Source organism: Psittacula echo (genome assembly GCF_963264785.1).
Source record: "Psittacula echo genome assembly, chromosome: Z".
Lineage (NCBI taxonomy): Eukaryota > Metazoa > Chordata > Aves > Psittaciformes > Psittacidae > Psittacula > Psittacula echo.
The window spans coordinates 100,912,379-101,056,557 of NC_137742.1; positions in this window are offsets into that span (position 1 = coordinate 100,912,379).

Consider the following 144,179-nt stretch of genomic DNA (forward strand, 5'->3'; position numbering starts at 1 on the left):
CCATCAAGACGAGTTGGCTGGAACCACCCACAGAGCCCAGAAATGAAGCATTTTCTCCTGTCAGCTGTCTCCTAAGGAAAAACAAAACAACATCTTTGGCTGAACTGATCCAAGTTGAGGGTCTGTCGCTGAAAAGAGAGAAAATTAAAGCGAGTGGTTGGCTATGGGCTTGATTTCACCAATTATATTCGTCTAGAACAAGAAAGCCTGTCCCTCTCATGGGCTGTCGAGCGAGGCAGCACGCGGAGAGTGAGCATAGCTGACACCAGCTCAGTACTGTACATACCGAGCATATAGCTCAGTCTTTTTTACAAGAAGCTCATGTGGAATAATTACAGCTTTCATCTGATTGATTTTTGCTTTGTCCATTTTACATTTTTCCAGTAGTGCTTTTAATATTATAAAGCCCTATGGCTCTTTGACTTTCCCATTTCAGATGCACCCTGGGTTCCATTCAAGATTATGATATAATCCCCAAACCTTGAACGTAAGCCAGGCTCCCTCCTTCCCAAACTGGCAGGCTGCATGGGAAGCAATGAACACATTTTTCACAGTTATGCATCTTGCATCTGACTCAGGTTGTTGTTATTATGCAGTAAGTGTTTCCATCTCAACATTAAAGAAAAGAAGAAATGTTCAGGTCCTAAGGGGGGAATAAAATCCACTAATCCAACACAGGTTTTATTTGCTCGTTGACTAGTGACTGGTGTTGAGAATGGTGGGACTCCCAGAGCTTCAAACAAGATTAGAAAGTAGGAAATAGGACATTTATTTCAACTCAGATTCTTATTTAAGTCTTCATTCTAGCTACACAGCTGGTATTTGGATATCTGGCAGAAACTCTTGGCCGCACAAAAGCTTTGAAATTGTTGTTAATCTTTAAAATAAATATTGCATTTAGGAAATTGCTCACCTACCTGTCTGTTTGTGACTGCTAATTCGTCCATATGCCATTTCATTAGCATTAACTGCATAGGAAAAAGCATTACTTTCTCTTCATCACTCTTGGACAACTTCAACCACCCCAATATTCATTAATGTATAAAAGACATTGTTACTCTTTACTCATATCAATTGGAAGACATAAGAAAAGTAATTTCCAAAGCTGGGAAACAAGTGCTGGTTAAAAAGTACTTGAATACACCTAACTAATATGAGAGCATGTTGGGCATCAACAGGTTATGGTGTAGTCCCTCTGACCTCAAAAGACCAGTTGTTCCATCCTAACTGATGCTCTGAATCCCTTACTGTTGAAGTACTAAGCTGAATCTTGCTTTGCTTGAAATAAAGCAAATAAAGCTTGGAATAGAGATTGTGGAAGGCTTGAAATAGACACTGTGGAAGTCAGACAATGGGGCAGTTTCTGTAACTTACTAAAGCTGCTGTATTTGATCTCAGTGAAGCATCTTGGCAAACCTTTAATTTGAAATCTGTAGAGGCTGAGCATTGCACCCTGCTAGGCCTACCAACAGATGGAAGAATTACTAGAGGCAAAATGTATATCTTTTGCTACTTTTTTTTGCATCGTTATACTAATCATGCATTGAAATTATTAGCAACCTCAGAGACTGACAGATTCATTTGCAGAAGAGGGTGCCCTGGAAAAGCGTGGGACTAACAGACACAGGTGGTAGGGGTTTTCCCAGCATGGGCTGGCTTTTGCTGTAGGAAACTTAAGAGCTGATGGAAAACAAGAAAATCAGGTTTGTATCTCAGAGACCAGAGAGTTTGGAAAATGACATAGAACATTTCATGGAATCGTAGAACAGTTTGGGTTGGAAGGGACCTTAAAGATCATCTAGTTGCAATCCCCTGCTCTGGGCAAGGACATGCTCCACTAGACCATGGTTGTTCAAAGCCCTGTCCAACCTGGCCTTGAACACTGCCAGGTGTGGGGTAACCCAAATTGGATTGGGTGAAATTGGATTTCATCCGAATATGAAAGTGTTTGTATTGCACACAGTTGTGCACACAGCGTGAGATCTGACCCAAGCTCTTCCCTGTCTCCTGAGTTCAGACCAGAGTGGTCAGCCCCATGTGCTGGCTGGGGAGGACTAGGCATGGAATTTGCAGGGACATCATGTACAGTCCATGCTCTTTCTGGAGGAAATCAAATGTTGTTATCCTCATGATGATCTGACACTGAGCCCTCCAAACCTGCACCGCTGTGGCAGCCCTCCTCATTCACATTATTGCACTTAGTTCTTAAAGGAGATCCTGAATACACCAGGTTCAGTATCAGGCCTAGCAAAGCCAAAGGAATAAAACACCCTTAAATTGAGTCTGCTTGCCTCTAGTGTGCATGTACTGCTCAAATGAACTGCAAGGAAATTAAATAAATAGGTCTTAGCTTGCTAACATCTTCATTAATCTTGGAGCTAAGTGAGTTACTATGGGAGTGAGGTTGTATTATTCCTTTCCCCCTCCCAATAATGCTGTTCATTGCTGGAGTATCCAGTGATGGCATCAACTGAGGTTCGCTCCTGCGCTCTCAGATGAGATGTCAGGATTGCAGACCATTGACACCCCACAGCAAACTTGTCTGGCTTCCCTCTCACATAGCGCCTTTCATGCATCCTCCTCAAAAGGACAATTCTGTTTACAAGCAAAGATCTTTAACAGGAGGCACATCCTGGAGAACTGTGTGCTCCGCTTGCCCTCTGTGCTGATACTGTTTTATTTAAAAAAAACCAAACCAAACTGTCCAAAATAGTCTGACTAAAAAAAAAATAAAAAATAATAAAGTGGAAATGAACCTTAATATACAACATGGAAGTGAAATGAAATCCAACCATGCAGAAAGCACCAATGGCTTATTGCAGATGAATGGGATGGGAAGTACATTTTATCTAATCCCAAGGCATTTCAAAATATCTGTTCAGCATCTTCTTACTTGAAATGTATCATCATATTCATTTTGAGCTGACTTTTGCAGATTGACTCCGTCTGCCTACTTGGCTTTCATGCTTTCTAGTCCTCAACTGCCCAGAAAATGGTGCCACTGCCATTTTCAGAGATGTTTTCAGTGTAAGTGGTTTAAGGTGAACTAGAACAATAACCCAGAATGAGAACAACCAAATAATAATGCCAGCCAGCTGGGAATAATGAGCACAAAGCTACAGCTGAGCTCTTCTGCTATGGGATGGAAAACCTGGGTCTGTTTAAGGATTAACCACCTACACAACCAGGAGGAAATATTTTCAATTGAAACAGGATTTTGTCAATTTTCACAGTGCAACATGGTCCGACACAAAAGAATTGTTAGGTCACTTATTACAACGATTTATCTGCCAGCTAAATTGTTCCTCCTCAGGCCTTCTGGCAACATTCAAGACTTCCTAAGATATCTTTCAGATTGCCCCCAGATTTTCTTTTATCAAGTATATAATTCCTTGCAATGAAGAACAAGCCCCATCAGGACCAAATGCCAGGGCAGAAAATGGGGGGGGGGAAGATTAAAAATAATAAAACTCTGCAGATATGGGAGTAAAATGAAAGCATATCTCACTTTCAGGACTGGAATTGCATTTCAGGGTTGGTTCACTGAATCATGAGCTTGGGCTGAAAGGGTTTCTTGTCTGTGCATTCAGCAAGTCTATTTGACTGAGCATGGGGGACGGCAGGCTGGCTGTGATTTCCCTCTGCAATTTTATTTTTAATGTAATCTTCAGTCCTGCTTCATTTATGTAAGTGAGAACATTTCAGACACAGCAAAAGTGAATGCTACCCAAATACCTCACTGTCTGACAAACAGCATGGACAAAGCTCAAACATACATTGGAGAGACATAAATGTTTGAGCATCACAGACACTTGAGCTTGGACGGTGGGTACCTGGTGCATGCCTGCAGTGGTGCGGGAAGCTTCTGTGACTGCGTAGAGTGTTCAAGTGCCATGAAAATGTGGTTGAAGAGCAGGATGGAGAAGCCCATGCTCCTTCCAGCAACCCCCTTTGCTGAGGCACTTAACTGTGTGCCTGAGGGAAGGTGCTCCCAGCAAAAGGCCAGATTTCCCTTTCAGTCTGAAGGGTGCAAATTGACCCCAAATGTTTGATGATCTGGAAATATCCAGAAAAGGCTTTAACCCTCATAAAGCTAGGCTAGAGCAAGGTTTCTACAAAGTTTAGTGTGTCTGGGATTATAATTGGTATTCCAGTTTTATTGTCCAGTTGTATATTGGACAAGGGGTTTAGATTTGTGGCTCAAATAGGCTGCAAATGCTTGGGCATAAAGACACAAGAAGTGGCAGTTTATGTGCTGACAGCTTCTCTGTTTCATTTGTGAGATTTTTTTTCAGAATTAGGCAGAAAAACATTCAAAATGTCCAAATTTCTGAGTTTTCAGGAGGGCATTATAAACAACAGGTATTTGGGCTGGAAGGAAGACACTTCTTAGCATAGCTGATTTGTAAGGATTTCAAAGATGAATGAAGGACTCAACATCCAGCTACTTTGGGGTGTGATTAGTTATTTCCTTAATCATTATACCAGTGGAAATCTCCCCATCCATTGCTTGGATGCCTTCCTCATAATGGTGTGCTGTTGCACTCACCTCTTTCTGTGGCATGTGTTTGTGCCCACACACAGTGTGCAGATGGAGCCCCTCACTCTGAGCACAGAGCTGTGTCAGCCTTCAACCCCCATTCCTGCTCTGCAGATTGATGGTTAGAGGAAAACAACATAGGTTCAGCAGCCTGGTGGGAGAGGTTGGGGTGACTGTGTGGGTAAACTGATTTGGCTGACCTGGCCATCCCCTCTCATCTGTAAGCTCTTAGCAAATGCCTTCAAAATAGAGGATGAGGCAGAAATGATCCTGGCGCCTGGCAAGACGAAGCAGGTGACTCTGAAAGCTTCAGCAGCAAAATCTCAAACTCAGATTCCCCTATTTTAGCTAGCCTGAGACTTCCTTTCATCTCTGTTGGAGAGGATCCAGCTCTGCCCAACAGCTCCTGTAGCTCAGCAAAACGAGCAGAACAGCATGCCAGTAATTCTGACATAACAAGAATGACACATTAATCTCACAGCTGGGCATAACTAGCGATGGCCAAAACTCTGCACAGACAGAAATCAAAGGAACACTGCACCATTTATAGGTCATGCCGTTCAAGGGAACCAGCGAACCAGTCCCTCAAAGGGGACTGATGGTTTTGAACTCAGTGTGGTTCGTGTGATGCAGAGATGAAAAACGGAGCATTTCTTTGGTCTAAATTGTAGCTTTGGTTTTTGAAAATTAATCATAGCAGGTTGGAGGGCCCAGCATATTTTTAGAAAGATACAAAAGCATGATAATCTTTCTAAAAAGGAAAAAATAAATAGTGTGTTGTAACAGTAGCACTACCAGCATTACCTCTAATGTGGAACAACAGGGGCTCTGCTAAGCAGACATCACTTCACCTAAAGTATTAAGCTGATTTCCACCTACCATCAGAAGACAGCTTTCCTCTCATCACTTCTGTGTGCATGACAGCTTATGGCTTAACTGCTCCTATCTTGTATCATTTAACCAGATAATATCTGTTTTGACATTCATGACTGAGATACTTGGCTTGTAATTGGGAATGAGTACAACAGAGCAGAACAGAGTGATTTTCTTTCCCCAAGGGTGGTTGTTAGGGTGACGTGGCACTCTGGCTCTTTACTCACTGCACGATAGAAACCCTCTTAGTAAAGCTGCAGAGTAGGTCAAGTGAAGATGCATGCGTGATTGAAAACTCCTTGGAAGAAAGGGACATGCCCTGGAGGTACACAAGCAGGGTAACACTGACTGGGTGCCAGTGGCCTCATCCGTACTTGTGACTGGGCTCTGCATTGGCAGGATCTAGAAATTTGCATGGACCTTGCACAAAGGACACGGACCTAAGCATCAGCACACCATGAACAGAAGCAGCATTCTGTTCTTGAACAGTGTGCTATTTTGATTTTGATAATATTTAGTAGAATTTCTGGATTATGACATATGTCATCTCCTGCCTTGGTTGTTATTTGAAGTCCTCCATTTAGTTAAGCGTAATGTGCAGATATCAAGATGAAATCTGCTATGGTGGTTTCTGCTTTCATCTGAAGAGGAAAAGTGGCTGGTGTCTGAACAAGGCGAGCCAACACTGCCCTATTTCACACCCCCAAGACCCCAGATTTTCCCATAATTCAAATAAGACAACACAAAAAGTAATGCTGAATACTTGTAATTTAGATCAGAACCAAGATGGAGAAAGAAAGCATTTTACACTTGCATGTCAAAACAACACTATCATTCTTCCTCAATATGAATGATGTAAGAAAACCGATAAAGCTATTGACAACACAAACCAGAAATAATTATGAAACCAGAGGAAGAAATTGAGTTACTCGAGCTGTTTCATGTAGCCATTACTGTCAGGTGAAAGTCCTAATTAATGCAGGTATCTCGTTCTAATTGCATGGATGAGGCTGCTTTGTCTTTTCAATAATCTATAGAGCTGTACCTGGCATTAATCTTATTAATGGAACTATTACGCTGCTTACAAATTAATTTCCAGCATGAGATTATCTACTGGATGTACCTGTGTGCTGAAGGATTTCTTTCCGCTGAACTTTAAGAATGCGAGTCCCCTTTAAATTCTCCAGATTTGGAGGTTTACACTTTCAAAGTTGATCGCTGATATTGAAGCTTTGAACAAAGATTTTGAATGTCCAGATACAGGAATTGTAGTCTTGAATTTCTGCTTTTTAAAACAATGCTGCTGCTTGTGTCACACCGCATGTTGTACTGGGAGCAACTGCTTTGATTACAGTGCGATTATTTCAGATTAAATGAAATAGTACTGCTTGGTGGGAAGCTTTTATAGCCTGGTGTCTAGGGGGAGAAACAGCCTGTTGGGAGCACTCTTTAAAGCAAAAAAAAAAGGTTTTGAGTAACAAAACCCAAGAAAAGTCCAAATGGGAGTGAAAAGTTGGGATGCAGCCCTGATTTAGTCACTTCCGTAAACAGGCTGCTTTGTAGGTCTCCATGAAGTCCCCAGTCACCAAAATTGTTGCCTGTGATGAAGTTTCCCCCCTTCTCAAAAGGAGACTCTTGCAGCGTAAGAGGTGACTCTACCAAGGTGCCAGGAAGCAGAAGAAGAAATCTGGAGTTGAATGTTGCAGCCAGGAAGAAAAGGAAACAAGAAAGGGAAATTAAGACTGTGAAGGAAAACTCAGTGAATGACTGATGATGCCTCCTTAGCATGTTTGGATGCATGCACTCAGTTAATCTTTTAAAAAATGAACAAGAAAGAGTAAATGGAGTTTTACTATGTATTTATCATTGAGAAATTAAAACTATCCTGCAGCTGTAATGTACATCCCTGTGTTTTTGCAAGAATGTGTCTAGATAGGCCATATCTTTTGTCAGGATTTATTAAAAAATTTCCATATGAATGTCATACGGAAGAAATTATCTTTCTGGAGGTGATCATACTTCAGATGCTGGTTTTCTCCATATATACATGTGTGTTTTGCACACTTGGTGGCATCCTGTTCTCACCGGAGTGAAGCAACCCAGACAACAACAAAGTTCTCACCTCTGTCTCATCACTTCCTGGAAATGAAGACTGCAGTCGGCTTTCCTTATGTAACTTGGGGAGTTAAGTTTAAGAAGACCCTTTTCTTATGGATTCTATACTCACCAGCCTGCAAGATGAATAACAAGCAGGCATTAGATGTGGACTCCCCCAGAGGCATGCTTACTAGCTTAGCCTTGCTGACAGCAGCGGTCTTGGCTGGGATGCACAAGGGCACACAGCTACAGTGCTGCCACAGGCTGAGTATTCACCCCTGAACAAAGTAATAATCCATCCTTCCCTCTCTGGAAATAATCTGCTCTGTGCATGGGAGGCCCCTTTCACACAGAGAGGGACAAATAAAGTCATATAACCCAACAGCTGAGAGAAAATCCCTTCATGAAAAACACCATTTCCAGACCTTAATATAGGCAGTTGTATTTTTCTCTGTCTCACATTGGTGGAGCATGAAAATTAAACACCTAATCATTTAGATTTCTATTAGAAACACAAGCAAAAATTGAAGTGACAATAATATAATAGTACTATGTTTCAGCCACCGTTGCCACTGATGTCTGAAGCTTGGAGCTGTCAGGAAGTCTAATAAAATAAAATTGAAGTGACAAAAAGAAACAATTCCTTGTTTAAAGCTTTAATTTCTGCATACCTCCTTGGCTGTAGCTGCTGTATGTCAAAATGAGCAGAAATGGGAAATACGCCATCTCAGCTGCGCTGAGACCCTCATGCCTAGGACAACTCATGCCTCTACTTGACCAAAAGCTGTTGAGCCTGGCTGCAGTACAACTCCCAGAGCAAACACATACATCTCCATGCCACAAAGCAGAGGTGGACACAACCTATGCAAGTGAAGGCACTTAATTTCAGCCTGAAAGTCACTGTGCGTTGAAGATGTATTGATTTCCTTACTGCACTAGTACTTTATGAGTGATTTCTTATGTAAGTGTCAGGTAAGAGACATGAATGGAGACCTAATTAAAGTGTATACAAAGTACACGCAGTAAATCTCTTTGGCAATGTCAGCCTGCTTTATAGCAGCCCGGGAGAGCAAACAAGATGAAATAAATGAAAGATAAATACTAATGGTCTGCAACATTCCCAGAACAACAGCCTAGCTTGTGAGACACTAATGTGAAACAGCTCGGGATACCGGTGGAGAAAAAGTGCTCAGCCCTAAAACACAAAACAATGGGATTTTTTTCTCTTATCTTAAATAACAGCCCAGTGTTTTTTCCCCTGTGTCATAGCCATTATTCCATCACTGTTTTAAATTAATGCTGTCTCTCCATCTGTGATCCATCCCAGTAGATTTTTTACCCACAAGAACATCGCAGAGACAAAGAGAGTGCAGAAAATATTAGGGATGTGAAGAAAATAATTATTATTTTTGTATCAGAGATCCATCAGTGTTAGGACAATGAACTATTGTTTGTTTTATGACAGTCCCCAGCAAAGCCGGTGCTACCATCCTTTGAGGAGGAGCAGACCCTGCTCACAATGAACTGGGTAAAATACCAGGATCCTCACATTCAGCTTTTGGATGGGTTGAAAGGCTTATGACTATAATGAATTAGCAGCTTTATGGCAACATTTTCAATGGCAAAATGATTTTGGATGTGTCTATCAGGACGGAGGAAAACAGATGCAAGTTTTCTCTGCCTACAGTCCTGCCTAGTTGGAAATTCTGGTGTGGAAGTTATACACAGCTGCTTTCTGCTCTTGGGAAATACCACTGCCAAGATAATAAATACTAGAGGAAATAAATACCATGGTATATTGGCTTGGGCGTACCACTGCACTAACTTATCCCTACAGCTTTTTGGACTGGAGCTGGCTTGTGTTTCTACACAAAGAAGTTAAAGTCCAGGTCAAGGTATTAAACACCTGACTCTCCCAAAAGACTATCCAGAGATGAATTACAGCAGGTTTGAGATGACTGTTTTTTCCTTAGCTTCTCCTGAAGCTAAGACTTGGGACTCTTTCACAATGGCATTGCTTTTCTCTTATAGAAGACTTGTCCAGAATCTGCACCATATTCCCTCTAATATGGTCCTTGTGGTCCTTGGACAAGGAGAAAGCTATTCCCAACCTTTTATCTTGGCTATGTGGCCTGGGACCTATTTAAATTTTACTCATCCATTCTCTTCATTAAGTCTGCATTGGAGTGAAAGTCTTCTCTTTTAACCTCTGGGTTTCCTTGCAGTGTGGCAGTGCCCCTCCTGGATGATGTGATGGAGTGGTGCACACTAAAAAAATCTGCTCATTTGTAAAGCCAGTCATTAATAAGAAGCAAGATGGCTTTACCACAGGGATGCCAGCATTACTTGGCTGACAATGTCCCTTATGATCCTGGAGAGATTTTAATGGATTGAACAGGTTGATGTTGTCATTTTTAATTTGCCGAACCATCTGACAGTGTTCCCAACAATTAGCACGTACAAAATGCGGAAATATGTTACCTTTTATGTTAAAAAAATAATATGGGAAGCTGCCTGGTCTCTGGAGTTGTGTAACAACTTGCTATTCTGAAGGGCTTGCTTTGACTTTAAATAGATTTCACTATAGCAGAGTCACCCTAACCTTGGGATAAATTTAGCTGTCGCCTGAGTCAGTAGAGGGGTTTAGGATCATTAAAAGCTGATCAGGAATTAGCATGTGCCTCCTGCGGTTGGGGCTGTGGGATGTTGTGCTTGTGAAGCTCAGCATGGGCAGCACTGGCAGGAGGGACAGGGGGATATACGGCTATTGCTGCCGAGACCCCCATGTATAGTGCCCATCGCTTCATCTCCTCCACCTCTGCAGATCCCACCCTGCTGTCACAAAAAAGCATGGGATGGAGCAAAGTGACTTACGCAAGGTCATAGAGAGGGATGGATCCAAGCCCCGATCACCTTGTCCTCCGACTCCTGTGGTGTAGCTGAGAGAGAAGAGGAAAAACAGAACAAATTAACACTCATGAATCAGGAGGTGCTACAAGGGAGGTTGTTCACCATGGCTTGCTGGGATTAAAAGGCTGCTTTTATTTCTAGAGCAGACATGAGACCATGAAATTCAGCTGTCAGCTAAGGAGAAACTGAAAGCAACATCTAATGTCAAAAACCTGAAGGCAGCATTCATATTTTTTAATGCAATGGCAGCTGCAGTCGTTTTAGACTTTTCCACATCTTACATTACCAAGAAGTAAGTCTCCTGGCTCCTGACAGTGGGGCTTGTGCTTTCATTGCCTGTGACATGGGATGACCTTCTCTGAGAGGGCAGGTTGAAGGGGCATCCAAGATCTGCCACAAACCGAGGGTTTCAAGTTGAATTTCTAGTGCAAAGTGATAGGAGGCTCCACTTACGAGAAGCGGGGTTCAGCCCCAGGTTTTTCCTTCCTGACCCTCAGTGGTCATCTCACACAGCCATGTGTTGGGATGCAGCTGTGATTTCAGGCATATCCTCTCCTTTCACCCTGCTTCTTCCTTTGCCAAACCAGCTGAGAAGGAGAAGGGATTTGGGGAGCAAGAGGAGACTCATTCAGTTCCCACAAAAGCATTATGCAGACTGAAATTTTCCTTTATATAAAGCAGCCAGGGCAGGCTCTGTGATGTAACCCCACCTAGGACAAAGGCAGGAGTAAGACCTCTCGCAAACCGCTGTTGGCAGGGAAGTGACCCTTATTTTTCACTGTGTAACAACAGATGATGAATAATGACTTAGGTTTTGCTACCTGTGGTAAGGCAGGTCCTATAACCTGGAAGGTTGAAGCTGTGCTTGGCAGGCTGCATGTGTCTCAGCACTGAAAGCAGTATGCAGAAACTATCACTGCTCCTAGATACATGTAGCTCGCAACCAGGAGAGAGGGACTGAAAAGGCACAGGGGAGCCCCAAAACTGGTACCTGATCTCCATGGGTAGATTCAGTGATGCTCTGGTAGCTTCAGCTTTCCATGCTTCAGGTTGCTGTATTTTTTAACCTCTGGGGACTCATGCAGGACTTCGGTGCAACCACCTATCATTGCTGTAGGAAAAAAGAAGCACAGCCAGAAGGGCTGTGTTGCCACAGCCAAACACTCGAGCCTTCGAGCGTCAGCCTTATGTGCATATAGGAAATAAAAGTCTCCTCCTCGAGCACCTAAACCCTGAGCCAGAAGTGTAGGAAGCTTTTTGTTTCTTTGGAGGTTTTTACACTGATTTTCCTAGAGACAGTTTTGAGAAAGACTGTCAGAATATCTTCAACAAAATACTAAAGAAACACACTGGGAACTGTGAAAGCTCAGATTTGAATATAAATATGAACTGACAGGCTGCTTCATGTGGTATCATTAAACTTCACAGTTAGACCTTTTTCTTTAAAAAAAAACCAAACAAATTATAGTGTAAAAATATGCCTGTAATGTTAAAATTGAGATGAAAACTGCTTATTTTTGTGTTTGGTGTAATAACTAGTAGAAGGAAAAGTTCTGTGATCTAATGTTCAAAAGGGTTTTAATTTATTTTTATATTTATAGCAGCTTAATTATGAATAATACTCACAATGCTGACAACACTTAGGGGCTGTAAAACTGAGGAGAACCAGGAGGAGTTTAAGATTGTTCTGTACTCTGGGGTTTAAAAGGAAAGCTGAGGCCACAATCTAATGTAGCTGTTAAGAGGCAGGTGGGCTTGCGTTAGGGCATCCCGAGAGAGAGGGAACGGCTCGAACCCAATTAATATGGTGCCGATGGACAAATATCCCTACTTCTATAGAAGAAAAGGGGCTTTGCTCCCGGGCAGGGCGATGTCGGAGGGACCTCGCTGACCGCTGGATGTCACTGTTAAGTCGCACAAAGGCCCCAGGGCTCAGCATCGGCAAGGACTGCCCCTGGTTTAGGGGCGAGAACACCGCTCTTTTCTTGTTTCCCTTTTCTCATTATTTTTGAGTTATGCAAAGTTCTAAATGCTGCGGCAAAGCGATTCACAGGCGGGGTGAAATTTCGGACAGCAGGAAAGCAAAGCGAGATTTGGCTTTATCCTTTCTTTTCCAATCAAATCTCCATACCCAAATCACTGTTGTAGAGCAATGCCTAGGATGTGGGTTTGTTTGGATATACCAGGTGTGAGGATTTGTAGGCGACTTGATTTTGCTGCTATTAATGCTACAGGAGTGAAACAGAAAAGTGCCTTTATTCACTGGCAGAAACAAATTGGCTTAATACTAAATCAGAGCAATGAATCCTGCTGCTACCTGGTGTAGTCCTCAGGACTTTTCTTCCCAAGTGCGTGGATATGTGGGTAAGTTCCTTTCATATCTTAAACAGACACTTGATATTAAGCAGGTATGTTCTTCTAAAGGAGGATAGAAATGCCTTTCTCCAGGTGTCTCCTACTTCTCTTCATTCACAGCTTTGACCTGTCTGTACAAACTCTGGACAGAGTGCACTTCTTTGTATTTTTAATGCCAAGGCCATGGAAAATGGGCTTATTTTATCAAAGCCTCACTCAGGAGTAGGCCTGCTTGCTGGCCATTTTTACTAGAATGTGGCCTGTTTTTTCTTAATATACCATCACAGAAATTTCCTTTGAAAGAAGGCTTGTTCTTGAATTCACAATGGGCTGAGACAAACTCTGAATTTCAAGCAGTTCCACATTTTGTTGCCAAAAAATTTCTTGCCTTTTTTCACATGAGAAAGTCAGTGTAGATGTTTGCTCCAGCCCTGTTATAACTCCCCGTCGGTTCCTGTGCTGATCCCACAGATGCCAACTCAGGGAAGCTCCCCTGGTGGCAGGGGCTTCACCACCATATAAACAAGTTCAGCTTTCAATCCATCGCATCTTGTTTTAAAATGCCTAGTGATATCTAGGTGGCTGAGGACTGGTGTGTCACCACTGTTCTGGCTATCCATCAAGGTTAACCACTGTTGCCTTGCAGTGTTTTCCTCTTACTTAATGCCCAATGACGATATTCAGAGGTAACTTAGAACAGTAAGGGCTGGGATTGGAGCTGCTGGAAGGACAGGGGTTGCTCTTACCTTTGGGCAGCACCTTTGTGACAGCTCTCTGTCCTTGTGTACTGGTTAATAAAGGGGGGTAATGACTGTATGTGAACCATAGTTGCTACTTCGGAACAAACATACAATAATTTAATCCTTTTGGGACCAAATTCATAAGTGCTTAATCTTTTATGATGGACAAGGTTATGGTCTCTTTTTCTTTTTTTCTCCCTAACAGCAATTTCCCATGACCCTTGCTATGTCACAAAATCACAGCTACAGAGAGGGTACCAAGCACTCATCATGCTACAACAACTTTGCAGAGGCTGCAGAATCCCTTGTAAAACAACCCATTCCTCCCAAGCATTCAGAGGGACCTTGATACGCTTGTGAGGTGGCCAGTGCCAACCTGATGAAGTTTAACCATGCCAAGTGCAAGGTCCTACACCTGGGTCGGAGCAATCCCAGGCACAGCTACAGGTTGGGCAGAGAAGAGATTCAGAGCAGCCCAAGGAGAAGGACTTGGGGGTGTTGGTCGATGAGAAAATGAACATGAGCCGGCTGCAGTGTGCGCTCGCAGCCCAGAAAGCCAACTGTATCCTGGGCTGCATCAAAAGGAGCATGACCAGCAGGTCGAAGGAGGTGATCCTGCCCCTCTACTCTGCTCTCATGAGACCTCCCTTGGAGCATTGTGTGCAGTTCTGGTGTCCTCAATATAAAAAGGACATGGAACTGTTGGAACAAGTCCAGAGGAGGGCCACGAGGATGATCAGGGGAGTGGAGCACCTCCTGTATGGAGACAGGCTGAGAAAGTTGGGGCTGTTCAGCCTGGAGAAGAGAAGGCTGCGTGGAGACCTCATAGCAGCCTTCCAGTGTCTGAAGGGGGCCTACAAGGATGCTGGGGATGGACTCTTCATCAGGGACTGCAGTGACAGCACAAGGGGTAACGGGTTCAAACTGAAACAGGGGAAGTGTAGATTGGATCTAAGGAAGAAATTCTTTACTGTGAGGGTGGTGAGGCACTGGAATGGGTTGCCCAGGGAGGTTGTGAATGCTCCATCCTTGGTGGTGTTCAAGGCCAGGTTGGACAGAGCCTTGGGTGACATGGTTTAGTGTGAGGTGTCCCTGCCCGTGGGAGTGGGGTTGGAACTAGATGATCTTGAGGTCCTTTCCAACCCTAACTGTTCTCTGATTCTATGTTGATAAGATATGCCTTTTCCTGGGACTGCCTTATCCCTTCCTTTGAACTCTGAGTCCAAATTTGCTTTACTTCGTTTGTTTCATAGATCCCAAATCAGACTTCTTACTTTTGTTATTTGCCTTGATTGGTGTCAGCTGTAATAAAACATCCTTTTGCTTAAACTAAGGAGAACTTAGCAAGGTGTTTGGGGCTAACCAAGGTGTTTTATTCTCCCCAGTAGCTGTCAGCTGAAGTAATGACAAAATAGATCTCTGGAAAGGAGAAAATACTCTCAAGCCCTGAAATATATCATGACTGTATGTATACAAACACAAGGAATGAGGAGAGTTTAGATCGCAGCTCATCTTGCTGTCGTCTCACCAATTTCTTTTATTGTCAAGACTCCTTCCTACACTCCTGGCTCTGCTTCCCTGTTTGTTCCTTATTCTTCTCCCTCCCATTCCTGACATTGCCATGAATAGTTCAGCCCATTATGCTCAGGAAAAAAAGAAAGAAAAATCATCTTGTGCTGCTCGGGCTTTGAAAGCAGCAGAATTATGTACTTGAGAAATGGCTCATTTTTAAGTGTAGGGTATGAGTATTGGATACAATTTGTTTTCCAGATCCATGTTAGAAACTAGGGAGACATCAGCTGCAGGAATTGTTTCTGTCTTCATCTGAATTTCACTCAATTAAACTGCACTGTATGTGAGATGAACTTAGGGGGTAAGCTGAGATAATTGCACTTTCTGGGCTGCCTTGAAAGCTGGGATGAGGTGGGAAAGCAGGATGGTTTTCTTGGGAGACACCAGGCAGTGAGCAGGCAAAGCTCTGTGCCCCATGGGGTCAGAGGAACAGGTAGTCACACTAGGAGAGCCAAGTGGAAGAAGCAGTTTCCTGGTAAAGAGCAGGCATACGTGGTAAGCAAGGGTGTTAAAGCTTCCCAGCAGATGAAGAGGAGATGGAAAACAGATACAGAACTGTGTTTGTAAATGACTGGAAGCTGCATTGTGATGAGAAAGGGGAAGACATATGTAGTCATGGTTTAGCAGGAGATATTCAACAGAAAGGCCAGGTTCCCCCATAGAAAGGAAATAATAGAACAGAAAAACACCACCAATGGGAACCAGCACAGAACAGAAGATAATCAGAATAGCCCAGTGATGGTGAAACGTAAAAGAATCAAACTGAGAAAGGGCAGAAACACAAGAGCAGAAGATATGAAAGCAGCCACCCAGTGCAGCTTGTTAGAACAATAATTCAGTCCAGATTGCCACCACTGCAGATGATTGTGAGATCAATGTGCGATTCAGAGGAGTCCATGCAACATAAACCCTGTACCTTGAGCTGTGAATTCCCCTTTGTAAAGGATGCAGACTTGCAGTGAAAGATGAAATGACACAACTGTGAAGTACTGCAGACAGGGCAGGAAAGATCCGTTATCTAGATGCTAAGACCATGCACCATGACAAAGAGATTGCACTGGTTTTTTAAGAAGTAGGCAACAAAATCAAACCAAATCCTGCCACCCTGGTCTTTCCCTTGGTGGCAACTTTCCTCTTGACTCTAAATCTAGAACTCTAGGATTTTGTAGATTGGTATAATTCAAGGTAAAGAGGCTACAGAGCTCACTCTGGTGTGCCAAGATGCTGTGTTAGGAACATTCAGCATGGGGAAAACATAGTAGAAAGACAACCTAATAGTAATAATTTTTATGAAGATCACAGATCAACAGCGGAGAGGAAATCTGATGCAGGAGTCTGCACAGATGGAGACTATTCAGAGGTCATGCTGATACTGTAAAGGTTTGGGGAGGGACTTGGTGTAGGTTTTTGCTTATTGCTCCTGAGGAGAAAAGCTGTGGCTCTTCTAAGCACTCAAATGCTTTCAGCCATGTAATGTTTGGATTAGGATCCACTTGAAGGAGCAGGGTGCACACTTGCTGAGGTCAAATGTGGCAGAGATTTGCTAGTGCTTATTATAGGGCAAAAAGGAAAGAGGAAGAGTTCTTATTGCTCAGTTATTCACAGGTAGAAGAGGAGATTCTGAATGAGGAAATGAAAAGTATTGCTATCTGGGCAAAACCATTCCTCCCAAAATGATAGCGATGGGGATAAGATACATAGGGCTGCCATTAGGAGGTGGCAGGGGAGCAGCATATGGAAAGCATGACATCCCGAGGTCAGGTGTTCCTGACGTGATGCTCTAGGAGGCTCCTAGAGGTACTTGGTCCTGCTCATTAGCAGCACATGGACTGGAGGGAGCTCCCAGCAGAGCTGCTGCATAGCGCTGATTAGGGGGCAGGAAAGATTGATTTATGATGAATGAATAAAGAGGCAAGATTAAAGTGTGGCTAAATGGCAAGGAAGGGGGAAGAGCCTGTAAATATTTGAAGGGTGTTAACAGAGTGAAGGGATAAATTAAGGTGGAACAAGGGGTTTTAGCTATGAGCAACAGGATGAAATTAAAAAGGAATACTTAGGTTTTATATCTGTGGCTTTACATAAATAAGGGGCAGCCTAGAATAGCTGCTTCTCTCTTGCTCCCTAGAGGATACCTTGTGCTGCACAAAGGCTGCTTTGAGCAGTCTGAATGTAATGCTAGCCACGTGAAATATAAGGTATTTCTACAGAATTGACAGTGCCCTTCACACTCACTTCAGTTTGTTCCTCACTAGCCTCCCCGTGTAGACAACAAGTATTTATCAGTGTAGCATTCTTTTTTTAGCAGTGAGATTTAAGCCTGTGAAATAATCCCCTCATTGAACATGCAGAAGGAGCTGCAATACTTGGCAGATGCAAAAACAAGTTGGATGGCAGAGAAATGGATTTAAGTATAAGAACCTAAGGAAGGTTGGCTCCCAGATTTACCACCCTGGAGGAGGCCATACACCAAAAGCAGCCTCATGCCTGGGCATGTGGCTGGGCACATGCCTGGGCACTGCCCACACAACTGCCCACCAGGCTTGGCAGTGCCCCAGTAGAAGTTTGTGGCATTTACCCTAGCATTTTTCCACCCTGGTGAGGTCTTCCCTTGAGAGGAAAATAACGCTTTTGCAGAAGTCACAGAGAACATTCTTATTATGAATACACGGACTTAACTCCAAGTCATCCATCTTAATAGGACTTAGATCATTTTCCTTGATGGTTCTGATTTTCTATCCCATTAATAATAAAGAAGCTTCTCTGCTTATATATATTGCAATTCAACAATAAGTCTCAAAGGAGGATCAAGATCACTTTGGCTTTCCATCAATTTGATACTGATGCCTTTCTAGTTAAATAGCTTGTGTGTGAGATAGTGAAAGGGACTGGAGATTCACCCCCAGCACACAGAGCTTTGAATCTGAATTGCTCTGAAGATAACATGGATCTTCCAACTAATGTCAATGGACTTTGCATCACCTCCTAAAGCACCTATCAGGGAGATTAAGGCCTCTGTTTTCACCCGATGCAAATCAGGATTTGGAGGAGTGAGGCTGATCTTGACCACCTGAGAATTGGGCCCAGAAGATACCACTGGAAGGGTCTGTAATCATTTTTCTGGTGCACATGATTCAAATTGGTGTCTTGAAAAGGGCTTGTTAGTCAGTGTTTGCTGAATGGAATACTTCATGACAGCGTTAATTAAAATAAATGAAACTTGACTTTTCAAGATGATGGATTTTTATAGCAAAGTACAGTAGTTTGAAAACACATTTAATTTAATTGCAAAATACCTTCTCTGGTTATTTACTTAAAATTGTCTCCCATTGCAGAGCTGCACCAGTATTTCGGGATGTACACTCTTGATTTCGACATTTTACATTGCATTATCAAGTTAATCTACCCAAATCATTAACCCCCAGCAGGAAAGATTTTTAATTATGTAGATTCACCAAGTGTTTTTCAAGAACTGTTTTGTTTCTATGAGTTCAATCATAATGAACTCATCTTGTGGGGAGAGCAAGGGCACTGTCCTACACTTGATTTCATGAACGCATCTTGAAAGAGGCCTCTGAACATCAGCACATTTCAGCAAATATATCTTATCCAAAACAGAAAACAGTCTAACACCCTAGAGAACCCCTGGCCTCCTGGAAAGGAGTACTGATGGGCACTTCAGCAAGCAGGAATTTAATTTAGACCAAACTGAGACTGTTTTTTCTCTATAAAATAAGCCAGTTTTATTCCAGTGTATCTCAGTTCTGATTTACATCTCAGGATGCGTATCTGAATCAGGCTGAAGCTAACAAAAAAGTGGTCATGACCTTATTAGAGTCATGATTAGTCCTGCTCTTACATAGGTTAGAAAACACATCAAAATTAAAACCGACATCAAAACCCATTTCTTTTGGGAAGCCAAAGCTTTGGGAAGAAGATAGAGGGATGACACTGCATTAGATTTTTATAATCAGCACTATTAATAAGTGTTGATTTGAGCCTTTATCCGGTGCCTTACCTCTCTCATATGGCCTCCCACGGTGGGCAGGGCAGCGTGGGAAGCCTTGCTCAGAGTGTCAGCAGGGACTCAGCTGCTCGTTCTGGAGTTGGAGTGATTGATGCTGCTTGGAGCTTCTTCCTGGGGGACAAAAACATTGGTATCGTAATTGCTGGAAAAATCAGTGAGTCACCACTCGTAGAATCCTATCAAATTGTGCTGATTTACTCGTCTGAATCTCTATCAAAAGCTGAGCAGCATTTGAGAGGAAACAATTGCACAGAAGTGTGGTGTTCTGTCTGTTAATGCCATCGGTGGGATGAGGAGCAAGGATTCGTACCATTGCATGTACTGCATATACAGGATGATAAATGACACCAATAATCTAATAGGAATGGAGACATTTGAAGTGCCAGGATTTGCCCTCCAAAAAAGATGATACCAAATTCTTCTGCCTTGTGCAGCCAAGCTCCAAACACAAAACAGAAGTGAAGCACTTCAGAAAGCTGAGTGCATTTTAATTGAATCTGGGGGACATGTCCTGTTCCTGGAGGCTCAGAACAATGAAGACATTAAAGCACAACTGGGAGGAGCAGAGCATTTTGTGGGCAATCTACTTTGTAGCTTTGAGAGTGCCAGAGTACCAAAGTGATTCCCACTATGGGAGATCATTATGTGGAAGTCCCAGAAGTGGATTGGGAGGCATCTTAGCATTTTATACAGTGAAATGTATCATGGAAGCTTATACAAACACTTCTCTAGTTTTCTGGTACCTGCCTTACCATGTCTGTCCTCCTTCTGTCCTTGGAGAGAGGTGCTCCTTGGGAAGGGACATGAGGAGGGACAGAACAACTGATAGTTCGGAAACGAATTAACGAGTTTCACTCTTTTTGCAGGTATGTATGGCCGGTATGGTACAGTATAGATCACAAGTCATGTCTCTGAATGCAGTGAGTACAAACCAAATCAGGCATTTTCCCTCTGAAAAAGCTTTCATGCTCTATATTCTGTAGTGTTCCAGATCCATAAACCCCCAAGTTTATTAAAAATTTATGGAAGAACTACAGCTCAGTTACTACAGTTCATATTTCTACATTGAAGTGCTGGGTGCAGTCACTGGTAGGAACCACATAGTGTTTTTACAGGTGTTTGGAAGTTTCTTTCATGGCTATTTTTATTAAAGAAAGTTAACTTCAATTTTTATTTTCTTTATTCTTTCATGTGAAGGCAATGAAATCTGGAATCTTTAATCTGTTAACCTGCGTGATGTTTTACCCAATATTTCTCATTGCTGTATCAAATTTAGTAACAGCATCTGTATCTAGTGTTACGGACATGATTATTTATTTGCCCTACGCTGCACTTAGAAGTCCCATGTGCAGAATTATCACTGAGTCTGTACCTAATTTAAACGTCAGTTTAATATCAGACAACCTACAGTACTCCCCTTATAAATATGTGCTCTCTGATCATGGGAGTGGACTTGCAACCAGCAGGGCTTTCACACATTTCTGTCTTGGTTCACATCTTTCTTGCACTTCAAATTGGCCAGGATCTTACCAGAGACAAATTTGACACCACCAAGAAGAAACGTGTTTTCCTCTTCACTTTTCTTACCTGCCTGTTGCTATCCCCAGGGCTGTGGGTGCTGGTACTACCAGCAAATATATGAATATTGAACACAGGAATGAAAGAAGGGAGAGAGAAGAACGAAACGCTTCATTGCAGAACTACTTCATTGCAGAACCCACTAGTGCAATGGCCGAGGACATGTTGTCTCTGTTGGGTTGTGGCAGAGGTGTGCTGCAGCATTCATAAGCTTTCCTTCTGGGAGATCTCTGGAGACAGCATAGTCTAGCCTTGGCGATATATCATCATATGTCTGCATACGGGAAGACAACATCTAACTTAGAGAACACAGAAAAATGCAGTGTATATAGTGGTACAAGGGAACTTTGCATGATAGTTTGCCATGATCCTCCTGAGGCTCTTTAGGGAGATCAGTGGATGTCCTCAGATGCTGCTGGGTGTGTATATTTTTATAACAGGAACAGAAAGGGATGAAGACCTTAGGAAAAAAACAGTAAAACAGTCGCTCAGCTGTGTATTGTTTGACATAAATGAGTTAAAGAGTGTGGATTTAATAGGAAAAAAAAAAAAAAGAAAGAAGAAAGAAAAATGTTTGAACCCGTTATCCTTTTGCACTGGCATAAATCAGGAAAAGCTTGGAAAATAGCAGCCCAAAACTTCAGCTATTACCAGTCTTTCTGGGATTTAAATGAAGTTGAAAGAGCTCTGCCAGTTTACAGGAGCTGAGGATTCGGCCTGATGGAATTACACAAGCATGAATATCCTGTAAGCCAAAAGAGAATTAGACCCATTATTTTTAAAAAAAGCAAGGCTTGATTAAGGATGTTCAGTGTAGGTTTAGAAAAAAGAACACTGTCACGCCTCACTAAACTTTGCTGTTCTGTTGAAACATGACTACGAGGGAGATATTACACTGCACTGGGATTTTCTAAAGCACCAATCAAGGAAGTGTGGTTTCAGAGAGTGAGGGGAACAGCACTTTTGTCAGTGCTAATTGCAGGCGTTAATAGGAGCCCTAGCACAGCTCACTGTCTGGTACTCTGAGGAAGTTGGAAGCACAAGTGCACTTCACCTTAAAGGTGCAGACGTACAGAGATGGAGAGGCACGATGGAGAATGGAGGGCCAGGATCTGAGCAGGAGAGGATACGTGCTGATCACTCCCGACATGATCAGTCAGAGGTTGAAGAGCTGTGATGAATCGAAGGGGGAGTTCAGAAGGCATTTCTTAAGATTTAAACGCAACTGAAGTGGATGCCCCCAAGGCTTGGTTCTAATATTTGTGAAATTCAGAGCAAAAGATTCATAGTTTTTAAACGTGTTGGATAAAACACAAAGTTCTCAGCAGAGGTGCATCAACAGATATTTAACAGTAAAACACAATGTTGGCATTGCAAATTAGGCATGTTTTAGGTGCAGCCCTGTAAAAAACCACATTAAAACCTATGGAAGATGTCAGCCTGCTGAGTCTTGGGTCCAGACCTGACAGCAGCCACTGCTACTACATACAGACAGGGACTCTCACTGGGATGGGCTGCATCAGATAAATTCAGTTTACCGTTAAGTTTCAGTGTTAGCTCTTTGGCCACTATCAGAGAGGAGGTACCAAACATGTCCTACACCAGCTTTCTACTTTAAAAGTCTTTGAGTTATTTTCATAGTCATATCCTGCATCAGAGAGCCTCACAGAGCCACTTCACACCATCCAAAGTGGCGTTGTGTTATCAGAGATATTTAAGCAGTTGAAGTTGATTGCTCTTTTTGTTTCTTTGGGTTTTTTTGGGGGTTTTTTTTGGTTTTTTTTGGGGGGCGACTTTTTTTTTTCTTTTTGTTTGAGTGAAAGTTCCAACATAAACTACTGGGCAAATAAAGCCAATATAGAATTTCACTGCTAAGACTATCAAGACCTCTATTTCAATTCCCTGGTTTTAGCAGCAAAATGCAAACATGATCAAATAGTCTTTTAGATGTGGTATTTTACGTTACTTACCACATCTCCTCTTATTCTGGTTTCTATCAAATCATCTTTAATATTGAAAGATTCCCTTATAATGGAAAAGTTTATTAGAGGCCAATGCCTCCTTGCATCCTTGCATCCACCTTCCCCTCTGCTGATGCAGCTCCTGCGGGTACTACGTGCTCTGTCTCCCTTCATCATTTCTAGAGATAGGAAACACAGTCAGAATATCACAGGTCCCCATCTCTGGGAACTGAAGCAGCTGCCAGGGGTTTCAGCTAACACCACAGAGCTCCTGAAAAGTCGAGTGTCTTCAGAAGACGTCTTCTGCCATTCCTACTGCAACTCACCCATGTTTTTTCTCTCTCTTCAGATTAACTGCTTCTGTCCCTCTGCATGACTTGTTCATTGAGAGAAAGCCAGGACTTAAAGGCATTTATACTTTCCCACTCTTTCAAAGGGCAAAAAGAAAAAAAAAGGCTTAATGTAGCCTGAGAAGCAAAGACAACAGCATGGGTAAGTAAGAAAGCACAGGTGTAATTTCTGGGCACAGTAAGAAGTCTTTTAAAAGCTCTTAAAAGAGTAGTGTGTACATGTTTACCACTACTGCAGCTGACGTATAATCACAGGAGCACTGCACTATATGGATAAAATGAGAACTTGTGGAGGGCTATTGAGCACTGGAAATTTTCACAGTGAGGCACAACAAAATTATTTGGCACTAGGGGGGTTCTCTAATTTTGGTACACCACGAAAACAAAACAGTGCCTTTGTCCAGGTCTAATATTTGCTCACCAATGGACAAACCCATCTGGTGCCTTTCTCAAATGAGAGCTGGGATATGAAGGCTAGCATTTGCCATTTGGATTGGTCAAGAAAATATGCAGAGATACTCACCCATGTCTCACTAAAGGCCTGTTTGATTCTAATTTGTTTCCTTGCATGCATAACTCCTCTTAATTGTCCCAGGGATTACACTTTGGCATGTATTTAAAAATGTAAACAGATTCTCAAGGCTAGCTTTGAGCCTCAGGGAGTCTCCAGTATTATAAACAACTGAGTTGGCGAAACCCTTGGAACGTTTGCTGGGAAAGCAGATGAAAACGCTCCTGAGATGTGAACAGCTTCAACAGTGATTGCAAGGCCATCATGCCTTGCAGCCCTGTTCCATAGCACTTGCTTATTATAAAAGGTGATCGTGCACCAACTTTGTAACCAAGTACAGATTTTGTGGGAGGACAAAGCCCCAGTCACTCATCCAATTGGTCCATCAGGTTAAAAGCTATGGACCTACCACATGCATTTTGCAGTGTGTTACAGCTTGTGCTCGACACCTGGTAGGGCTTCACCCTACTACTGCTGAGGCTGTTGCCAGTGATACCACTGATTTGAAAGGCTAAAGCAAGATGCCTTGAAAGATGATCCCATTTTTTTAGCTGAAATTAGAGTATCTACAGTTATTAAACGACTTTTTCTTGTCATTAAATTTTGATAATTTTCTCTGATAAAATATGGCTTTGGAAGATTGCTGTTCCAGGTTCCAGCTTTTGCCTTGCTCCTGACACTAAGGTTTTAAAGGTGTGTTCCTGCAAATTACTCCCTGAGTAAGGATTTTTATGCAAATGGTCCTGTTAACTTTACACAAGAAAGAGTTTGCTGGATCATGCCATTATCCCTAGGCTTACAATGGAAACACAACTGACCTTTAGCTGTAATGAGCACCAGTAAAAAAATAAATGTGACAAAATTGCCTGGATCTTTGCAAGCTGATACAAGCTATGCCATGTTCTGGTGGGGGCAGATCTCCAAACAGGCTGAAGGAGTTAAGTCATTTCACGGTGTTAAATAACAGCTAATTGACAGCACATATAATGCATGTTGATAATCAAGTGTGATTCGCAGCTAAGAACGAAAAAGCCCAAATATCTAAACCGAGCTGTATGGGAGTTATTATAGGAATGTTCCCAAAGCTTTTGCAGCTGCACCCAAAAAACCAAAGATAAATAAACCATGATGCTGGAATGTAATACAAAAGAAAGAGGAATCAAAACAGATGGTGCAGTTGGTATGTAAGGCGCCAGTGCGATTGCACCTAAAGTGTGGCATGTTGAGTGCTGCAATCACTGTGCAATGTAAATATGCATCAGGCTGTGAGAAATGCAGCTGAGCACAAGCGCTATGACACTGTGTTTATGAGACTAAGGCAGGATGAACTATCTGGGTGAACATATGTGTGTGAAAACAGAGCAGAAAGTTCTCCAATATGATATCAAATTAAATTCAGCTATCTGGTGGTGAAGGACAGTGAGCTGAATGTCCTCCATCAGGTGAACAGGTTACCAGCACTGAAGGTAAACGTGCAATTTATAGGTGGGTTCTCAGACCAATGGTTCTTAGCCCAGATTTTGCCATCTCTTACCTCTTAGTGCTTTCCCTCACCTTTTAGTCCAAGTGATAAAGGCTCAGCATGGCTCAACCCGTAACACTGACCAAAGGCATCCCTGACACCAGCTAGCCATGGCTCCCTCTCCCCTCATAGCCAAGCATTAGCATTGCTAGTTCAAACACTTGCCATCACTCTGCAGCTACAAGAAAAACAGGTCAGCAGCATCACTGCCACTCCACAATTCCCTTTGCTTCATTTCCACTCCATTTCTCCTCCCTGTTTGTGCCTGCCCGTGACTCTGCTCCATCATTTACTGAGTGCTTCTTCTTCATTTTTTTTGCACTGCTCTCATTCTGCCTTCCCTTCATCTCTTCTTTATCCTTTGCTACCCCATTATACAAGTGGCTTTTTTTCTTCATTTACTCTGTTTTACCTTTCCTCCCTGTCTTCTTTCTTTCCTTCCATCTGTGACAGTATTTTTTGATGCCTTCCCTTTGCCTCTCTCTTTACCGCCTGGCTGCATTGTCTATTGTATTACCTGCCATTATCCCCAAATATATTTTGATATATTTTCCCCCTTTTTCCAGTCCACCTTTTTGTTCCCTATAAGGCACCAGAAAGCAGTAAAGGTTAGAGAGGGAAACTGAAAAGCATTCCAGTAGTTTTCCATCAGCCTGTGTATAAAGCACTTCTTTTCCACTTGATGAGAAAGCAGTAATCAGTTTCCCCCTGCATCAAGCTCTTTTACACAATGAGGTGGCTGCAAAAAGAAGCCAAATAGATTTCTAACTGGCCTGTCCCTTATCTCTGCCTCAGAGCCCAGTGAACCAGCAGCCTTTTCGTTTGCTGCGGCTGCTGCTGCCATGTGAAGCAGACACAAAGGTTGAGGGGGATGAGCAGCATCACAGCTCGTCAGTGCTGGTGCTGGCGCTGGCTGATCTTGGGAAGGATTGTGGCTTGGGCACTGTGATTTATTTCCCACCTGTAAAAGCTGGTGCAATAGCTGGGAAAGGAGAGCTCTAACTTTGCAACGTCTGAACTGGTGGGAAAAATGGAAGATAAAGGAGGAATTGCTTCTGTACTAAAATTCAGCTTTGATCTTCAGAGTAAATGTGTCCCTTAGATATCTTACCTGTAGCAATGGGAATCCAAAAATGACAATATGTGTGCAGAGAATGGGTCCACTATAATGCAGTATGGACTGAAAAGCAGTTTTCAACCTGTTAAATACAATGTGCTCCCCTATTCAACATTGCTGAAGAAATCAAAGCACCATCTGGAGACCAATTGCTGCTCCTAACATACATCCTGTCAGCTCCCTTACTCTTCTGCACCAGCAGCCATGGACCCAGCTGGGGCAAATTGCCCTCAGTAAAGCCATTCCCTGCACCCCAGAGCCACTGATTTGGAGGGGTTGAGGCTGCCAGAGGCCACCATGTTTGCTTCCGAGCAGTGTATCCTACAGGTAAGAGGCCAGGGGCAGGTACATGTCTTCCTTGAGCCTGTAATAACTAGGTCAGAGCCCCAGGGCTGGCCAACTACATGTTTCCCCTTCTCCTCAAGCCATTCTATGTAGTAAGGAGGTGTGTGCTTGCTGTGGCCTCCAGTGAACCAGGCACTGCATCAGTGCTGTAAGCATTTCTGCAAGTTTAGGTAGAGATGAAACAAAATGTAATCCTGAAATTATGCCTAATAAGGGGAAAGGAAAATGAGAACATACAGTCAGAAGGCGAAAGCCCCATTATGAAAAACTTGGTCTCCTGTTTTTCTTTAAAATATAATTTCAGTCAAATGGATCTTATTTGCACGGTTGCAATTGTCATTTTGTCTCTTTTCTGCAGCCACACAATACTTTTATCTCTGATGAGGAGATAGTGTAACTGTCTTTGTCTCATTCTCTACCTTTGCTATGGTTCTCTGCTTTCTTCCCCAGCACCAGGGAAAAAAAGAAAACACCAAAGAAATAAATATGAGTCTCTCATTTAAGGCACAGTACCAGAGGTTTAGTGTTGACAGTGTGCTTTGTCACTTTGGCTCTGGAAAAGGCTTACAAAAGCTTTATTAACAGGCTCATTAGCACGGCCTGATTTACTTCTGCAGACTTTACTCTTTTACTAGTTTCCAGGAGCATCAGCATCAGTTGCAGGGCTAATGAATTCACTCAGATTTGCATGCTAATGAAACTCCCATGACTCTCTGTGCTCTCTACTTCAAATTGATCTTTGCTGTTGCTTGAGGAATATTAATAGAAATAAAAGTAAAGGGGAGCACCAGGCATTTCAGTTGGTCTTGCTGTAATCTAAGGCTGCTGTGTAATTCATATTTCATACATTACACTGTTTCAGATCTTATTTCTTTCATGCCTTATTGACTCTACTGTACAGGAGGCATCACCTTTAGGAAATTCCTAGTATAGCAGTTGGCCAGAGACTCAAGGGACTACTTACCTAAATCGTACTTGAGCTCTCAATAAATAGGTCAGTCACCTAAAAGTGCTTCCTTGCACCAGTACAGGTCCAGGTATTTTTGTCCAAACACATGAATTTCCTTTGCCTTCAACAAAACCATACACCTTTTGACTTCATTTCCCTATGCTGCCGGGCTGTGCATCATGCAAAAATGGGGTGAGAAAGCTCCCCTAAATGAGACCTTAAACTCAGCTGGGGTGCGGGACCTGATCCAGGGGTACTCTGTCTTCAGACAGGCACTGCAGCCAGGCGGGGAGCAGAGGCATTTCTGGGGATGTGGCAACAGGCTTCCCAGCTTGAAGCAACAAGGGTGCCAGTGCCAAGTTTATTCCTCAGCTTCTGGAAACCATTGGAAATCATCTTCCCTAAGCTATCAATTCATTACACTGCAGCTGCCAATATATAAATCAATATATCATCCTGGAGCATAATGATTGCAATTTCATAAGCTGAAAAGTCAGCTTGTGCCTGAATGCTTTTTTAACAGGGGCTGCTTTGTTGTGAAAGAAAAGCAAAAAGAATTTGGAAGTGCAAGAAAGGATTCAGAGCCCCAGATCCTCTGTTCTGTTAGGTCTGTAGGATGCCTACCCCACAGGATCAAACTAACAGACCCAACCAAAACAAACAGATGTGATGCTCCTCTGTTAATTGGAGGTGTTTCTCTTTCACCCCTGCTTTAATTTTAGCAGTAATGACTGAAGCCCTAGAAAGAAATCCCATTGTGCAATTGTGTTTTTGCAAGAATATTTTTGGCTTCTGAAAGTGCACTTAACACATCCAAATTCATGGAAAAGAGGATTCTTCACTGAGCAGCCTCCCCTGCCTGCTTTTCTTAATTTGATACAATAGCAGAGCCTACATTGAGATTAAAATGCTCTTTTGGATGCTCAATTGTAAGAAATCATTCAGCAAAAAAAAAAACAGGGTACTATTTTCACGTTATCTCTTGTGAGTGAGAATAATCAGAAAGCTCCATTTTGCTTTCTGCAAAAATAACACAATTCCTACACACTTTTTGTTCCCCCCGCCTCCTTTCTTCTTTATATTTTTTTTTTTTTCAAACAGAAGTAAAGAAAATTAAATAAAATGGAAAGCAAGCCATGGACTAATTATCCTTTTCTAAATGACTTCATATTGTAAAATAGCCTATTGAATGCATAATGAGCATCATTACCACCAACTGCTTGCAAGTGGAAGAAAGCAGAGCGGTCATCCTGTCATTATCAGCACTTGTTTCGTGAGTGATGCAGAGTGCCAAGATGAAGAAAAGAGCAATCCAAGCTCAGAGCCCAAACTTTTATTTACATTCAGTAGCACCTCAACCCTGCCTCCAACTCCAGACCCTTGATGTCCTCTAATGAGCTCAGGGGGCCTCAGATGTTGTTTGCAGCATGGACACGTGTTTTGGGGGTTGGCAGTTATTCCAGCTGGGAGCAAAGGGCTGGGTTTTATCTTCTGCTATGGGAGGTTTGGAGGGGAAGTGTGCATTAGGGTGGAGGTGAGGATTCCTACCCATGACCCTGTGAGCATTTTTACTGTTTATAGTAGCACTCCCTGCAAAGCGGAATGATTTCCTGGGAGAGGCTGGAGGAGCAGAGCCTAAAGCCTATTTCTCCTCCCAAGCCCCAACCAGGCATCTCCCACAGGCTGATACACACCCTCCTCTGCCCCACCTCACTGCAGACCTGGAGGGTGCTGCGGACAAAATTCCCATTTCCCCTCCCTTCCCATCTTTCCAGGTAAATGGAAGCGAATGCCAAGCACGAAGTGCGCAGATTGCACTTTCACAGAGACTAAAATATTCAGAGAGATTAAAATACTCCTCCTAAGTTAGGAATGTTCCTAAATCATATGTGCTGGATAGTGTCCCTGCTTTCAAGCATTGTAAGTCCAGTTGCACTGCCTCACGGGTGCTGTGCAACAGAGGTGAAATGAGAGGCCACGGGAGACGGCTGCTCCCGTTGTCTTCCTTCCAGTCTCAATTTGACAAATCTGTTTCATGCTTGAAGGCTAAGAGGTCATTTGGAACAGTTTGGCCTGGATCACCCCAAATGAAAACATCCAATCAAGCCCTAATTGTGACAAATTATATTAGTCTGTATTTGTGCAACTTGCATTGCAGCAACTTAATTCAGGCTGTGCTTAGGTTGTGGAAACCAGATGAGGCTAAGGAGGTCCCTTCCACAAACAGGGAGATATGCATAGGAGATCTGAGCTTCCCAACTGGCTCCATCCTGCTCCACCTCCCTGGCTTGGTCATGAGCATGCTGTTGTCCCAAAGCACTTACGTACTGTTGCCTAGACACTGCCTAAGGGTTCCAAAATATTACCCAGGTTAGTCCCACTTCGTGTTCAACACTGACTGAAAGTCCTGAGAAGAAAGAATATCTGGCCTGTGAGACAGAAAACTATTAAAATGAGGTGCAAGAAAGAGGAGCGCGATGGGATTGCGTATCATTGACCCACTATTCCCTGTGCCTATGAGGAAGGTTCATTGAACCTTCAAATGCTTCTGCCTAGCCCAAAATGTGACAATGAACCTAAGAAAAAAAACCCAGAAGAGGAAAGAAATCTTAAAATTAATTTTCCTACATGACATATTTTAAAGGGCACTGTCAATTTGCTTTATAATTACATTTCTAAATCACTGGAAGATTACACTGAAGGGTGAACTTTACAAAACTTGAATATTATTTTTTTTTAAATTGAAAACCTTTTTTTGGGGATTTAAATACAATCCTTTGGTGCTGTAAGCGCATGTAACAGCAAGAGCAAGGAAATGGCTAGAATATGCTACCCTTGTTCCTGCTCATTTGTACTTCTGATTTCCCATTGAGGCCACTAAACCTCATGGGATTCAGTGGTTCCTTCTTTAGCAATGAGGAGCATGGTTAATCACAAGTGCTTCAGTCTCCCCAAAACTATGACACTGCCCTCATTCCTCAGGATCGTGAGAAAAGGCTTGAAGTGTTAATATTGGAGGCAAGAGGTTTAATTTGCTATCTGGCTTTTGAGCCTCCCAGATATCCCCACTTCATGCCTTCAGGCTTTTCTCTGCAAGGAGGAAAGCTCGAAGTATCTTAACTAAGAGCTGAGCTTCTCTCCTTATCAAACTGCTCCAGGTCTGAGAGAGAAACTGAGTGTCAAGAGACTCAGCAGGGATATCTCCAGGACTGCCTTTGGGGAAAAATTTGTTCTGGAAACACTGAAATGAGCCAAAGGGATGAGATCCTGCATGCATGGGCACCCTCCTTGTGCCCCAAGCCTTAATTCCACCTTGTTTCCACACCCTGTGAAAACACAGCAAATCTTGGCTGAATTTATGCCCTACCTATTCAGGGACCACTCAAGGACAGGTATCAGGGTTAAACAAAGATGTGATTTAAATGCACCCTGGCTAAAACATATCAAATTTTAACATCGCTGCTCAACATTGAAATCAGACTGCTTTCACTTGAGCTCCCCTTGCTGCAAGATGAAATCCAGTTTAACTAGTTAACTTTTCCATGTGAGCAAACTCACCAACTGGTCTTAACAAGGCAGAAGAATAAAAGCACAATGCAGCTTGACTTTGTAGTGGTAGGGTTTGCCAAATGCACGTAGGAAATGATGGAGCTCCCTGTGCTCATCCACTACAGGAGTCTATATTAGGTTCTTCAAAGTCTTACAAGCACAATAAGCTAATGCAGTCTCTCAGTGCAGGTAAGATTTATTTCTCTCTTTCTGTAATATATATGGACCCAGATTCTCTGCTTGTATAATCCATTGGCTTACGTGGATTTACAACAGATATTGGCATTTGATCTATGACTGATCTTGATCTTTTGGCTCTATTTTGAATGAAAGAATAAAGTTCAGAGAACAATTAATAGAGAAAAACTAGTTTTATGTGTATTGAAGACAAGAAAATTGCAGTCTGGTATCAAATAGTCATCTAAATAAATAACTCTGAGAAAACCAATTACTTACATAGGAGTAAGCTATTGGCAGAGATGTAAGTACACTCATGCGCCATCAGACTAAAAAGCCAATATTGGTGTATAAAGAGGGTATCCAGTTACTGAAACAGTATTTCAATTCACTGATTGTAATTAAAAAATGAACAATCAAAATTTAAGATAATCCTTCAGGTGATCAAAAGCTGCATCAATAGCACATGCTAGGAGCCAGTTATGCCTTTGCTGCCAAAGCTACCAGGTAACACAAAGCTCTGACCGCTAAAGATTGGAGGTAACAGTGTGATGACTGACAGGGTAGCTGTAGCCTACAGGAGCATGAGGTAATAACCTGGAGAATTTGAGGAGACAAGAAGCAGCCTTCCACATGCAACAGAGCACCTCACATAAACTATGCAAATATAGGTATATACAGCACATTTAAATTAATTTATAGGCTACATCGAAATTTAGGTTTCATGCTCTGAACAGACAAAGAGCTTCAAATGGTTTTGCTCCTAATATGAGCATGTTGGTGATTTTAACAGCATTTGGTCTACTGAAACAAGATGTGGCCTGTAATAATAAGCAGCAGTTCAAAGATTTATCTAAACATGTTTGACAGTTTCCCCGCCCTTTGCCTCTCAATATGTACACAACACAATTGAGACTATACCCTGCAAATTACCACCCTCCATGGGGTTCTCATGTTAAATTATTTCAAATAAGCAAGGCCAAATGCTCTCAACTTAGCCAGAGATAATCAACTAATGTAAAGCAATTTTCAACAGTTATATTTTACTGCTTCAGGCTCTTAAAAAAACCACCAATAAACCAACAATCAAACACACAGAAAATGGGTGTGGAAAGAAATAAGAAATGTCATCTATTGTTTGCCAGTGCTGGACCAGCTATCATGTGCATTGCTATATATTAAGTTTAGCAGTGCTAGATACCAAACCCAAGCCATCTTTTCTGATTCAAGAACAGCAAGATGGGGTTCAAAGCCCCCCTGTGCTTGACATTGCTATGGAGACTACATGATTGAGATCTTTCTCATTAGTTGGAAAATCTCTCTCCTAGTATAAAGCTGCAGAAATTAGTTTCACTTCCAGGGATTTGTAATTACGCTCAAATACAAGTGCACCGGTCAGACAAAGTTGTTGCATTACCTCCAAAATTTCAGTTCATGGCACTCTCTCCTTAAGGCATTATGTTTGCTGTTTGAATTGACTTTCCATTTTCAGTAGCCATTTCCTGCTGCAGCATAGCACAACAAATTTCAGTATGTTCAGATAGTGCAATAGAGACGAAATTTCATATTTTACATGGTCAAGTTCTGAGCTGAAAGTCCTGATTTTAGACATATCCCTGAAATAGAATGGGGGTTTCTTTTAACTTGTGTTTTGTAAGATACAAGCCATCATTTTTCAAATAATAGTGTAATTCTGCTTTGCTATTACCAGTATGCCCTATTATCAGTCAAACTAATAGGGCTGAAGAACGAAGCCCCCAAAAGAAATCCTCCAGATTAGAGAAATAAATACAGTTAATGGTTATAATTATGTCGCTGGGGATAATAGAGAGATTATCCAATTACTATCTATAATACTTTGGCTTTCAGATAAGATAAGAATATGTAGAGCTAATCCATTCAATAATAATAGTAATAATTGAAAAAAGTAAGGGAAAAGAAGCACAAAAAGCCCCCAACCCAGGAATTATTAGATTTCTTCACAATTGAAGGTATTTTGCCAGATTAATTGCTTAATTTGAGGTTTTTCAGGTCTAGAATAATTTTATAGGCAGCTGTTGCAACACTTGGCTCTGAGGAGCTGGAGATACTCTGGGTCAGGACTGACCCCCCTGCTTTAGGTCCTGAGGAAACCCTGCTGTCCGCTGGGCCCAAACTAAGAAAGGTGCATGGACTCATAGCACAGGACTTAGAGTAACAACAGGTGAACTTAAAACTAAGAAGAGATGGGTTCAATCTAGAGTTGTGTTCTGAATTCTGATAACAAATTTAGGACAGAAGCATTATGCTAGCAGACTGTGCTGTACAAATAGACCCTCAAATCCCCCATGAACTGCAGTGGTATTCTTTTGTGACGGATTGTGTAGACATTCACTGCCATGCAGTCAAGCTGTCACTGTGCTAACGAGAGATGGCTGACCTCCTGTGACCAGATCGGGTACTAAGGGGAGGTTTTGGTCTCAAATATTCTTCAGTCTGAGACAGCCTATGTCATAGTAGCTAGAGTCTCTAATTTAGCAAATGGACTAGGGACAAGACCCAAACCCCAGAAGGCATTGTGTAAGTTTATGTATCCAGGATAACGATAAGGCTCCTTCATTGCTGAGGGGGCCACTACAATTTTGGTCTTACTTTTATTATAAGTCAAACTTAGGGTCAAGTTTGACTTTTGTTATAAGTTAAACTTAACTTTTAGGGTCCCATTTGGCACAGGTGATTTAAGGAGATCTAAATATGGCACCCAGCAAGTCAATTAAGGATGTGTTTAATTTTAACATGTGCATAATTCCGTTGGATCTCATCCATGGAAATCAATGGCAAGGCTGCTGGTGGTTTGATTGGCTTCGGATCAGAGCCAGCAATTTTGATTGTAGAGATCGAATGCTTAAAATTAATTATATGACTAATGCTTCACTGGATTAAGGAATCAATTAATGGAAGTGGGGTGCTTGTTATAAGGTTTCCATTAACTTTCATGCAGATTTTCTTCCAAAACACAAACTGCATATTCATTGCTCTTGAATGCAACAAGGTAACTTGGAAAAAAGCTTGAGAGAGTTGATATAACCAGAATCTTTTAATGAAGCCTTTGTAAAGAGTATGTGATTCTGTACAGGAAATTGAATCTTTGCATAGAAAGATCTCATGCCAAGACCTCATACCAAAAAAGTAAGTACCAGAAAGCTGTTCCAATCCTGTTTATGCCGAAAGCTCTTCAGAGCAATCTGGGATAGGCAGAGCTGGAAGGCAATCATCTTCACAGGCAAATCAAAGGATCAGACACGATGTGGCAAAGTGCATCATCTTCTCCACACATCTTTTCTCATCTCTGAGTAGGTTCTGGAGAGAAAAGCGTCCTTCAATAGTTCAACTCCTCCTTAACACAGGTATCTTACAGGAGCATCCTTGCTCCCACCACCGTTTAGTCCTACCAGCCCAGTACAACTCCAATTCATGTTCAAGGCTCCCTATGCATTCAGAAAAAAAGCCCCAGATCAGGTGCTGGCCGTCTGCTGAGGCCCAGAAGCTGCTGTAGGAAGGGATGGCTCCTAGGGCAGGTCTCTCTAAACCCAGCTACCGCAGGCTTTGATGGGCTGCACTTTATAGCAATATGGTTTTATTCCTCGGCCACAAAAACAGCTCTGGAGGAATTCCACTCTTAATGGCCCCACAACACCAGCCTTTAGCTGTAGAAGGGGAGCTGCCTTTGACCAGCAGAGCTGGTGTGCGCTTCCACACGTGTGCAGACGACTGTAGCATCGGAGCAGCGTATTAAGCCACAAAATGTTTCTGTAAATATTGTTTCACACTTGGGTGAATAAAACATGCTTTTATCTGAGAGACAGAGCAGGGTGTAAATTACATTTTAATTGAGAAATTGCAAATGCCAGCTTTGGCTTCTTTTATTTTTCTTTCTTGGTTTTATTTTGTAACTAAAAAGGCCTGATTGTTAATGGGGATAACTCCCTGCAATGAGCCCACTCTCATTTTTGCAGACTTTCCCTCCTTCCCTCTGGCTTTGCTTGCCAGGATTCACCTCCTCCTTCCTAATAAAGATGTCTCCAGGCCTGCATCATTCCTGAGCCTTGCTCGCCTGCAGCTTGGCAGTCTTCCCCTGCAACAGTTGCTGACTGAGAGCGGGTGGTCTGGCTCTCCCTTTGCCCTGCTGCCACTTCCCTCCGTGCTGTTAGGCAAAAGACAATCTGCTGAGACCCAGCCTTGTCACCTGGGAGTGGAAATCAATAAAAGAGGCTCCATTGCGAGCCTTGGCATGAAATGGTTTTTGCTGTACAATCTCTGAGCATGATTCCCCCCTAGAGCAGCTGGCAACATTGCATCCATTAAGGAGCTCACTGGAGCATCTCTCAGATACAACACCCAACTGCTGCCATCCATTTGGGCCATGGTGTGGTGCAGATTCTCCCCCATCCTAAAATACCATTCTTCCCAGCATTCCTCCCAAAACTGGGAGCACAAGGAACATCTTAACATTGCATATCTTCACAGGTCTTTGCATTATCCTTGTTTCACACGTGTCACTGCTGCACCCAAAAGAACCACAATTCATCTAAGACTTGGCAGGATTGTGAGGTCCTGTAGGATCTCTCTTTTTTCCTGCCAATAATTTGTAGCCCAAGAAGACAGCATCCTGATTTCTGGAGTCTCAGTTGTTCTCAGTTGCTGGGAAGCTTCCCTTCAGGAAGGGAGCTGAGAATAACCTCATTCCTCAGTTCATTTGATGAGCTGTCAAGCACAGGAGTTGGATGTGGCCAGACAGGAGGTAAGGGCAGGAAAGGGAGAGGAAGACACAGACAGCTGTACTAAATCACTGATTACGGTGGGCAGCTTTTGCTGGCAGGGCTCTGAGAGAGCCCAAGCTGGAGGTGCAGAGCTGTGCATCCCTGCTGGGAGATGCAATGGGAGCATGAAGCACTTCCAGCTGGGAACTCAAAACTGCAACTGCAAATTGCACTCTCGGTGCTCAGGGGGGTGAGTCAAACCCATTAGCCAGCTAATCCTCACAACATGCTTTTGTAAGGCTACTATTCTGTTCTGGAGAGATGTATGATCTACTGATTACATGGTATCTTAACATGCCAAATATATGCTTGAAATCAGAAAACAATAAATATTTAATTAGCTGGTCATTTTGACAATAGCAACAGGCAACAATTATACTGGCTTTCGATTTCCCATTCATTTAGTTGTCAGTCTTATATAGTTACAGTTAAAAGGCAGGTCCTGCCTTAACCGCAACCTCTATCAAGATTGTGAAGAGGATTTTTAGGTTTGATATGAGCTTTTGACCTATGTCTCTGATTTCTCCTGCTGTTGAGCAGATTGTAAGCATGACTCAAATAGCCATTAATATAATGTGGGTTGAATTTGAAAATTAGAAGCTTATTCTTTTCAGTCTAATGGTGTCAACCAAGATTTCAGAGAGCAGTCACACTTGGGAATAGTTATGAATTCAACCTGAAATTATTGAGCTACTCCATTCCCATCAGGACATTTCTCACCTCACCTGTCCATGTATGCTCTGCTTTTCCACATTCAGCCTTCTTCCATCTTCACCTCTCTAAATCCTCCTCTTTACTCCTCTGTTCCTGTTTGAATGCAGTCCTTCTGCAGAATCCAAAAGATGCTTGCCAATGGTGTGTCAAATTTCCAAATGGAAAATAGAAGAATTAAGCCATTTATAGAATCATAGAATCACAGACTGGTTTGGGTTGGAAAGCACCTAAAGATCATCCAGTTCCTACCCCCCTGCCATGGGCAGAGACACCATACACTAAACCATGTCACCCAAGATTCCGTTCAACCTGGCCTTGAACACTGACAGGGATGGAGCATTCACAACTTCTTTGGGCAACCCATTCCAGTGCCTCACCACCCTCACAGTGAAGAACTTCTGCCTTACAACCTTCCTTATAACCTGAACTTCCCCTGCATAAGTTTGAACCCGTTACCCCTTGTCCTGTCACTACAGTCCCTGATGAAAAGTCCCTGTCCTGCATCCTTGTAGGCCCCCTTCATATACTGGCAGGCTGCCCTTCAGACACTGCAAGGCACCAAATTGAATTTCCATGACATCTATGTTTGCATCTACAGACTCTATATCCCAATTAATCTCCATTCTTTGTCTCTATGTGAATCACCAAATTTTTCAGGGGGAATGCCTTCTTGGCAGCTTTACTGGAGAAGCCTAGGGCTGGAAACCAAACTATTTTTACATATCAAACCTACCTCATCCCATATTATGCGCCTTAACAGAGCAGACATGGGAGCAGGATTAGGTGGGACCTTCTATAATTGTAGATGAAGCTCTTCCTGCCGCTGCCAATGATGCATCTACTCTTACAAATTAAGCAGTGCTTCTCTTACGCAGCTGTTTGCTATGGTGCACAGGTATGATAAGGAAAAGAATAGGCATTTTGGCTGGTTGAATTCGGAGCACCAGACTATAAATGAGGAGACTTGGTTGTAACCGCAGTTCTTCTGCTGAATGGCTGTCTGACTGCAGACAAGTTGTTTCACATCTGTTTCCTTTTCCATCATTTTCTGTGTTGCCTAAATGAATGTGAGATCTTCACAGCACATTAATGTCTCCCTAATGTACCCCAGTGGCATTTAGCACTGTGCAGCTATCACACTGTTTGAGACACGTAAGCACTATTATAAAGGATGTCATACGTACTAGACTTATAAATATTACCCCTTTTAACATATTTTCCTTTCACTACCACAACGCCACATCCTGCCTAAAGCTTTCATATAATGATAAAGTTTTAATTCCCTTTTTACCATGTCTTTTTAGATTTTAGCAAATGTCGAAGTTTGTTCCAATTTAATTTTGCCTTTGACAAGAAATGAAAAGGGAGCCCTGAGTCCGCCCATACAACGGAGGTAACATCCTGCGAAGTGAATTGGTTGAATTGTAAGAATCAGCTTTGTATCAAATCTGTCATTTAGACCTACTAATCAAAAAGCATTTACAGCCACAAGGAACTGATAAAACGTGTACACAGTTTTAAATATCCCATTGTAATGTATTGTAAACTTTAATTTTAAACAAGACAGCTTAAAAGCTTTATGGATTTGATTGATGATATACACTCTGTATTGATGACTGAAACCAACATACTGTTATTTCTGCTTTGTCTTGCTAACAACAAAGCTCAGAATGATAATATATCTTATAAAAAGCTTTACTATTGTGTTACTGTGAAAGTGACATTAAATAATGATAATAGGCCTGAGCCACAACTTCACTTTGAAATAGTTCTGGGGGTGACATATTTACATACCCCAGGCACAGAGGTTGCTGGCAGCACAGGGAGAATGCTCCAGCTCTCCAAAATATTAGCATGAGAACATCCCACAGAGGAAAGGATGGAATAATTTTGGAAGCTGAACTGTGCAAATCCTCCTTTGCCAGCAGTGCTGTGGGGCTGCCGTGGAACTTTGAGGTTCAGGGGTCTCCAGCTGGGCTGGTAGAGGTGAAACCCCAAGAGAGTGAACAGCCCATGAGGCACCTTTGAAAACCCTGCTAGAAATGCTGAGCCTTGTTCCCATGCAGATTTCCACTCCTACAGGGGAAGAGCAAATCCAGCAGTTTTCTTTAATAGAGCAGCATTAGTACTTCATTTTCCCTGCTGATCCCAGCTTTGTATCGCGGCTGTAACAGAGCCAACACCCGGTAGAACGGAGCAGCAGCTTATCCACATGAGCTGCAGGATGTGCTGCATTGCCTGTCCATGCAAAGAGAGCAGGGGCCTGATAAGGCACCTTTAGAACCTTTGCTCCTTCTCTCAGTCTCATACTAGTGGCATCAGACGAGTGTGAGTTGGCTGAAGTTGGAGCTGGCACTAAGTCTGAGCAGTCTGACAGCAGTGCCTGTGTGGGGATGGGAAACTGCAATTTGCCACTGTGGTGCATGAATTCCTGCACACTTGAGGCCACCTAAACTGCTTTGAGATCATCTGAAGAAAGGTTGTCAAAACCAGGAAATCATTAGTTTCTAGCAACAAACTCCGTCCGACTCCCACAAATACATGAAACATGCACAAAGAAAAAGAGGAGCAGGGAACTTGTAGCTTCAAAAGGCAATAACTTTCCACATTTAAGGGTCTGGATTTAGTGGTGAAGACCACATGATGCGCTTTAGTTAGTTAAGCAAAGAGGCGGTCATCTTCACACATCTGAGCAAGACAGCATTTGCATTGCCACAGTTTGGTGGCCTCATGCCTCTGTTGCACTGATAAATCAAAGGCAGCCTCCTCATACAGATCATCAGTGAAAAACTTAAAATTCATAGTTATGGGCAGTCACTCCTGTGCAAAACAAAGTGGCAGCTAATCACATTCAATTAGAAATAATTATAGCAGGAGAAAAATTCACCCTGAGAAATAACCAGGTCAAAAAAGAAATTGGAACACTGACAGTAAAAAACATTTTTACATTTAAAAAGCTGTATTATTTGTTCAGGCAGAGCTGAATGGTGAATTGCAGATTTGGAAATGACACAAGTTTGCAGTTGTATAAATTCATATTATGATTCCAGAGGGCAATATAGTTAAAAAGTAGACAATAATTCTTGAAACATTGTTCAAATACTTAAATTAAACAAAAAAATAAACGCATCTACATTCAAAAAGACTTGCTCTAAGCTTTATGTGAAATACTGTCCAACAATAAAATATTGTGTGCAGCCTCCTGAACAGCCAACAATTTTAAATTCCATTTTCAGTCTTATATGTACAGTGGATCAAGTCCCTGTCTATTATGTTATCACTGGAAAATATGTAGCAAAAAAATACATTAAGCTTAAATTGTTAGGCAGACTTAAAAGTGGCACTTTCTAAATCTACATCTTGAGTTTGTAAGTCAAGAAAGTAATTAGTTACCTTTAAAAAGCATGTAATTAACATTTACATGTCTTTACATTTAAAATTTAAGCAAGCATTTATATTCAGATTTACCTTACAAAAAACATACTTGTAATACTTCAGGGTGTGAAGGAAGTAGTTGGTAGTTTTTCTGTCTGGCACATTTTCAGAAGTCAGATTTTACGATCTTATGAACTTTCACATCGTAGCACAGATTCCCTGCTTGAAATAAAGTCAAAACACTTCAACACTGTAAAATTACAGTTTTATCTATGCTGTTAAGGGTATGTTTTGCTGAACTTCATAATAAGATTGAGGTTGAAAGGATCGGCATTTCCTATTTCATGTACACACAAAGAAAAGCAGATTTTCTTCAACATAGATAAACATACACATGCAAGTATAAACAGCTGGAAGACTACCAATACAAAAAGCGTATTTGTGTGCAAGGATGTAAAAGGCTTACATTGCATGGAAACAGGGTTGCAGGAGATCTCACTCTTCCCTGGAAGAGTGAAGATGTGGGATTCAGACAGAGGAGAGCTAAAATCTCACCTCTTTCGTACAGGTGGGGTGCTGTATTACAGAAAAGCAGGTAGAAATGCAGTGAAGGGAAGCAATAACAGAAGCTGGGGTATGTTTGGACCCAGAAGAAGAGGCTCTGAGGACATTTACTGGGGAAAGTCTTGGCAGAGAAATATTGGATTTGTGCCTCCTGATGTGGATTTGCTGTTGGATACCTATTGGGTATTTCCAGCATCATTAAGGTTAAAAACTACTACCAGGGCTTCTTGTAAGGTCTTCAAGAACTGTGGATTGAAGCAGCTAAGACCTACTTGAGGCGCAAATGTTTTTGTGTCTGGAGAACATATTTCAGAAGTGTGATTATTATCATTACTGTGCTAAAAACGTGCTAGGCAGTTCATGGAACAGAAACCATGCCTCCTGTCCTGACAAGCTTGCAATCAAAGGTGCCAATCTTGCAGTTTTGTGTACACAGGCAGATTGCAGAGGGAACACAGCAGTGCAGTCAGAAGGCAAGATGGGCTGTGAGACCCCAGACAAACATGCGATTCAAGTGTGGAAAGAAAACTGTAGGGGTGGGAAAGACATGGCAGGGCCCTTGTATGGAAATAAGCTCCCTTCAAAAACTGCTCCAAGTCAGAATAAATGATCACAATAGTCTATTCTTGCATTAAAATCTATGAACTTGAGAGAGAGGAAAGATGAGGGAGATAAGAATTTACGATTCAGGCTTTTGATTTTACATATGCATGCAGGCTCTAGGAAAGCTGTACTGCTGCTTTTTAATTCTTCCTCAAATGGACACTAAATATTTCAGTCCCAGTAGTTTGTCATTATTTTCCATCTTAAGAGAAATGCTATTACCACTTTTTGCATAAATGTTCCTTACTGAGCCATGCAATCTGGGGAAGATTTTACTTCTTCTGGTTCTTTTACTTATGAATCCTGACAGTTTCAGTTTCTGCTCCATTCCTCCAGTGTCCCTTCGGTTCCTGTGCATCTGTTGTCCCAGGACACACCACATTTAGAAAACTGATCACCAGCAAGTGGTTTTCCCCCCTCCTTTCCTTGTGGAGAATAGAAAGTAATTTTTCAGGTAGCAGCTGACAGATCTGTAGGCACCTCTGGATCGCTCCATTTTGCTAGATTCAATGAACCACTTGACAAAAGTTAATTAAAGTATTACTGTCTGGAATGGGAAGGCCCACTGAGAGATGGTGGAAGCGTCCCGTTTCTCACAGCAGTTCAGCCAGAACCTGCCCACCATGACTTTTATTATTAATAAACACACCATACAATTATTATACTCTTTACTAGCAGCATGGATTTGAATCCCATGTTGTTAAGCTTCCTTCCTCACTCTGAAAACAAGTTGCAGTGTGCCCCAAATGCTCAGCCAGTAGGCACTGTACGCGTAAAATTACTACTGGTGTCAATAATAATGCCAGCAATAGACAGAGATGTGAATCTACTGCAAAAACTCCCTCATGCTGGGACAACCTAGTGTGCTTCTACATGCACAGCTTCATAACGCATCAGTTGTTTAATTTGATAAGCAAAGAGGACTGAGAGCAAAAGCATGGCTGGTTCCCCCTCTCACACATTTGATGAATCTTCTTGTATTTCCTCCTACCTTACCCACTGTTCAAATTGACCTGTGAGCCAGCTGATCAGAAGAACAGGGAAATAGACTTCAGCCTATAAATCTTAACAAAACCAGTATATGAAAAACTGAGAAGGGCCCCAAAAAATAAACCCCTAACTCTGGCATATGCTGGGTGGTCATTTTCTCTGGGGTGTTGCTTTCAGGTAATGGGAGACAGCTTCATCTCCCAGGCTGGCCTGGCATGTCATTAAACAAAGCAGAAACAATCCTGACACCAAGTTCCCAACAAACAGTTTGTGTTTGTCACTAAATAGATGCACCTTATTCTGTATGCTTTAGTCTATCATTTAGGTGAGGAACTGCAGGCTGGATTACAGTATCTCCTAATGACAATTATAAGTATCAATGCTCTGACTTTACTAATGCTTCAGAACCCCATTTGCAGCTCCCATGTGCTACCAAAGGCTTGATCAGGATTTGCAATCTCAAGGCTTTTCCATGCATGGGGGAAGGACAAGGTAGAGCTGCAGAGTTACAATGTTCTTCGTGCAAATGATGTCCACACTTACTCTACCCTGGTTTCAGTTCTCTGCTTCTTTAACATGCAAGAGGTATCTATGTTTCCGTGTGAACTTTTAAACAACATGGAGAAAGCCTGTCTTATTGCCATCTTGCACAGGTAAAATCAGGGCTCTTCACTCATCCCTTTCTGTCAGAGGAACAGTATTTAGCTCTGCAAGCCAGCACTCTGCTTAGCTGTAGAGTTCAAAAGGAACAGAAATAGGGCCTCAGTCCAGAAGAGAATATTTTGCAGAGGCAGCTAAAATTAGGAGCTGGCCCTGGGAGTGCGCTTGCAGACATCTGGATATGGTGCACAGCAGCAATGCTTCTGTGGTTCAGCAGCATAATTGCAATAAATTATTCAAGAAACACCAAATGATGCTAAAAGTGAGCCCTCCAGCTATGTGACACAGCTGATTGCCTGCAGAGGGGATGCCTGCCAGAGCAGGCATCAGGCACTGGGTTGGGAGCACAGCAGGTCACCATGGGACTGACAGCGATCAAATGGAGCTGCAGATGGAGAGCCAGTCCCTCTGACAACCTGGCTATAGCTCATAAATATGTGACTGCAGCCTTTGGGTTCCAAATGATCTCTTCCACTCCCTTAAAACCCACATTTTTCACCAAACTGAGGAACACCTAGAAATGCAGTTGCTCCTGCACCACTTCTGCTTCCAGCGCCTTCTCATAAGTCCCCTGATATGTGGTCCCTAAAACATCACCAGTTATAACTCCTAGCAGTGCCTGATGCCAGTGAGGATGAGTTGTGACATCAGAAAATGTTAAACAACTTAGCAGGATGGAAGGACATTGGTCCCTTTTTTTTGTTTTTGTGTTTCCTTCCAGCCATTCTGCTTTACAGCAAACACAACCTTAAAAGTGCCCATAACCAGCTCCCATCTACCTTCTCACATCTTACACTAGTGGGCGTTTGATATTACGCGATATTATGTGAAAATGCAGAACATTATTATGTAAACCAGCAGTGAGTATGCTGCACTGGTTCACAGCAGGTTTAAAGTTTTGCCGCAATTGAGTTGTGCTACCTTGGTGAACCACCTCTCCTTTCCCTTCATGCTAGATCTGTCTCATTTACAGAAGTGTTCAGAGCATGAATGGTCAATGACTGGTGTCTGCGGTATGGAGTGCTTGATCTCAGGAGGGACTGTTAGGTCTGATGATAACACAAGTGACAGCAATGGCAATTACATTGGTGAGAGGGTTGGAAAGAGTAAGGTGGCTTCATGACTTTGCAGAATTGTACCATATTGGATTAAGAAGTGACTTTATGTAGCAAATTAAGCCCTATGTTTAGCTTTCTTGTGCATAGTCTGGGTGGATGATTTGAAATAGCCACCTTCCAGATTCCAGGGTGAAGCCAGATAAGAATTTTTCCTTATGCCCATTACTCTTTTCTCAGGCAATCAAGACCTTGGTCAGGATAATATGCAATAACTCACAGATGCAAGGTATAAATACAGAAGGAGTGGAGAGGAGAATTTCTCTCTGTACAGGTAACACTTCACCATACATCACAAACCCCTACACTTTAGCACCTCTAGTCTAGTAGAGGAACTCAGCTTCACTTCTACTTATGAAATAAATCTGAACACAGAGCTGTGAGTAAAAGACTTCTTTCTCTGGCAGTGCAAGACCTTCAGTCATGTAAGTGCAGCAGCACCCAACAATTCTTCCTTGCTTAGAATTCAAACAAGCAGAAGTTTCTTGATTTAGCGTATTTAATCGACTAAGAAAAAAAATAATATATATAAAAGCAGGTCAGATGGCCCTACCTCCAACCACAGCAGGAGGGGATGGTACTACTAGAATAACCACGACCAGCAAAGCTCATCCGACCTTCCCCCACCCAACACAGCCATCCACCATCTGGGAGGGCTTAATAAAAATGGTGTTTTAGAGACCGCCCCTTTTCCATCTGCTGACCTGTGGCAGAGCAGAGCACTCATTTGTAATGAATTGAGCTGAATATACCACCCCAAACTCTGGCCTTTCTAGATGATTAGGCAATTAACATGAAGTCATTTTGTCCCACTGATGCATTGCAATCTTAGTTTCATAAAGTCTGTAATTGTGGCTTGTTCCTTGGAGCACTCACAGTTCTGAGTCATATTTGAATTACAGTTTCACAAAGACTCCTGACACATATAATGGGCAAAACCAAATCTGTCTCCTTCCTTCCCTGCCTCACAACCTACATGATTAAAAAAATTTATATACAATATGTAGCAGGTGAAGTACATCTGCGGTGAAGTGTAAATGCATTGAGAACAATGAACATGTGCAAAAGATTCTTTTTTGATCTGGTACCTAACTTTTGTGAATCTGAGTCATGCTGGCCTCACTTTCTCCACAGCTTTTTCTTCCTTTTTTATTATTACTATTGCTATTAAGCAACACAACTGTGGAGAGAAGGATCTAGGTTTTACTTTGCATCCCCACTTATCACCAGCAACGTCATCAGCTAACCTGCTCTTGATAATGACCTACTTCAGGAAACAGAAAGAACGCTAGGTGTTCTCAGATCCTGAGTTGAATTTATTATGCTTCGTTATGAAATATCATATTTGCCTTACGAGAGGGTATAATTCCACCCACAAACCATTGAGAGACACCAGAAATGAGAGCTCATAAAGTTTATAGAATTCCTTCTTCGTGCCTCAAAGAGAAAGGCAGCAGAGACAGCTTAAACGACCGGAAATTAGGATGAAATGTATTTTTTTTCCTTATCTAGAAAAAATACTGCAGTACAAATACGTAAAACATCCAATAAACTTACCGTTAGTGGTCCTAACTTTTCTCCTCAAACTTTTTGCTCATTCTAACAGCTCTGATCTTCTCCTGACGCACTACTATGACACTTGCTCCATGAAAACATAGAGGAGATGTAGTGGCAATTTCAGCAAAGGAATCACAGAGAAGCAGCAGACAGGAATATTACCGATCAATGGCAAAAAAAGATTAAAGGTAATAACATCCTTGTGGCACTCTGCCGAGCAATGAGTGAAGAAGATCAAAGGGATTATCAAGTGCAAAGAGAGAGCTTGTGGCTATTAAGCTGACAAACACACAAAAAACTCCCAAACCCCACACCTATTGGAAATAGGAACAAAACTCTTAGCAAAAGATAATAATCAGGTTTTCTTGTTTCACAAAAGTGAAGATGTTGGAGGAAAAGATATCAGGAACTGAAGTCTTCTAACAGTGCCTTAAGGGCTGGTCCTTAAAGAGCAAAGAGAAGGAGATGTAAACCACAGATGAGACATCACAGGCAATGGACAGAAAAACTTCTGCAGACACTGGAATGCAAAGGCCTCCATAAAACACACAGATCAAGTTTGGCAAAGGAGGAGGAGAGCAGCTAAGATGCAGACAGCATTTAACGCTGAAATCATATTTTATTCATTTGGACCTGACCTGGCTAAGAATGGGCACAGTCGCATCTATCTAAGGTTAAGCTCTTTTTTGCTGTGGAGGATTTAGCAGGCTTAAAGTTCAACATATTTTTTTTTGTGGATAACTTGAAGCAGGAAGAAAGAGTGAGCTGGATTATGAATCTACTTACACCCGCATTCATAATTAACTCTAATTTTTTTTTGCTACCGGGAAGCAGTCTTGCTGTAATCTTCTAATTAATAAATGGCTTGATAAATCATGAGATCCTTTGTCCATGGAGAAACTTACACATACTGTCAGAAATATTATACTCTAAAACTGGTAGTAGACAACCCCCATTTTTTTTCCTCCTTTTTAACTTTTTTTTTTTTTTAATTTATTCTTCATTTGAAAATGTTAAATGACTAAATTAGTCAAAGAATTTATGCAGCAAGGGCTGCATATAGTGCTGGATATAGTGCTGGTTAAAATCTGTGTGAAAACTGTCATTGACACCAAAGAGCTTTGGTGATCCAAAGCCCTAAGTGTGATTCAGCATCCAGGATGATGCAGGAGCACAGCCATATCAATGGCAGACATCCCCCTGGTGGCTGGGGAATCAGAAGGCTGCTGGAGGTCATTCCCGCAGTACACACTATGCAGGTGCTGCTTGGGCTATATTCCTATCAGAAATCCAAGACAAAGAAATCCTTAGATAAAAATGTAAGCTTTGTGATAGGGTTTTGCAACACTGTGTTGCATGTAGCATCACTCTTTGTCATGGTTTAAGCTGAACCCAGAACAACTCTCAATGCAAAGGACGTCACATGTGTCTGGCTGTCACTTCATTCACATATGTTTCTGGGGAAAAGCCTGGTCCAACACACAGAGAAGAGGGGAAAAGTGCAGCTCCTCATCTTGTGCTACAGGCATCCTGCTCACCTGGGCTTGCCTCTGCCTCCTTCTTCTCCTTGGCTTTTTGATCTCTTGCTCAGTTAAACTGAAAGCTCTCTCAGATAAGGGCTCTCTCTTACTCTGCTTGCAATGCTCAGGTTACTGGGACATGAAATCAAAGAGCAAGAAGACTTGGTATGGAGCAGCGGTGACTGACAGGGACCTGGACTTTGTCATTCATTAGCCAGACTTTCCTCTAGTCACCACCTCAAGTCCACTCTCTTCCTCCACAGCAATGTTAAAATAGGCATTTGCTGCCTTGTGTTGCCTGCTACTTGACACACATAAACAAATACCTTTCACTGTTCTCTCAGGAGGGAATTGAGAATCCTTATCTTCATTCTCTGAGTGGGGATGTGAAAGCAAAGACAGACAGGGCAAGACTTTTCTGTTAAAACATGCATCCCTTATTTATTTAGGCAATGGCTGTGATGTGACAGACCAGGGGTGCACCAGTGCATGTAAAGTAGTCCAGCAGTTAGTAGCTGACATGGAGGCTGACCTGCTTGCAGCCCTTCCTCTTGCATTTCTGCTTTTGTGGCACAAGACACAAGAACCATACCATGATGCAAAGCTCTGTGGTTTAGATCAGCTCAGAAGGATCATAAATGCAGTAAGACCCTGAGAATGACAGGAAAGAGCAACTTCCTAGAGATGTGCTACAGGAGCTCACATCTGGAGGGCTCTTAATTTCATCTGGTGATGGCCTCTGTCAGAGCAGATTTGATGGACTCTGGGCTATATCCCCATGTAGGGTTTCCTTATGTTTTACCATCTACAAAAAGAGAAGACTTCATTAATGAACTGTGCAGACTGAGTATCATATCTGTGTCTGAAAGCTGCAGCCACTGCAGCTGGCTGTGACTCCTGAGGGAAAGTGGCTGCAGTGCCTGTGGACACTGCAGGGCACACAACACAAAGCAAAAAAACCAGCCCTACTTCTGCTATGTAAAATACCAAGTCTTTCTGAAAAGTTGTGATCTTGAGAAAATGATAGCACTGCATTCAAGACAGCCCCTGAATGTCAGGGGAGCATCAATCATTCTGTTTGTTTACACCAGTAAAAGACATAGCTTCGTATACAAGTGTTGATAGAAAAACAGGGGGGGGATGTGCAACTGTTTCTGTCTGAAATCTTAATTATTCCAGAAATCTTTCAAATACAGCTCATCAACTGGATAGAAACACTATCCGAGCTGCAAGCATGACTGTGAAGAGGGAAGAATTCCCCTTATCAAAGTAATCTGCAGCTCTGAAGGCTACCATTTCCTGTACCAGCAAATTTCTGAATGTTCCTCGTGACTGGTACTAACAATAGTTTAGGAAAGTGAATGAGCTCCTAATGCAGGATGCAAGGTATTCATTAAAGACCAGGTAGAACATTAATTTACCTTTTAAAACAAAAGGAGACAAATAAGGCTATGAATTCATTAGTATGCATACATTGCCTCTGCTGGATCAAGGCAGACTAGCTCAGTTGTGCCTCCTAATGCTTGCTCTGCAAAACAAACTGCAAAATGCTTGGTAGTCTTAACAAATAACAACTGCTATTATTTACTGTTGTTATTAAAATGTTAAGACTATCAAGCGTCAAGGCAGGACTTGATTTACTGTAAGCAGAAGTCTTGGCTTTTCTATCTAGCTGGCACACAGGTTCACATAACTCCTTTTGCATACTATGGCCGGCAGCAAAACAGGTAAACCAACAACAACCTGCTTGAAAGCAGCCCAGGGAGTTTTAACAAGTCGCTATTGCAAATATCTCCACTAACCAAGAAAGCAAAAAAAAGAGGTGAATAAAAAAAAAAAGGGACAAACTCTTTCTTTTGGTATATACAAGAGATAAATAAACTCTATTCTGCCCTAAACAAAAATGAGTATACTTGCTATCATTTTATATTTTACTGAAATCCTCTATTCTAAGCTTTGGTCCCTCCTTCTGAGATTCCTGTTGGAGACCCTTGCCTTGGCCCCACAGTCACCCATGGGCAGTGATAAATCACTGCTTCAAATGCTGAATTATGCTCTTTTCTGGGGTCTCCAAACACGAGATGAGATCCTCCTTCATGTATTGGCCCGATGCAGCACTAGTGCAAAAGATAAAACAACACTTGAGCACTCTTTGATGTGGGTATTGTCATGCAGAAAGCTGTGTCCTGTGTCAGGAAAACTGCTGTGGGAAGGGCTGGGTAGCAATTACCTGAAGATACTTTAAAGGGAAGCTTCCTGCTGAGATTAAGCAAGGAAATGCAACAATATCTGCATATATTTACTCTGAAAAGAATAATCAGGAGGTGCAAGGATTTTAAGAAGTGTGATCTTAGTGCACTGAGCCTGAGCACTCAGAACACAAGTTTTCAAAGAAGCCACTTCAAAGGTAAAATTCTGGGGAACAGAAGGTAGAGGCATGAGTGTGAACTAGAAACTGATGTAGAAGAAACCAGGCTTGTGGAGCTAATTAATTAAGTGCACTTCTTCACCATATTTCCAATACAGCAGCTCACAACAACACAGGACAGCCCACTGCAAGACAGGGGATGGAGTCATCTCCATGGCTGGCTGCTCTCAAGCCTCTCCCCAGTCCAGCAGCCACTCTTACACATCATTAGGAGCCAAGCTCCCCACAGGGAATGCCACCAGTCTCATCAACATGAATAGTAGCCCTCTTGCTTTGCATCACTGAAGTCTTGAATATTCCCACATAACCTCTATCTGAAACACCACAGCTTTTTAAGGCAGCTCTGGGATTTTCATGACTAAAATAATACATCCAGAGAGGGTCAAATGAAGGAGATCCCTGATGTTCAGGGCAGCATGGAGGCCAGGTGAAAATACAGTCTGGTCCATTCAGTGCTGGTTTATCAAGAGTCTGTCATAAGTGGTTGTGGGGTTCTCAGAGGGAGCCCTATAGATATGAGTTGCAATTGAAAAGGGATTGCAGGGGATATAAACCAACATAAATGTCAGGATACTGTTACTTTCCCTAAAGGTCAGAACAAGCATACTGAAACTGTGCCTGAAAATGATGCCTCTGACAGTTCTGTTCCAGCCATCAGTGATTACATAGCAATGCTCATCTATTCCAGGTTGGAAACTGGCAGAGAAGGATGGGAAAACAGTCTCATAGAGGTCCGGGGCCTGGAAAGATCTTTTCGGATACAGCTCCAATAAAAGAGTATTCCAATGCCTTTCAAAGGCACAGCCCAAGTTATTGCAACAGCATTTGTTTGCCATTAGAGCTTGCTGGAATCAGAGGAGAAGATTTTGATTTTTACAAACAAAGTCAAAGAAAGACATAAGTGAAAAAAAAATACAATCCATCCTTTTAAAGTCTGACCTAAAAAACCTTGCAGTGTAAAATACGCACTAAAATATTTATGTCAGGTTTCCATGGTTATATGTGTGTATGTATGTGATATAGAGCAAACTCACTCTTGCTCCTACTGGCCTTATGCACCATGAAACTCAAAGAGTTCTTCCCAGAGGAGGGGTAAAACCTGACTGTGGTCAAAAGAGACAGCTGCATTAGCTGTGTGGATGAGCCAAGTGGGATAGTACAGCTACCAGATCATTGCTCCCTCCCTCAGGAAGAGTTTGCTGGCATGGAGAAGAGATTTCAGGGCACCTCTTCTGCTTGCCAGTACACCCTGGGGTTGTTGGGAAGCTCTACCACAGGTTGCCTGAGCATCTGAGCTGCAGAAGCGTCGTACACCAGCATCTCTTGGGATAAAGTGGTTCAGTGCATTCTCTTTCCCTATAACGGCCTATGTTTTAGAGGCGTGTGCTAACCTTATGATCCTGGTGGTAAGGGCTTAACTTGAAAATTGATGTAGGGGTTACTGGATCAGTGTTAACTAGTCTTCCCAAGTCCTGATGAAAGTAGTCCCATGGACTTCCATGAACAGCCCGTTATTCCTGTGTGCAGAGGGCCCTGTGCACAGTACATCAGATCAGAACAGTGTCAGTGTGAAAAGGATGGATCTATTTGGTGAAACTTTAGCAGAGGCAAGAAATTTTTTTTGGTTTATACTGGGAAAAAATTATCAGTCCCCTCCGTCCCAGAGAAAGGATTCAAGTCTCCATAAAAACAACAAATGCTTAGTTTTGCATGGAAACAAATGGCCAGATTCAGCCCTCATCCATGGAAAAGGGGGGGGGGGAAGGGGAAAGAGAAAAAAAAAAAAAGGGGGGGAGTAAAAAAAAGAAAAAAAGCCAGAGTAAAGCCTCAATGTTAATGAGTTGATTCACATTTCAAGCAGCGTAACCGAGCTAAGCCTCTATATGAGTGTGCCTCTTGGTTTCTAAGGAGCCAGCTGTTATTTATGCAGTCTATTTACACGTTCTCTTGGCTTTTTATGCAGAGGAAACATTTTATAGTGTGAGCTCCCTCTCTTTTTTTACCCCTTATATATACACACAAGCACATACTACAAACAGAGAAGGTAGGACAAAGATGCTTAAAAGAACCACATGTAGGAATATTTTAAAGAAAGAAGATATTTCCGGTTGTCAGTATGAAATTGTCATAGAATGTAAATTATTATTGTCTGTGCATTTTCCCCTCCTAAGAGGATTGTGCTAATTAAATAAGAAGAGATTATCAAACTTTGTCTACAGCTGATAAAATCCAACTACAAATTAAAATGCATGTTAAAGCTAATCCATCACAAAAGGAAAATTAAGCTAGTGTATTTGTAATGTTTCTAAGCATCCTTTGTCCTTCAGACATTGCCCAAATACTAGATTTTGCTTGAGTTTAATGTTTTGCACTTTCGTAGAGATTTAAATTGTGCATTCCATACAGTTTCTAAAAGCTCATCTTTTTTCCGTGTTTAAGATTATGTCAATAATTTGCATTCTCTTTTACAAATGGAACTGTAAAAGAGGGTAAAATGTAACCAAGCTGGATTAAAATAAACATTTACCTCCTTCCAGTGCCAATAAGTTTTGAAAAGTTTCCTCCTGTTGTTGCATACCTCTTGATGATTCACAGCAGCAGAAGTGCCAAAATGCCACCAAAGAAAGGCTTTTCCTTCTTTATTATTGGAACAAGCAAGAACAAGAAGTTCTAGAATTTCAGAGGGAGACACATACTCCTTGGGTCCCAGCCCTGTTTGCATGTACGTGCTTGAGTCATTTTAGCTGTGATTAACTGGATCAGAATGATGAGGGAGTTGGTCCAAAGTGGCACACCCAAAGGCAAGCATTGCTGAAATAAAAATGTAAAGCTCGGGGGTGCTAAACCAAAGCACCCAATCTTCAGATATCCATCTGGCAACTGATAACCAAAGGGCACTTTCCTCCTGGCACAAGTCCACTGCAGTCCAACATGGCGCAGGGTCTGAGTGTGACAATAGCTAAAAGGTGCAGAAACAGACCTGAAGAGAGAAGATAACCAAGAGGCCATGTAATCTGGAAGAAAAATCACAGCTGTCAGCCATGGGGCCCAAGGTATGTTCCTTGGTCTGCTGCTTGCTTATGGCATAACCCTGGTGCAAGTCATGTCACCATTTTCCTTCTAATTCTTTTCGTGTTCTCATCACTTGACCCTTTTAAATCCTTTTTAAGCAGGAGCTGATTCACTGGAGTTTGGTCATACTGGATACTAATCTTAGTAGAAACCTTTAGGATCTGTAATGATTCAAATAGCAATAGTACTGTGACGAAAAAGTAAAAAATGTCGCATCTTTCAATATAACGATCTTGTGCCTGTTGAAGTAGCTATTAAAATGGTTTACTCATTCCTGAAGTTTTTATTCTGTTAGGTTTTTTTCTGGCTTTGAAGGATATCAGGACTCTGATGGAGTCAAAATTATGAAAAGCACCGGCTCCCCCTCAAAAATAGAGGACTCACAGTGCAAATTCTTTGCAAAATCCATGTTTAAGAAAACAAGGAGAACATGGGTAAAATATTTTTGCCCACATTATCACCCTCTTAATTTCCTTTTGGAAATTTCAGCAATGCTTTTATATTTGCCCACCTCTCATCTTGACTGATCTTCCCTGCTGGTGAGAAACCAGCCTGAGGTGCCTCCATTCTGCAGCTTACTTCCTGAAGACCCCTCACCTCTACTCCAAGACCTTGGACACTCCTGCAGCTTTCCAAACGCACCAGCAAATCCATGCCATTTAATAAACCTCCCTATACTCTGGGAGCTCAGGCTGGGTTTAAGCTACTCTTACATAGAAACCATTGTACACCATCACTGTTCATCTCCTGTCACAGGGAATCAAGCAGTTAGGCACACAAAGGGTGCCCACAAAGGTGTGACTCAGCACAAAGTACAGGTTTGCGCTAGCCATTAGAAGTTTTCTCTCAAAAAGTCACATCTTCAGGTCTGTTATTTGTTAAGACCTGCTCCAGCTTCTTGTGCCATGTCCCGCCAGGCAGAAATCAAGATCCTCTTAATATTCGTGGAAAAGAGTAATTGCAGGTTTCTGCGTTTTCTCCAGTTTAAAGTGGAGTTAATTTGTCATAGTTCTGGGAATCAGAATAACAAATTCTACGTACCTCCAAAATTGCTTTGACCTTGTACTATGATTTGTACTGGAGCAAGGTCCATTTAGACAACAAAACACAAGGTAGTATTTATTTAACTGATTATGCTGCATTTATTTCTTATGAATCACTCTCTACAGATGGTACTTATGCCATGTCCTACTTTCTCACTTGACAAACAACTGCTCTAAGACTCTCTTATATTTGCTCTTGCACGAATGTAACTGCAGTGAATGCAAAGGATTTAGTTTTTATTTATATTGGTGTCAACAAAGTTGGACACGGGGCCTGTAAAAGTAAAAAAATGCCCCAGATACCTGTAGAATTCAATATGGCATATTCATTATTTATAAGATGATTGTTTCTGTTGTAGAACATTATTGATATTGTTATTTTGTGAGCTTTCCACATGTACAACTGGTACATACAACTGTACATAGTCAATACCGCTTGAGATTAATAAGACTGGTAGAAGGTTTTTCAATCAATATATTCTTTCCAAAGAATATGCAACAGTGTGTATGAGGGAATTGATTCTGTTTTCACGGAGGTGTAAATAAGAAACAATTCTTAGAAGTGAAAGGAATTGTAAAAGCAGGAAACAAGAAGGCCATATGTGTAAAGATTAACATACATTTTAAATACAACTTTGCAGCACTTTAGAGACCATTTGGGGATTACAGTAATTTTATATTCAGGAAAAAGCAGTTTTCAATTATAGAGCTGCGAGATACTTCTAGTGAGGAAAAAAACCAGAAAAAAGTTTTGTTTTACTTTGTTTTTCTTGTGAAAGTGTTCATCAACTTACTCTTGCGAATGCTTACTGAAGAGAGTCTGGTTGCATGAATAGCACCACGAGAAGAAGAAAGCAGTGAAAATGAGCTGTCTAAAGACTACATGCATGAAAACCAGCCTTCGAAGTTCAAGTAGTAACTTATTATTGAGAAAGCCCTTCCATTCTGTAAGGGAGAAAAAGAGGTACAACCACCCCATGACCCAGGGAAGAGATTTGAAGGGCTTTGGATCTACTGTAGGTTACCCCTGCAGGTTCTTTATGATGAAAGGAATGTGCAATAGCTGTAAAAACCTGACATTTACTGCCTTCCTTTACTGGTTTTCTTCCCCCGTTGTTGATTTCCTTTACTCATCCTGCGCTGATTACAGTTCATGGCTTCAGGACTGGTTCTTTGACTAAAGCAAGATCTCCTAACTAACCCTTAAATACATGAGTTCCTCTGTCCCAGCATGGCCATGGGGGAAAGGAAAGCTTAGGCATCACTCACGTGGCACTTAGAAGTAATTAACACACACACACAACACTACCACTTGCCTCTTTTGCCTAATCCGCACAGAGAGCATGCCTCCTCTCCCTATGACGTGTGGATTTAAACCGCATAAGTGTTACTCAAATGTAAGGATGTCATATATCCCTCAGCCACACTTTTATGGGCACTTTTTGTAAGCTAATAAGTTTGGGTTTAGACAGCTTTGGCAAAGGAGCCTGTTAAGCAAAACAGAAAGTATTGCATAAAATGGGCTGAGCAATTGCGTTGGTTATACTTGTCCTTCTGTGTAGAATTGGCTGCACTGAGGGAGGTGCTGTCTCTGGAGGAGCTGTTAGATATGTGTCCTGGACACTGAAAGGAATTGACAACCTGGTGGCATTTTATACCGGATATTTTAGGTGTCCTGGCCAAACTACAATTTGAGTAATTACATCCTGCCCACCTCTGCTGCTGTTATACTTTCAATCAGATTTAATGTTATTCACATCCTGTCCAAAACAACTGTACGCTGTAAAAATAGCTATTTCAGTTTTTTCCACAGAGTTTTCTGCTGTGGCTTAGGGTTCTTTGCAGATGCAAAAAATAAATAAATAGGACTTCCGAATAGAAATATTCTGTGCAGGCTGTATTCTCTTTTCACATCAACTGTAATACCCGATCTTCATGCATTAACCCCCAGACCTTATTATTTTCTACCAAGTGCCCAGAAATGCAGAATTACTCAGGACCTTTTCTGCTTGGCATCATGTGAATCCATAGTGACAGTCCCAGCTGGGAAGAGTTTGCAACGTGAATACCTAAGACAGTCCAGATAAAACATAAGCCCAGGAAAACCAAAAAGTCTTGGACAAGGTCATCCATGTCTCTTTGTCTCTGTGACAGCATGGGGACCTCTCCTGCTGTTCAGGTTCCTGAAACTTTTGAGCAAGGTTTCTGTTCAGTTACCTTTCCCCCTTGCCTGGTTTGTATGTGTATAAATTGAATTTGGTTTTGCCTTATAATGATTTTTGTTTCCCTCTTGCCTTCCTCCAACAAAACATGAAGTCACAGAAGTCTGTTTTTTTACCTATTTGCTGCATTTTTAAAATGCACATTACTTGAGTCTGCTTTAACAGCATTGCTGTTTAAAGTTGGATGCTCCGAGTCTTCTCCTGGCACCTGTCTGGAATGAGTCCCTTTGCTAGGGGTTAAGGCTGCAGCTTGCTTAGCAACAAACCAAAAGAACTGGAAATCCCAACTGAAATTTGTATTGCACCTTACTGCAAGTGTGCCCACTAGGATGGACCAGGGAGGGAGACCAAGTCCCTGCCAAAAGCGCCTTCAGAATAAGGAAACAAACATCACAAACTAGAGGCAAAATGCCCCAGGGCTCCCAAATATGATGTGATACATAGCTCTGCCTTGTCTCCTTTCTTTTTCCTCTCCCTTTTCCCCCTCAGTCTGAAGGGGTGAATTAAAGCTGCGTGCAGCGCTGGCAGCGGCATGATCCAAGAAGGTATAGATGATAGATTAGATAGATAGATAGATAGATAGATAGATAGATAGATAGATGATAGATGGATAGATAGATAGATAGATGATAGATGGATAGATAGATAGATAGATAGACAGATAGATAGATAGATGATAGAGAGAGAGAGAGACAGAGAGATAGATAGAAGATAGAGTGGATGGTGAGCGCGCCAGGATGGTGTGTTACAGTGGCAGATGAGGGGGAAAAACAGAAAAATCCTTATGAGCAAGATCCGGAAGTTTTGACAAAGCTCCAGTGGATCTCAGGGAGAGCTTTGCCTGACTCAAGATCTGACTCATTAAGAGTGCTAAACAGTTTACATTAAGCTTATGGCTCCATTAAAGCCTTTTGCTATGTGCCTCAAACACCAGCAATCAGGTTGGGATCAGATATGACAATAAAGCATAAGCTTTATTTTTAGGCCTGAATGTAGGTTTTTAAATTTAATCATTAATATTATTATTTTATTTTAGTAGAAATAGTCACATGGTTGAATTCAAATATATGCTACTATTTTGCCGAATCTCCTGTAAAAACAGAGGAGAGAAACCTAAAGGACAGTCAGCATCAGCAATTTAACACTGAACTGTTAAAGGGAGAGCACAGTTTGTATAGACCACAGATCTAGAAGGGAGCACTACTGGGTTGGAGAGAGGGTATTATTACAGGCTTAAGGACCTGTCCCAGGACCATTTTTTCATAGAGGTGCATTTCAAAGCCCTACAGATGATCTCTAGGCCATCAGAGAGGCAATATTGCCTCTGTAAAACCTGCTGGCTGCAGCACAGCCATCAACCAGTCTTAGCTCTGCTATAACCATGCTGCAATAACCGGTGTTCAAAATAAATTGTCACCTCCTTTCCTCAGCCACTATTACCATTTCTGTGCATGAAAAGTAAAAGGATGTTTCATTTCATTTGCTTCTTGTGGGATTGAAGTGCTCTTGTATGTGCCATACTCTCTGTCAGAGGAGTAATGGTAAAATACAAGTTGAATTCTTAAGCTAGGTCTGTACTTCAATTTTGCTAGCCCAGCTCTGACACAAAAGTGTGAAAGAAAAGAAAAAATCACAGACTCTAAGTGATATAACAGCAATGCACAAAAATCGTTATATAACTTTTGCCAAATTACTCAGAAATCTGGTTTAATTTATCAGCAAAGAACTCTCTTTTTTCTTCTTTCGTGTTCAATCTCTTCTTTGCTAGAAAGATTCCCTAGCCATCTTTGCTAGGGAAGATTGCTAGGGCAGCGTGGGCTTGGTCAGTATGGCTGTGGAGATAAACTTAAATTCTGAAGCAGTCAGCAGCTCTTAGAGTTTCTGGACCCACTTTTGCTGAATGCCAGACTGGTTTTCACCTGCATTCAGCCTGCAAAGGGCAATGTCACACAACAGCGGCTGCCGCTGAAGCGGGATGAGGACACTACATTTCAGTGCAGCTAACAGCCACGTTTTCTTGCTAGAGAGACAAAGGTGGGAGCATAGGAGTCAGCTTCTATTAGACCAGCTGCTACAGTAGGAAGAAACGGATTCTGTACAGACACACACTCTTTGATGTTTCTTTTTTACTTCCCAAGCCATTTATCAGTTTGCTGACTGTTGTATTGATGGCATTAAAGAAACCCGTGAGCCATACTCCCAGCTTTGATACCTCCTTCTTGCTATTGCTTTCCCCAAAATCCCAACTTGCCTTCCCTATCTACATCCCAGCTGCAAAACCCAAAACAATGGTTTATACCATTTATATATGGATTTCTGACTATAACTTGAGCCAAACACCCATGAAGGTGCTGTGGCCTGGGTTCCCCTGCACTGCTGCTGGGGCTTGATGGGATGTCCATGCCTTTGGGATAAAATTCAAGTTGCTCCATCTGGGGCTGTGCTGAGGCAAGCATCATGTCACCCTCTGTGTCACAGTCCCTGGGACAGCCTTGTGCCAGTGCCTGGCACCACTGCTTGGGGAATGCTGGAGAGGACTGGGTCAAAAAACTATGAAAATGGAAAAACTAGCATGATCACTGGACAGGATAACATCCCCATATGCTTCCTTCAGAAAGTCCACATATTTTTTTAACACCAGCCAGAGTCTATAAACAGAACAGAACTGTTCACTGCTGCCTGAGTCTGGCTGCAGAGGCTTTGGCTGAGCACAGATGTTCAGCAAGGACATATTCATGTGCACTTACCACAAAAAGAGCTTTCCAAAGTACACATCAACTCACCAGTGCACCACCGTGCTGGTACAGCTTCACTTTACGTAAAACTTCTAAAATTAACCTCTTACTATTAAGCTCAGAACATGGATATTGCTTTTGCCAATTTGTTTGCTATGTTACAGCTAGAAGAATACTACCAAGAAAAAGTTTCCTGCAGTCTGCTCTTCTGATTCACATTATACATAACATAACAGTAACAGTATAACACTCTAAAACAAGTGACAGGGAAGCATCTGCAGCTCTTCCTTTTAACTGGTCCTGCAGTGCTTAGATGTTATGCTTACACAATCAGTCATATCCAGCAGAAGTCATCAGTGATGGATGTACCTCTGTACGTGAAGGTGGATGGGCTACAGTTACCCTTCCTTATGAGACGTGACAAAAGCACTTAGTCATTTATTGCTGCTATAATCAACTGAAACAGCATGGACCATGGATCTGGTCTGCCTTTATAGTTTAACCATCCCCAGTGTCCATCCACTTCCACCCAGTGAGGATACTGGCTTCATCCCAGAGGTGTACACTTCAGTGCATCAGTTGGATTGCATGAGGAAGGGTGACACATGCAGCAGCAATGCTGGAAGGAGAAAGAATTGATGCCCACCTGCAGCTCACACAGAAGAAGAAACAGAAAGAAGCCTGTTTCTTTCCGTAAGTTCATTTAAATTTAACTGAATGTCAATTGTCTAGAGGGGAAATCTCCTGCTTTTACTTTCACTGGACCTATTATCTTAATAAATAAATTCTCTCTCACAGATTCACAAAAATAAGTAAAACAGTTTGTTTGGTGAGTAGATAAAATCACAGTAAGGAAACACCAACAAGAGAGCCACACAAGAACAACACAAATATTATCAGGGAGAAAATGATCAGACAAGGTTTCCAAAGGGTTTTAAATGCTATGTACTGCTTTGAATGCACACGTTTCACCAATAAAATGCTAACACTCTCCTTCTTCACAGCATGAAGCCAAAGGTCTAGTTAAATCTCTACTCAAATAGGAAGTTTAAAGATAAAGACCTACCTCTATTAAACACCCACATAAATACATGCACATGCATGCCATGCACACACTGAATACTCTCCAGCCTTCCAGAGTTCTCCATTATGTTTAGGATAGCAAAACACTAATTGAACAGTTGACTTAAAACTGGACTCTGATAAATTTTGGTCCCCTCACCATCAAAAATGTGACTTCAAGTCAGAAAAATATGTCTCTGCAGACTGTTTCTAGCTTTTTATATGTAAAACCAGTTGAGCTTATTTGAACTGCTGCCTTTCACATTGCATTTTATTTAAAGATGCTTTTAAGATCTTGAGAAAGTTTCCTTGTGGGTAGAAGAATTCTTTTGCGGGCTTTTTGAGCTGATTTTTTTTTAACCTTTCTGTTCACAAAACAAATCACAAGTTTTGCTTGACCTATTTAAGAATGCACAACTGATAAAAAATTGTCAAGATATGTTTTTTTTATTTTATTAATGACATGTATCACCTTCTGAGCAAGACAGTAGGTGTTCCTCCCTGCCAAGTTTCCTTTCTACCCTTTCCCTCCAGCACATAAATAAAGGAACTAGCTTTTCCCACTGCTCTGATGAATTATTCCTCTGTTCTACGCAATTTGTGATCACATACAAGACAGTACCAGCAAGGACATTAATTAAAGGTGTCAGATTTGTTATTATTAGTGGTGTTTGCTGGTGGACTGTGATGCACAACATACAATTACTTTCAAGAGGAAAAACACAAAGGCAAAACTCAAACTCTGTAACACCCAGCTTTCAGTGTAGTCAACAATAAAATTTAATTTTCCACTTTGGCAAACCATCCTGGTCCTGCCTCATTTACTGGAAGTGCTCTGAGTGGTGATGTCACAAGCCTCAGAAGTATCACAGACATCAATGCCATCACCTCACCAAGGGAGGTGTTTCAGGATGTCACCCATGAAGCAGGAAGGATGAGGACTGGGAAAAGAGAATAGAAAGGCAGTGTAAACTCCAAATAGATAGAATTTATTTTCTGGGCTAAGTACTTTCAAACCCAAGGTAGCATACAGGGAATTTGCTCTGGACTGATTTTCTACACCTTGCTGATACAGAACAGGCCAAAGCCTTGACCATTTCTGGACCATCTTCTGCTACTCTGGTTCTGGCCAGCCACTAAACCCAGAAACACTGTTCCTTGTAACTTCCTTCTGCTGAGTGCAACGTAACACTCCATGCCTCATCAGCTACTCTGGTTCAGATGCCAGCACACATTGGTGTGTCTGCATTTTGCTTATATTAAGGATATAACCAACCCATCACACAGCCACTCCAGATTCCTTCCTATTTCCAATGCATTAAACACTTGTGTTGCCTTTAAGTATACTTTAAAAGGCACACATTGCATGGACATTGATGGCACAGTACTATGTGTGTTTTAAAGGTAGACTAAGCGCATGAAACAGTTTTGTCCCCACAATAGAACACTTGTCAGTTGATGGTCCATGTGTGTGCAGAGGTAAGAATTGTTCAAAACTAATAAAACCAAAACCCAACACTACCTAAAAACCAAAACAAAACACTTAAAGTCTTTTCAATGTTATTTTTTAAGGATGAAATAATGCTTCTAATTATATCTGCCTTTATACTATTTTTTGAAGGTCAGAAGTTACAAAACCAGCCAAAGCCTAAACAAATAGAACAAATTTTGGTTTCACATGAGTGAAAAAGCTCTATATTCTCCAAAATGACTTTTAAACAGTCTTTCTGTTGGAAAAATGCATATTCTTTGCCTGTATAGCATGACCCTTCTCCACATTTTTAGTCTTTCCCATTTTCCAGGTAAAACTGGAAATCAAAATAAGAAAAAAAGAATCAATTATCCAGTTTTTCCCAGTTCTGTAGCAAGGACCAGCCTCACCTGATAAAGTACCTACAAAGCATAACTGTAAATTTTATCATGTACTACACACACTTGGTTGATTGAGTAACAGCTACGAGCTCTTGAAAAAATCAATCTATATTTATCACATAACCTAACCATTCTGAACGAAAAGCAGGACACATTTTCTGAACGTGTTACGAGCTGCAATGTGTGTGTGTGTGTTTGTGTACGTCGGAGAAGGTTCTGACCACAAATGTAGCTGATTATCGATATAATTATGCTGCAATCACACTAGAGGACAGTATCCAGTAAATCAAATCCAACTGTCCTCCCACTTGCAGTGAAGAGACTAAAACCTGTCAAATCAAGGAAGGAGGAACAGGTGGCCTCATTTGCAAAAAAAGGCTGCTGCTCGCAGCACTGAGTGCCATACATCAATACTCACACACACACACACTTATTAAATAAAGAATATCACTTCTTTGAGTGCCGCACGTGTTCTGCTTCTGGTTCAAGCACAGATATAAAATCTGACAGACATGTCTCTTCATACACCGAGCAAATAACCTGGGACTAGCTAAGCACTGCCATAAGTTTTCACCTTTTTAATTCTGTTTTAATCATTGTTGACAGCAGCAGGCAACCTTCTGTGGCAGCGCTGCCTGGCCTGTGTCTCTTCAACTGCGACAGGTCCATCGGAGGGTTGGAGGAGTCTCTTGCTATGCTGATGTAGGACATTGTCTCTTCCCACCCTGGAGGATGCCTACCATGTCTGGAAACTGCTGCCAAGCTGGGGCTCTTGCATGCTGGATCTCTTTTCCACTTGAGTGATAATTGCTGTTTCGCTGGATTTTAGGAATTCTGGACATTGACAACAGAAGTTTCCTTCATCTTCTCTGATCTTCTGACATGGTGGGCATCAGGAGCCAGGGCGTGCGCAGGAAGAAATGTCACACTTCTTTGAGTAGCGTGTTACAGGGAAACATTAAAGGCTAAAAGTAAGGAAGAAGTTCTTTACTGTGAGGGTGATGAGACACTGGAACAGGTTGCTCAGAGAAGTGTTAGATGTTCCATCCCTGTCAGTGTTCAAGGCCAGGCTAGATATAGTCTTGGGTGACATGCTGTAGTGTAAGGCATCCCTGCCTATGGCAAGGGGGTTGGAATTAGGTGATTTTGGGAACTAGTAACAAAAAAAAAAAAAAAAACAACAAAACAAAAAACAAAAAAAGGAGGAAGAGGATAATTAAAAGCAAGGGTCTTCCTCCTAAATCTGATGTCCCCACCCAGAACAGCTTTGCAGTTCTACAGCGGGCTAACGATGAAACACACACATGAACAACCAGCTGATGTGCTGATAAAGAAGATCTCTACTGGTGCTGCCAGGAAAAAGCGGCGGGTCATAGTAATAGGGCACTCTGCTTTGAAAGGCACAGAGACACCCATCTGTCAGCCTGACCCAGTCTCAAAGGAGGTGTGTTGCCTACCAGCGTCTTGGATCAGGGATGTTGCAGAGAGGCTACCTGGTCTAGTAAGTCCCACTGACTATTACCTGCTTCTAGTGGTACATGTGTGTGCTAGTGATATAGATATCAGTAGCCTGTAGAACATTATGAAGGACTACAGAGCCCTGGGAGAGGTGATTAGAGGCTCTGGAGCTCAGATTGTGTTTTTGTCAATTCTCCAGGACAGACGGGAGGAACTTAAAAAGGCTAGGTGGATTGGGCAGGTTAACAAATGGTAAGAACAGTGGTGCCATAGTCAGGGGTTTGGGTATTTAGAACACGGGACTCGGTTTGGAAGGCCAGCTCTACTGGAGGCTGTTGGAGCAGGCCTGACAACAAAGGAGAAGAGCAGTTTTGGTAGGAGGTTTGCCAGGCTGGTTAAGAAAGCTTTAAACTAGATGTGCTGGGGGAGAGGGCATCATTCCATCCCAGCACACCCAGTCATCTGCCAGCACCTATAATAAATGCTCAGAGCAATGTAGAGATATTCCAGCCGCTCCAGCCAATGAGCCAGCTTCATTTGGAGCTCAGCTCAGATGCCTCTATACAAATGCCCATAGTATGGGAAGCAAACAAAAGGAATTAGAGATGTGGGCATGTCTACAGAGGTATGATTTAATGGGTATCACAGAAACATGGTGGGATGGCTCCTACGACTGGAGTGTTAGAATGGAAGGTTACAGGTTCTTTAGAAAAGACAGGCCTGGCAGGCAGGGAGGGAGAGTTGCTATTTATGTTAGGGATAGGCTGGAGAGTATGGAACTCTGTCTGGGGACAGATGAGCAGTCGACAGAGAGTTTGTGGATCAGGGTTAAAGGGAGAACAGCAATGGGAGACATTACTGTGGGGATCTGTTACAGACCACCTGATCAAAAGTGGATGAAGCTCTCTACAGACAGATAGGAACAGCCTCACGCTCGCAGGCCCTTGCTCTCATGGGGGACTTCAACCACCCTGATACCTGTTGGAGGGACGGTACAGCCTGGCACAAGCAATCCAGGACGTCCCTCGATTGTGTGGAAGACAACTTCCTTCTGCAAGTAATAGAGGAGCCGACAAGGAGAGGTGACGTGCTTGACCTCGTGCTCACCAACAGGGAAGGGCTCGTTGGAAATGTGACGCTCCAGGGCAGCCTTGGATGCACTGATCATGAGATGGTCAAATTCGAGATCCTCAGGACAGTGAGAAGAGCGTGCAGCAAGCTCACTGCCCTGGACTTCAAGAGAGCAGACTTTGACCTCTTCAGGAACCTGCTTAGTAAGGTTCCATGGGATACAGCCCTAGAGGGCAGGGGAACCCAAGACTGTTGGTTGATATTCAAGGATCACCTGCTACAAGCTCAGGAGTGTTGCATCCCAACTAGAAGGAAGTGCAGCAGGAGGGCCAGGAGACCTCCTTGGATGGATAAGGAGCTGCTGAGGAAACTTAGAGGGAAAAAAGAGGCTTATAAAAGGTGGAAGCAAGGACAGGCGGACTGGGAAGAATACGGGGATGCTGTCCGGGAAGCTAGGGACCAGGTTAGGAAAGCTAAGGCCCAGTTAGAATTAAACTTGGCTAGGGATGCTGAGGATAACAGGAAGGGATTCTATAAGTACGTAGTGAATAAAAGACAGACTAGGGACAACGTAGGCCCCCTCCGGAAGATATCGGGAGAACTGGCTACCCAGGATTTGGAGAAGGCTGAGGTTTTTAATGACTTCTTTGCCTCAGTCTTCACTGACAACAGCTCTGACCACACCACCCAAGTCTTGGAAGGCAGACGCAGGGACTGTGAGAATAAAGACCTTAGGCCCACTGTAGGAGAGGATCTGGTTCGAGACCATCTTAAGAACCTAAATGTACACAAGTCCATAGCACTTGACGAAATCCATCCGCAGGTCCTGAAGGAGCTGGTGAATGAAGTTGCTAAGCCCCTGGCCATCATATTTGAAAAATCATGGCAGTCAGGTGAAGTTCCCGACGACTGGAAAAAGGGAAATATAACCCCCATTTTCAAGAAGGGGAAAATGGATGACCCGGGGAATTACAGACCAGTCAGTCTCACCTCTGTGCCTGGCAAACTCTTGGAGCAGATTCTCCTGGAAGACATGCTAAGGCACATGAAAAACAAGGAGGTGGTTGGTGACAGCCAGCCTGGCTTCACTAAGGGGAAATCCTGCCTGACTAATTTGGTGGCCTTCTGTCATGGAGCTACGGAACTGATGGACAGGGGCAGAGCAGTTGATGTCATCTACCTGGATTTGTGCAAAGCGTTCGACACTGTCCCACACGACATCCTTGTCTCTAAGTTGGAGAGACATCAATTTGATGGGTGGCCCACTCGGTGGATAAAGAACTGGCTGGATGACTGCACACAAAGAGTTGTGGTCAATGGCTCGATGTCCGACTGGAGACCAGTAACGAGTGGTGTCCCTCAGGGATCGGTGTTGGGACCAGTCTGGTTCAACATCTTTGTCGGTGACATGGACAGTGGGATTGAGTGCACCCTCAGCAAGTTTGCTGATGACACCAAGCTGTTTGGTTCGGTTGATACGCTGGAGGGAAGGGATGCCATCCAGAGGGACCTCGACACGCTTGTGAGGTGGGCTGATGCCAGCCTGATGAAGTTTAACCATGCCAAGTGCAAAGTTCTACACCTGGGTCAGAGCAATCCGAGGCACAGCTACAGGTTGGGCAGAGAAGAGATTCAGAGCAGCCCTGCAGAGAAGGACTTGGGGGTGGTGGTCGATGAGAAAATGAACATGAGCCGGCTTCAGTGTGCGCTCGCAGCCCAGAAAGCAACCGTATCCTGGGCTGCATCAAGAGGAGCGTGACCAGCAGGTCGAAGGAGGTGATCCTGCCCCTCTACTCTGCTCTTGTGAGACCTCACTTGCAGTATTGTGTGCAGTTCTGGTGTCCTCAACATAAAAAGGACATGGAACTGTTGGAACAAGTCCAGAGGAGGCCACGAGGATGATCAGGGGACTGGAGCACCTCCCGTATGAAGAGAGGCTGAGAAAGTTGGGGCTGTTCAGCCTGGAGAAGAGAAGGCTGCGTGGAGACCTCAGAGCAGCCTTCCAGTATCTGAAGGGGGCCTTTAAGGATGGTGGGAAGGGACTCTTCATCAGGGACTGTAGTGACAGCACAAGGGGTAATGGGTTAAAACTGAAACAGGGGAAATTTAGATTGGATCTAAGGAAGAAATTCTTTACTGTGAGGGTGGTGAGGCACTGGAATGGGTTGCCCAGGAAAGCTGTGAATGCTCCATCCCTGGCAGTGTTCAAGGCCAGGTTGGCAAAGCCTTGGGTGACATGGTTTAGTGTGAGGTGTCCCTGCCCATGGCAGGGGGGTTGGAACTTGATGATCTTAAGGTCCTTTCCAACCCTAACTATTCTGTGAGTCTATGATGCATATTTGTACAGTGCTGTGGATCAATCTATGGAGAGATCTGGAAGAGTGTTTGTGGCCTAACCATGGTTCACATTTCCTCATGGTTATAGTGCAGCCAACATCCTATGAAAGAACAAAAAAACAGCCAGTGTCACAAAACAGAGGCAATAAGAAAACACAAATCTCATGAAAGTTACCCTCAATTCAGTCATTACATCGAAAGGAAAAAGCACACAAGGCACATGTCAACCAATCTATTTTGGCAGGCAGTAGCAACAGGAAAACGCTGCCATGAATTTGGATGCAAGCAGCTGCATGTGAATGCCTGTTCATACAAGACTAATCTCTAAGCTGTGGATATTGTAATGACCAGACTATGAATCTTCAAACTCAAGGTTAATTCCCGTTTTCAGTAATGGATGGGAAAAGATGAAAATCCATCAAAACTACAAATAAGAGCAAAATGCCTCTGAAAGGAAATGTCTTGAGAAAGTACTAGGTATTAAATTAACTGCAGGTATGACAAATGCTGTGGGCTCTAAAGATTCAAGTATGCTTTCTTTCCACAGTTACCCAAAGGAAAAGATGAAAATAGCTGAGATGTGTTAGAAGTGAGGTTATGGCAGCTGCCCTCTAATAGCAGCTTCTAAAAGGCTTCCAGTTTTAGGGACACTTCTATTGCATATTATCTAAAGGGAGAAAACTAAAAGGATTGAAAAGTATAGAATGTACAAGACTGGGATATACAGGATTTTCAGTTATGAGTATTAAATAAAACAGAATGGTGATTTGTGGAGTCATTAACTTCTTATTTTCCTAGTTGCAGATGATCTTGTCTTACAATTTCTTCGCAAGCATAAACCAGCAGTTTTTAAGGCCTGGTACTGAGGTTGTAACCCCAGAGATCTATAGAAACATTGCAAATCTGGTATATATGTATATCCCTTATGACCAGGGTTAAAAGAATACTTTCTTTCTGATGGTGGAAAACTCCAGGAGAAAAAGCTCTATAAAGAGTTTTAAATGCCCATCTGCAGGGAAAAGAAGGCGTTCGCCTCAACAATGATTCATTATTAATTGTTTTGTGCGATTTCAATGATTTAGGAGAGAGACAATTTGCCAAAGTACTCTTGGTTAGTAGCAGTGTATGCTTACAATTTAACCTGTAAACTGCTTCTCATAATATCCTGTCATGGCTTTCTGCTCTCAGTAGCATAGCAAGCAGTTGCCCACGTAAATCCCACATGAGAGAGGTGACCCTTTTCTGATCCAGCACATACAGTAGATGAGAGAGATCCTGCTTCGCTCATAAACCCAATCATTCTGCCCTAAGAGTCTGCAATTTGCAGCTATCATAAAAAACACCCTAATCATATTTATCAGGCAGGGGTGCAGTTCTGAGCTTGAAGGTTAAAAACCTGCACATGTCCATCCCCATGGCTGGCCTGCTAACAGAAGTCAGTATTTCACAGCAAACTACCAGCAAATGACACTGAAAAATAAGAAGCCCTAATACAACAGCAAAGGACCTCCTACAAGTTGTAAAGTTATGTGCCACTGGCCTATACAGCATTGGAGGATGTTGACAAACTTTGCAGCCAACACACTCACGAGTACCAGTGGGAACATTTTCTTTCCACAATAGCCACTGAAGTCTTTAACGCAGAATATAGCATTTTCAGCAAACTCAATATCTTGCCACCTTCCTCTCCAAGGCAAGTCATACTGATGACATCTTCCTTATCATCAGTAAAAATGATGTACAGCAGACTGTGGAGTTATTCAACAAGCAATTTCCAAAGATCACCTTTACTACAGCGTATAAAACAGATCTAGGACTCCCTTTCCAGGATGTCAGAATTTTATGAAGCATCAACTCTACACTTGCAGCTACCTGGTATGGAAAGAATGGTGCTTTAGATAGATATACAGTGTTTTGCTTTCCTCAGCACATTCCCATGACCGTGCAAAAAGGTTGCTTGTGATGAGGCTTGTTATTAAAAGCACCATGGATGTGATGCAAGAGATGGGAGACCATTTGCAAAACACACCTAAAAATTGCTGAGAGGATGCTGCTGTCTACCTTCTTATCTTGCCTGAGCCTAAAGACCACTCTCTATGCAAATTGCCCCACTAAGCACCATGAACAGAGATAAGCTCTGCTACTGATGAGCTTTTTCCTAATTAATGTTGTTAGAACTGCAAAAATGGCCCTAAGAATTGATTATGCAAATCCTTCAAATAGGTAAAAGGTTTTTTTTCCCAATAAAATTGAGCATCTCAGAGTGATTATTTCTGCCATCAGTGAAAACATTTAAGAAGGTGACTTGTCATGATCCCAGCAGCAGTGAGGACAAACTTGTAGCTAAGCACATGCTTAGAGCTAAGCACAGATTGCTAAAGGCTTTTCCGAACCAAAGACTGAAACTCTTCTTGAAGGTGCAGTGTTTATTCCTCATTGTAGAAATCAGTCATGAAGAGTCAAAACACAAACTAGAAATACATTTGTTACTCTGCTGGTCTAAAGCAGAAATATTTTTGCCACCTCTGTATTTCACACCCATCTTTGCTTTTTCCTATCAGCACCTCCCCTCTTGTAGCTATGTTTTCAGATCCAGGAACATCACCATTATTCAGGAATAGACCTTCTAGCAAAGATGAATTGAAAGCAATATTAACAGCAGAGCACTGCCCAAGCCTGTTAAATCCTACTTTACCTGAAACAAACAACCACCTTTCAGTGATTTCTGTATCCTTCAATTTGCATCTTATTTAGAAACAGTAAATATAAAAAGTTAGCAGAAAAAGTCAACACTTGATTAAAAATAGGGTACCGTAATAATTGTCTTCCACATTTCAGAACTCAGGTAGTAGAATATACTGCATGGAAGAAAAGGTAAATGGGTTTGCATTTAAGTTTCATCACTTTTAAGTTCCCCGGTATCCAAGCCTCCCTTTAAAAGAGCCCTAGTGGACAATAAACTCTTCTAGAAAATGTACAGCAAAGCAGCAGTGCCTGATAAACAGACATAAAATTAGACTGCTGTAATGTTTCAGCTGTTCAGCTCCTTTGATACAGGCAGCTGGCACCAAGATGTTTGAAAAGAGAGAAGAACAAGTAACTTCTAATGGATAAATATATTTTTTCCATACCATATATATTTTAAACATACATAAATGCACATATTCACAGACATGTACTAATAGGATAAATTTACAGGGCAAACAGAAGTGAACAGTTGCCAATATAGACACTGAGCTACCATTAAGCATTTAAAATAATTACAGCTTTTAAACCATGGAAACAATTTTAAGAGAATATTTTGGTATATTTTCTTCTAGAGTGAAAATTTCTCACCTATTTCCTCCTATGTGAAATCAGAATTCAACAGTGCCATTATTTTAGAAAAGCAAAAGTTTTCTGCTGAAGATTTGTGGCAAAGCTGTCCCCAAATTATGCCCCCAAAATGGCCCAAGAAAACAATTTCTGCTAACATCTCCAAACACAATTAGGCTTTTTATTTTTTATTAATAATGCTTTTCCACATATTGCTTTTATGTGAAGCATGGCAAAGCATTCTACCTTATATAACGATGATATTAACTCACAGATATACGCTTCCAGGTCTAAGTCCCCATAAAACTTCACTCACTTCAAAAGGAAACAATTGGATGTACAGCTCTTTACAATGATTTTCTCAGTAAGATACTTGTGCAGGAATCAAAAGATATTCATTTTCCAGGAAAGCCAATTTCCCATTGTAAGTATTCAGCAGACTAAACTGACCTGTCTTTATGCAACAGTGCTCAAACGGGGAACTGCTAAGGAATAATAATAATAATAAAAAAAAAAAACCACCAAAAAACCACAAAAAAGACCCTATAAAAAAAAAAAATTGAAAAAGAAATCATTGAGTGACTTGAGTTAAATAAAAAAAAGTATTCACCATAAGCAGCCAGGAACCCATTATACTTTGTGCAAGACATCTTTGGCCTTGCTTTCCTCTTCCCTACAGCCCTGCTGTATTACTTGGGAGCCCTGGGAGGTCCATACAGCCTGGACCGCTCCAGCTTTTGTCACCATCGTGACCAGGCACTGCAGGACACATAGTTTTTGTCTGGTCCCCAGAAGCCCATTTCCTCTCCATGGGAGCAAGGAAAGGGTTTTTTTTTGCAGTTTGTTACTAAGGTTTGATGTGCCCTGTTCTCCTTCTGTATTATGTATTTATTGCTATGAGAGTTTGCAGTACCTCCCTGCTATGGGGCAAACTGCATTGCTTGCCAGGTAGAAATATCAGTATGTTATCAGGTACCACGTGTGCCATTCTTTAACCTATATCTGGGTGCAAGCTCATCCTGAATCAACCAAAAGAGATTATCTTTTCTAGAACAAAAACCACATTATGTGTATTTGGCTTGAAGGCACAGTCAAATGATTTAGTGGGGGTTTTTTAGCATTTGAACATAAATAATACGAAAACCCTGCTTTCTCATGGATATGGTTTCTTACCCCCTCTGAAACATCGACTGTATTTTTTATGAGGCGCATGCCGTAAAGGTACAAACCTTTGGGTTTTTTCTCAATTACAGCCTCTTTTTTTTTTTTCATTATTTGTGCAGTGAAAATAAAAATAAACAGAAAAATATACTTTTGCACCTTTAATGTGATCAGGTACATATTCAGAAGGATGGGAAGGCACTAATCAACACGTTGCTGTCCCTCTGCAACAATGCAGGACAAGAGGAGTTTATTCTGGTGTTTGATAAGCGAGCCCTGCCCTGGCACCTCCCATTTCATAGAGGCTGGAAAGGACTTTGGAGGCTTTGAGCAATGGTGATTATTGAAGTAACTGATCCTTATTAACAGAGGTATAATATGATACTGAAATTCCATACTGAATTTCCTCATTCCAAGATATTACGTGCCTCTTTAATGTAAGGTAAACCTGTATCATGAGCCAAGTACACAAAAGCATACAAAATATCTACCCACGTGTGACCCACAGTACCATGAAGAGGAGACTTTAGGACATGTAAGGTAGCTCTGGGAGCTAGCCAAGACAGAAGGTGCTCTTCCACACGTTTTGATAAGGCACAGGGCAGAATTGATGCTTCCTACAAGGAATCTGCAATACTTTGTGCATTCCTCGGATGATGCTGTAATTATTACTGCTCTCTTAATCATGTTACGCAAATAGGCTGAAGGGGAAGGAGGGAGAGGAGGCAGATACAAGAACTGAGGAGTAAAGTGTAATGTTTTTGGATGGTTACAACTTCTCTCCCTGACTGAAATTCCTGGAATTCTCAATTGATTCTGATCAAAAGGCTTGAAAAGGAAGATTTTTTCCTTTTAATAAAAATAAATGAAGAAAAATGGATCTCTCATTTCCAAGGGATACAACGGAGATCACCTTGTAGTCTGGCAGGAGAATTGATATGATTTGCATTACCAAGGATGACTAAATGGAGTGTTAAATTATCTCTCTCTCAAAAAAAAAAAAAGTCAATAAATTGATATTCATGACATCAACAAGGTTAGAAGGGGGAAAAAAGATAGCGAGTCTTTACATGTATTCTTGTACTATACAAGCATTAATCTTATATTCCACGAGCACTACACTACTCCAGAAGGCATCTTCTGCTTTTGCATGACACCTCTAGGAAACGACTTGCAATTATATACACTAGTGCTGAAATACGATGCTGCAGCAATCAGTGTCAGCTATAAAAACATTAATTATTTCTGATAAATTCATTCTCTGGGTGCATTCTGAACACACAAAATAAGTTTAGCAAGCTGCAAATTCGATTTTGGAATAAACACATTGCATTTTAAAGGTTTCTGGCGAGAAAGGGGTAAAGGAGGAGATGGGGGAACTGCCTCTAGTACATCAGCACTGGAATCTTTTAAAAATGTTTTTAAACAATATTTAAACTGTTTTATCATTTTAAAAATGTTTCACTGACTGTTCAGATAGATTCCATCATCATTTATATATATGCTTACAAATTTACTTGGAATCACACTTTCAGAAAGTTAGCTCTAGTTTAATGGAAAAATAAAGATTATTACTTCCAACTAGTGTTACTGAACCTCTTCATTCAGCTTTTGGGACTTGAGTTTGAGGCCTGTGAACATTGTAGCTTTTTTATCAAGTCTTTGCTCAGATTGATGCGATTATAAATGATGTTGCCAATTTCTGATTTTATGACTTCACAGAAATGTGTGACTTTAATAGTTCAGACTATCTAGATGTATATTAATTTTAAACATCATAGTTTTAAAATCTGCTCTATATTAACTAGTTACAAATACTTACGACTTACCATAAAGCATAACTTTTGCACAAAGAAGTCAGTGCTACTTTTTACCAAAAGAAGTATGTATTGCTTTGCTGAAATGCTTGTAAAATTGTTGTGCGTTTGCCATTCACCTTCTAGACCAATGTGTGTTTGTGACTCAGAGTTGGCAACTCTAGCCCTTGGTGGTCAAGATGTGGCAGGGATTTCACCTGGAGCACAAATCCCAGCCCACCCAAACAGCACAAACCAGTCTAAGTGTCAAGTACCTCCATGGCCTGTGTCCTGCCCCTGCTCTGTCTTTTGTGGTTTGTGAGCAATTTTTTCCCTCATTGCAATCTTCTTTCCTATCAGTCTTCCATTTTGTCAACTTTCTGGCAACAGCAGACATCTGACAATATTTGAGCTTTTCTCATCTCCACTGTGTATTACTGAGAAAAATTAGAAAAGAACGTAAGAACTAGGAAAGGATATTAGCATTTGTTTGATACCACAGGAAGATGAAAGGATATTATCCTGAAGTGTCAAAAACAATTAGGCAAATAATTAGGTAAATAAACATATCTACTTCTTATTCTTTTTTTAAAAAGTGAGTTACATTTTTTATTATTTTTTTTTAAAGTGAACTAAAAATTTTTAAGTGCTTGAGGATGGCAATGCTGAATCAATCAGATGCTTCTTTCCTCATAACCAGACTTGCTGCATCTCCACTGAAATACATTAAGCCCATTAAATCTGTTGCTCACCTCTCTGGCAAGACATTTCTTTATAAGAGGTGATTGAAAAATGTTTTTTTTTTAATTCAGAGTATCAGTGAAAAGATTTATTTCACCTCTTTATCCTGTAATATTTCTGTATAGCTGGTTATAATTATATTTTATGTAGATGCTACCTTTAGATTTGTAGATACACATTTATGAATAAAATATTTTGCAGATGAGATCATAGATTAAGGATAACAAATGCAGTAGCAATTTTTTCATTTGTAGTAACACCGTGACCTTTTTTGCATTGCAAATTTCACTATATTTGGGTTAGGGTGAGGATATGAAATATGTAACATCAAATAAGGATATATAATAAGCCAAAAGAGGTTTCTGAGAAATAAGACATCTGAAATTCCCCTTGACTTGGACTTAACAGTTTTCAGTGTTTCAGTATCACACCATCCTAATTCAGTTCTTGATCAAACCCAGGAATTTACCTTCTGATGTCCTCAGATAACCTCTACATGATGGGTTTGATGGATGCAATCTCTGACATAGTTTTATACCATTCATCTCATGTCAAAAAGAGCATCATTTTCTGCAAAGCCCTTTCATACCTGTGGTCATTAATGACAATCAGCCCTGAAAAGTTTTCAGCAGCATGGTGCGGTTTGCAGTGAAATGTAAAATGCCATATTTAACAACGTGTCCATTAGCGGACCCCAGATGAAAGCTAAATTAAACACCTGCAATCAGATTCTCCTAAACAGTGTTTCTAGCTGTACTGACAAATCATACCTAGTTATTTTCCCTGAAGGATATTATCTCTTTAGAGGAAATCTGTCAGAGAGAGAGCAGTCTGATATTCTGCCATAATGGTAACTTTGAGCTACAGACCAAGTGCTCTTTGCAGATTTCTGAGTGTCTTTGCACATTTCTGTCTTCAAATGTCGTTGCTTCATGAAAGAAACTGAGCCTCTAATGTCTTCTTAAACCTCAGTCATGGCAGGATGCAGCAGGGATTTAAAGAAATGTAAACACTCCAAAAGATATGAGAAAAAACCAAAATTAATGCTTTGCATCTGGGATGAGAAACATATGCTGTCAGTCAACCAAAATACATTCTAACTCCTGTTCTAAAATATACATCTGAACCATTTCTATGGAATAATTGAGATTAAAAGAGTCCACTTAGACACTGCTATATAATAACCTTACGTGCTGTGTTCACTGTATTTTAAAACCTAGTACTTCTTTTTGAAGAATAGTCCTCAGCTGACCTTCATCCTGGGAAACGACTTGAATTTCAACCTTTATTTTGTCTGGTGCTCCAAATGTTCTCCCTTTAGACCTTCCTGGTCCATGTTTAGCACTTCAGTTTTTGGAGCTACCCACAGGTAACTGATGCTTAGGCAATTATCTAGCCAAACATATATACAGCCAACCTGTAGTCAATTATTTTAATATTGTCTTTTAAATGAATCACTCTAATCATTCTGGCTGCCTACCTCAGAGGCCAAATCAACTTGTCAGCGTCTTTTGTATTTTAAGGGTCAATTTTAGAAAGGTCTCACCAATGGCCCAATTCTACTCCCATTGAAATCAATGGCAAAGCTCCCAGGATCCTCACTGAAAGCAGGCTTTGGCAAGCATTATGAAAATTCCAGCCTTCAGGACAAAATGTCCTCAATATTTTAATGTCTGCCCTCCTCCGTGGCATTTAAGAGACATCTACCTGTGACACACAGAGCACTGAACCACGGTGCCTTTTCTGTGCTACTACTCTGCATGGCAACATTAATTCTCATTTTGCTTTCCACAATTGCCTGAAGTCATTACTGGTTCACAAATCCTTTTTCCTCCTCCAAATGATTATCTACCTCTTACATTATTTCTTTTGCAGTTGCATTAACAGCATATTATGACAACCTGAATTTTAACATGTTGACCAGGCTTCTCTCTCCTCTCCTTTTTTCCCTCCATTTATTCTTCTCCCTTTGCCAAAGTGATGCAACCCTTCACAACTGAGAAGAACCCTTGCATTAACCTGCTGTTTACCCCATCTTTCAGTTCATTAAATAAAATACACCAGTCCCCAAAGTACCCTAATGATTATTTCTCTCCAAATAGATACACCACCGTTTGTCCTTCAGCCAGTTCAGACTCCATGTGATTATGCTCACAGCCAGCTTCCTTTGCACTTTTCCAAGCAGGATTTTGTGAGGCTCTGAAGCCAGCTTGTTATAAAATGTAGACGGATTATAAGTGCTGCCTTTTCTCTAATGACCAGTTTTGTAATTTTAATAAAGAGGCAATCAAGCTAACAATGGTTTGGCAAACCTCTTCTCTGAGGAGCCAAATTTCAACCTTGGGTGCACAAGGCTGGAAGAACAGATCTACATGCAGAAATCAAAGTGTTCATTTCAGCTACCTATTACCTATTATATCTTTTGTAGCAGCAGTTAGTATCCCCAAATTGGAATATTGTGCTATGCGCCAGGATCAAGAAGAGAGATTTTCCCAATGGTAATTTTAATAAATTACTTAAAAGTCTAAATTAAATACAGGTATAAGCAAACTAAAGGCAAGATCAGGGTTTACCCGTAAAGGAAAAAGAACTTGAGATACTTACCACACAATATTACTTAGTGTGTAAGCCCTTGTTAAGAAGCAGTGTTTGTTTACATGGGACAGTAAATTCAGATTATGGATGGATGCAAAGTCAAAGCAGAAAAACCGTGTGACAAATCCTCCGCTGTGGATGTTCCAAGTTTAGATCATTTTCCTTTTCTGAATTAGCTCCTGACTTTTAATTCACTCTAGAAATAGATCCATTTAAATGGAAAGGTACTTAACACAGAACTGTCTACATAGAAAGTTACTGCAGAACAGTAGCTGGTACCTCTGGAGTTGATATCATGAGCTATTTTACAGTCGCCCTGCCAGATAGTCACGTCAAAACGTGGCAAACGGTAGAAATTTAGGCTCTGAATACGAGACTTGTAAAAGCTCTCCTAAATATGACACTTTAGGTCTTCTACTTTTTATGTGGGTTTCAAGCTACTTACAAATTTTATCATCTCAGTATTTCTTATGTTACTTCATCAGGGACTGAAGGTTCAGGATTGCTGGTTACTGTTACCCACTTGTTCAAAACATTATTACCTCATTTGTTCTCATACTTAACCATTCTTCATAAACTGAAGTAATAGCATGAGGTGGGCAAGTCAGCCTTCAGGGAGCCTTTAGAGCAGCTTCCATCTTGAGCTGCACACGCTGCTCTGCAGGTATGGGATTAGCAGTGTCCCCAGGCACCCTCACTACCTCCCGTCATTTCTGATGGGGCCATCCAAGGTGACAAATGCTGCCTAGGGCAGCCCCATGCCCTATGACATTGTCATCTCTGCCAGAGAAGGCAAAGGGAGCGGCTGCCTCTTCCCTGGCCTTGCCTATGGAGTGAGGACCTGCACCTTGTGGTTGTCCATCAGCTCTTTACTGTGGTTAAAACTCTGGAAGGTCTGGTTCTCATCCAGATTAGCACCTTCAGGATGGCTTCTAGGTTTTCCTGATAAGAAACTACCAGTCACAGATGGGGAATTACACTCATCTCTTGGCAGATACCTGAGCTGGGAAATCCCCCCCTCCTACCCTCTAGAACACAGAGTCCCTTGGTTTCCAGTTTCTCCGTAGTGGTTCCATGAATATCTTGCCTTTGCACTGCTGTAAATACTAGGAAACCTATGGGGCTGTGCTGCAAAACACAGCTGACAACATTTAAATCAACGTGTCAAGCAAGCCAGAAGCATTTTGCTTTCACCAAAGAGCTGGAAAAACCAGGAAGAAAAGAGTAGAAATATCACATTGATTAAAAATGGATAAAGTTTCTTATAATTTTTCATTTTCCTTATATTTAGTCCAGATACAGTAATCATCCATTTAATTTCTTATTCTTTACAAAAAAAAGACCACCCCCTAACACCACACACAGAGAGAAAAGGCAGGCAATTTATTCTTTAACATATTTTTCTTGAACTGACCATGACCTCACTGGGTGTATATTTCTCTCCACTTGACATTATCACAGAGTGAAAGAGTAGTTTTACCTTGCACATAAGGCTTGAAAAGAGTAAGTCATTGATCTCGGTTTTCATTTCTGCCACAAAGGAATGCACAGGCATTTTTTCTTCCACAAATGCGGATTTGGGTGGAAGCCAGCTTTACTTCCCTGGTAATATATACCACCAGTTTGTATGTGACTGGCAAGTGATGCTCTTCCCCATGAAACAGGAGAGCAGTGGCATTTGTCCTGGCATGCCTTTGACATTTTCCACAGCAAGGGGCAGATAATATCAAACTCTTGCTCATCCGTTCAACTTCCTGGAGAGAAACACACTTCAAAAAGTAAACCCAAGTTAAAACAGACTGTTAGACAGTTGTCCTAAATGCTGCAAGAGAAGTAAAAAACTATAAACGTATCAAAGTGCAGTGACAGCGTTTATCTTTGATTTGCCCTTGTCTGTTCTTGTCTGTGCAATTACTGACCACCCTCTGCTAGGGCAAGGCTTGTCCGCAGAGTCCTGGTGAAGCAATAGATTTGGGTTTGGTCCTCCCAAGACACCCCCAACAAAATCTCCACACTGAAGAAATACAATATTTGAAAGTTTTAATGTATCACCTATTGGCAATAGAAACAAGCATCAGCAAAGGCAAGGCTAAGCATCCCATGGGGTCCAATCTATTACTAACTCCCCACGTACCAAATCCTCTGGATATCTCAACCAACCAGGGAGTTCACAATAACTTTAAGTGTCCCCATATCCGTGGGGCAGACTGATGATTGCAAATTGTGTAGCCCCTGTTGAGGGAAGTCTGTTAAAATAGTACTGAAGTTTAATTCCTAAAAATACATTGATTCCCCACAAGACTGACCTTTCAGTTTGTGCAATTCCCCATGAACTCAGGATGCTCAGATGGACAAGTGGCATTTCATGTTAAACATTTGCAGCATTGGCCCATTTAACTAAGCAGGGGCTGCATTGCAAATCCATCCTGGAGCTGCAGCCCCTGCTGCTGAGGGAAGCGAGCCAAAGGCTGGAGATGCCAGCAGCAGAGGTTGGCATGCCTTGGGGGGGGTCCACTGATACAGCAGGATCTGTCAGCTTCCCTCTTGATCGTTCAAATGGTATTTCATTCCTTTCTAAAACCATGACGCTTCAAACCAATTATTTAGTACCAACGAGCTACAGAGACGTCTTTTATAGCTAACACACCATTATTTATATTAAATCTCCTACAGTTCCTTTTCTAATAAAGTACATTTTACTCTGGGTTGTTTCAGTGAATTTGTGTGCTTACTTGACAAGTCACAACAGTTGCAACCTGAAGCCATAATTCAGCCATATAAACTCATATTAAAATGATAAATTTGGAGAATCTTAATCTTTGCCCTAACCTCTGTGAGTTCAGGATATATTTTTTCATTCTCTCATTACAATCACCTCCTCCTTTCATTTACTGTATTTAGTCTCCAGGCTGCAGATCCATATGGGTTTATACCCATGCTAATGCTGCAAGGTTTCACTGAAGTCTACAGTTTGCAATGCTAAACATGTATGTAGCCTCAGTTTGTCAACTCTTTGCAACAGAAGTTAATTTTCTGTGTATTTGGACATTGCTTGGTACATGTGGCTGTTGATACCTATAAGCAAGTAAAATTGCTGAGATGTAAAAATCGCTGAACAGTAATAATCCCACATAATCTGCATGTGTGGCTCATGTTCAAACACAGAATATACATGCATAATCTAGTTGCAGCTTCTAAAGTAGAGAATCCAAGATTTAAACAGGATCTGTCACAAGATTACTGTCAAAAAAAGGGTGAAGCAAAAAATGACCCAGAGCTGAACCTCAAAGGCCTCTCATCTATCAGTAGAAGTATGAGAAGACACAATGCCAGAATTTCTGCATAACAAACACAATAAATTTGACAAGAACAGGAAAATAATCAAGTGCTAACCTGGGGTAAATAAAATTAAACCTTCACCACTTGAATGTTTTTCAATGAATGTGTTTTGCAGGTAGTTACTTTACTTAGCATTACAAATTTAAGCTAGAATATGTTGCATATAAGCACATCCATATTTTGTGCACCTCTGTGCAGGTTCATAGCATTATCATATAAGTGGTACAGATTTCTTACCTGTCTGTAATGTCAGAATGTTTTCATTCTAATGTTCCTTAATGATATGCAGACTACAGGAACTCACAAGATCATCACAACTTGTACCTTAGAAATTTCCTTACTATATTTTTTCCTCACTGGATCTTCTGTATGGTTTTGCCTTGATTTTTCACATCGAGCCGTGTCCCCTCAGCTAAACTATAACTCTAATATGGGCTAACTTTGTAGCACCTTTGCACAACTGAAGGATAATAATTTGTAGGTAGGTGGGATGCAGTGGGGCAGAGCACTGGGTTTCAGCTAGCCTACGGTTGGTGGCCTTCAGATAGTCAGTATCGTGTGATTTACTCCTATCTGATTTTCAGATGTCTGAGTTTTCTGAGAGAGAATAAAAGGAACCTCGATTGAATGTAAATGATGTTTTCAAATGGTAATATATTACTTGGCTTGGACTGAGAATACAGTGGCACGAGGAGCATCTGAGTCGCAAAAGAAAACAAAAACCCTTCCACTGAAGAATTTATAGCCTGAAAGAATGAGCCCTGGAGTCTCTCCAAAAAAAAAAAAACAACCAACACCTCCTGGGAATAAATCGCAAGATATATTTATGAGAAAGATTTTCAGGATATTATATCTCACAACACTAACTTCTAACAAACTCTGGGCTCCCACCAGGTAGTGTGGGTGCAAGGCAATGCTACTCCTGATGGTAACCTTGTGAGAGCCCTGCAGCAGAGACTGTGCAGGTCAGACCGTTCCAAGGGAAAACATACAGCTAACTTTAAACTACTGCTGAAACTTAGGGAATGTTGTATGTGGAAGTCAGTGCTGAAGTTTTTGGGCTTTCTTCTCTTTTATCTTCCCAGCTGGAGATGGGTCTGAGAAGGGGGCTCTGAAACACACCACATGTTGGGTAGTACTCATTATTCAGTACAGATGCTTGAAGTGCTCCTAAAAGGGGAAAAATACCTAAACCCTAAAAACATCACTTTCCTTTGTTTGCAGGTCCTCCAAATCAATGTAGTATTTGGCCTTTGTACTGCAGTCTCTTGGGTACAAACCTGTCTGCAGCCATATTCCTGAAGTAATTTGCTTCATGCTGGGCATTTGTTTTGCTCAGATGTGAAAACCAGTTTTTCTTAGCGCCTTTGCCATGCTGCTATTTGCTGTGCTACTAAACGTGTGGCACTGCTGGGTCAAGCTGCCTATAGCAGAGCTGCTGCTGCAGGGTTCACACGTCTGGAATTGTTGTGTCTTCATGCCCCACTTTCTCATATGGGATCCAGCGGAGTCCACCTTTGTGTTAAAATGGTAAGGCCAGGGAAGGATTTGGCCACAATATCTGTAGTAATATATATAACCCGTGTGGAAAACTAATCCAGCTCAGTGGAGCATGCATTATTAGTTAATAGGATATTACATCTCATCTATTTGCTTTTAACATCCTTTAAAACAACATAATTATGCCAAATGCATAGTTAGGGTGGGATTTACAGGAATGTTCACCCTAATGTCTCCCTGCAAGCAAAATCAACTGCAAGATTTAAGTGGAAACAGCAATACACAAAAATAAAGATTCCTGAAGAGGACAAGCTGTTGAAAGGACGCCCTTTTTATTGCCAACAATTCGAGCATGTGCTGTCAGCGTTTTATATGTGATTATATAGGTTTAAACAAGCAGCAGTCTGGTGGAGAGCAGGAAAGCCAGCAGAAAGAATGATTTAAAATGAGCCATCCTTCAGGAACCGTGTAAGACCTGGTTGGAGCCATGGCCTGGGTAATGGGATCACAGACTCCACCTCGAGCCCTTGCTGAGAAGCAGAACTAGCTCTGGCCAAGCTCACAGCCAGGGAACTCAAAGACAGAAAAATATCAGCAAGACTTAACTGGAGATATGTGGCCCTGGTAGTAGATGAGCTGGATCTGGACACAGTGATTTATCTGAGACAGAAAGAAGGTTTTAGGTGAGACGGATGTGTATAGACTGTGTATTGCTTTAAAAACACTTTCTAAGCTTTGTTCCTGCTGCAAAACAGAGAGTGTCTCGGTGTTATTGTTTTATTGCAGATCAGCAGTGCGCTGTTGAACTACACCTTTCGATCATCCCCACTGATTTGGTTCACATTACAGAGTGGTCCCTGAGGATGTAAACATTGGGATTAAATAATCCTGGATGACATGCTCCAAAGGTGAGCAGTGTACTCCTAGCACTAATGGACATTCAGTTAACAGGCCAGATTAGAGCTATGCAGGAACAAAATCCCTTGAAATCAGTACTGTCCCCAGCAGCAACTGTTTGCTCTGTAAACCTGCTCCAATTGGACTGCACTGTTTCCTAATGTAATCAAGCCATACTGATAATGCAGAAGTCTGTCTGGTAGTCACAGATGCCCCCAAAATGGATTTGTGAGGGGAAGCAGCTCATGTGCCCAGTCCCAGTCAGACACAGACATCAGACTGAGGCATTCATAGTGATATAGCCCCCTCTCTAGTCTTAAGCAGAAGTGAATAAAAGAGAGAGGATACAAAAGTCACCTCTTTAATCCTCTTAGGCACAGTTTACCCACCAACAGAATTAACAACACCCCTGCTTAACTTCTTTGGAAGAAACGCACTCCCATAAAATTCAGCTCTATTCAACACAAGATCAAGAGTGATGAAAACTATGGGGTAGGCTGTACTGTAGCTTTCTACAGTAGAATCACTATTGAGAGGTCACAAAGACCCGATTCTTTTCAGCAATTTAAAGTTATAGACCTTCATGATGATAATTACTTTGATTTCACAATAAACATACCCTTCTGATAGAAACAAACATATTATTTGGTCAACAGTGAAATTGTTTAGTGGAAACCAACCAACTCCTGTAAAAGAATGCTGCCACTTCTGCCTGCCCTGTAGCACTGAAGCCAAAAAAAATTATCTAGTGCAAAGAAAGAATTCTAAAGGTGAAAATTATAAAATATAACAATATATCTCTTTTGAGCATAAAAATTATAAAAAGGAGGTATTCATAAATAACAAAACAATGTTCTCATGCACTTTATGGTGTGTGGTGTTCCACTACCTCTCACCTATTCAGTTTAATTAATAATAATGCCAGCTTCTCTGGTCCTACTATCCAATGTACAGACTCAGGGTGTACCTCTAGAACAGAAGTAAAAATTCTGTTAATCAAACAGTGGGAATAAAGCTACCTTGATTAGGCATCTGCCCTTTAATAATCAACCAGATCCAAACGTGGCTTTACAGATGTGAACATCATAAAGTAGGTTCAAAATACTGCTCTGGATCCAAGGAGACTCTGAGCAACATCAATAATGTCCTGATTTAAACAAACAAAAAAACTCCCCAAACCTCAAAAAAACCAGCACACTCTGCCCCAGAAGAAAACACTATTAATTTTTATCTTCCCTTTGTTTTCCTAATAGCAGAATTAAAAAAGGAATCACTGAGCTGTGCAAGCACCATGAGCTGACTCCATCCCTCCTTGGTCCAAGGGCAGGAGGAGCCCAGTGTCCATTTCCAGGAACACCTTTCCAGCCTGTATGGCCACCTGAGCCCAAAGCACCAATGCCCATACAGTCCAATCTGCTGTAAATCTTACCCCAAAGCCACCAGAGATCATAAAGAGGAACAAATATCAAATAATAAAACCACTCATAACACATATACATGCTATCAAGTTTGACCATGGCAGCAGGAAGGTAATACTTGAAGTTTACAGAAAGAAATTCAAGTAAGCTTTAAGTCAATCACAAGTGACTGAAAACCACCTTGGTCCAAATACGTGTTCAGAAAGGTCACAGCTGGTGTAATTATCCTTTCTAGACCTAGCATGCTTTCAGCTGTATGCTTCAGACTGCCAAGAGCTGACACTCAGGATGCCTAAGTAACTGCCATCTTATTAAAAAAAATAAAATTAACGGATGGGTCATTAAAAAAATTATAATTTAATGATACTTCAGGTTAGCAAAGAGGAAATAATTTCTTTCAGAAAGCATCTGGAAGACTTTTTCAAAACAAAACTCTCTCTTTCCTCAACAGAAGTCCCTGTCTGCAGAGACAACCCTCGTCAGAAATACAAACAAGATTTCACATTGAAAGGGATCATGTGTGAATGACAATATGATGGAAAGAGAATAGAAAAACAAAGCCTTCAAAATGTTAATTATATCTCAAAGGGAGAGTAAAATCAATAAATATTATTTCTAAAAAAACCCCACTGTATCCAGCAGCAGAGATATCTGATATAAAATAAATGATCAAAAGTCCTGTGTTATAAGAATGGTAATTTCAGAAGTTTGTTACTGTTGTGGGAATGGGTTTCTTTTATTTATTGTTATCACCATGGGAGTCTCTACCTAACTCTTTGCAGATAGCACTTGTTACAATTGTCTCCCTTGGTTCCACCCTGTGCTAAAGACATGCAGCCCCAGCAAACTGCAATGATGTGACTGAGCATGAGTCTAAAGCCAAAATCATGAGATTTTAATGGTGACCTCCAGTACTCCTAAAGCAGGAGGTAATGAACTCAGAATCTATAGAGGTAGAGATTACTTTGGACAGAGTAAAAGGCAAGGGGAGAGGTTAGTCTGAAATGTCAGAAATATTAGCTGCAGGGAAATATAGTAAGCGAATCAATGAGAATAGAGCTACCGGGTAAAAAGATAAAATGGCTAATAAAAGGGATATGCTACTGACCTCCAACATAGGAAGGAGCTGATAATGAGATAAGTAAAGCTTATGAAGATAATAAGGGTGTAATTATGGTCGAGTTCAAACTACTAAGTGTATATTAGGAAACCCCCAAGATATATATAGATATAAAATTCTGGATAGCCAGTGGTAAATGATTACCATTTAGTCCAAAGTGTAAGGGGTTCAAATGATACCAAAAAAATATGGCTGGATTTGAGTTTAACTTGCAACCCAACAGTGGGACTGCATAAACCGTTTTATTCTTAATTCTTAAGAAGCACACAAGAAGGCACAGAGAATACACAGTGATCTATCCACTGCAATTTCTGTCGCCACCAGGCTTCATAGAGATGGGGACCATAAGTGCAGAGATGTAATGGGATATAGCCTTTGCCTGATGAACACATACTCCAGAGACCCAAACATGCTAAGGAAAAAAAAGGGGAAGGGAACAGGGTAAGTTTCTTGCCCAGTTCTTGTCTCAGGACCTGTAAACTAACTCACAATTGGTATTTACTGCAGGTCAACTGCATATACAGGGCTGAATGCTACAAGATCACACCTTGGCTTCCTGCAAGCAACTTCTCTACATCCCCACAGTGTTACATTTTGTTTCCTCATTTTTTTAATTTAATTTTTTAAAACATGAAGCAAAGGATACCATCCACTGCTGAAGATGTCAAATCAGACAGATTAGCCAGCAGTGTATGACAAATCCTGTGTTTCTTGGAGAAGTACAAGTAAGCCTCAGGGCCATATTTTTAGAGGAACTTCATCTCAGGCTTCCACATCAATCCTGCAATCAACTGACACTGAGAATAGTAGGATTTGATTTCTTATCATCTAATCTGTGGGTGCAAACAGCAGCCTTACACCGAGAACCTCTGAGCACTTACAGTTCCCATCGATTTCATTTATACTTGCTATTTGTGCTTACAAATCAAGGAGATGCTTGATCTTTAAGTTCTATAATTTCCTCCTGCAATTGGTTGTACTCACAAAATTGCACCTGCTGTTGATTGCCACAGCAGATTTAAGGGCTGGTTCTGAAGATGCGGTCTATGATTTCAGGTCTATGATTTCAGACTAACTTTCAAGGGATGTTGGAAGAAAAAGGAAAAAACAGCCCACATAGAAATGGGAGTCATGCTTTAACAAAAACAACAGGTACATTATTGAATAAAATGAAGATGACAGACAACATGCAGTCTTAATAGATGCAGTATGCAGTTCTACCTGGAAAATAAAAACAAACATAGCCCAGAGAAACACTTTTCTGAATAACCATCAATCAGAGAGTGGCAATAAATGGAAAAGAAATAAATGCAGATCTCAAATATTAACATCTAAACTCTATTTTTTCCTAGACAGAGCATAAATAACTGTGTATTATATTGCACATGTAGCACTGTGTATGCAAGAGAGGAACTTGTATGGACAAATGCTTACCAAATTGCATAAACTGTAATTGTTTCTCCAACATTCTGTGATCAAATTAGGTATATAACCAAGTGCATAGTTCTGCATTTATACTGCTAAAAAAATTCCATCCTTCCATTGTTCAGTGTGGTTATAAAACACTGGGACATGTGTAACTAAAGGATTAAACAAGATTTTTTTTTTTTCTCCCAAAAGCACTTCTTAGGTAACAAAAAATTCAGAAATAGTGGAAAAGAGTCGGTGGTAAAACAACTTAACAAACATGAGTCATTTATTAATACAGTACAAGTGCATGCTCTGAAAGGGACAAGCAGGAACTTACTGGGGACACAGAGCAGTGAATTATTTAAGTGAAATGCATTTTAGGACCATGAAAAGTGCAGCTGAGAAAAGGCTATTAGACCACTTTGTCCGTACTCTGCCTCTAACCCAACAAAAAACTCTTAGTGCTGATCTGAATCATTCATTTTTAATGCTTTATTCACTGTTTTTAAATGTTCCAAATGATGATGGAGTTTTTCCCACTTTAGGAGACAATCCTATTCTCCAGGGAAAAAACCAATATATATATATATTTATATAAAAATATAAATCACTCACAGATGTAACTTAAATCAGACCTCTTCTCCTGCCAGCAACCTATGGCTGCTCTTCTATTTGTTCTGAAATGTCACACTGCAGAGAAACCTTCAAAGGGGCATGGTGAAGAACTACAACAAACTGAGAAAGCATTATGCCTAAGCAAACCCCTTCAGTTTATCTTCCAGTTAACTTATTTTTTCCAGGTAGTGGCAAGTAGACAAGAAATGAAAGCTTGAAAGGAAAAAAAAGACTTCAGAGAAGATGAACTACAACTTCTCATAAAACATGAAGATAGAAGCAACACATAGGAGACCAGCATTAATATACTCAAACCTCAATTTCAGATGTGCCTTCTTTCCAACTCAAAACCAACTTTGCTTGACAGATCTGCGGGGTCTATTTTCAATCTGAAGCTCCCCTTGATTTCTTCTCCCATTTTCTCTCATTTCTCACTTACAAATAGCAAAGGAATTTTAAGTCAAATTAGGCTCCCAAATCGTCAATTCACCATTTTTATCAGACTCCTACAAATTTGACTTGTTTGAGCTTGTGTGAGTGAAAGTGAGCACATGTGTGCCTAAAGCTGATTACAAGCAGCTGGTTCAAAGTCTGAACTTACATAGTCAAGCTTAGAAGCTCTTGATTTTATTGTATCAATTAAAAAAACCCAAAACTCAACAAAACCAGAGATGTGGATTTTCAATGAGACTTAAAAATGCTGTTATTAACATCTCTTTATAGTCACAAAAGGAGAAAAACAAGCTTCTTAGTATTTACTTGTCTCCATATTTGCCTTGCACTTTCGAACACTGCACAGTAAACCCACAGGGTTGAATTTTTGTTCGCCTGCATGATGGATCGTCAGACGTACAATTCCCATTATTGTTAATGGAAGCTGTGTGTCAAATTACTACACATCGCATTTAGATGCTAGTCCTCTGAACTACCTACTTCTCTCTTGCAGTACAAGCACATAGAAAAATACACCCTGATATTGTCCCTTTTGAGTGTTGTTAGTTGAGAAAATTTGTGAGATAAAAAATTTGCTGAAAGATGTTATTACCTTAATACCAAAAACTATACGTAATTTTCACTTTTTACTGCAGAGCCATCAATACTTTATATTGTGAAGAGGTCCAGAAAATGCCAGGAAACAAAACTTAAAGTTGATCCATAGGCCACCACCAGTGATAATTCTGGGGAACTCTGCTAGAAGTTAACACCAGTATATGAGATATAAAATGCTATTGAGACTTGGGGTATTTTTCTTTCTTATTCTAGTACTATCTTCCAAAGAAATATCCTGGCCTTGAAACTGCTGAATAGATGAATCAGGAAGTCACAGAAAAGGCAGTCATTATTAGAGACATATATGTTAGTTTTGCCTTTGACATGGAATCAAAGCTACTTGTTTGTGTATCAGAAACAACACACGAAGACAGCTCTCCTCCTCCAACATCACACAGTGTGTCCTGCAGTGCAATGCCACAGAACCAGTCCCGTTGCTACAGTGAGCACACCCCAGGTGCAAGTCAGAGGTAGTAGATGAGGTTTGTTATCAGCTTTTTGATTACATGCTTTTCTGTCTTCAGAGGTGAGTACAAGAAAATTGCTGTTAAACCCTTGAGGTGTCTTTTCCTCTCTTCTTCCTCTACACTGTACCACATTTTCACACTCTGGCTGTGCAATTTTAGTCAACCTACTGGTGTTCAAATGAAAACTGAAACAAACATACATCTGCTTATAGCTGTACTCTGTTTTGTTTAAAACATAAGTAGTCATCTGTAAGGGGAATAGACAGGTTACTGCTCTAAGCTATGAAATATTCATAAAAAAGCCAATGCAAAGCCTCACCTTTGCCCCTTAAAATAGACAATGCTTTGACTGCGTCCACATAGACAAGTTTCAGTGTCAGAGAGGATAGTAAGGAGCTTAGTGTGTCGTTAATATGTGATTATGTCATCTCTCTTAGCTCTTTTCTATTAAAGAGATTGAAGCCTACATGTCTGAAAATTCTTATTTGAAGGAAGTTGAGGGATTTCTTTGCCCCAGTTTGTAAAGTAGCTCAATTGTAAGGTGAACTAAATGGAGATTCTCAGGGAAAAGTTTCTATGGCTCTTTTGCAGGAATCCTATTTAATAGGCTTCAGAACAGGAATTCTTCAGCACATAATTTATCTTCATACAGAAGGAGGGAAGAGACCCCACTGCCACTGGTGCTTTCCTTTTGATCTGCAGAAAGACAGTTGTTTAGGAAATACTTGTTTCTAAACTCATTGTGTCCCTCACTGGAGCTGCACTGTCAATTGCACCTGAATAAGTCTGGAAATTTACCCTCCTGCAGCCTCAAAACTGAAAAACTTATGGCCTTTCTCTCTTGAAATGGAAGAGAAACAGACCATTTTCTTCTACAACACACTAATAAAGCCTTTGCAGCATCTGTTTGCTGAACCCAAGTCAATCCCTGTTACTACCAAACTGAATTCCTCTTTGCAAGGATTATGTCAGATGTAAATCCCTTCTAACCTGGTTGCACAGATAGAAATACAGGCCAAACCTCAGTTAACATTTGAGACCTCTACCTTGTCAAACACAAAGGTCTTGAAACATCTCACTGCAGCAATATTGAGATACAGAACCTCTAAATGTTGTAGGTCATGCCAACATCTAAAGAGGATTGTTGAACCCATTGTTCACTGTCCAAAAGTCCTTGGGAGTTTACGGTCTTACGCTAGAATCTAAATCTTTTCATTTGAAGAGATGCTTCATGATGGATAGTGTAAATTATTTTAAAGTAACTTTTTGTCAGCCAGAATTCATGATCTAGATAAATTTAAGCAATGCCTTTTTAAGTGCCTTTATGAATTAACATTTTCATAGTTCCCTCCTGGAACCTGTAAGAAATGAAGGTCTACTGGTGATTATTTTCCTACTTTTCAATGTCCCAAGTGGACTTTTTTATTATTATTATTAAGATCCAGGGTAGAAGATATCCTATTTATCTAGCTGACATGTTAATGGCCACTAACTTGAGACCATTTTTCTTATTTTACAAAATAGATGTTTTGAAACCTGTCAACTCTTGTTTTAGGAAGAGATCGAAAAAAAAAATAATCCTTCTAAAAGCTTTTTCAGACTTAAGGAACTGTGGATTTGAGGAAGAAATGAGCAGAGGCACTTCTGTTTTAAAATTTTGGCCTAAAAATGGCTCTCACATGAAATCATCAAGTCTGTGGCTCTGGGATGCTTCACACGGATTTTCTTTGGTCATATTTTTCATAAGAATATCAAACATTAGCAAAGCAGCACTCAAATTATTGGCCACTGTTAATCTCCTGTTTCAGATGAGTCACTTTTGACTTTTATTAGGAGGTGGGAAAATCTCTTTCATCTAATTCCCAGCATCTTCATTCATGCATGACAACTTGTCTCCATTCTCCGCCTCTGCAGTATGTGTGAAACAAGATGTCTCAGAAGTCTAATTCTAGAATTCAAGTACTGAGCTTAAAAAATTGCTGAAGTTTCTCATATATTTTTGTAGCACAGGCTAGAATTATTAATAGTGATAAAACACAGAGCCTTTTGCCCACTGCTGCTCTGTAGGTAGAGATACAGTGAATTTTACAAGAAATTGGCTTCCAACTAATCTATTTGAAGTGCTAGAGAAGAATAAGGGTCTAATCTTTCAAGGACATACATAACTTAAGCCTTGTGCCTGCCAGCAGACTTCAGTAGGACAAGTGAGGATGACAAATTTAATTGTATGTCTGAGATGTTGCAGAATCAAGGCCTAAACTCTGGTGGTTGAAAGATGATCTAAATTGTGAGACTTCATGGAGCTGGCTAAATAGCTCTTCCCAAATGCAGCTTGACTTCTGCCTTGTGAGGTGATAATGGCAGTGTCAGTTAACATTCATGTGTCTGCAAAAGAGAATTGGAAAGGAAAAAGAATGCCAGGCTAAGCAGAAAAGTCACTGTATTCTAAAGAGGCTGGTGATATGTTTTCCTGCCAGGACTGGCTGCCTTGATATTTCTAACTGCCCAGGTTAACCCAAGACACCTGCCTGGGCCAGTCCTTGCAGCCCCCAAGAATAAAGGGCACTGCTTAACGACAGACCTTAAGCTTCCAGTGCACAGTGTTGCTCTGGAAGTTTAAGGATATAAGTAGATGTGTTCCATTAAGGGCTGACTAAAGTTGGATGAGGACTTTTGATGGAGTATCTTTCTGTTCAGAAACTTCAGTATGCCAAAAAAATAAATCAGCTTTTACAGCAAATTCATCAAAGTGTCTGTTGGGGGAAGTTTCTAACCTCCAAGATGAAGTATCTTGAGAGAAAGAGGTAAACAGCTAATTGGGCCACTTACTTAAGAAGTGGGAAATGATCTTGGAAACAGAAAGCTGTTCTACATCCCACAGGCATTTCCCTGCACTGCCCTGGAGCAAAGCTCCAGTCTCTCTTTTGGGACTGCTCCATGTGGAGAGGCAGCTGCATGAGCACACGATAGCTCAGCCCAAGCCTGGCTTCAGCTCTCATCTCCCACATCCTGGATGAGTGCCTACCATCACAGAAATGCTCCTTTACAGTCACATTCTTTCAGCTCTTATTTTGGGGATAAATTCAAGAATATGCTACTGTAGTTCCACTAATGAATAAAATCCATAAACTCTCGATGGACCAGAGAAACAATTTCTCACCACGTCCACTGCACATACAGCTATTATCCAAACACCTGCCGTTGAACTTCTGTTCAACAACTCCTGCACAGACCAGTTTTCCTCTGCAGAGGTCTGCCTTACGTATTCAAATTATGATCTTTTCAAAGGGGTTTCCTCTTACCGGCTCTATGGGGTGTCACCCAACTCTGAATGCACTACACTCTCACCAGTCACTGCTGGTGACCTACTGTGCAGGTCAACCTACACATGTGCTCAAAACATATTTTTGGCAAGTAATTATTTCTTCTCCTATTTCAGAGAAAGTAAACCAGTGCATGGTGAGAAATATTCCATCCTGATTTTTGCTCTCATGTAGTTTTGTTTGGAGGAAGAGGGACATGCTAAAAGACCGGCTCAGTTGCACACCTGAAAAATTAACAAACTAAAATTCTTTTTTGGTAGGTTTGATTTCAGTGAAGCCATATATCAGAAATTATTCTGACTTCACTTTCTCATTCTCTCTCACACGTGTGGTCTTACTTAGAAAATTTGCTTGAATTTTAGAAAACTTCCACAGTTTTGGTAAACCCCCAATGGTTCTCCTGAGGGAAGTTTCTGTTAAATGATGTATCTTTATTCACCTCACTTAGAGTTTCTAAGAATAGGATTAATTACTTTTAGACATCCCACTACCAAAAGGTTGAGTTCTTCTTCATTAGGAATGACCTCATCTTGTCTTCAGTCTCACACTGCTATCATCTGTAACGACACACCAGAGAGGCATCAGTCGTACTACGACTGAAAAGGCTGTTGGATGACTTGTTTATAACCAAAGCTTTAATTCATTAAATAATGGAGAAAACAACTTTTTAATGCAAGTTGTATTACGCCTTTGCAGACTGACTGCTTGTCTCATTGCTGTTGTCACATTTGGGGCTAATTTAATGAATAATTAAATAATTTAGCTTTTAACTAAATTAATCATTTAGTTAATTCATTAATAATAATCCATTGCACTTCTACAGTGCCTTCCAGGCTAAAATATCAAAGTATTTCACAAGCATTATGGGGAAGTTCACCCTTCTTCCTCCCGCACATAGCCTGGGTAAATGGATTTTATATGATAAACTATATTAGTCAGCTTCAAAGAGAGAAGGAATCCAGTCCTCATTATGTGGTTGAAGGCAAGGAATGGTTCAAACAACCAGTTGCCATTTCCAACTAAAGTAGACCTTCCTCTCCAAAGCCCTTTTCTGTTGCTAAAACAGCACATGTGATGGGAGGCAGAATGGTACGGCACTGGGTATGTAGTGATGCAGGTTTGCGTCCTTTCTCTGCTAGAGACTTTCTGGGTGATCCATAGTTCCCAAATGCCTCAGCTGTCCACTGACACAACAGGATGGGGTGCAAACAGCTCCTCAATTCAAGAAAAACACGCTTAAGGCTGTGAGGATTTTGCACACTATGGTGAAGCAACCAAGCTGCAAATTTGCAAGTGCCAGCTCAAATTGATTAGGTATCATCCCCATGAATTCAGGGTTCTGCATCTCACATCCTTGCACAGGGGAAAAATCGAGACAAAGGTCTGCTAAATTCAAACAGTAGGCTGGTGGCAGAAACTGGCACAAACCCAGTATTTCTAGTCCTTTGTGTGGCCAGTTGGTCCATGCTCAACTCATATCTCAGCCAAATACCAACCCTTCCCCCTAGCCCAAGCCAAGCTCTACATGGGAGCCATTAAATTTTTAAGCCATTAGTAATAGTTTCCTCATCAACACCCTGTTGTTCCTCTTATTTTTCTCTCCTGGATACCTGAATAACCTGTGAAGGTAGTTTCCATATATTTAATATCATCTTTCAGTTTGTAATAATTTTAGTGTCTCAATCTGTTTCAACAAGGTGCTATTTTTAATACAGAACAGAAATTAATTTTTTCATATGTATTGAAAGAGGCTGATTAGATGGAACACTGTGGCCTGTTGTGCAGGAGTACAATTGTGAATCACTTTGCTCTTATTTTTTTATTTTTTAGGCTTAAGAAATGCAAAAATTCTTAATGACCCTCCATAGTGACTATCTATCTATCTAAAGGCAAAAAAAAACCCCATAAATCAGTATTCAGGGAAAGTAAACTGACAAGAAGCCAAATGGATCCAACTGTGTAATCCTGAAGGAGGGAGAAACAGAACAGCTTAAAAGAGCTATTGTGTTCTGAAGTGAAGGCGTGGTGGTGCAGTATTTAACAAGGGAAGAATGGAGGCTGAACTGATGTGAAAATGGAGGGTAAGGTGGTGGCCCAGAAGGCCTTGGAAGAGATGCATAAGCCTGTTCCCACCTTCCCAAACAATGTGACGGTCAAGTACACAATTCAAGATCTCTAAGGGGATGATGCTACAGAACAAGCACAATGAAGCGCTTTTGACACCTACTTGGGAAGACAACAGAGGAGGAGAATGTGTCTGAGAAGCGGGCAGTGGCAGTGCTTATCAACAGCCATAGTGCTTATGAAGACAAGAGTAGCATAAAGACTTTTGACACTGTGAAAGCCAACTTCGAAAGCATTGAAAACAGCTTGATTTTTTCAGTGATTGAAATTTTTATATGCATACCAAAAATATTCATCTAGGGATGCTTGAGGGCATCCGGAAGTGTTGTACAGAGCACTAGAGAAACAACAAAAGTACCCCTAAGTTTCCTGAATATCAGCTTGATTGAGGAAGAAACAGCTCAGAGATAGATAATGCTCATCCAGTATGAAACATTATGTACAGCTTCAGGACTGGTAAAACTGCAAGTCCTAAACACACACTGGAAACAGAAGCCTTCAGCTTCATATCTTTGCAATCTTCATGTTCCACTCTAGACTTACCTGGGGAACCATCTGTAGACTACTATTTCAAGGAAAAGTAATGGGAAGGACAGGAATGGCATAAATCTTCAATGATATTGCAAAAGTTTGAAATGGAACCAATCCTGCTTTCAAGAGAAGTGCAGGAGGACTTGGGTGATCTACAACCAGTAGCTAAGGAAATACTGACGAAGAATAATACTGCCTTGTCTCTTTTAAGGCAGGTATGTACTTAATGCAAGGCTGCTGTTACCCTGAAATTTAAGCATTTGCTTCTGTGCTTTGCTGGGCAGGAATGTCATTATCCTCAGGTTGAGCATATGCTGAAGTGCTTTTGCTGAACAGAAGCAGGGCTTGCAAAAAACTTCAACTGTAGCAAGCATCCAGTCTACTTACAGAGGAGCTACAGCATATCAGCTGAGGTGTTTCCTTAAGCAAAAACTGTAAATCACAGGAGTTCTATATAAAATAGCTAGATTTAACAAAAGAGTGATGCAGGAGCACTCAGAGCAAATGAAGATCTATTTCCTAGACATTCAATTAGGATTCTCACCTTACTGTTGTATTTTTGACTGTTGCAAATGCAGATACTATTTACTAATTTAACAGCTAATGTTATTCACCTAGCTGCTGTCAGTTGCTCCTTCCCTGATAATTATTATAGGAGAAGCAGAAACACAGCGAAAGAGAACTAAAATTACCTTTCTGAAGACATGCCACTGTACTGCCTTGCTTAAAAGATGAGTTTGCTAATTATTTGTTATTTTGAGTGCAGTGATAAAGGCATGCTAATATGCCATAGAAGCGCTTTTTTTCCCATGGTCTAATTAAAGACAAAGTGAAACTCATAGAAGTCTGGTTGGTCCTATGAAATATTCCTTGTTAGTTGTCTCCAGCAATTGCCATGAGGACCTATCAAATTTTTGCTAATGTGCACATTAATGGATTTTTAGTAGCACCATTTGCCACTTCAAAGTCATGTATGTTGTCTATTTAACCTTGAAAAGCCCATTGGCTAAAAGTATTTAGGAATATGAGGTGCTTTTCTGCCTAATTTGTTCTGGAAGTATCAGATGAAAGATGTGTCGTTTGGAAATGCAATATAACATAACAGCTAGACAGTCCAGCATAGGACTTTTCAAACAGTTGTTTACATATTAGCCATCTTATTTATTGACCATTCAGACCAAAATTTAAAAAGAAAGCAAATGCAATTCTTCATTTTGAAATACTGTAAGGTTACTATTGTGATAACTTTTAAAACTCCAATTTGAAAGGTAAGTGAATGTAAAAGCTCTTAACTGCTCAATTTTACACCAACATTATTTGGAACAGAATCCTTAGCCAAATTCAAATAAAAAATATAAAGTGAGGCTTGCATTTGCACTATTTGCACTTAATATACATCACTTATTAAATTATTTATTGACTAATGTTTGCTAAATTCTTTGAAGATTAAAAGTACTCAGAGTATTAAACACTATACTTCTCACCATTATGTATGCTAATTTTCAATGGTTCAGCACATAGAATACTGTTTGTTCATATCTAGACGATGCTTAAAATTAGCTTATTTATACATTTTCAGGATGCATTTAATTTAAGCAGGTTAATGATTCCTGTAGCATATTGAGGACGCTGCCTGGCAAATAAATGAGTTTGGAAGCTGACTCACATCAAGTAAATTGAGACTTCAGGATACTGTCCATTCCCAATGACAGTAAAAATCTCAGATTAAATCCTGCTTCTGGGATAAAGTACAGCAAACCTCCCTTGGTTGCAGGAACATCAGAATTCCACCCCCTTTTCAGGTTGGGCACCTTTGTGTTTCTTAGAGGAGCCAGCATTGCCAGGGGTGAGCTCTCTGGCATTGGAAGCCCTCTCCCAGTGAGTTAGAACAATGAGACCTCCTGACTTCCACATCTCCTGTCCCACTTGAACAGGATTAATCACACCTGATGTTTGTGTCCTGAAGCTGATCCAGAGAACACTTTCACCCACCCCAATATCAATTGGATTACTTGGATTTTACTTGGATGAGATTATATGAAGAGGGGAGATGCACAGGACCTTATTTGCTGATTTCTGTGGAGAAGGGGAAAAAAACACATTAAAGGTGATTAAATAGATTACCCTCCTCCCCAGAGATTAAGAACAAGCTTGAAAAAGTGCTAAAAAGATACTTGTAAGGACAAAGAATTGCTGCAATTCCCTTTGATGGAGAAGGATCAATGCTTAAGTAGATTTACCACAATCAACACAGACATTTGCATTTGTTCATGCACAAAGCTGAAATAACACACTTAGTTTAAAATACGCTTAGTTTAGAGCATGTAAATAAACCTGATTATATTAGAGCTTGGTAAAAATGTGACCTTTTTGGGGTCAGGAAAGATAAATTGGGGCTCAGCAGCTGCCCTTTACCCATGCTAGCTCAGAGCCCACTGTACTGGGAACTTTCTTTGGAGATGTGGACTGGAAATTCTCCAAGGCTGAGGAAAGATACAAAAGTGGGGTTTTCATTTCCTTCCTAGTAATCTAATATTTAGGTTACTACTAGCTGGGGTAAATCCATTATGTTGGTTAAATTTAAAAGTTTGTTAGTAGATTTGCAGCTATGCTTGTGCTAAATATATAATACATTCCCTGCATTGAGAAAGTTTGGTTTTACTACAGCAGCTTCTCCCCCCCAGTTCAGATGCAAATGGACATTAGTGAGGAAAGGTTGATCTTTTTACTTAGACCATTATTTTGATAACTCAGATTCGCTGCAGAGTGATGTGAGGTTGATCTTTCACATGTACAGAGCTTATCCTCAAGAACATCCCAGGTAAAATATCACCTTCTCTAGCCCTACATTTTCATGCTTCCACAACATTTCTTTAAGATTCAGCTATGCATAACATGCCGACAAACTTAATTAAACGTACAATTAATTGGCAGTATACACTCTACACTGTTTAATATCAAGTCTTGTTTCTCGTTTCTTTTGTAGCAACTGGAATCTCTGATTTTCTCACTTTTTTTCTACCTTGGCTAACTGAAAGATAAACTTTTGTTAACACAAGTACATGCACATCTGTGTTTCCATATCTTTAAAAGGCGTGCTCCTGGTAGCAGTGAAAACATTACCAGGCTGTATGAAGGATGTCTATAGCATTTAGAAAAGTTTTAACCAGCGTAATAAAGAAAAAGAATTGAGAAATAATCCTTCAAAAGCCATGTTTGTGAATACAATTAACCTCTGAAATTCTATGCTTTTTGGCTTACCTAGTTCAGCACTTCCAAGGGACCATTTATCTCAACAGGAAAGCATAAATACTGTATAGTACTGACTCTATCAGTGTAACTTTAACTGAACAGCGTCCATAGAGTCACTTAAGGGTTAATCCTTTGCATCTCATGAAAGGTAATGGATTTTGATTAAACAGAGCACATTAGCAGCTTGCAAGTCTGAAGCAGACGCACACATTCCAGCTGTATATTTAATTTAAAACCAGCACCCTCAAAGAGGAATATAAGCCATTTACACCACCAGCAACTAATCCTAGAAATGTAAGGCAACTGACCTCAGTGAAATGGAAATTACAACCACGGCTTAGCTGTAATAATGATTTGCATAAGGTTTTAGTGGCAAGTACATTTAGAGAATAGTGAATGTATTCTTAATGAAAACCAGCCAACTTTTGGGATAAAAACTCAGTGCACTTTTTCCGGGTGTGTTTTGAGACAGATGTTCCCCAATAACTACAAGTTTGCCTGCTTGTCTGGACTGAGAGGCAGGAATCCAACACAGCTTTCCACGGTAGCAAAGCAAGTAGTGGAGCCACAACCATTTTGCTATCAACTTTGTCTACTGCCTTGAACTGGCCTTGGATCTAAAGCCAGTTCAAACTAACCAGGTTAGTCTTTACTCACTTGCTGGTTGGAGGGAATGAAATTCTTCACCTTCAGCTTCTCTGCTCAGTGACTGTGCACATCACAGGAAATAAAATCATGTTATTTCCATGTGATAGCCAGCTCCAAGCACAACAGAGACCTCCTGCACAACTGATGGTCACTCATAGCTGCTGGAGGTCAAGCAAAGAGGGGTGAGATAAATGTGTCAGGACAACATTGCTGGAACATGTCTGGTTTAGACAGTGACAAGCAAGTTCACACAGCTTTTCATACCAAGGTACTTCTGGGGGAATTCCTGTGTATAACAAGCCCAACTACATGTGACATCAACTTGTGTTGCACTGGGCTGAAAAACAAGAATGGGTTGTGTCCATGCAGACAGAAAGGATTCTCATCCACAGTTCATCTGGTACTTTCACTGAAGTTCTTCAAAAGTTCAGACAAATTATTGATAATGGCTTGGGGAGGAAAAAACCCAACCAAACCAAACAAAAAAACATGATAAAAAGCCAACCCCAACCCCAACCTATGTCCAGAAAAAAAGTCAACCACAAGAGAAGAAAATAAAATAGATGTGAATTATATGGTTGGCAAGCAAAAGGCCACCCTTGCTTTAGATTTTAATTATTAAAATTTTTCTCTTCTGACAAGTGAAATGAATTTAGTCACTCATGCATGGTGTGAAAGTTGAATTGTCTGAAAATTAAATCAAAATAAAAAATGAAAACTACAAAGAGGGCTTTCACTGCTACCAACAAGGGAGCCATTCTTTAGAGGTGACATTTCACAGCAGTCCCTGAGAAATGCGATTGTTCATAGCATTAAGTAAATTATGGTCCCTGAACAGTGTGGAAATAATTGAAAATGTTTGCTGTTTTTAAGTAAATGCTATAAATCCCTGAAGGCTGTTGGAGTCTCGAAGTAGAAGAGAATAAAATGTTTCGAGCAGGAAAACATATGGGTTGAACGCCTGATGGTTTGGCTGACAATCATAAAACTTCACCCTAAATATCAGCTGGTAGTAGTTTTCCCTTTTCTGCTAACAGGCTCACTTTTAGAAAGTTATCCTTTTCTTCCTCCTCCCCAGCAAACACTCATATGTGAAATGGCAATACTTAACTAGATGTGCCTTTTGCAGAAACAAAAATGTCAATGCATAAGCTCAAATGTAACATAAATAAAGGCCATGCACCATGTAATGCCACTTGTGTCAGAGAGGCAGAAAATATGATTCCCTGATTGCTGCCCTGTGGCCCTCAAAGCTTCTCTTTGTCACTCCAGGAGCAAGGGTTGCGTTAGGTTTCCTGGTGCTTTGTTTGTAAAGAGCTTACATCTTTGGCAGCAGGATTCTGCTGCAGTCCTGAGCCAGCTTTTTCTGTTTGTACATAACCTGCCGCATCTCATGGCTAATCAGTAGCTTCTGATATTCTTCTTGGAATGCTTTTTTTCCCCTTATTATACTATATCTGCCATTTCTTCTAACTCCCTGATTATTGTGAATAAAGAGAAGAAGCTTCTACATTTTTGTTGAAAGCATGTAAGATTGTTGCTTTGAGTACACTTGTCATTTTGTCTTATCACAACAGTGTAAGGCTCCAGCCCCAACACAGATATATTTAAGACATCCAGACTGTGACACATTCTTTCAGAAAGAAGTCTCTAACACATCCACCCCACACCCTTCCTGACACAGCCCTGTGTTAACCAAGCTGGCTAGTAAACATCCGCCATACTCTAGTCATGTATGTAATGAACCATTCCTAGAAACCCAGGCTACCATTCCCTAGTGCCAAACACAGGCATGTTCCAGCAAATGCACTTGTTCCCTCTGTACCCTCAACACACTTTCAGACCATGTCCAAGCAACAGCAACAGAACAAAGAAAATTCAGCCACTTGGCTCACCAGCCATGACCCCACTTGTACAGAACAGCTGCAAGATGTGGCATTAACTCCTGACAAGTGGATTACTCACAGCAAGAAGACAATTCTGTTACTCAGAGGAAGGAACAAAATATGCCACCAAAAGGTTTAAGGACCATAGAACGAATACATAAACATTGTTTAGGCATCTATTTATGCATATATGAGCCTCGTGGGATTCACAAAAGCACCTGCATAAGTTAGTCACCTAATTTGTACCAGTCATAAAGGTATTCAGAGGCTAATTGCTTGAGTGCTTCTGAAACTCCTGGTAGACGTCAAAAGACCTTTTTAAATCTATTCTCCTGCGCAACCAGATTTTTATGGACACTGTAAACACCAATGTACAAATGCCTGTTCATGCAGTCACACAATTCTGATCATTTTTTTAAGGACTATTTGCGTTAGAGGTTTATGTAGTCCTTGTATGTGGATTCAGATGTGTCCCGTCACAAATTTGTTACTAATCCACATGTAAAACTTGGCTGTGTGTTGAATCATTGCATCAACTGTTATGGTTTAAATAGAACTCTGCCAGAAAAGAAATGTTACTCCATCCTTCAACTACAAATGTGGAGGCTTCCATTGAGACAGCATGACTGCTCCTGTGTACTTATATTTGAGTTTTGATTTAAAAAGCAAGCTTTCCTCTTCACTGGTTACAGCTTTTTATCCCTTACTTGAAGTAAATTCCTTTACAAACAGCATACATCTTGTACACAACTCACTGAAAAAAAAAAAAAAAAGAATCTCTCCTTTTTCCATTGCAAAGATTTGTGTGGATAGCCTGACTCCATTAATTTCAACTGGATAGGCTCTGCACCATCTGTTTTCTGTGCAGCTGCTTTATTGTGGGGAGAGAAGACAAAAAAGCGCCCTTCTAAGCTCTACCGATGACATCCAGAAATAAGACTATAATTGGTGGGAAACCTTCTGAAGTCTGCTGTAATCATAACAGTCAAAGGGATTAGTGTGTGATCTAAAAGAAGAGATGCAGATTAGGGTTTTTTTTCAAAAGGCTTTGAAACCTACATATCAGACTGTTTCCAGACCCTCATTCCTAAGAAATAAAATAAAATAAGCCCACCATCATGAGATGCAATTAAACTCAAATTTATATGAACCTGTGTTTCTCACTGTTTTACAGCATATGTCAGACAGGTAATAATCCATCAAACAGTGATTATAGTGCATGTAACAAGAAGGCGGTATACTAACATAAGCCCACTGCATACAGTCATTAGAAAGAAGGGCAGGACATTAATTTTGGAACACAATCGTGGTTTGGAGTAATCTTAATCTCTGTTTATACCAATGATCTTAATGATACACTCCCACAGAAGCAGAACAGACAGAGTTCAGCCCAAGTATCTCCAGAACAAAATACAAACTCTCAGTTTCAAGAGGGTGACTCATTTCCAAACGGAGCTGGGAAAACAATCCCTCAAAACACTGCACAACTGTAGTGCAAAAGATGTGTTCAACTCATTGCACATAATATGTCACTAGTAAGCCACATACACTATTCTGGTTCTTATTCATGCCATTGTGTTAAATCTGTGGCACACTACCTCTATTAAGCATACTTAGCACTAATAATAATAGTGCCTATTTCAAGACTACACTCAGTATCACTCATTTCATGATCTGAAACCCACTGCATCTTCATCTTAATACTTCCAGCAGCTTCAGGCACATTTGTAAATGTGTTCTTGGTTCCAGAAACGATTTATTTGTTTTATTTATTTGTGCTTTAACTTTCTATGATAAGAGCACTGCCTTTGCAGGATTAACCGATGTTACCCATCTATTTATGATTTAGGTAATCTGTTTTCCCAGCTTTAATAAATAATGAAGTCCGGATGGTTTTGCAATTGGGTTCTCGCCCTCCTGGAGCCATGGCATGAGCCGGAACAGAGCACTGATGCCAGTCAGAGAGAGAAGCTCATTCCTCCGCCAAAGTAATTCTCAGCAGAACACAACAACCACATAATGCAGACTGCTGCTATAAATATAGCAGCAGCCTGGTAAGGAGTGGTATGGGAAATGCGGGCTGCGGTTCAGCATCTCCCACATACTGAGTGTCTCTTCAGAGGCTGCTGTCTCCTCTGAGATGCTGAGCACCCTCTGTTCCTGCCTACGTCAAGTTCTGCTTAAAAATCAAACTGGGACCCTTAAATGAAACAAAGCTTGGTGTATAGATAACACCTCACTAAACCACACAGCAACAACTGACTAAGGACACACACTTCCCATACAAGACACTCTGATTTGCTGCATGCAGCGAAGTTGAGGATGGATTTTGCTTTTGTTAGGGAGCAATGATTACACTCTTTATCTAATACATGTTCTGAGGGAAGCAATCCTCTTCTTCTGAGCAGGATGGTCATTGTGACTTACATACACAGATCAATAAAGAGGTGGAAAACATCCTTTGAGAACTAACGTGTTCACAAAGACATTTTCCAAAGGTTTTTCATTTCCACACTTACATTTTCTGTGCTTATTGTCTACACAACCTTGTGGTCAATAAGCATATACTGGTGATGGTCTAACAACCATTGCGCTCCCTCAGGACAGTCACTTGTATGGCACTGTTGGAGCTCTTTAAACAATTTTATTTGAATTTCAGCTGCAGACACTGTTGATAAAAACCCTGAAACTTTTCTCTGAAACTTTGTCCCAGAGGTGTGTGAAGTCCTGCATGACCCTGTCACGCTCATTCAGCATAAAGCCTCCCTCCTCTCTGCAGACTTCAGCAGCAAACGATTAGCAGAACAGAATACACTTCTGCCAACACAGCCCTGTTACCTCCTATTTCAGGCTTTCACAGTTTTCAGTGTGTTTATCTCAACTTTCATCAGGAATGGTGAAGACCTTATGGCTGAATGGAGGCACACAGAGAATTAAAGCAGAGTTTAGCAGAGTGAAGAATTCAATATGAATCTCCTGAGCCTCTTGCTCACACCACATCCAGCAAATACCCACCATAGCCATGCAGCACAGCACCTGAACGCAGCCCACCTGGGCATTAAGTCTCTGAAGATTTAAGCTTCTCCTTCAGGAGAAGGGATTTTTTACTTCCCCATGTTCATTTACACAGCCATTTTGTAACTGATCTCAATTCACCTGTATTGAAAACAGCACATGTTTGTGGGAGTGGGACTTAAGCTCCAAGGACTTTAAAATGCTTAAACCATAGAAATTTACATGTTGTACATGGCAGAGTAATACTATATTTACCTCAAACATTAAAAACCTGAAGTGTTTCAGATGCTTAAATACCTGCCTTAAAGCAAACACTATAAACACCTTGTAAAAGTAAAATTCCCAAGTGCTGGTATATAAACAAGCTGCAGGGAGAAAACAAAGAAAAGATAAAAAAAAGAATCATTGCAGGATAACAGCAAATAAATAAAACACAGCTGAAATTGCAGAGTAGAAATTCAGGGGCTTCTTTTAATGGGTTGTGTCTTTCTAGCCTGCTTACTACAGCGGGCCATGAGCTATTCTTAATTACATCAGTATAAATCCAGAGAAACTCTATTGAAAGCCTGAGCTCACAAAGCCACATCTGAGAGCCGGCATAACTGCTTTTCCCATCCATCTCCTCCTTCTTCTGGTTACATATAGCATAGATATCGATAGATCAAGCTCAAGCTTTCAAAAGCTTTGGAACTACATCATTCCAGAATGAATATAAAATTAAAGCAGCAGCATAAAGAATAAAAAGGCTATGTATTTATTACAGAAAATAGACCAAAGCAGTCATTTCCATCAAGGAAGGAGAAAAGCCAGACCGTTGTAACCCATCCCAATACCTCTATGTGGTCATTGTTACCTCTGAACTGCTTCACTAGCATCAGTGGAGCATTGCAAGATTTCGCTCCAATGATGGGACTAGTTAAAGAGATGAAGGCTGTATGTCCTGCCTTGGTCAGAGGGAGAAAAACCACTTTTCTGTAGACTATGTGCTTGGGCAGGGGATGCCGTGGTGTGGGGAGTGGTCAGAGCCATTGTAAACATACATAAATGCATCATGACCCTGTGTAGGCTAATAGTTTCTTATAATTGCCCTAAAGCCTTGATTCAACAGAGCAGTGAAGAGGAGGGAAAAATATCATGTAGCTCTGTACTATGTATATGCACATCCTAAACAGTGGTTTGCAAAACACTGTTTTAAGTTAAAGAAAAATACTTGTTGCAACATAGATAGGAACACCACCACAGAAGTGTTTTCCTAGTGTTACAACACTCCTCTGTGTTATGCAATATGGCAGCATTTACATCTAATTTCCTAACTTCTGGGAGTTCCTGGAGGAGAAAAGTTTCTGGTTAGAACTGCCGCTGTCTGTTTTCTGCCAAACTGACTTGACCCAAAACATTTGCTTAATATGTACTAAGTAAACCACCAGCTTTGATGGTCCTACAGTGCATATAAAAAGTTATCTTTATTATTACAGTGGCAACAAAAACAGCGAAGAGGCTTTACAAGCAAGAAGAAACACATAAAGACTGGGTGCATCTGGACTTCGAATAATGTATGAAATGCAAATTTTAAGGCTGGCTTGTAAGACAAATGCAGTCGCCAAGAGAAACTGGAATTGTCCAATCACTCTGGCTCATTGATCTTCAAGAGGTTTAGTGCAAATACTCTGATACAAGGTGCTTTTCTACCTCAAACCTTCTCTGAGTCAATATTTAGATGAATTTCAAGCTACAGTGAGAATATCACAGGCTCCTCAGGCTGCTCTAAATCTTTCTACACAGCTTTCAGGGAGTGAAACAAGCAAAAGTGTGAAGCCAGTTCTTGGTCATGCAGCTAAGAACCAAACCTACAATGCTCTCCTGCTCCTTCAGGCTGCCAGACTCCTGCTCCTGACTCATTGATAGCTTCCAGTTTCAGCTGATTTCACATGAAATGAAGAAATATTCTTGGACTGGGACATCTCACCCTTCTACTCGCCTTGCATCCTGAATGCTGGTCCAGGAGGAAGGCAGATCCCTGGTTTCCAGGAGGGTTCTCCAGGTCAAGGCTATTGCACAGCAGCGGTGACCCTGTCTTTATCACCTGGGTACATTTCTGGGGGAAGGAGGGGTCCCTTCTTTCATGACTTCTCTGTGAGTACCTTTGGTGATCCTGGAGCAGACCAAGGCAGAGCTGCAGCTTGGAGTTGGGATTCCACAGCAGCTTTCCCCTCTTTACAGGTATGCTGTTGTGACCACTATGTTGGGGTTTTAAACCAAATCCTTTCCCAAAGTCGATAAATGGATGCATCTCTACATCAGTGATAAAAGGCTAAAAGAAATCGTGGGTATAGCAAGAGGCAAACAGCTAAAATTCAGTGCTTGGAGTCTTCTCTACAGTTCTCGTTCCGCTTTACATGGGGGGTATGATCTGTACTGTGAGCACTGGCAAACCTTTCAGATGCTGAGACCTTTCATAGTGCTGAAGCATCTGTGTCAGCGTTTTGGATTTGTGACTCTACAATTTGCTCACCACCATGCCCGGAGGGTACAACGACAGCGTTTTACTGGCACAGGTACTAAAAAGCTGCCTAACCTACCTTTGCTGATACAATTCCTATGCTGTGAATTTCATGGTCACTAGGATTGGTCATCCGTTCTTATTCATCCCTTGGGCTTTCATAAGTGGTATTCTGTTTAGAATCCACATCTAAATATGAAAAATAATAATTAATGGGAAAAAAATCTGTGGAAATTTATTTGTGGTGGCAAAAGAGTGAAGATTATAAATGTAATTTAGTATCAAGTATTTAACATGGAGAAACTTCACAATCAGTAAATGTTAAAAGGAATCTCTTCACCCTCTAATCTGTGATGCTCATTGAATACAAAGTACTAAATGATTACCTCAGTAACGGGCAATCAAGCCATGGTCAGGAACTAAAAACAAAACAGCAATGGACTTTGAAAAGTTTGCTACAAATATAAAAATCAGAGCCCCATGGGTCATCAGGGATGTGAATGGCATTGATGTACCAGAGGGTTTTAAACCCCAGAAGATTTTGCTTATAGTGAGAGAGTAAAGATAGTATAGTAAAGAAGGACACATGATGGACAATACTGCTTCATTCACTTTTCCCACATCACCTGGATGAAAACAGTCATCAATTATCTTGTCCTTGCTTTTACCAGCCTGTTACCAGCTGGACACTGCATATCTGAGCTGGCATCTGATCCGTTTCTGGCAGATATATGGGTTAATCTGTGTGCTCTGTGAACCTGTTATTGAGTTCCTCTCAGACATCAGGAGAAGCATCTGTGAAAAGGTTTGTCTGCAAGTCCATCCTTCTGAGCAAAGAGCTGCCATCATGCTCCAACTGGTGATGGAACGTGAGAGTTGAGAGGTGAAAGTTAGTGGGAGGGCAGTCCATGGCCAGTCTGCTGATGGGATAAAGAGAGACATTAGTGGTGTGTGTAGAGGACCAGCTCAGCAGGATCTAATTTCTGGGGGTTTCCTGGATGCTACATGTGCTTACATGGTGCCTTCACAGTATTTCTAATCATGCACATGGTTCTTTGAGTGGGGACAGGACCCAAGGTGTTGCTCACTACAATGCCAGCTTCTGCACTCTTGGGGAGAAAGAGGTGGTGAGGTACAGAAGTGATGAGATTGCTTTATAAATTATTGCCTCTGTTCAGCTGACACATTTTGAGCTTCAAAAGAGGCATAGGCACTACTCATGGGTTTAGACTGTGAATCCTTTAAAAAAAAATCCTTGAAAAGCAAAGGCAGACAATGGTAAAAACAAAACTTTCTTCTCTTCATTTATATTTTAGAATACTTGAGCTTGTCAGTAGGATATAATTTGTGATCCCTGCTCAGAGGATGCTCAGAACTGCCACAAAACTGCCAAAAGACACCAACTTTTGCTTTATTTTGCCCTTGCTGCTCTATATTTTTAGAATGGGCCAACAATAAACTATATTTAATGTAAAGTATTAAAGGTAAAGTTCTTTCAAGGCTTAAACCCTGTACATGGACTTTCAGGTGTTCATGTTCAGGTTATAAATCAACTGTGCATTAAAACTCTGTCAAAACATAGGATAAAATGACACTTATAGATGTGCTATTGTTATATATGGTATAATATACTGCGACTAGTTTCAGAATTGAATCTCCTGCAATGCTAACAAGTGTGTTTTCTATTTAGGAATGATGCCCATTAACAGAGATATTTTTATATGATAGCTCAGGCAAACAGCTGCCCACTGCTGAGGTTTCTGTTGGTCACAGTTTCATAGATCTACAGATTTTAGGTCATTGTAGCTAATTTCCTCTGTACTACTCAACTTAGAGTCTTTTACAGAATAGATTCCTGTAGTTGCACATTACATTTAACCCTTCCCCCTGGATTGGCTAGAAGTGCAAAAGAAAATGTCAGGGAAACATCATAGTTTATCTGCCGCCAAGTGTTAAGACCTCAGTACAGTAGGAACACTAGATGTGTGATAAGTCGCCGTGTGTCTGCACATACATATTCAAGAGACGTGTTCCCTTTAGCCACTTGTTGCTTATGCTTTTGCTAAAAATATCTGGGGCTAGATTTCCATTAAAAATATCAAAATTCCAAGAGAAAACTTTGAGGAAAATGACATTATTTGGAAATAATTATAGTAAATAAATACTGCTGTCTCCTCTATGCATCAAAGGTTACATTTTGCAAGATGGATACTTGAATTCTACCTGAAAAATATGCCTATGCAGATACGTGCAAATAGATGTAATTACCCAGCTGCAAATATTCTCTATTCAGAAGCCAAAATGCTGAGCAAAATGCAGGTGGCCAGATCTGGTTCAGGAATTGCATATGAAAATAGTGGTCCAGGGTATCACCGTCTACCTGGGTTTTGTACTTCTCCCTTTGCTGTTTCTTGACATGCTGTGATGTCCTTCAGAAGACAAGACATCCAGGACATCAAAATTAAACTCTTGGGAAGGAAAACAGCCTTTTCCTGATGTTTCCTCTCTATAAGGCTGAGTGCACAACCTCAGCTCATATTGGTGAGTACTCAGCCAGTGAGTGTTTCCACCAGTATCAGTGCAAAACCGTCAAAGCTGCTCATAGCATGGATGTGATAAACTGAATTACAGATGTAATTTGTCCATATTTTGGAGAAATTTACACAGATTTCATGCATGTGAATAGCTACCGCTTGCATATAGGTATCAAAAACCATGCACAGACATTTCTTCATGCAGATAGAGAGGCAAATGAAGCTCCCATCTTTGACATCTGCTCCTTAAACATAATAAAATTCTTACAGATTGCAGCTGCACACAGCTTACTAGAGTTAGGTAGGGAGGACTGAGATGTCTAAGTCCTAGGTTTAGAATAAACTTATTCTCTACTACTTGATATTTTGAGCTCAAAAATTCATCAAATTTATCTCATTATCTTTCATGGCATAAGGAAATGCAGTTAAATAGCTGTCATTGTCTGGAGAAAGCAAGGAGCAGCATTTCATATCACCCCATCCTTTCTCACACTCCTGTTTTTTTTACTGCAGCAGGGCACTGTTCAGAATAAAATAAAATAGGGCAAGGGAAGATTTTGGTTGAAGATCTTGGTGTTTGACTTTTTTTCCCCATCGGAAAATGTCCAAAACCAAAAAGGTTTTGTTTCTCTCTGTCAGATTTTGGCTGGCTGCTGAGGTACTGTTATGCCCAGTTTGGTGGCACAATAGCAGCTCCGTATTTGTCCAGGTATCCTGGCTCATTCACCAGCCCAGAGGCCTCATCTCCAGAAGGATACCTGTAGCACAGGCCTAAAGGAGCCTGAAATTTCAAACCAAACCCAAATCCTGGGTGCCTTGATTTAGTTCAGGGTTGTCAGACTCTGCCAGACCAGATTGCTTCTGACAGCCAGGCAGCTGGCTACTCCCAGTTGTGGTGGATCATCAGAATAACACAGTTTGATTTACCAGGATTTTCTTTCTGATAGGAATTCTCATATGCTCATTGGTTTTATTCTGATTTTGAACAAAACATTTTTGAACTGCCAGAATCGTCAAAGGAAGAGCTTTTCCAATGGCTTTACATAATTTCTGACTTTGATTTTTAAAAGAACTTGTTCATGTCTATTCACATTTATCCCAGTCAGTCTTTTGTCTTATTGTATTCTCATTGTCTGCTTTTCCCCATTATATTCTGTGTCTGATTATCATTTAAATTCAGCTCAAAATTCTACTGCAAACTTGCCCTCTACACCGCTCTCATCTCCCTCCACCTCAGCTTTTCTTTTGTTTCATCAGCTGCAAAATAGGAGCCTCAGAAATCAGCCTGAAGCTGAACTACATTTCCTTTGGATGTTTCTCCTTTTCTGATCTGGGCACTCTTGGATCCCATAATTCCCTCTTGCTCCCAGTGTCAGATCTCCAAACTTTCTTATAAGTGTTAATTTCTTATGGTGGGAAAGAGAAGAAAGTCAAGCAAAGGAACATGCTCTCAAATAGGTCATTCTGTTAGCAGAAACTGATCACAAGAATAAAAATAAATCACATAACTCTGACAGTTACTCATTTTAAAAGGACTGATGGCAGACAAGCATAAAAACAAAAACCCAAAAGCAGATTTGAACAAGAGGGCGAGCAGCATAGATCTAAAAACCTAATAAAGCCTCTGCCAAAACAATTTTAAAGAGAGAGAGTTCCAGCAGGAGGTAGCATATGTTGGACTCAGCCTGATTAGAAGAAACAAATAGAGGGACTGTCATCATTGTGGGAAGAAAACTTCCTGAGTCAGCATACACAAATCAGCCAGGGGTGAGACCATGAAAAAGAAGTACAAGACTCTCAGTAACCTTGTATATGTCATGTGCTTAATATGAGCATTCTTGTTTCAAAAAAAGATTCTGCAAAAATAACCAGAATCCAGAGAAATTCCTTTTATTTTCCAATAGAAAAGGAAAAAGATGAAAATAGATGGAACTTTAATAAGAAGAGGCATTCAAGATTCACTCATTTTTATAACAGGGAAACAAAAACGAGAGGAGGTCTCCTTATCGAATAAAAGAGGCTAGAGTGTAGCCAAGTCAAATGATCCCATTCATCACTCCCATAACAAGATGATACTGAAAATAATGAAAAATAGTAAGACCCTTTGTATAATGTGTAATTAATCTATGTAACATATTCTAACTGCATTTAAGGGGAAATGCATGTGGGTATGATCCAGCACCATTACCAGGAGCTACATTCATACATTGATTTCAGTCTTACAAAAAGAGCATTCTTGTAAGTTTTCAGGCCTTTTTTTTAGTTTCTTTGTTTGCAAACAAGATCTGGATGACCATTAAGATGTTAATGAATTGCAAAATAAAACAATTAATTAGTCCAGAGAGGTTACTAAAGTACAACCCCTTCCAGTGCATGCTCAATAGGCTAACAAACCCAGAGTTTATAAAACAGGCACATCTCCCAGAACTGAAAAAATGTACATTGAGGCTGGAAGAAAGATTTCCATTGACTTAATGGATATTGGATCAGGCCTTCAGGAGGAAACATAATGATCACATTTAATGCCAAGCACCAATCGTCAAACAAGTACCAAGTGCGGCAGAGCAATCCATTCAAGTAAGCCTGCCAAGTTCAATGTGCCTCAGTGCTCCTGCTTCTCTGGAATCCCAAAGTGCTTACCAGAGCTGTACTTTTTCACTGCATTTAAGTCCATCAGAAGCTGTCAAATCCTAAGACAAACTGATATTACTTAACTGCAAAAAGAAATAGAAGACAAATGAGTAGTTTTGCAGGGAGCTTTTTTGACTTGAGGACATCAAGTAATGGCTCCATACAGAATAAAACTACTTTTTTTTTGGACTTCCCAGCTGTATGCTCAGAACATCACTAATTTCTGACTTAAATCCATGTAAAACAGAATTGATTGAAATGAGCATCAGTCTACACTGATGGTATAAGCAGAAGGGCAGATTAGTCCTAATTGGATGGGAGCAGCAGAGAATGGTGAATTCAACACTAGTTCTGTCTCAAGTCTGATAGAGTTGACCTGCATGGCTAAGATGTGCCTCGAGATGAACAATTATAAATCAGACACGTTTATCTGTCTTTCTAGTGTGTTGCGATTTCTTCTGGACTTTTGTTGTGACTTAGTTAAAAAATATTTTTGGTAGCATATAACTTTTTACAGGTATATATGTATATGTGATATTTAAACAAAGAATGAAAAGTCATTCAAAATAAAAATCACCTTAAAAGGAATCTATAAAGAGTATAACCTATGTACACAATCAGATAAACAACGTATCTAAAACTGTAGGAATCTCATTTGCAGCTAAAACACCACCTAAAAATGTAATTCTCTATTCTTTTTAAAGTCAGCTTCAGCTAGCCCTAAAAGTTTCTATAAAGCGCAATTCACAATCCAGGGTTTTGCTGAGATGTTAAATTATACTTTCAAAATGTTTAAGATTCATTTCCTACTAAGTGCCAAACTATATTTCAGGAAAAGAGATGTAAATTCATAGTGAGAATTTAAGTAATGTATTCTGTGAGAGAACAGCAGAGTGCCACATTTCTTTTATAGTGACACATTAACCTCCCCGTATTAGTATGTTGAAAAGAAAAAAAGATCCCTTCACTCAGGAAGACCAAAAGGCTTTATTTTTCTCCATTACTGTTTGTTTGCATTTTTAAGATTCCTTCGAAGAAAAAAGCTTGATGCATCCATGGGAAGGGGACTAGATCATTTCCATGCTATCCTTGTGAGGCAACTGGCAAAACAAACTGCAAGGTCTGTCAATAAACAGCTCAAACCAGTACAAGACGGGTGTGACTGGACAAAAGCAAGTAAAATATCAACAGTAGGTGTTTTTATTTAACCCAGGATGGGAAATCATTGGTTGTTCAGTCAAATTTGCCACTCAGAGTGATTTGGGATGCCACCAGGGAGAAAGAATTACTATGCTTAGAAAATATGTGTATTTGTCACAGCATACCAAAAAGGTACAGCCTCTGCATGAAGTTCAGAGTTAATCATGGTGGAAAAAAACCCCAACATTTTGGCGAGTGGAAAACAGAAAATGTAGCTAAGATTTACTAAAAATAACACATACCAAACTATGCTGATATTTTGTTTGAAAAACAAAGCTCCAAAAGCAATAGTTTAAGTAAGGAGAGAAAATGCAACTGATTTTATTTACCTCAGTGTCTATAAAGCAGCCAGTGTAAGGTGTTCTGGATGCTGGAGAAAGTATGGAGCTTTGAAGTGGCACTGATTTGCCTGATTAAAGGTAGTCATGAAAGGGGGTGGGAGACTAAAAGTAATGCCTGACATGGGTCCTGCTGAACTTTCCCATGAATGATACAGACACAACGAGGAAATGTGTGGATTTTATTCCCTAAAGACACATATATCACAGTATCACAGTATCACAGTATGTTAGAGATTGGAAGGGACCTCAAAAGATCATCTAGTCCAATCCCCCTGCCAGAGCAGGAACACCTAGATAAGGTTACACAGGAATGTGTCCAGGCGGGTTTTGAATGTCTCCAGAGAAGGCGACTCCACAACCCCCCTGGGCAGCCTGTTGCAGTGTTCTGTCACCCTCACTGAGAAGAAGTTTCTTCTCAAGTTTAAGTGGAACCTCTTGTGTTCCAGTTTACACCCATTACCCCTTGTCCTATCATTGTTTGCCACTGAGAAGAGCCTGGCTCCATCCTCGTGACACTCCCCCTTTATATATTTATATACACTAATAAGGTCACCCCTCAGTCTCCTCTTCTCCAAACTATAGAGACCCAGCTCCCTCAGCCTTTCCTCATAAGGGAGATGCTCCACTCCCTTCATCATCTTAGTTGCCCTGCGCTGGACTCTCTCCAGCAGGTCCCTGTCCTTCTTGAACTGAGGGGCCCAGAACTGGACACAATATTCCAGATGCGGTCTCACCAGGGCAGAGTAGAGGGGAAGGAGGACCTCTCTCGACCTACTGACCACCCCCCTTCTAATACACCCCAGGATGCCAGTGGCCTTCTTGGCCACAAGGGCACAGTGTTGGCTCATGGTCATCCTGCCATCCACTAGGACCCCCAGGTCCCTCTCCCCTACACTACTCTCTAACAGGTCCTTCCCCAACCTATATTGGAACCTGGGGTTGTTCCTGCCCAGATGCAGGACTCTACACTTCCCCTTGTTATATTTCATCAAGTTACTCCCTGCCCAACTCTCCAGCCTGTCCAGGTCTCGCTGGATGGCAGCACAGCCTTCTGGCGTGTCAGCCACTCCTCCCAGCTTAGTGTCATCAGCAAACTTGCTGACAGTACACTCAATTCCCTCATCTAAATCATTGATGAATATATTAAATAATACTGGTCCCAATACTGACCCTTGAGGCACTCCACTAGATACAGGCCTCCAACTAGAATCCGCCCCATAGACTACAACTCTCTGGCTTCTGTCCTTCAGCCAGTTCGCGGTCCACCTCACTACCTGATCAGCCAGACCACACTTCCTCAGTTTAGCTGTGAGGATGCTGTGGGAGACTGTGTCAAATGCTTTGCTGAAGTCAAGGTAGACCACGTCCACCGCTCTGCCATCATCCATCCACCATGTTATTTCCTCATAAAAGGCTATGAGGTTGGTCAAGCATGACTTCGCCTTGGAAAAGCCATGTTGACTGCCCCTCATAACCCTCTTATCCTTGATATGCCTTAAGATGGCACCAAGGATAAGGTGTTCCATCACTTTCCCAGGGATGGAGGTGAGGCTGACCGGTCTATAGTTACCCGGGTCCTCCTTCTTGCCCTTTTTGAAGACTGGAGTGACATTTGCTTTCCTCCAGTCCTCAGGCACCTCTCCCGTTTCCCAAGACTTGGTAAAGATGATGGAGAGTGGTCTAGCAATGACTTCCGCCAGTTCCCTCAGCACCTGCAGGTGCATCCCATCTGGACCTATGGATTTATGGATGTCCAGATTGCTCAACTGGTCTCTAACCCATTTCTTATCAACTAAGGCAAACTGCTCCCTTGACCTGACTTCATCTGAGGTCTCAGGAGTACAGGGCTCTTCAGGACTGCCTCTGGCAGAGTAGACAGAGACAAAGATGGCATTCAATAACTCTGCCATCTCTGTATCTTCTGTCACCAGGGCACCCATCCCGTTCATCAGTGGGCCTACCTTGCCTCTGGTGTTAGTTTTATCAGCCATGTATTTGAAAAAGCTCTTTCTGCTGTCCTTGACCCCTCTTGCCAGATTTAATTCTAAGGAGGCCTTAGCCATCCTAGCTGCCTTCCTGCATCCTCTAGCAGCAGCCTTATATTCCTCCCAAGTGGCCAGCCCCTCCTTCCATGACCTGTAAACTCTCCTCTTCCACTTGAGCATACCCAGCAGTTCCTTATTTAGCCAGGCAGGTCTCCTGGTCCTCTTCCTTGAGTTCCTACGTGTCGGGATGCTCTGCTCTTGAGCTCGGAATAAGCAATTCTTGAATGTCAACCAACTATCTTGGGCCCCTTTACCTTCAAGCAGCCTTGCCCATGGGATTTCCTCTAGCAATTGCTTGAAAAGACCAAAGTTTGCCCTGCTAAAGTCCAGGGTTGCAATTCTACTTGCTATTGTACTGGTCCTACCACACAAGATCCTGAATTCCACCATCTCGTGGTTGCTGCAGCCAAGGCAGCCCTCAACCTTTACTGCTTCGACCAGACCCTCCTTTTTAGTGAGGACGAGATCCAGCAGCGCTCCTCTCCTGGTTGGCTGATCCACCATTTGCATGAGGAAGTTATCATCCATACACTGGAGGAACCTCCTGGACTGTGGCTGGGTTGCTGAGTAGTCCTTCCAGCAAACATCAGGGAAATTAAAATCCCCCACGACAACCACGTCCTGTGACTGTGAGGCTGCTCTCAGCTGCTTGTAGAAGGCCTCGTCAACTTCCTCACCCTGATCTGGTGGCCTGTAACAGACACCCACAACAGTATCACCCCTGCCAGCCTGCCCCTTAATTCTCACCCACAGACTCTCAACTCGCTCATCCCCTGTTCCTGGACAGAGCTCAGTACATTGCAGCTGCTCTCGCACATAAAGAGCAACCCCACCACCCCGCCTGGCTGGCCTGTCTTTCCTGAAAAGGACATAGCCCTCCATGACTATATTCCAGTCATGCGAGCTGTCCCACCACGTCTCTGTAATTGCCACCAGATCATAATCTCCTGACTTAACACAGGTCTCCAACTCCTCCTGCTTATTTCCCATGCTGCATGCATTGGTGTACAGGCATTTCAAGGAGGGAGCTGAGCTCACTGATTTCACCCTAGGATTATAGGAGGCCTCCCAGTCTTCATCAATCCTAGAGTGCTGCCCCACTGGGGCAAGCCCAGTTACAACCCCATCCCCCTTCGAATCTAGTTTAAAGCTCTCCAAATGAGCCCTGTTAATTCATGCCCCAGCATCCTTTTGCCTCTGTGAGTTAAACCTTTCCCACGTGCCATCATCCGGTCTGGAACCTTATAAAACCAGCTGTTATCAAAGAACCCAAAGCCCTGCCTAAAGCACCAGTCTCGTAGCCAATTGTTTACGGACTGAATTTTCCCATTCAGTCCCACATCATCACCGGAAGATGGAAGAAGTGAGGAGAAGATCACTTGAGCCCCAGACTCTTTCACCATCCGCCCCAAGGCCCTGTAGTCTTTCTTCATCCTCCTCAGACTGCGGGAAGCAGCTTCCCCCCCACCTGTCTGGAAGACCAGCAGCGGGTAGTAGTCTGTCGGGTGCACCAGGTTGGGGAGCGCCTTGGTGATATCCCTGATCCGGGCTCCAGGCAGACTACACACTTTCCTATGATGAGGGTCAACTCTGCATATCGGGCCCTCTGTTCCTCTCAGAAGGGAATCGCCTATGACAATGACCTTTCTTTCTTTCTTATCAGAAAGAAAGGATCTGTTGGGGAGCTCTGCCAGTACAGAATATAGGGAGAAGGCTGGAGGACAGGGGGCTGGCGGAGATTGATAGAAATTCAACCTTCTGCAAGGGCACATACATGGAAATTAATAAAAACTTCAGCTAATAGCCAGAAGCTGCTGTTTTATGTGTTTCATCCAAAGGCTTTCCTAGTGCAAGATGAGAGCTTGGTAACAAGAGCATGTACAGGATGCCTACAGCAGCTCCTCCCCACCACCTCTGCCTCTCACCCCATAGACTTTCCTCACTTGTGGCCTGAAATAAATTTTCTTCATGATCAAAGCACAGTTTCCTCTTACTTTTATACCTGCTGTATCCCTCTTTACATGACAGAGGTAAGTGAAGCATAAGGCTACATGTCCTTACAAGCAGCTAAGGCTCTTCACTTTGCAGGTTACTAAAGCGATCATGATGCTCATTCCTATTTCCTGCCCTTTGCTTGGTTTCCCTTCTCTGTCTCTGGCCCCGTAAATCTTTGCTGTACTGTTACTCCCAAAATAGAAAGGGAAAGCGGCCCCTAAGATTCATATGCATCCTCTTGAAAAAGGAAAAATGTTCTTCTGCCTCATCAAGCCTGAGGAGGAGCTCTGACATAAGCATGTGTTTTAGCTATTAAGCTGTTGTAAAAGGTGGCTGTGGTTACTGCCTTCACTTTCTGTTCCACCTGGCTTTGCCTGACCTTGGCATCAACAGCAAACTGAAGTCTTCTACTCAAAGTTGATAAATTAATTCTGGAACGGGGTAATGGGCTCTGAATCCCATTTTCACAGCATCTCCTACCTCATGGATGTGGGTCAATGCTAAACCCATGATATATGGAGGATTTCAACTGCACCCCTCTCTTTAGTATTTCCTAAGGCAAACTTAAATATTTCCTGTTTTACTGGCTGCCTGCTTTGAATCTCATTCGGAGGTACATAATCCTCTTCATTCAACCCAGAGGGAATTCTGGCATCTCATTCTCACTCTGTGAACTCTGCTCCTGGAACAAGGCCTGCAACCACCAGGCATTGCTGCACTCCAGAATATCTACTTCCATTTATGAGGCCGAGTTTTGGGTTCTAATGGCACTAATCATCTGAGAGGGCATGTACCAAGCACTTGCATGACAGAGCTCAGTTGTTGCCTTGGAACCTTGTATTCAGCTCTTAGTGCAAAACTGCGGGATAAGTACTTTTCTTTGTCAGAAGCTTCTCATCAAGAAATGTAACCCAAGAGAAGTTCCTGAAAGAGGCAGCATCCTTAGAGGCAGAGAAGGAACAGAAAAACTTGTCTGCCAGCAACAGGTTTTGCACTCCTGAAATGATGTGGGGTTTTTACCCCTTGAGGAGAATTTCAAGTCTAAATACTGTGTAAAAAAGGGATCCCTTGTAAATAAATTTGAGGAAGGGGTAGATATTCTGCAAATGTCTGAGAAAGAATTGTCCTTCAGCAGATAATGGAGGTTATTCCCCTTCAGATCACTTGGATCCAAGCATGGTTTCTGAATACAGGCAGTCAAACCACAGCAACATGAAATGCAGTCGGACAAGACAGCAGTCTTGACAATACTTAAACCAGTTCCTTCCCCAGAGGAAGGCAAACATGTATTTTCCAAAGAGGATAAAATTTAAAGTGGAAACCTGTCATCAGCTTTGGAATGAGTTTCAGGTGACCTCATTCATTATCCAATTGAAATATTGTTCTATATACATGGATTACTATAGCCTGAAGTTCCATGTAGTCTGTGTTTGAGACATGGTAGCAAGTCTACCAACTGCTTTTGCCTGCTCTCCAATCTTCTTCACAGCAGGTCTCAGGACAAAGTAAGGAACTCTGAATGACAGTCAAGTCAAGCAGATAAGAACTATTGAAAAAATATAAATGGTCATGTAATAAAAATAATCATCAGTAACATCACTGTTCTTTAAAAGTCAGCATAAAGAGTCCAGACACAATAAACAGCTATTGCTTTTGCCCTTTCTCTGCTTCAGTTATTCCCACACTTTTGCTTGTTGCATCTCGTGGACATTTGCCATCCTCACCTACCAAAGGGAATGATGTGCAAACTGAAGAGCTTCAGACTCAGGAACGTTCCAGAAGAAAAAGACAAACCTTGAAATGCTTTAGCTGCTCATCGTAACAAAGACTACAGACTAAATAAGACCTGCTTAACATCATGATTGTGACCATAGAAAGTCAAATATAGGTGGCTGGAGGGTTCTTGAGTTCTCAGCATTTTCAGTCCTGATAAGGAAGCCTTCCTCTTCACATCCCTTTTAACGGGGTTTTTCAAAAATTATTAACTTTTTTTTAATTACTATTTTCTCTTCTGGTATCTTCCATTTGCCATGAAGGTTTGACTGCTTAAACTTTTCCAGATCTGCTGTTCAATAAGTACCAGGATTCATGGGACACTGGAGCTCTACCAAGTGAGAAATTGGACCACTGGTGTTCCCTGGAGCTCCCTTCCCATTGCACTGGCTTTGGGTCACAGCTGCACACCAGTGGTTTTCTGGCAGTGCCTTTGATTGTGTCTGTCATCTCATGAGCCCAAGAATCATCCCATTTTCACAGCTTCTGAATGCTTTTATAATTATTTCTCCACCTTCCATAACATCTCCTTGTCCCTTAGTTAAATGGGCTAAGTGTAAGTGCCAAGAACCCAGCTGTGTGAATAGAGCAGGACTGAGACTGAATGGAGAAAATCCTGGGAGCTATTGATCCAGTTGATTTCCTAACATATTTCACCATGCAGCCCAGCCTTTTAACAACACCCAGGAACACAAGGCCTGATTCTGATGGCCACTGAAATTTAGCACTTAAATTTTGAAAGAGTTTATTTAAATGAATTTTTCTTGGCATTTTCTTTATGAGTTATAAAAAGCTTCTCTCTTGCTTCAGTAGTTATAATGCATATATTCTCTTGAACCTACAAACTCATTCTTTCTTGTTTGGATGCCAAACAAATTTATCTCCAGCTTTCATCTACTTCAAAAAGGGTTTTTTTTTTTTTGCTACTGTTATGTCTGCTGTATATACCAAGACTGTAAAGGTTTATCAAATGTTAACAGTGTTTATCTCTAGGTTTTGCAGTTGTTTTCAGATACATTTGATGTGTTTGTCTTATGTGCAGCTATATTTCATTAAGAGAATGTTATGGTTTTTATAATCTTTGAGTGCTAGTTTTAAGATAGATGTATATGACTATCTTGTCACATTTAATTATCTCCTCCATCAAATTCAGTAAGTGGCCTATTAAAACTGAAATGACTGGTTCAAATACTCATTAGAAAAGAGAGATTTCATGGTACAACAAAGAGGAAACTGATTTTTTATTTCTGATTCTACAAGAAAAAAAGAAGAAATCACAATGTTTAAAGGATGTTTAATCTCTTGTATGAGATAAAAAAAATCCAGAATATTTGCTGTATGTTACTGGCTATATGCTATGCGTTATAAATCCAGTGATCACTGGTTCAAATCCAGCTATGTAAATAGAGAGTGAAAGTTATTGTAATAAATAGCTAATTGGTGGCCTGTATAAATGAGTTGTTTTCAGTTTAGTTTTCCATAGATAAGTCACAAGAATCCACTTGGGCTCATTACGCAAACCAGGCCTGATTTTACACTTACTGGAAACAGCTGAACACTATACCAAAGCACCAAAGTAATTTTTCCTTTTGCAGTAGAGTCAAGGGCAACACTACATCCCTATCTGGACTTGACCTTGAGCCACTGAGAAAGCTAGCTGGCTTTCTGTCCACTAAGAAGTTATGCTATGATCGATATCTTTGCATCATGAGCATAGCTCACTCTTGCCACATAAGCACAGTGTCACTGGTCATGTTGCCATTGATCTGACATCCTTCAGTTCACAGATGCTGAGCTTTCCTGCCCAGGCTGAGCTGTCCAGCAGTGGCTCTCCCTGAAGCCCATGTTGGTGGCTGTATGTACCTCTCACCTCCTTTCATCCATCTCTCCTTGCCATACCTCTGGTTGCACATTGCCTATTTCCTCTGCAGTGTAAGGTCTGTAGCATAGTATAGCTCAGTGTGTGGGTCTTTCTTCCTTCTTGCTTTGTCTCACCTCAGAATCTGTCCATGTAACATGAAAACAGAGTAGATAATGTCCTTGTTAATTTCATAGAGGCCATAACTGAAGTTATTAGTATTTGCCATTCCATGTAATCTCATCTTCAGGCCACAGTTTCTCATGACCCCAAAGAAGAATGGTGGCTTTATCACTTAATTATTTTTATAATTGGATACTTTTCCAAGATGCTAAATTGTTCTGTTGTTTTCCTATACTACACTTTCTCTTATGTTTTAGTTCCCTCTGGTATATTTCTGGGTATATATGGGGTTCCCCTAAAGTCCTCTCTTGCCCCTGTAAAATGGGATTCACTTGAAGGACAGACCAGGGACCAGTGGGATGTGGAGATGGCTTGAGAATTTATTGCAATGATGTGCCTCCCTTCTACCTCTTTCTTTCCTTTCCAGACCTCTGAAATTTTAGATGTAAAACTTCCATGACTGTTTGTCTGGTACCCAAAACCCCCAAATATTCCTTTCTTGTGGGAATGGGCTTTTGCACTACACAGTGACACCTTCCCATCATTTATCCCCATGTTATGAGCTGTCAGAAAAATACAGCTAAAGTTGGCCTTTTTCACCCATATCCTTCTTTTACACTCTAGTTTGATTCTCTTCCTCCTGATCTCCAAGGCCCAGTTATCTCCATCTGCCCTTCTGTTCAGTTTCTTAGCATTATACTGCAGGTATTTCCGCAGGCAAATAAACTCACTTCACAATTTAGGCATCTAGGTAAAGTGGATCAAGCAGCAGTTCAGCTGCTGCAACTACCGAATACTATTTCTCATCATCATCAACAGTAAAATGCATTTCCAAGTACTAGATTTGCTGCTGTGCTTTGGAGTATTGGATTTATAACCTTAGAAAATCAGGATCTCAGGATGTACATATATTATCTACAAAGAGCATAGCTATCTGTAGTAATAAGGAGATTTTTCTACAGATGGCTTGCAGTGTGACACTAATAAAACTTTCATATAACAAAGCTATGCAAGGCTTTAAAGCCAGATTTCAATACAACTCCTAATTTATATTTCACGCTTAAATAAATGGCCAGATTTTCAGAAGTGCTAACGAAAAAGTTTGCATCTTTTAGGCTCATGAGCCAGATTCAGACAGGAGAATACAAAAGATATGCACATTGCCTGGAATGATGAGCTTGTTTGCAGGAATAGCTCCAGAGTGGCTGCAACAGGAAAGAACAACACAGATCTTTCCCATTTCCCTTTGCTGGTCCTTCATATAGAAGATCCCCAGTGCTTGGTTTGTGCAAAAAAGAAAGTAGGTGGAAAGGTTTTAAGAAATCTGTTCCACTGTCTGTCTCCCCTATAATTTTTATGAAAAAAAAAAAAAATTAAGAAAAAAAAATACAAGCTCTCTGACATCTTTATTTTTCCTAAATACAATTTTGTTTAAAAGAATTAGACATAATGGTTTATAGAAAACTTACCTGCTGCTTACCCTGGTAAAACAATACCTATGTGCTTGCAGGTGTTCCACAATCTGCTTGGAAAATCTGTAAAACAAGCATCATGTTCTAATAAGAGAGGGAGAAGCTGCTACGTTCCTTTATTTCTTTATTGTTTGATCATTTGATTGTTTTGCAAGCCTTACACCATATGTTGCTAATTGACATACAAAGGATGTGTGCTCTGTTGTCCTCATTAATTTGTAGAAACTAAATATTTTGTCTTCCACTTAAACTCACTAGAATCCAGCCCGAAAAAAAATCTATAATTAGGCTCATACTGTTTGTGAAGTGCAGCAAGGGTGTCCTGGCTCTGTCAGCTGGAGAGGAGAAGGAAGAGAAGAATGAAACCACATGAATGAAATCTGCAGGCAAAAGAGATACTGGCATGAGCAATTACATTTTGCAGTGTCCTTCAGACAAGTGTGTGAGGAAAAGCGAAAATCAAATAAACTGTTAATATACCTTTCCTGTAATGAATTTGTTGCTAAAAACAAATCATCCCAGCTCACAGGAATGCAAAGGAGTTCTCAGGACTGCTGGGACCTGCAGTCTGTGATGACTCCTTGCCTTTAGGCACTGCTTTTGCAGTAGCAGGACCTCGCACGGCCTCACCCAACCAGCACAGCGTTTGCTTCTTGGATGTGTCAGTTCTGGTAACTGTCAAAGATGGTGCTGACTGCTCCTGATGTATCAATGGAGCACAGACCCTAAAACAGGAGCAGTCCCATCTTCTGAGTCCCTTAGATTAATTAGAGTGAGGTTGAACAGACATGGTTCCTTCTCCACTCTGGTTGACTATGCATAATCCTCAGTGTAGTGGGGAGGCTGGCAAGCACAGCAATGTGATAGAGCCTCGAGAAGCTGCTCTTTTTCTGCACTTAAATCAAGATGATTTAATAGCTAGTTTAAAAGACCACAACTCTGGACTGTCAAACTCTTACCCAAGCTCCACTTTTGCCCTCACCACCATGACTTTATGGCACACATCTCTGGAAAGCCTGAATTCATCCTTCATAAGAAATTCAATATCACTGTTATGTTACAAAGCACCATTAACATGAGTAAAATGCTCTTGTGAAAGGCGCCATAAAGTGACAGAATTTTATCTTTTCTCTTTCTTGCAGTGATTACTTTTCCATTCTTGTCATTCAGTGGAATGAACTTCAAATTTGTTTAGAACCTGAAAATTCAGATTTACTATGCATAAAGCTCTGCAGAGTTGGCAGCCTGCTTTTCTTGTAGGTGAGCTCCAATGGATGCATGAAGGCATTCCACCATCTTCTCCAACACAAATTCTGGGTAGTGTCCAATGTCTTTGTAAGTTATTATCATTTTTTTTTATGCCTTAAGAGCAGGAAGTAATCAGTGGTCTAAAAAAAAAGGGAAAATTGACCACCTATCGCACTGACTATATATCCACAAAAAGAACTGAACACAGCAAAGCAATAGCAGAAATTGATCAATCTTATGTGCTGTGGCACCCACAGATGCATCCTCCCAAAGATGAATTTTCTGTCACAAGTCCAAGCCACTAAAGCATGTGGAATAGCAGTAGCAGATACCTCTGATTATAAGAAGCAGGAGTCTCTGATAGTTATCTAAATATCTCATAAAGAATGATTATTTTCTGTCTCTAGGCTTGCCTTCCAGGTAGAAATGGAACATTGCCTCTAAACTTTATTAAGGAACAGATGGGTCTCTACTCCAGATCAGCTTTACTTCCAATAGCAGCAATGCTCTTCATCATTGAAACACTGAACCTTTGCCTGAAACTCATGAATTACTAACCAGTGTTCTCTTAGGAAAAGGCATTGTCAGTAGATTTCCAAGAAATAAACAAAAAGCACCAAACAATGGCCCTGAAAAGACACCCAGCCAAATATTTTGACAGTAGCATGAAATTGCAGTTAGAAAGCTTACTTATTTCTCTAAAGGAAAGCCAAACCAGCTCAAGTTTGTGGCAGCTAAAGGACAGAGACAGCAGCAATAACATACAAACGAGAGCAGCAGCAATTGTTGCTGGCACTTCTGCAGAAGTTTCAGCTGTGGCTTTGCAGCATGACTGGCACGTCTCTCAGATGTACTTGCCCTGGCAGAGAAGACAAAGGTTTTGCTCTGCATTGGCTGCAGATGGTTACATGTGACATGCTGAAGGAGGAAATCGTGTGGGCAGGTATCCTAGACCTGGGTTGTTGTGCTGATGCAGCATAACTTAAAGCGGTGCTGAGACTACCGTAAACTGTGTTACATCATCATTAACCAACACTAAAATTAGAGAAAAGGTGCAGGTTCTCTGAGTTGTCCTAGATGCTGGCTATCCAAAAAAATCTTTTGGTTTCAAAAATGACTAAAGTCTTTGCAGAGAAATATGGCAAATTATATCCTTTGTGATAGATGTCTTTATTCCTTCTTCAGAGAGGGCTATGCAGAAGCATACTTGGTTCCTGTTCCAAAGCTTTTGGAGTTTGATGGAGAGACTCCAACTGGAATAGCTAGGTGTCACTTAATGAGGAACCCTGTTCCTTATTTTATGATCTTTCCATTAGCCCATTCTAAAACTGTAAAATGCTGAATCAGTTTTTTGTCAATTCACATAATGACTGCGATCCCTCTGTCATTAGACATATCAAGTCAGTTCTCAGATGATTCTCTCAGATGATGAGAAAAACAGAATTTGGTCTGTTGCAACAATGTGCTGCATCCTTGGATGTTGTTCCCAACTGCATTCTACCATTGGGGTTTTGTTTCATGACAGCTTCTGTGACTTTCTTTCTCATAAGCATCAGTTTACTTTCTTTGGAGTAGAATACAGTAGAATATTTAAAGTTTACTGTTTTCTGGACAGAAAAGAAGCTTGCTTCTCAGTACTAGTGGTGCACCCTGGTTTTGTTGAAAAGGAAACCTTACTCCATGGATCGTTGAGTGGTCAGGTTTTGGTCTCTCAAGATGCCTATTCATTTAAAAGCTGTGCATTAAAAAAAAAAAAAAAAAAAATATATATAATTCCTCCCCCCATCCCCCTTTATAAACGTCTCTGAAATCAAAGGGTTACATTATTGCCATGCTTTGAGATTCAATTTTGAAATGAATGGGACAATTGATTTAAAGTTCAAATCAAAAGCAAAGTCTTGATACTACTCAAAAGCCTGGCAATATTTCAGTCCAAGCCATGATGTTTTAAGGGCCTCATTCATCCCATGGACATTTTGTGCTGGACAAACCATTATGATTTTTGCTGTTCTGTTCTTCTCATAAAAACATCAGGGGTCCCTCCTTCTGTCTCTCTTAAAAAAAAGAAAAAAAATCCAATTCTTCCAGTTAAGTCATTCTTTGGCACTGGAACACATGAAGTAATTTCTCACTGCCATCTCAGAAACCATAAAGTTTGACTAGGTCAAGCCCTTAATCCTTCTTCAGCATCACCGATCACATTACCACCATTATAGCAGCACTATATATAGGAAGAGGACAGGAAAGATGGTGCTAACACAGTCTTTCTGTCCTGACAAGTGGCCATTGACAACTTTGCTTTCAGCTCTTAGACCTGAATGCAACAATACACCTTTTTGTCCCTACACAGTTAAGAAATGCCTGAGAAGAAGAGTTTTGGAGAAAAAAATATAATTTTGAACTCCTAAGAGCAGATATTCACTGAAGGACTGTGTCGGGTAAATAAATGAGCTGTAGCTGCAGCATAGATAATTAATGTTGAAAAGTTGCAGAAAATTAACATTTTGACTTTTAAGGTCCATTTCAGATCCAGTAATTTCTGTAGCTCTTTCTCCAGTAACTCGGATCCCACCAGCTGAGACTGACAGTCAGTGTTTTACACACCACAGATTTTAAATATCAAAATGATAGTTTCTCACGTGTTGTTGTCCATCAGTAGGATCTATGATTGCTGTTTGGAGAAGATGTGATTGCCAGCCTGTGGCTGGCGTGATTGCTCTTTGCAATCTGCTGTTCCTGAATGCTTTTTTGGGGAAGTGTGGGGGAGGTAAATGGCTGGGCTGGATTGCACTTCCCACGTTAATGTTTGTGTCCTGGTGTCTCACTGTAATGCTTGTGCAATTACACTCTGTGTGCATTCTGATCTATTGGTTTCTTTTAAATATTTGTAAATCCATTTCATACCCATTGGTTAGTCTGATTGATAGGTGTTAAGGTTCTCTAAGTTTTCTATAGGCAAACAGAGAGAATAGAGACACTCTATTAATATTCCCATTGAGATAAGGGACACTATTAATATTCCTATTGAGATAAAGATTACCATGTGTGACTAGAGCACAGGAATATTTTTCCTGGGATGTTTAGACTTTTGGAGAAATAGAAGGAAGAAATCCTTTTGTACTTGATGAGAACAGTGGTAGTAAAAGAGATTTCATACAGCAGCTTTGATTTAAGACAGTTGCAAGAAGCTTCATTGGTTCCACCGTGCACAGAGAGATTTGTTTCCAGACATTGTCTTGTATATTGAGTATATATGCAAACTTTTTTACACCCTCCAACATAACTATATACCTACAGTGAAAAGCACAGTTGTAATTGCTGGAAGAACACAGGAGTTATTGGCTTTTTAATCTGCCAAGTCCAGAGGAAAATGATCCTAGAGAAAATTTTTCTGAGCCTTATTAGTGGCAGTTGACTTATGACCTATACACAGCAATTTTTATTTGATACAAATAAAATCAATTGTGTTTCTCTATAATGTAACTATCCACTGTCACATTATTTGCATACCTAATCTGGTTCAGATTGAATTTTGGTTTTAGTCCTCACTGATATTTCACTGTGGCTAGTGCTGCTATGGATCATGCTCTGTTTTCTTTTATTTTTGTCATTTGTGGCTTTCAGATCAACTGATTGCAATTTAATAAAGTGAGAGGGTAAATATTAGTAATAGATGCATTTTTTCCTATCCCACTAAATTTGTCTCCCTCTGTCCCTTCTATGGGTTTCTCTTGCCTTCAGATTGAAGAGTCTATTCTTTTTTTGTCTCCCTTTAAATGGAAGCTGCTCCAGACTGCTAATCACTTTTATTGCCTATATCTGCACATTGTGTCTACTCTAAGATAGGGTGGTCAAGTTCATAAAATTTTGCAGAGGAGAGCAGGAAAGGATGTTGTTGAACTGATGTTAATGAAGAATCTCATAGGCCAGTGGTTCCAATTCAAGCAACAGTGTCACAGCTGAAACAATGTCAGGACCCGCTTCACAACCTATTACAAAAGAAAAACCTGACAACAACAAAAGCTCATAACCCTTTGGACGTTTCCCTGAGACCTGCGCTTACAGACAGGTTCTGCAGGATATTGGATGTTCCTATCTCACTGAGCAGAAATAATCTGGTGTTTTGCAGGGAGGGTTGGGCTTCTTGAGCATTTGAGCCCCTCTCTGCTGCTGTAAAAACAATTTGAAGAGAAGGTCCAGGGCCTTGGGTAAATGCCAGGTAAATAGAATAGAAAAAGCAGAAAGAAATACAGAACTTATTGCTTCCAAGAAGTTGATTTGAGCTCATGCCAGGAAAAGAATGTCCATAGACATGTATAGAAAGGAATGTGTACAATGTTTTATAGCAATTTAGAGCAATCATTTATGAGACATTTTGGTTTACCACTGAAAACTATAGATAGGAAAATAGCAAAGACCTTCATCTTTCAAGAGAGTGAAAAAGATTCTTAATTACATTGAACTTAGGACTCTTTATGTCCATTTTGTGGAGGATCACTTGTCCAAGAAGCTGACAGGCAGGGCTGCAGTGCCACTAGCTGCTTTTCTGTGCACATTCATGTATTGATTAATGTCTAACTTGATTTCAGAGGGCATAGGCAGTGTCCTGTAACACACACTTGTACTAAGTAACTGTTGATTCATGTTGGACGTATGATCAAAGCCATTCAGAAGCTTCAAAGCATTTTTCTTTACATTTGTAAGATTTTTTCCCCCCCCTCATTTTGTCCTTGGGGAAAAAAAGAAAAAGGCAACAAAGGCTTGCAAATGCAATCACACTAGCCGCAGATGATGAATATTTAAACTTCAATAGGTTGCAGCTTTTTTCTGCTTTAGGTTGACGTATATTTGTTGCCATGGGTATATGTGGGCAATGTGTAGGTGGCTTTTTTATTGCTTTGCAGCTCATCAGAAAGTCTATCTGTTTTCAGCCAACAATGATTGTTGTGCTTGTCCATGTGATATTTACTCTTTTGTCTTAATTTGTACACTAATTAAACCTATGTAAAAGTGAATAGGTCGACATTGTAAAAGTTAATAGCCCACTACTTCAGAACTCGACATTTTTAGGGTCATATTTATAGCATTAATTTTGAATGTCAGGCTGTTTGAACTCTGCTGAGTGCACTACTCAGGAATATGTCAACGTAGCATCTTAACCTTGAATTTAGTACTTGAATATTTCCCTTTTGTCTACAGAGAAAATCAACCATATAAAGCAGGGTAAGTTAGGACAGAGTTAATTCTAACTACCTGTGATGTTGATGTTCTGAATTGAAATCAGTAACTGTACAATGTTAATGCTGTAATTAAATTTCATTAGATTTAAAGCTCAACCTTTTCATGGTGAGTTAAAGAACACTCCTATATTGTTTTACTGATAATTGCAGTAAATTGTTTGAGAAACTAAGGCTTGAAGGCCAGGATCCTCAGAAGGATATTTAAGAGCTAAAAGGGACTCTGGCAGGATTGAAGTGTTTGGGTTCAAGACTGCAGCTCGCTATCTTCTTACCTCTCTCCTCAGGTACATTGGTATAGATGTGTAGGAGGAGAGGCCAGAGAACTGCATCTCCCCACCAACATTAACCCATGAGTGTGACCTGGAGTTACTCTGTCTCTGCAAGCCCTCTCCTCAGAAAGAGTTTTGAGTGGATGAGTTTATGGCTGGGCCTCTTGAGGACTTGAAGTGCAGCTCAGGACCCCACTAGCCTCTCTAGGATAATAGGAAATACTGTTGTGCTAGTACAGAGTTGCACACAGGCTAATCTGCTCTTATTACTGGCAGCCTATGACCTAATACATGGCTGTGTGGATTCCTAAGGGTTTCCAAAATCCAAGTTTTGTGTTAGTATTGCAATGTCTATATCCTTTTGTCTCTTTTGTGCTTAGTTAACTGATATTTAGACCCTCTCTGAAGAAGCTTTCTGTTGACACCGATTGTCTCACTGGCTATTAACCTGTCTCTAACCTTTGTGCTTATTGGAAAACTACTGAGACAAAGGTAACAAGGCAATTTGGGCATCATCTAACAGGCTCTGGTTTCCACCAGCTCTTCTGGACAGAGCCAGTGTAACGCAATTGACAAGCAGAGGTGAGGAGTCCATACTAATCCAATTATTATGACTATCTGTACTGCCCTCAAAGGTTTGAGGTAACTTGCAGATCAGAAAGAAATATGAGATTGTAATTAGCCAGGTCCAAAGGCTTCTGAGGTCAAGAGAAATCTTTTCATTGAATTCAGTGAGCTGTACATCAGGGCCATTAGGGGAGCTTCGACAACTGGGCATACAGAAACTTTAGAGAGTCCTCCCCAACTTTTAAATAGAGGCGGAAGGGGGAAACCGAACACAAAATCATCTCACCAGTATAGCACATGCTGTATTTACACCTGAAGAAAACAGGTATATATTTTGTATTTATTCTGGATTCAGAAGCTAAATCCACAGCTCTTTCCCTTTCACTAATACCCTGCTGTACTTTGTAGGTGAATTCTCAGAAAGAAAATATTGTACTTGTAATTAATCAATCACACTGTGTTGTAATTAAATGACTATATCAAAGAGGAAGAGATTAAACCTGGATCCCTTAAAACAACTATTCAGTGATATAATTACAGCATGCCCTATGAGCAAATTAGCTTCTTCCTATGTGAGATCTGACAAACTAATAAACAGCTTGCTGTGTAAATTGAGACCAGGTATATTTTCAGACTCTTAATCACTGAAGCTTACAAAAGAGTGAAATAGCAAATCCTTTTTTTTTCTCCTTTCTGACTGAAGCACTCATTCAATGTTAGTCTTTTTCCATATATCTTTGGCTAGGTCTTTCCATATGCCTTCATAATATTAACCATCCTTTCTTTTTATCACCAGGATATTTGTCCCCCAAAGGAAATGTCTGGTCTGCTTATTCACTGCTTCTTGGCAAGCAGAATTTATCAATATAAAAAATACCATTTGGCAACAGTAAGGGTTGTGAACCTCTTTGACTGTATAATCTCCTGATCAGTGCTGTTCAGAAAAGAAATGCATTCAAATTTTTGTGAATGCATCAGAAATCATGTTAATGATTAACAATATGCACAAAGCGAAGAATGTTCAACAGGTAACCTGACTTCTTTTTTCTCAATATAATTGCAAATATCTCAATATATACGAATCATCCTACTACAGAACAAATGAATTCAATAAAATGTTGGAAGTAATTATGTTAGGAAGCAAATGTAAAGAGAGAAAATCAGAGTTCAATGGATCATTTTAGTTTACTGTCACAAGAGACATAAAGCTAACAAATGAGAAAATATCATATTTGTGTTTAAATGTGCAGTAAATATGACAGTTCATCATAAGAAATGTTCTGATATAATTCACTTAAAGCTTCCTCAAATTAATATACTAGTTGTCAAAAATGTGTAGGAGCTGTTAAGTTTATTTTAAGGAAATAGATTGGCTTAAAGGAAAGAACAGTCACTATGACAGACACTAAAACACTTCAATGAATTAAGGAATATTACATTGAATGTATAGCAAATGAAGTCATGATATCTCTAGAAGGGTTTTACAGTTTGAAAAATCTTTAATGAGGCATTTGAACTGCATGGGAGAACAGCTCTCATAGCCTTTGGAACGTGACTACAAAGAAGATATTGATCTGTAGATGTTATCCGATCGTATTCCAGATTAAAAGATGACAAAATCTTCAGGAGGTAACTGAGAAGATTAACCTGTCAAGGAGATACCCCATAATGAGATTATCCTGAAGTGAGACTTTTCACAACAGGAGAGATTATTAAGAGGGAGAACCAGTGTTTAAAGGGATCTTTAGTGTGAGCTGGTTTTTGTGTATGTGCACATGGGTGCATGTGTATGTGATTCAGTTCGACAACTAGGGTTGAAATGCATAGAGGGAAAACACTGATCTCTGTGTCAGGGCATACTGAGATGAAGCTCTGAGAATGCGTTTTTTTTAAGGTTCATTACAAAGCCCACTAGTCACTCTCCTCATGACCCCAACCATCCTCCACCATCCCTGCATTAAGCAAACTACATTTTACAACTCCAGAGAGCATTTCTGAGAAATAATCACCTCTGTGCTTTTGTGACTAGCTGCCGCAGCTACAGGTCAGTAAACTACAACTACCACTCATACTTGACTACTCTTCCAGATTTATAGAAACTAAATAGTACACTTAATGCATTCTTTTATATATATATATATATACAACTATATGTATACACATATCAGTTTTTATACAGGGGTGATTGGTAAGCCTGTCCACTTGTCTATTAATCCATCAGACTATATAATTTGTGATTTGTATTTACTGCATATGCAGATTTTGCTCTGATTTTGCAAACCTCTCTGTGTTTGCCTTATATTAGGTTTTAGATATTTTCATACTACTACTAGATACAACAGCTCCTATCCTGCCTTCCCTGTTGTTCTTGCATGGAACAACTACACCTGGCTAGTTGCGTTTTAATGGTTGCCATTAAGAATTTATCAATCACTAAATTTAGACCAAACATTGCCTTCTGTGTTATGGTCTAGCATTATGTCCATTTATTAATAAAGGGCAATGAACTGATTAGGTAAGTACATTTTCCTAGTGTGTCAGGACATTTTGTCATCTTGACTCATTGCTTTCTAAGAATGAGGTTATAATATAGATCGTTCAGCTTTCCTCATGTTTGTGTGCTGTGGTAGCTGTTCAAATGTTTATTATTGAAACAGCATGCAGGTGCTAGCTAGAGAAAGACAACGTGTTTTAACAGCCAGGGCATGTCAAGGAAGTTACAGCAAGGATTAATCAGATCTCTTTGCTGATTTGCTGCATTGTAATGAAGCAATATAGTACTGAGTTAACTTTGAAGTTGGAATGATTACCACTCTGCATTTGCCCTCCTGTTCCTGGCCATCATTTATACTCTCAAGGCTGAAGTCTATAATTCACACACTCAACGATCTTGTGCTGTCTGGGGAGTTCTGACTGCTCGTAGATGGCAGCGCTTCCAAAGACACTACCGCGAAGCTAGACCTGGAGCAAATCCAGGAGAGTTTATTAATTGATCCTCTCTTTCATAAAGATTGCCGCCTATCTTTGTTACAGTTTACCCCTGTGAAAACTCTGTATGTCTTCTGGAAGTAGCTCTGAGGGCCAGACCTGATAGCACCAAAGAACGAAGATGCTCCAGCTTAATTATATGGATGCAAAATGCTCTGTCAATCTCAAGAGCTACCCAAGATACCTGACTATCTCATGATATCTCATGATATCTCAGGCCCTTCTGGTTCAGATCTGTTAGGCAGCATGGGAAGATCATTCTTCTGTGGCATCTTGACAAACGTACAGCTAGTGCAATGATGGAATTGCTCTCAAAGGGTCTTGAAAATACTTCATTTAAAAGTCTGTTTCGCTCTGGAACATGTCATGTGCCATGTCTTGCTTTTTTCCATTTAATCCATCACGGCACTGCTAAACCTCCCTTTCCCCAATTCTCTGAATGCACAGAAAAGCAAACCCTTCTCTAAATATTTGATATTTTATTCTGGGTTTTGTTTTGCTTTGTTTAGTAATGAGGTGCAGTGAAGTTCTTATCATTTGCTCCACAGGACAATCATGCTGAGCTCCGCGTGCATGGCTGTTCTTCCCTCAGGTCCTGTGGGGGATGTGTGTAACATTGCTGAGTACATTACAGAATTAGCAGACAGAGGTGAAGCAGATGATACAAATTATGCAAATTCAAAAGCCATACCCCACAAAAAGTTAATCTACAAAATCACTGCACATGGCAAGCAAGGAAAACTCTTCATTTGGCTCCAAAAAAGGTTTCTGAGAGACAGTGAATAAGTTATAGCAATGTTTCAAAAGGGTGAGTGAGGCCATAGTATGGGTCCCATCAAGGATGATTTAGGAGCTACTATTTATATTAAATATATAAGCTTGGCAACAGGTGTATTTTGAAAAGACCATGAATTTATTTGTATCAGGGAGGAAGGGCAACAAACGTGATGGAACAAAGCCAACAAATTAAAAATAATTTGATGAAATTAATTAGGCTTATGTGCAAGCAAATGTGTGATATACTTTTCAGTTGGGAAGTGTAATGTAAGAGAGCAGGGGACAGAAGATAATTATATGGTTATTCTTTTAGGAAACATTGATCATGGTGGGGGCGTAAAGATGATTGTAGATGATATACTAAAGTACTGTGTTATTTATAAGCGTAGAGAAAGTCCAGCAATGATTTCAAGATCATATTGACTGCAATGTGAAACGTAAAAGGTGAAAAGGAAAGTAGGTTGATGCTCATTTATTAATATTGATTTGCATTATAGTAGCAACTTTATATACCAGCCAAGTTCAGGATCCCATTCTGCTAGGCACTGTATCAACACACAGTAAGAGGTGTTTTATAATATAAATAGATGGGAGAAACAAAAAGATAGAAAAGAATTATAATCCCAAATGACAGACAGAGAACTGAGGCAGAGAGATGGTAAAGCTTGAGCTGCTTGGAAAATATGACCTTTTAATTAAAAATAGAGCTGAAAATTAAAAATATTTAAATTTTGTCACAATTCTCATGGGAAATCTTGAGTTGCAGCTAAAAACCTCAGTGTATTGGGTAACAACAGAAAACAATGCAAATATTCCTGCATTACTTTTCATTTGCTGTCCTCGTAAAAGGGCTTTTTCAAAGGAAGCAGAAGAATTAATTCATTAATATGCACATTAGTTTTCTGCAAAACAAGCTTCCAATTTAAAGAAACACTAATTTGAAAGAAAGTTTTCAACCATCTTATGTTGATTTATTTGGTGCCTACCCAACAGGAGGTGTATGGAGCACTTAGACACAACTCCATTCCACGCTACCGTAACCACAAGAAAATCTTAGAGACAAGGAAGAAGCTTCTTAAGAATATAAGACTTCTCTGCTACAGCAGGTAGAGAGCTGTTATGGATTTTCTCTGCCCTAGTTACTACTTTCTAAAGCCCTGTGCACATTTAAGTTCATGGTGGCTTACTCCACATTTAATAGCATAAGAAGTCATCCGCTACTCAGTGTGCCCTTAAAATGTCTATGTGAGAAGAGAGAAACTATAAATCCAACCTCGCTTTACTGTGTGCTAGTTTTTTTGGGGTAGACAAGCCCACAGACATTACAGTTATTTTAGCATTATGGGGAAATAAGATAGACACCATTAACATTTTATGAGCAATATTGGTCTTTGAAGTATAGGACACTCAGTAGAGATTGAATTGTTAGAGCTGCAGCAACAACAAAAAAATAAGGGTTCAAAGGTTTGTGAGATTTAAGTCAAAAGGAAAGATTAGCTAGTCATACGGGATTATCATAGAAAAGAGGTAGATAAACTCTTGACAAAGGGAACAGATTCATGCCAATAAGTTATCTGCACTACTAAATAATTCAAGGGAAAGAGAACAGTCATTGAAGCTAAGGGAAATGCTCCCACAAAAGTAGTTTCAGAGCAGTCTCATACAAAACTTCAGCTGCCCAAAGTCATCAGCAGACCTGAGAGTTAGAAAACGATGCCACATAAAGGAAAAAGAGACCAGATTTTTTGCTTAACAGCTTTTCATGAGTAAGAAACAATTTAAAAACAGCTAGGGATTTCCTCAATAATCAACTCAATAATCAACTCACAACTTTTCCTGTTTATATGAAGAAAGCAACCAGTGTCATGACACTGGTATTTCAGGCAAAGGCCATTCATTTTTTCTGCCCTATTGTGTCTTAGGTATTAATTATTTCAATGCATTCCAGTGCAGTGACTTTTTCCTTCATGGAAGTTCTTCATCAATGAGAAAATACTGCAGGAAATATTTTGCTTCTTGTTTTCAGATACAGCACTCTATTCAGGAAAAAATCTATCAAAAGCATATTATTTTTATGAAGGGATATATCTGAAAGCAAAATCAGTGAAACTGTTGGCTGAATTATTCGCTTGCCTTTCAAAGATGTTTTGGTAGCGTCTATCAGTGTCCATCAAATGCTAATAATCCTTTAAGGGAAACAACTTTAAATTGCAGCTACCCTTCAATAAACTTTTGACTTTTAGTGAATAGCTTATGAGCCTGAGAAACTCAGTATGTGATATGTTTCTATCTCTGGCTACACTGAAACCCTCATTTTTAAGGTTTTAGGACATGACAAGAAAACTATACCAAGAATAAATTGATTTCTGCTTCTTCATCTTTTTTTCCCCAAATTGGAAGTTCTGTTCTTTAAAAAAACCTAGCAAAAATGGTTTACAATTTGAAAACTGCAAAACTAAAATGAGCTGGAACATATATTAATTGAGGGCTCTATTTTCAATTGTAACAAGCTGAATTCTGATAGAGTCCTCTCCCCATGCAAATATCAATTTCCTTAGCTCTCAACCTAGTTACTAGTGCAGAAAGTGGGGTATAAAGAAAGAACATCTGAAAAGCAGGTCTGAATTGATGAGAAGAATTATACTGAAATATTAAGAACTGCTCCAGAGTTAAATGATTATAGAAATATAAGGGCTTACTTTAGCACTCATTGCAAGACACAGTAGATGTCAACACCTTCCATGAATCATCTGAACAAGGCATTGTCATGCCTGTGGAAATCAAGTGCTCCATACGAGCACCTCACCAAGCACAGCTTTCTTCCTAATATTCAAAGCAGTAATACCTGCAAGGCTGCTTGTTCTTCCAATTGTAAGCATGCTTAGGATTCCCAAAACCATCAATATACTACCTAAAAATGACAGAAAACACAACGAGGTTCACAAGTGGAGGGAACAAAGCTCTTTTGGGAATGTTATCTTGTGCCTGTTTAAATATTTAAGTATCTAAAGGTGGAAGCTGATTCAGGAGGGGATTTTCAAAAGACTTCTAATGGAAAAAAAGATAAAAATGGCAGCAGAAAGAACCACCGCAGCACTGCCAGGCGTGTCTTGTACTCTGTATGTCAGGAGCAATAATTTAATGCCTGTGATTCTCTATTCCAAAATCCAAATGCTCTGGGTGCTAATATGACTCTGTGAATGTGTCTTGAGGGAAGCAGGCAATATGAGTTATGGGTGCTCTGTATTCACAAGTACTTGCTGTACTTCTAAAATATTAGAATTTGTTTAAGATAACTAAATAATGCTTATTCTCTCATTGCAGTTGTGGAAAAAACTGCAAATCTGTGTTTCAGACCTCACTCTTAGCTTACTAAATAAATAATACATATTTACACCTGCATACTTATTCTCCTGTGTGCTTAGCAAAGGAACATGAGGGATAGGAGCACACATGGGACCATAAAGAAGTGGTAGCCAGAATATATTCCTCCACTTGCGCATATTGTTTTGATGCAATAAATCATCCTGAAATAGCTCTCTGTATTCAAAATGATGTTTCATGGGTCCCAGAAAAGAAGTCAAGAGCTCACCAGAGGATGACATTACAGAACACAACCAAAGTTCTGTCTCCTTAAAAAATCTTCTCCATCTGAGCAAACATTTTCTGTCTGCCCTTCTCTGCAAAAGAGGGAACAAGCACAGCCCAAAAGATTTGCGTAGCTCAGATTCTCAGAGGATGTAAGGATGTGCAAAGCTTCATTCAAACACATACACTTCTAAAGTGGTACAGAGTGTACTAAGCAACAGTCAGTCTCTGGAATTCATATTTCAGATGGCAAACAACATGGGAGAAGCTCTGTTGCCCAAGAAATGGAAAAATCAGCAGGAAAGGCCAATCACAAGTGAAGCATTATAAGCTCCATAGTGTGCTACAGTCAACTTGAGAAGCAACTCGCTTATTTTTATCATCATATCGTTTACTTGGCTACAGATGGAAAACACAACAAGGGTTATTACTTCTTCTTTATTTTGATTTGGAAAGATGTTTGACATCCAGTCAGTAGTTTCCTATCCCATTCTCTGTACATTTCCAATTTATATCCTGACTAAATATATAAATATACACATAGAGTAGAAGAGCAGATTGTTCACTCTTCATGAATAAATAAAAGCAGTGTATGTTATGCTATAGTAGAAGTCTCAGCTCCTGCAGGCTGCAAGTCATTGCACTACTAGGTACATATAGAATAAATCAAAAGGACAAAAATTTATTCTTAACCACAGAAGACAGCTCAAAATGGTTTCTTTACGGTTTTGAGACATAGCTAAATACAAAAGCTTCTGCAGCAAGATTGTCCCTTCATAGGCATCCTTCAACATGACTGAATACAGAATGGAGCACCTGAAGAGACCGCTTCTAGCCAATGTAAATTCATGCAGTGCTGTCAGTGAAGATTTCGTGGCACAGCACAAAGCTCACATCCAAGATGACTTGGAAGGGGTAAAAGAATTCTTTTGGGATCCATGTACAGCTGAAAAATGCATTAAAGGTATCGTTTGGACCCATGAGACATAAAATGACCCTGTAGTTACTGGCTTCACTCTCCAGTGACTTCTCATCAGCTCCAGGACTTGCTACTTAAATTCCCATGCCTTCTCCTTTGGCTTTAGCTCTGCAGAATTTTTTGTGTTCAACCATTCCAGAGTTTTGTTAGAAAAATGTAAACACAGCTGCAGTCACAGCAAGTTCAACTTTTTTCTGCAGTGTTTTTCCTGCAACTCCTTCTTGAAGTGATAACCAACCACGTATCTATGAAAGAAGTTCCTTTACTTTTTAGTACGTCTTTGGTGCTCTACAGAAAACCTTTCAACCTTTCCTGTTTCAGAAGATTGTCATCCAAGCATCAGCATATGGCCTAGGTGTTGTCTCTAATCACATGTGCCCTCCATGCATCATACAAAACCAGGGTTTGAGCGTTTACAAAATTCGGCTCATAGGTTGGGCTAGAACAGCAAGGGAAGAAATGAAACTAAAGAATTTGGAAAATCTATTAAGCCCATTAAAGATATCTTTCCTGGTGACTGTCAGAAGAAAATATTTCTGCATTTCACCAGTATTTATGATGGCAATATTGTCTCCCAGACACCCAACAAAACTGAACTGCCCCTTCCAGTCAGAGGCTGTGGGTTCAACTACAGGAAATGATCTTCAGCACAAACAAGTTAAAAGAAAGCATAACTTGATCCAATTAATTTGAACTGCATAGGTGCAGAATACTTGGTTATTAAATACCAGCCAAGCATGTTTTTTCTTGGGGCTTGGATCGATTTTGAATATTTTGTAAATGTACGAATACGCTAAGATAAGGATGGAAAATCAAACAGTATTTAACTAAAACCAGACTCCCCAAGTCCTTTATGAACCACCTCTTTTCTTGTTACCACTTCACGCATTCTGAAAACTGTACACATATGGAAGTGACTGGCTTTTTAACTTAAAATAATTTCGTACTGAATCCTGTTCCTTTTTATGAAAATATATATTCTTACTTTTCTTCCTTTTAGTAATGGATCCTGTCTTTGTGAATTGGGGGCAACAGTAAGGTTATTGGGAGTCACCAGATGGTGCTATTGTACATTGTCTGTCTGGTTCTGTTCATCTGGATATCAAGGGAATCTCCTGAAATGCAAAGCACAGCTGTGGTGCAGTTCTTACCAAAATCACCAGTAAACTTTCACCCTCTTGCCTGAACTTCCCTGATAAAGAATTATGTTCATGGCTATGAAATCCATGAGCCTTTTTAGTTTCTGTATTAAAAGAAACGAAGGATTCTCTGAAAACAGGTTGTCTGCATTACTCACATGAGTAACAGTCAATGCTGTGAATTGACTATTTATGTTGAAGTTATAAATTGATTAAAGCAAACTCAGAAAGTAAGAATGCCTGTAGAAGATGCAACTATAAATAAGTAGCACCCATTCAAGTTCTCTGGTGGGCAATAAAACTATTTTTGCCTGCTAGTCCAGAATGGAGATAAAGATGCGGTGTTTAGATGCTTTATAATACTTGGATAGGTCTGTCAACTGAAGCAGCTGTGTACATATTGTAAAAGGACTAAAAAATGCATCAGCTTAAATGTGTTTTCATGATGCTTGTTTCATAGCAAAAAGTATGGAATGAGACAACATGTCATCTCTGACAGCATCTTACTTGCTGACTACTAAGGTCAATGTATTTCTTGGTATGGAATAAAAGTTTGGGATAAATTCCTTACAAGCTGAGTAGAGCAAGGAGGCAAACTTGACTGAATGCACTGCTGCTAAAATCCATGAAACCACAAGAACTCAGGCAAAATTCATGTCCGGCAGTGGATGTTGAAAGAAGCAATATCTCATCAGGCTTCTGTGTAACCACAGAACCATAAAATAAGAGGTATGCCAAGAAACAAAATCTGGCATAAATATGTGTCAGCATTGATTTCTTTAATCAATGTCCTCAGGATGTATTAGGGCTCTGCTCCTTTGTGGTTAATCAATAGAAACACAGTTTCCAGTTAGGCCAAGTGTCACCAGCAGGCACAGTTAGACCTCCCGGGCTTTTTCCTCAGTGTACAAGTCAGTTTCACCTACTCTTGTTGCGTGGTTTACAGTCTGCAAGTGTTTTGGATAAAAGCAACAGCAGGCAGGCTGAAGCCAGCTTGTTTCCTGCTGCAGGTTTGAACTCTGCTAGGGAAGGATGGCAGAAGGAGATGGTGATTCTGGACATTGTCACATCAGCTTATACAGATTTGGCAGGTTATTCCTTTATTCCATCAGAAAATTGACTCCTCAGATACCAGTATTTTAAATCTGTCCAATAGGCCAGCAATATTAGGTCGGAACTGAAGGCTTTGGTTAAAAGAGAACAATATTACACATTTTCCTGTTTCTGTTTTTGCATCATCATCCAAGTAATGACACTGTGCAAAAGAATTCAGAGAGAAGTACAATTTTCAGGGAGAAATTACATATGTATGTTACATTATATATATATATATAACATATATATATAACCAATTGGAAAAACAGGCTCTAAGAAGCCTGGGTCCAGTTGTACTTTCGCTACTCTTCGGTCAGTGCATAGCTTTCTCTCTTGCACTTCAGCTCAAAGCTACAAAACCCTGGAGCGGCTCCCATGTTAGCTGGCTGTGCGTTTGCACAAAGACCTCACCTATCTTAAGTTGCTTGAAAGTTACTGATCAACAAATGTCCCTCTATTCACTCCTGTTTATTAAGCAGAAAATATTGCTAGTATTTTCTTTTCCTGTATTTGTGATCCAATATTCTGTCACAGTAGAACAGGGCTCCTAATTCACGGGCTGCCATCTTTTGAATGATGTGCAAAGCTGTAACATTGTAGCTATTCTTTGTAACTGTTTTTAATTGTTGAAACATCATTTGTCTACAGTGTTTCATTCTGCTTCATCACTTTCTCCCTTCTGTACTTGATTAACCCTATCTCTCCTGTGCTTTCGAGGCTTAAAAGCTTTTTTTTTTTCTTTCATGAAGTTCTTCAACAACTCCTGTTTTCTACTTGAAGCCTGATGGCACCCTGTCAACATTACAACTACATGCTTTGAAACGGTGTTAGATATAGATATATGACAACTTTCCCAGAGAGCATGCAATTTGATTGCTTATTTCAGAGAACAGTTTTTGTCACTTTTTAGTCAACTTACTGATTTAGTAAACTCCAGTAGATCTTGACAACAGTAGATATCCTGAAGATTTTTCTGCGAAGTTTACTAGTTCTTTTTGTGTCTGTTTCAACTATTTTGACTTGTATCTAACCATAAGTAATTTTTATTTTTTATTATTAGAGATTGATTGCATATGATTATCCTTTAAGACACTTGGTATGTTTAATAACATTTGATTGCTGTTACTTTATATCTCTGGCTTTTTGGGTTCAGTAGACTGAAAGAGTTAATTACCTTTATTGCTTCCATTGAACTGCCTTTCCTATCCCAAATGCACCTCTGACCCACTGGTGATCAAACTCATCTGCACCCCTTCATTTCAGTGTATCTCATTTAACTACTAAAAGTCTGCTCTCAGACATAGGGAAATAAGGGAAGTGCTGATTCTGGTAGCTGAGTCAGCATTTCTACAACTTCTCTTCCAAAAATAAAGCACTATTTTAGATTGTACATTCTGGTCTGGAGTTTTATTTTAATCTCTCTTTACTTAAAGTGAAGAAATAGAAATAAGATATAAAAAGATGCAAAAAGCTTGAGAAAACTGGTTCTCCTTTGCCATGGCAAAAAAAATTAGCATCTCTCTTGAGTGGGCTGCATTTCAGGCATACAGCCAATACCTTAAGCTAAATGTTTAATATGAAATGCCCTTCTTGCAGTGCCCTGCATGTTTGGTCTTTCAGTAAGGGTGAGACTGACTTGATAGACAGCTCACCCCCTTTACTCCCACAATAGCTTAGACCTCAGGAAGAGACTCATGAACTGTCCCCATGCTGTACCACCTGGGCCGTTCTAGGACAGTTACTCGAGACACTTTCAACTGAGCTTTCTAATGAAAGCTCTTGTTGTTTTGATGCAATTGAAAGTTTCTGGGGCCTGCTAAGAAGTGGAAAACTGGCACTTCTCAGCATCTTAATACTTTTGCTGTAATCCCAAAATGTGATGCAGAGGGGCTGCTTTCCCTCAAGCTGAAGCTGGGCAGCCCTGCTAAGCAGAATGTGGTGTCAGGGGTTTTAGGGACTCATCTAGGAGCTCATCTTGGCCAGTTTTTAGAACCAGACATTGATTACCATGAGGAATCTCTCAGAAAATGGTTTTGATTTCACCAGATTTCAACTGCTATCAGAACAAAATGTTTCTTTTATTCTCTAAATCAGTAAAACTGAATGTTTCTTAGGAAACACATCTAATTCTCTAGAATATTTCCAGTATTGCAGAATAATTCTTATTTCTTGGGGATATTTTTCTTTACTAAGATCTGTTCCACACTTAATACAAGAACAGCTGGACTGACTCCATTCATCTCACATGTATTGCTTAGGCTAATGTCATCCTGAGAGGGAACTTGGCTTTGCAGTTTGCAAGGCACAGTCTCTGCCCTGCAGCTGCACAGACCCTTTCATTTCCCCTCTGTGCAGCAAGCTGCCTGTGTTAGCTGCATTGACAGGAGAGGACAAAAGGACCCTTTCCTCTGATTAATATAAAAGAAAAAGAACAAAATGCTGACCACCATCAGAACGAGAAGGGTCAGCCTACCTTCCTCCTGCTCTTCTATGGGGAGTGACTATGACCTGCAAGAGCTGATCTTGCCTTCTCGTCTGAGATGACAACCTCTGCCACCACCATCACAGCTATACAGGTGCCACTACATCATTTTTTAGAGTTCTTTAGGAATGCATTTACACTTGTGTCTCAGAGGACACCAACAGCAACAGTGGCTACAAACAGATGCCTGAGAAAGAGCAGGAACAAGCGTCTCTCATATGATCTTTCTCCTGAGCGTTTTTCCAGCTTCCAACTGTTTGCAGCTCAGGGATTTCCTGATCTGGTGGTGTTAACTGTAGCATAAGGAAAAAAGGTATTGTGGAGCTGACTGTAGCTCCTTCAATCTACTGCCTTGTCTGTGATGGATTCAGCTTATAGTTGAACATGCCCAAAGTGGCTCTAATATATGCCAGTTGATTGCAACTCCCAGGAGACCAATGACCTGCTGATACTGGCCATATGGCATGCACAACAATATGCAGCACTAGTCTTTATCAAGCATGGCCAGTAGGGTTTCTTAGATTATCAAAGTCCTATTTTTGAATTAGAACATAGGAAAAAATAGGGTATTAAATACCCGGATGTAGGTTATTGTCACAGCATTCCATGCCTCCAAGTTAAGTGCTTTCTTCCTGCACCAACAAAAGCAAATTTCCAACCCATGCTCTATCATGAGTGGCTGACAAGGGACCTCAGTACAAGAGCTTTGTGATGTCCTAGAATGACCCACTGCAAACTGGTTTTACCTCCTCCAAGAGGCCCATTCAGCAAAATGCAGCTACTTTTGTAGTTACAACCTGACCAAAGCAAGATAATATGAGAATACTTTGTTCTAGTGCTAGAGGACCCAAAACCAGCACACACTTTGAGGCCAGGCCTAGTAAAACACCCTAGGCTGCCTCTTCCTTGGAGTACTGCATGCATTTAAAACTGAGCCCCAGAGAGATATTATAGCCAAATATGAGGCAAGGTAACCTTCTAGAATCCCAAGGGGAAAGCAAAAAGAACAGTTTTTTTCCTCATGTTTACAAAGGCTTAATGAATTTTACATAAGAAAGATACAAAATTGAAAACAAACAATGAAATACAAAGAGATCTCAAGATACATGATAAAGCAAGAATTTATGCATAATATACAATATTTCAAAGGCGTGTAAAGAAGTAGTGTAAGAATCAGACTGTTTTGGTGTATACAGTGTAGTTTGAGCAGTATTCTTCCTTAAGGAGCTGAAACTTGAAGATGCAGCAGGCACAATGCACCTTCTGGATGCAAGAGGGCAGAAAGGATGCTGTAGTTTAGGTTGAGTTCTGTATGGATGTAGATTTTTGAGGGTAATTTCAATATGCTAACTAATAACTGCCTTTACAAATACTTACATATATTGTTACAATGGAATGTTCAGCTAATTTAAAGGTAATTAATGACCTATTGAAACTGAACCTAGCTTCTTTTAGCTGCTCTTTGAGATGCCGCTAGCTTAGTTCTAAAGTAATTGCAAAGTAGTATAGTGCTACTTTTTATCCAATTTGATCATCAGGCATATTTAGATTGATTAAAGCACCAGATTATATTCAAACTTATAAAAAACAAAACAGCTTTCTGGTTATTCAAAGAACATCCAACTTTCAAACGTTATTTCTTTTTATCCCTGTCTCACAGGGGCTTTTTTTCTCAAGTTACGTCTAGATCTGCAGAGGCAAATTTCCTCTAATGCTGCATAGTATTGACAGCTTTGTCAGAGTTGGTTTGATATGTACAAAGATTCCATGACAAAGGGAAATCCAGAACATTTCCCAGTATAATTCCTACTTTTCAAGACAGAGAAAACTTATTTTTGAAGAGGATATCATTATTTAAGTTGGCAAATCTGCCAGTGATATGGAGATGCATCCCAAAATAATTTTTTGAAGCTGAGCATGTAAGGCTAATCACTTTATTTCCATGCTTAACAGGTGCTGATACCAGAGGGAAAACACTAAATAGCGTATGACACCCTTGAGAAGCATGTAAGATATTTATCTGCCTAAAAGCCATGACAGTTGCATAGAGAAAAGGTTGTGAATATGAATGGAGAAAAAAGAGTTTAGGGACTGAGAGTGAAATCTTGATGCTGTTGAATTCTATGGCATTTTGAGTTCACCCTGAGCTTGACTCCATTACAGAGCTCAGGCTACCCAGCCTGTTCTTTCAGGTCAAGTTTGAAATGTGCCTTTTGATTTTATAAGGGAGGTTTTGCTTGGGTCTCTTTTGCGACAGCTGTGTCTTCCTGCTGAAGCAGCAGTTAGGACACAACACCTGAGCATCTGACCCTGTATTTAACCCAACACAGTTTGATTGCTGCCATGGCCAGCACAGATACGGTTGTGATTCTGGTGGAGGGGTTTTGCAACCATGTCTTTATGAACAGTATCTGAAATACTGAGCTGCAATGGGCAGGGCAATCACAGTAGCTGAAAATAACATGAAACAGAGCAGCGCACCGCTCTCTTAACACATACAGTGCAAGTGGCTATGCCCAAAGTCGGGAGGTTTAACAGCTCTGGGACTGTGTGTCAGCTGAAGTCCTGTGAACAGAGATATTCTGAGACTGGCACATTCTTCCTCTCTCTCTCAACCATTTTATTCTCCCTAAAATATACTTATGCATCTGCTGTTTCTCTGCAAAAAGATGAAAGATTAAGCTGGCTTCTGGCTTTGTAAAAATGGTGAAATGTGCTACCCCTAAGTAAGCTGTATATTCATGATGGAATATTTTAAAAGACCC